Raw genomic sequence first — 144179 nt, forward strand, 5'->3', positions numbered from 1 at the left:
ATGGAACCATCCAAGATGTCCATCAACAGATAAACTGATTATAAAACTATGTACACAATGGAATTTTACTCAGTCATAAATAAGAACAAAATTACTTCATTTACTGGGAAATAGATGAAACTGGAGAACATTATTTTAAGTAAGATTAGTCAGTCACAGTAAGTAAGAAATGGGATGCTCTCTTTAATATGTGGAAGCTAGGAAAAACATGAGTCATAGGAGGAATTCTAGATGAAAAAGAAAAAAAAAACTATAGATAAGCACATAAGGGAACTTAACTGAGGCCAATGACAGGGAAGAAGAGAGAAATTCCCTAATGTGCATGATGTATAGTCACAAACATATCAAAGTCGATCACTAAGCCAAACATAAGAAGAAGGGATGAGGGAGAAAATGAGGAGGGAATTGGGTAAGGGTTAAATGAGTGATGTGTGTATGTATTCTTCTACAATCTTGTATTACATTAAGATATATGACTACAATGCTCCAATAAAAAATAAAAAATAAGGTGATTGTTACTGGATCAATCCTATAAGAAACTTAGGAGAATGGGTGTTAAGTAATTTGCCAAAGGGTAGTAGCCAAGGTAAGATTTTCAAGGTATGTCATTTTGACCCCAAATACATTGTTTTAATCCACTTCTCTATTTCTTTCTAAATTATCTATTCTTGTGTGTGTGTGTGTGTGTGTGTTTGTGTGTGCACATGTGTATGAGCACATGTGTACATGCGTGTGTGCATGTTTGCATGGTATTCAGAATTGATTTCAGGGTATTCTGCCTCAGAGATAAACCCCAAGTTCTATTTTATTTTTTTTTATTTTAAAACAAGACCTTACTAAGTTACCTCACACTGGCTTCAAACCTGAAACCCTCCTGTCTCAGCCTCTAAAGTACTGAAATTATGGACATGCATCACCACACTGTGCCTAAATTGTCTATTTTCAAATTGTACTTTGTTACAGGGAAGTCTTTTAACAGACAAAGGATTACCATGTATTGTGCTTTGGTAACCTGAGGCTGCTGATTGCTGAGACTCTATGATTTTTAGAAGTTTTTTGAACTATAGCTATTCAGTGACTACAGTATTATCAAGTTAGATCAGCTTAGGTCAGTGCTCTTGAAAATCAGGTTTCTATAAATGATGTTACTCAACCATTTAAAAATGAAAAGCATATAGAAACATTTTCAAGATATAGCTCTAAAATATTATTACTATAAACTATTATAATTAAATTTTTTCCATTTCTGTCTTTACTTAGGAGAATGCTTTAAAGGAAATATTCCATATTTGTTATTGAAACACAGATAATAGTTTTCACAAACTACCTGCTGGTATCACTATTATTATTTTGGAAATTATTATTGCCTATTATAATTGTGTCACTTTAAAATTTAAGGGTGAATTGATGATAGTAAGCCCATGATGAGAGGCTCCCCACTGTGTTTTATAAACATCCATCATTAATACATTTGTCTAGGGTAGCAAGTTTGGCCAGTGGAATCCTAAGATTATCCCAGTTGATGGCTTCTTAACACTGTCTCTCTCTCTCTCTCTCTCTCTCTCTCTCTCTCTCTATATATATATATATATATATATATATATATATGTGTGTGTGTGTGTGTGTGTGTGTGTGTGTGTGTGTGTGTATGAGGTCAGTCCCTTAACCAAGCCATTTACTTGTCTGGCTACTGGTGCTCAGTTAGATTTCTAAAGTCTGCCTATTAGAGATTGCATGCAACTCCACCATTATCTCTGAGAAGAAGGATTGCAGAAGTCGTAGAGTTTCAGAATGCATAAGGTTTTATTACACTAAAATATGCAGCCATAGATATATAGAAACAGAAATACACAACTCCTCCTGAGCAACTATCGGTGAAAAATTCAAAGTTAAAAATATGCAGTATACTCCTTGTCCTTAATTATCACCTAAAATGGACTGGGGAAATTTCCACAAGAGGGTAAAATTTTCATGCTGCAGGATTATAGCAGAAAGAAAAATTTCCACTGAGATATTCGCAGATGGCTGTGCAGTTGAAGAGGGCTTTTAGGGAGACTTGAAGGTTGAGTGTATTTTTTAAATGTGGGATATATTTGACAGGAAGAGAACTTGTGTAGGGCAGTATAAGCAGAGAGGATAACATGAATATAAATAATTCTATGAAAACGGGACAAAATAGCAGAATTAGAGGCAAGATGGCAGTGTGGTGTCTGCAGCTGCAAAAAAAGTGATTTTTGGAAGAACATCCCACAAGAGATCAGAAAGCCGACTGCTCCTGCTGCACATGCTCAGGAATTCTTGACAACATACTCTATAAGAAAAAATATTTGGAGTGTGTTGGAAGGAGCCCAGCATAGCTGGTCCAGGATCACCACTCCCTGCATCCCAGAGGCCTTGGTGCTTTTGGCCACAGTGATTCTCTATGTTGTGCTAGAGGCTGTGGTGCACTCAGAGCATCAGACCCTACTCTTCATGGTGAAGCTGTAAGCCTCCACTCTTGGTGTTGAGATAAAATCCATTGCTGCTAAGTACTTGGGCCCCCAGCTTTTGCAAAAGATACCTACTATATTCTTTTATTAAAATATATTGAAGAAAAACTGGGAACCTCTGTAGATGTCCTGTTAATGGTGTCAGGGACCAGAGCCTGCTCCACAGCAAGGTCAGGACTGGGGCATGCTCCACAGCAAAGGGCGAGCAGGTCCCTGCAACCATGCAATCAGGAAGCACTTGAAGCTACCACTGCTTCACCTCATCTCTTAGCAGATTCCCAGATCCAAGTGGCCTCTATTAAAAAAATTGGTTGTGAGTGTGTCATCTAATCAAAGTTACTCACCTTCTGGTTTTCAGGATTACAGTAAGTGGGAATCAATGCTGAAAATAAAAGAAGGATTTCTAAGGCAGAAATAAATTTTAAGTGATCATATGTGGAGAAGTAGAATACTACATTGCTGATGGGATTGCAAATTAGTGCAACCACTTTGGAAAACAGTATGGAGGATCCTCAGAAGAATAAATACAAACTTACCATAAGATCCGGCAATACCACTTCTGAGTATCTACCCAAAAGAATGAAAACCAAACTACCAAATGAATGCATGAATATCTATATTCATCGCTGCACAATCATCATTGCCAAACTATGGAACCAGCCAAGATGTCCATAAACAGATGAATGAATTACAAATCTATGGGATATGTACACAATGGAATTTTACTCAGCCATAATGAAGAACAAAATTATGTCATTTACAGAAATGTATGGAATTGGAAAACATTAGCTAAGTGAGATTAGTTAGTCACAAAAGGAAAGAAATCAGATGCTCTTTCTGTTTTGTGGAAGCAAGGGAGAAAATAGGTCATAGGGAAACTCTAGACAAAAAAGGAGAAACTATAGATGAGCAAGTACAATGACCTAACTGAGGGGGGAGAGTAACATTCCCTAATGTACATGGTGTACATTATCAAGCATATCAAAGTTAATCACTAAGCCAAACATAGAAAAGAGGGCAGAGGGAAGGAGTGAAGTGGGAATTGGGTAAGGGCTAAATGAGTGATATGTGCATGTATGACTCTACCAATTTGTACTGCATTAAGATGTATGACTACAATGCACCAATAAAAATGAAAACTAACTAACTAAATAAATATTTCTGTGGTGAAACCTAGATTCACTATGGGAAACTCCAAGGGAAACAATATGAACTTTAGAAGGGAGTTGAATTAGTAAAAAACTTTAAAGGCAATACTACAGGATTAAAGCTTTTGCAGATTTTTAAAGAATTGTCACCATAAGACCTGAAGTGGATTATTAGGTAACTGAACCTGGATCCTATTGTAAAATGTGGTAGAGTAGGTTAAGACTAGAGTCAGTGAGGTGGGTACTATTATTTGATATTATCTAACATTGGATGAAATATAATTAAGGGTACAGTTGAAATAATTTACTCAAGTTTCATGCTTTAATGGCTTGGCAGGGGGATGAAAGCATTGAGAATAGGAAACACATAAGGTGGTACTGGTTTAAGGAGGGAGATAGGATATATGTCCAAACATGACATATTCAGTAAGACAGTTTTAGGATTGGAAGTCAGTTAAAGTTAAGAGTCAAGTTTGGGGCTCATCCACAGAATAAACTATTATAGCTTTAGGAGAATATGTGATTGCAAGAGTGAGTTCAGTGGGAAATGAAGTGTGCTAGGGCCATAACCTTGGTAATATCTGTTGAAGACAGTGAAAGAAAGAAACTTCTAGTGCAGATGTGATTTGTATGTAGCAGCAGTACTAGCAACAGCAGCAGTACAAGAATGCAATTTTAGACTGACTACAAAGGGAGAAATTTAAGACACAGAGGTGGTCAATAAAAAGAAGTAGCAGACAGGGAAATAGGATAAAATTTGAGAAAAGAGCATTAGAATTGACATTTTGGAAGTTATAGTTGACCTTTTAAAGAAAAGTTTTAGTATAGTGGTAAGTCTAATGCTAGATTGAACATGAAAGAAGATAAAATGTGATGGAGAGGCAACAGCTCCTGGAAAATATGTAATTGATCCACATTTTTTGGAGGATTAAAATAAATCCCATAGATAACCTTTGATTATATTTGCTGAACAGTTCCTTTATGCCAGGCACTGTACTAAACATTTCACATAACCTATTGCATTTGACAAAGAGAATTCTCAGAACTAGATACTGCTATATTTGTATAGACAAGAAGGCCTTACTTATCATTAGTAAATGTCAGTACTGGTATTCAGAACTCAATTTTGTTTAATGACAGAACCTAAGCAAAGAAAGTTTATCCAAGGCATGATATTAGTATGACTCAACTGCAGGTCTTCTCCAACAGAGCTTATCATAGCACTTTTTCAGAACAACCTCAATGTCTAAAAGATAGAGCCATGGGATAAAGACACATGGGTCTAAAGGGTGCTGGGGCTGAGAAGTAAAAACAATGTTGAGTTTTGGGTTATTAGCACTTGTCTTTGCACAAAGATTTAAAAAGAGTTGATTGTATTTTTATGGTTTACTAAAGTCGCTAAGAATGATGGTTTTGGATCTATGCTGTTTGGGTTCAAATTTCAGTTTCAGCACTTTGTAGCTGAATATCATTGAATGGGTTATTAAACATTTCTATGCCATGTTTTTCATCTGTTAAATGGGGACAGTAATAGCATCTACTTCATAGTGTTGTTGTGAGGATTAAATGAGTTAATAAATACGTAGAATGATATCTTGGCACAAATTGCTAATTCACTGTTGAACACGTTTCTCAGATCAGAAGGTCCTGCTCTCCTGCTTCCTTTTTTCAAGTTGATCAGATTTTATTTTATTTTTTTTAGTTTTTTATTGGTGCACTCTATTCATACATCATAATGGGTTAAAAAATTGTGTAGACATACATGCACACATCGCCCAGTTAGGCCCTACCCAATACCTCCTTCTCATGCTTGGCTTAGTCGTTGACATCTATTATAATAGCAATTTATCTAAAATTAACAATGATGATCTCACATAACAGATTAACTTGTCTGATATTAAGATTTTGATCACTTAGAGATAAAATTTCAATATTTCTTTCTGCTTTCTTACCAGAGAATTTTTTTCTTTTTTTTAAGGTGAAACTATCATACATTTATTTATTTTTTGAGAAAAAGTCTATCCTCACATGAAATATAAACTCTAAATACCCAAAACAATCTCAAAAAAGAACAAAGCTAGAAGATGTACATTTTTTTATTTCAAACCTTATAAAGCTACAATAATTGAAACAGTGTAGTACTGCTATTAAGGCAGATATATAAACCAGTGGAATAACATAAAAAACCTAGAAATAAATTCTTCCCTATATGGTCAAGTTATTTTTGACAAGGTTTCCAAGAACATTTTGTGAAGGAAATATTTATCTTTTCACTAAATATTGTTTAAAAATAATACTTACATGAAAAAAAATAAAATTGGATCCTTACCTAACACCATATACAAATATTAACTCAAAATAGATAAAAGACCTAAATGTAAATCTTAAGACTATAAACTTTTAGAAGAAAACCTGGGTCATAAAACTTCACAAAATTGAAATTGGCAGTGATTTCTTGGATATGATTTCAAAGGTACAGGCAATATAAGATTAAACTTCCTAAAATATAAAAATATTGTACATCCAAAGACAATGTAAACAGAGTTAAAGTTACTGATAGAATGAGATAAAATATGTCCAAATGCTATTTCTGAAGGTATATTAATATTCTAAATAGAAATCCTAAAAATTAGCAACAATTAAAGCAAACAATACAACTTAGAAATAGGTAAAAGACTAAAATAAATAATGAATCTCCAAATATTTTTATATAACCAATAAACACATGACTATCACTAATCATTATCATAATATAACTAATAATTAAGGAAATACAAATAAAAACTATAGTGAAATACTACTTCAAATTTGTTAGGATGGCTGCTTAGCATGAATTACCTTGCCCCAGCCATTTATCTTGAGTTTGTTACTCTCTTTCCTTGTAAAGTGTGTTTCTTGTAAGCAACAGATGGATAGATTCTGCTTTTTAATCCATTTTGCCACTTTATGTCTTTTTATTGGGGAATTGAGGCCATTTACATTCAATGTGATTATTGAGAGATAACTTTTAATTCCTAACAAGTTAAGATTTTATTTCTGTTTGAAATAATGTTTATTCTTCTTTGCTTAGTTGTCTGCTGGATGGAAAATCTTATTTCTTTGGTTCCGGTGTGTATTACCTATTTCTTCTTTGTAGTTAATATCTTTGAGTATTTTCTCTAGCGCTGGTTTTGAAGACATAAATTCCTTCAGTTTCTGTATGTCATAGAAGCTTCTTATTTCCCCATCTAATTTGATAGTTTTGCTGGGTAGGAAATTTTTGGCTGGAAGTTATTTTCTTTCAGAGTTTGGAATATGTTACTCCAAGCCCTTCTGGCTTTCATGACTTGGTTTGGGAAGTCTGGAATGATTCTAATTGGTCGGCCTCTGAATGTCACTTGACCTTTTGTTTTTGTTGCCTTTAAGATTCTCTGCTTGGCTTTCACATTGTTCATTTTGACAGTTATGTGGCATGGGGAACCTCTTCTCTGATCCTATCTAAAGGGAGTTCTATAAGTTTCCTGGACCTGTGTATTGACCTCTTGCTGTATATTTGGAAAATTTTCTGCTATTACTTCTTTGAAGAGATTATTGATCCCTTTGGTTTCACCTTCTTTTCCCTCCTTTATTCCAATTATTCTTAGGTTAGCTCTCTTAAAATGGACCGATATTTCTTCAATGTCAGATTCCTGCTGTCTGACTTTTTTCCTAATTTATAAATTATGCATTTGTTTGGGAGTGATCATCTTCTAGGAGCGAGATTCTATTCTCCATGTGGTCTAATCAATTGTTTATACTTTGAATTGAGGCCATTACCTCAATGATTGCTTCCTTTATTTCTTTTAGACTCTCTCTAATTTCTTTTCAAAGGTCCTGTATTATTTCTATAGTTATATTCCTGATTTGATCTTTTGGAGATCTCTGAATTTCTGTGTTATCAGGTTCTGATAATATGGGGTTGTTGGCATTAATTGCTCTATTGTTCCTCTTTCCCATATTTTCAGAAGTTTGTGCCTTCACTGGGGCACTCTGACTTCACTTAGGGTACTCTGTATCTCGAGTCTGTGGTCATCTCAGCCTCCACTATTCCTTTACTGGGTTGTATCACAAATTCTCAGACCCAAGAAGTTAATCAAGGCTGCACGAGACCATGGGGGTGCCGGGTTGGGCGGTTTCTTATGGGGAGCTCTAACTAGGGTGTGGTATCTCTGCTACCACTACTCCTTCACTGGTTTGGACTGCACAATCTCAGATCCAGGGAGATTATCAAAGCTTTGCAAGTCCCTGGGAGTGCAGTACAGGGATTTCTCCTTTAGGAGCCTCAATTTTACTCATGGTTATTGTGCATGTTTATCAGGAGCTGTCACGAGGCGTGGTGAACTCACTGTTGCTGCTGGCAATATGACGCCACTGCCACGCCCCTGGCCATGAGGCTGGTGTATTTCTTTTATGGTTTTGAGCTCCATTCTGAGTCCCTAGAAGGCATGATGAGCTTGGCCATTGGGAGTTTTAGATGTTCTTTGCGCTGAAAGAACTGTTGAATTACACCCAAAAGATCCGCAGATGCTCACTTCAGCTCCTTGTTTATCTTTCCTCTCTGGAGCCTGGTGCTGTAGGGGAAGATGGTACCGGTGCTCCGCCACCACATTGCAGGCTTGGTTTCTTTTCTGGTCTCTGGTTGTTCTTCTAGTCCTTTTTTCTCTGTCCCTTGTGTTTACATTTTTTAATTTATCTGCTGGTAGTGTTTTCTGGCTATGAAAAGAGCTGATTTTGTGGCAATAGAGATTAAGTTTTAGCAGGACTCCTAAATGCTGCTTTTCTCAGTCACCATCTTCCCAGAAGTCCTCTTCCTGCTTCTTATAATAATTCAATTTGACCATTTTTGGCTGTCTTCTTCAGAGAGAGAGAGATGAAATTTTCAGCCATAATGGAATTTGTTCATTTTTTATCATATTCATCCTGCATCCATTGAGTGTGTATTTTGTATTAACCAAATGCTAGGCACTACAAGTAGAGAAGTGAAATGACAAATGTGTTTCTTCTTTTACAGAGCTGAGTTTTGATGGAGGAGACAGGAAGAAAACATGACAATTATGAGTGTGTGGTGGCACATGCCTGTTATCCAAGTACTTGGGAGGCTGAGAGAGTAAGCTTGCAGGTTGGAGGACAGCCTTGAGAACTTCGAGACTACCTGTTTCCAAATAAACAACAAATATGTCAGGGGATATAACTCAGAGGTATAATTCTCCTGGGTTCAATGTCTAGTATCAAACACACACACACATATACCCACACACAATATTAATTCCACCAATGTTTTCTGTGTTATGTTATGGGAAGCTAAGAACTCTGCAGAAGTGCACAAGAATTCCAGCCCAGGCCTGAGTAGTGAGAAAAGGTTTCCTAGAACAGTTGACACCTAAACATAGGTCTGACATTCAGGTTCCTCCCAGTAGCACGAAGGTAGCTGGAAGCTTCCATTATTACATCCTCTGGGATTGACATTATGATGCCACTTTTAATTTAACCCTCACTGTCTGGAAGCTACTGAGTTTAGAGTAGTAATATTCACTCAAAAAAGAGTTTTGTGATTCCCTGCATCCTTTCAGCTAGATCTACTTTGGCTCTGCCTCTCATTAAGGTATTCTCAAAAAAATTTATGTAGAAGCATCGTGAATTCAGAAGAATGGTTCTTAGCTCTCACAACACAAAACCAAACTAAACATCATAGCAAGACTGGTATACTGTGACCTTGTCCTAAAGGGGGCACCATTTATAATGCGCAATGGTACCTCAAAACACTCATGGTAATTAAAGATTTATTTGTTGTTTTCTTGGCAAAAATCACATAAAAATTATTTCCTGTATGTCTGGCCTGCATATAGTACCTTGGAAAGGAAAACTGTATTTTTCTTGTCTGGATCATGGTGTTTAACATTCATAGTATTAGTCAGAAAAAACTATAGATTAAGAGGATTATATCAAAATTTAAATCTTAGATCAGACTGTTAGTATTAGACCTTAAACAAGTTACTGAATTTCTCTGAGATTCAGTTTCCTTTTGACTCAGTGGGGAAGTTAAGTAATCCTTATCTGATAGTTAGACTGTGGCATAAAGTGAATGTAATGGTTTTGTACTTGAAACTTACTGATACTATGTTCAGTAAATGATTACTTACATTCTTTTAATTTTGTATCAGAGAAATGTTGATCAGACAACCGTGAAAAACTGTAAAAGAATGGATATATTGTCACTTCATAGGAGTTATATTAGCTCACAGTAGGTACTCAAGTAATACTTGCTGTTTTCTTATGCACATTGACTTAATTTAACTTATTTTATGACAAATTGAAGAAAGGAAAATTGGAACATAAGATGGAAGATATACCAGTCAGGCTACTATAATATTTCCTTAATTGTTAACCCCACATATAGCCTCATTTAAAATCCTGATAGAAATTCAGTACTTACGTGTTGAATAAATAAGTGGCTGACTGAATGAACAAATAAACGAGTAGTTAATTGCCAGATAATCTGTGATAACAATGAGACCTGGCTGGAGAATAAGTGGTGACCATCAAGGGCATGGATGTACTGAGTATAGGCATCAGATCAGTTGAAGAACAAAGTACAGAAGAATGGGGAAAATTTAACAAAAATGAATGTCCTATGCCTCACCATTTTGTCCTGTGATTTGCTGAGATGGTAATTAAAAGCCACAAATGAATCATTTGACTCTCTAGGTAGACTCTAGCTAATCAAAATGAGGTGGAGGCCACCCAAAAATTCAGTATTATAGGTACTAAAACAGCAGATGATGTTGGAATAATAAAAAAACTTTCTTTAAAAAACAGGCAGTAGAAATGCCTTTTTGCTGCAATAGCTTTGTAAATTTATACAATTACTCTAGAAACAATTCTGCATTATTTAATAAAACTTAATGTGTGCATCTATAAATATATACTAAAGTCCTGTAACAGTAATTATATGCTGCTGAAGAAATTATTTCTCATGAGCATCAACGAACAAACTCAGGGTGACATTATTTGTAATAGTTAACAGGTGGAAACAACCTGAATGTACAGCTACAAAGAAAATATTATTAATATATAGTACATGAATATAACTGAATATATACATAGGTACAAATGATTCAACTAGATCTATGTGCATCAACATTAATGAATCTCAAAAACCACAGTATTGAGTGAATAAAGTGAAATATTTATAGAAAATACACACAGTACGATGGCATAAAATACAAAACAATATTATTCGTTGCTTAAGGATATATATGAATAAAAGGACCTGTTGAAATAATAAACACCAAATTTATAATGCTGTTTTACTTGTAGGGAATAAAGATGAGAATAGGAACAGGAAAATGCACAAGTGGCTTCATTTATAGTCAAAATTTATTTTAAAGTAGTAGAGGATATGGAGTTGAATTATTTTGCAGTTCTTTTTTTGTGTGTGTGGTCCTGGGTTTGGAACTCAGGGGCCTCTACCTCTGGGCTACACACCCAACCTATTTTATATTTTATTTTGAGACAGGGTCTCACTAAGTAATTGAGAGCCTTATTAAGTAGCTGAGGCTGACTTTGAACCTGTGTGATCCTCCTGCCTCAGCCTCCAAAGCGCTGGGATTACAAGCATGTTCCACCATGCCTAGCTCTTATTTGCAGTTCTTAAATAAGGAAGCCAGTGTAAAAACTACATACCCATAGCATTTTCTGACAGGCTGGAAACCTGCATTTCTGGGTCTTGTCTGTTTTCATTATGGTTCATGTCTTCAAAACACCAAGCAAAAGTGGAGAGTCCCACTATAGAGTATTTTTCAAAGCATTGAATCAAGGTGCTTTTGTTATGTGGTCTGAAGCAGACAAACAGCTTAACTCTTGGACAAGATTGTCTTTGACAGAAAAGATTCTGATTATTCAACCCATATTTCTATGGAATTTTGTATAGTTTTAAGTGCATTTCTATTGCATTTGATTTGTAAACATATGAAAATTACCCATTTTATTTTCTCACTGGGAGTGAATGTAAGATTAAATGAACAATTTGAAAAATTAAAATTTCATCTAACTGGTTCTTATCAAGCCCTGTACATACTATATCAAGATACAGTTGATGAGAAAAGTGGAGCTTTCTTGAAATATTTTTTTATTGAAAATGTTATACATCTAAACTGTGCTTGTTGTCCTCCCCCCCATTTTCCCTCCCCCCAACAATGAGTGTCCAGGTTAACTATGCTATATTCATACTTTTAAACATACTTGAATGTAGCTCCTCCATTACTCAACCTCAGCTTTCTTCCTCTCATATCCTTCCATTCTATCTTTGCTAAGGTTTCCCCTCCATTATATGGAGCTCCTCTGGTATCCCCAATACTCCCTAGTTTGGGCATATTAGAGAAAACATATGTCCCTTCTCATTCTGTGCTTGCCTGATCACACTTATCATAATATTCTCCAGATCTTTCCATCGTCTTGCAAATGGCATGATTTTGTTCTTCTTTATATTTGAATAGAATTCCATTGTGTGTATTTCCCATATTTTTGCAATCCATTCATCTTTTGATGGAGATCTAGATTGGTTCCATATTTTGGCTATTATGAATTGTGGAATATAGGTATACATATGTTACTGTACTTCTCTGATTTCAACACCTTTGGAAAAATAGCCAGGAGTAGTAGAGCTAGATTATATGGTGGATCCATACTTGGAATATTTCAACATTGTCTTAGTACTCAAGTTTTTCTGAGAATTAAGCATATTTGGGAGACTTCAGTGCCTCGTGTCTATAAACGTAGAGGCCCATATATTTTAAGACAGCCTTGCCAACACTGAGATCTTAATGCACAGAAGGACTCATTCTCTGATAATATAAAAAGGGTAAAAAGGAAGGCTTCTTAAAAATTTTCATGAGAAGTTTATACAAGATATTCAGAATTATGTTTAAGCTTGATTTTTGGTTTCTTGATCACTTTATCTGAACACCTAATATTTGCAAACAATTTTTTATAATTTATTATAATTAGTTCCACCAAAGCAACTTTTCATCATTTGAAATAACTTACACATGAGCATGGCCTAAATAAATATCTAAGTTGCCTTCCAATTAAAATTTACATTATGTATATTATGTCATTGGAGACTTTTTCTCCTTAGTTGTACTATAAATCACTAGAAAAATTCTTATAGCATTTTGGTGAAACCTGGTGATTTATTACCTATTGACAATGAAAGACACAAACAAGAGAAAGTAATGGGGTCTTTTCCTTCTGGGATATTTAGCTAGTCATTCTAGTTACTATGGATTGAAATGGACATTCTGAATGAATTGTGAGCTCATCTGGAGATGGTAGCTGTTGATAAGAAGACTGGTCTGACATTAGACCCATTTCATTTTCCTAGGTTACAGCATGTTGTCAAATGTCTGATTTGAGGCCAGCTAATGTGGCCATCAATTATCCCATTCTTGAATAAAATCAAATATATAGAATTTTATCAATGTGGAGACACTAAGAGGAGAATAATTATTTTACTTAGTATTATTCCCCTTAGTATTGATAATTTAGTGTATGTGTATGTGTGTGTGTGTGTGTGTGTGTTTAAGGTTATTCATCTGTTTTAATTCTGATGTTATTATTAGTACAAAATTCACTTTCTTTCTAAAAATAATTGTGGAAAATGATAAAATAATTAGTGATATATAATATTTGAAAGAATTTTCTAGGAGGATAAAAAGAATGAGAGGGCCCTGGGATTTTGAAGAAAGTTTTCTTGAACCCTAACCCTGTGGAAAGTAAGCTACTTGAGTTTATAGATTTTTCCTTTTCACATCATCTGTTCCTCATAGATTATACACAGGAAGTACACAATAAATAAATATACTTTTAATAAAGGAAGGCATGATGGGGTACAGGAAAATGACTGAATAAACAGACCTTGCAAAATAGTTTTAGGTCCAATAGATGCAGTATTTTCATTTACAAGATGTATGGGTACCCAATAGCTTATCAATAACTTCTAAAGCAGCAAGCTAAGTGTTAGTGTCATGGTGTCCATAGCAAAAACTATAGATATCCAAGGGGAAGGGTGGCCTGATATGATTGAATAATACATGGATGCTAATTAGCAGAAGTTTTCAAAGAATGGATAGCTCTATATGCATAAATATGGTGTCAGAGTGCTGTGCCTAAGGTTTATTTGATTGATATCAAGAAATGAATATTATGTTATCATCAACAAAAGCTAATTAGGGAGCAAGAATATAGGATCTAGATCCACCAGAGAAAATTATGTACAATAAAGATACAAAAGTAGATCCCCAACAATATACACTGGCTAACCATAGCAAGAAGTAGTAAGAAAATTGAATTTCAGGCAGTATGCCATCACTCTGGACTTTTACTAAACACACTAGTATTAGGCTTAGAAGAGATAAAATAATATATCTTCATTAGCAGTGAAGTTCAAGGACACCATGGACCTCAGTTTGCAATTTTAAAAACCTTCAGCATCTATAACAGGGACACATGCCAAAAGAAAAATCTGTAGGGTATATTTTTGGTTTGGTACTGAAGATTGAACCAAGTTGCATTCTAACACTGACCTAAATCCCCCATCCCTTTTTACTTTTTAATTTTGAGACTCTTGCTAAATTGCTGAGGTTTGAATGTACTGATCCCCTTGTCTCAACATCCAAAGTACTAGGTATACAGTGGTGTGCCACAACATTCTGCTAGAATCTGTGGGGTCTGGTGGGCATAAAATTAGTTAAAAGTAGTCCTTACATCTTGAGGAAATGTTTCACATAAGCATTTTTAATAAAGGAGTGTAAATAACTACAACAATAGTCATGCTATTAGTATAAAAGCACAACTATAGCAATAGCAACAACTGCATCAATTTAATGAGTAATTACCCTGTTCCAAACATGTATTAGGCATTTCATATGTATTATCTTATTTAATTTTTATTACACACCTAAGAGATAAATTTCAGTATTATCCTCATTTTAGCAGCTCAAAGAATTTAAGTAACATGCAGAAGTTCACATGGCTGATAAATTGTGGCACTAGGAGTTGAACCCAGATATTTTGATTCTTAAACTTACATTTGATTTTGATAGTCATAAACATAGACTAGTTGTGACGTATTATGATAGATATAATATTGAAAAAATATTCTAAGAGACAGATTTTATCATCCATTGGATTTACCTGAAAATGAAAGGTATTTCAGGGAGTGATTCTACAAACACATATTGTTCACCTAGTATATGCCAAGCATTGGGTCATGTACTGGAGACAAAGAAATGAACAAATAAAGGTACAGTCACCTACCTCACAGACCTTAAAATCAAGTGAGGGATCATGGGATAGTTATGGGTTATCCTTAGCCAATCATAATTCTAATATGGTAGTTTCTGGGCTATGTTATTCATTCTTTATATTATTTGAAAAATTCTTTGGAAAGAAACTCTTCTATAGAATGGTAGGATAGAGTCACATTTGAGTGCTTAATTCCTGAAAATGGATATAATTCAAAGCTTTATCTTTTAAGATCTTCCCAGGAAAATAGAATATACTCCAGACCATGCACGTAAATGGTAATTTACTATATAAGCATGGCTAGATAAGTGATAAATTGCTTGGTGTAGTGGCACATGCTTATAATCCCAGCATTCAGGAGGCTGAAACTAGAGGAACACATTTGCGGACAGCCTCAGCTACTTAGCAAAGCCCTTCACAACTAGGTGAGATCCCATTTCAAAACAATAAAAAGGCTAAAATATAGGGCTGGGGGTGAGGCTTGGTGGTACAATATACCTAGGTTCTATCCCCAGTACTGCAAAAAACAAAAAGTGATGGGTTTATTTAAAAGTCTGTCAGTAGATTATAAAGTCATTAAGAAATTAGCAACAATAGCCAGATATGGTGGCATATTCCTGTAATCTCAGTACTTGGGAGGCTGATGAGAGAGGAGAATCATAGGTTTGAGGCCATCACTCAATAACTTAATAAGAACTAGTTTCAAAATAAAAAGTAAAACAAGTATAGATATGTGGCAGAGAAAGAATGCCCTTGATTTCAATCCCAAGTACCACAAGAAACAGAAGATTAGAGCTGGGCATGGTGGCAAACATGTAGTTCCTGGAAGACTAAGATAGAAACACCAGAGGTTCAAGACCAGCCTTAAAATTTAGTGAGACTCTCAGCAATCTAGAAAAACTCCATTTCAAAATAAAAAAAGAAAGAAAGAGTTATGGGTATAGTTTGGAGATAGAATGCCCCTGGATTAATAACCAGTACCACAAAAAATTGGGAAATTAGCAACAACAGGAAACTGCTTCCATTCTAGGATTGTACAGGCAATGGAAGAAAATGGATTTGCCAAATTCTAGAAGGCAGTGTATTTGGTTAAAGCTAAATGCCAGGCAGGGGTCGTCATGATAAACCTGGGGCTATGGATGCAGGGCTATCCGCTATGACTTTTCCCCAATTCCTACTTCTACAATTTTCCACCAGTGTTTCCCATTGACAAACATTATTAGAAGACAGAATAAGCGAGGTGGTTGGTGCATGCTTGTAATCCCAGCATTCAGGAAGCTGAGACTGGAGGATCGCGGTTCGCGGACTGCCTCGGCTACTTAGTGAGGCCTTCTGTAACTCAATGAGACCTGGTTTCAAAATAAAGAATAAAAAATAGGGCAGAGGCTGTAGCTCAGATGTCGAATGCCCCTGGGTTCCATCCCCAGACCCACAAAAAATAAAGAGGACAGAAGAGCTAGGAAATTGTGGATGGTAGTTGCCTGTGATAAAGAAAGAGCAGTAATTTGAAGCGATCAGTTGTTATAAAGCTGTTTTATCATTTATGAATTATCACCATGAACAAACATTCCCATGTCAGTTTCTCCACTTAGAGAGCTGGTGTCTTTTTTGTTGTTGTTGTTTATTTGTTTTTGTGTTTTACAGGTCTGGGCATGGAACCTGGGGGAATTCGACCTCCGAACTACACACTCTGACCTAGTTTTTATTCTTTATTTAGAAGCCAGGTCTCACTGAGTAGCAGAGGGCCTCACTAAGTAGCCAAGGCTGTCCACAAACCACAATCTTCCAGTCTTAGCCTCCCAAATGCTGGGATTACAAGCATGGGCCACCACGATCAGCTCAAAGCTGGGATCTTGAAATAATTTTCCCACAAAGCTTTTTTTTTTGTGGTACTTGGCTTCCTGGAAGCCCTTCTAACTCTGGGCTACATTCCCAGACCTATTTTATATTTTTACTTGGAAAAAGGGTCTCTGAAGCCAGCACGGCTGGCTTCAAACCTGGCGATCCTCCTGTCTCCACCTCCCAAGCGCGGAGATTACAAGTGTGTGCCACCACGCCCGGCTCCCACAAAGAATTTGTGAGAATTAATTAATACTTGACAAATGTTTTGAACTGTTTGGCAAATAGTAATCCCTCTAAATTTTACTATAAGATATAATATGACATAAGGTACTACTAAGAAGCATTCATGTTTTATCATATACAACATTACATGCTCATTATGTTTACTAAAGGCCTCTTAGTTATAGGTACTCATAGCTAAGGTGTGTCATCAAACATTGACCAGAAATGAGAATGACTGTTCTTACCCACAGTGCCAATCTCTTATAAATATTATCATAAGCCTAAACAGTAGTTGATCAGAATTTAGGGAAGCTCATGGATTACCTGATATGCCAGCCACTGCCAGCACACCCCTGCCAGCACAAAATACTAACCATGTTAACCAGCTGTGCTAGCATGGTTCTATCAGATTAAATGTAACATAAAAAAGCTTTATTTTTCTATTTTCCTGCAATAACACAGTTAATAATTATGTATTATTGTATATTTTAAAATTATTAAAAGTGAGGATTCTAAATGTTCTCACTACAAATTAAAGGTAAATATTTGAAGTGCTCATTTGATTTTATCTTTCCACAGTATGTATGTATGTATGTATGTATACACACACACACACACACACATATATGTATATATATGTATATGTGTATATATATATATATATATATAATATCAAGATATGTACCAACATATTTTAAAATTAAAAATCCTTTATTCTATGACAGTTGTATGGGCAGATTAACAGATTAACATTTCCTTTTTTTTGGAACTGGGGATTAAACCCAGAGGGGGCATTATACTTCCAAGTTATATCTCTAGCCAAATTTTATTTTTTATTGGAAATAGAATCTCGCTAAGTTGTGGAGGGCTTCTCTAATTTGACCAGGTTGGCTTGAAACCAGTGATCCTCCTGTTTCAGCCTCATTAGTTCTGGGATTAGACACATGTGCCAACACATTTAGCTAGTGTATCTTTGTATAAAAATGAAGAAACATTTCTGCTATGGCATATCATGCAGACCTTGAGCCAAAGTTTGGTCAGGGGGTGCGCAAGAGCCTAAGCCTCCCATGAAGTATGAATAGCATCTCCTTCTTCAAAAAATTATTTTGAAACAATTTGGATTAATATGTAAAATTGGAATTTTATGTATAAGCATTATACCTAAATTTGATGGGCAATGACATGTGAGAGACTGAGTCAGGAAGGATCTTTTTCCCAAGGATAAAGTTTGGGCCAAAGATTAAGTTCAAACTGACCTTAGTTTGGTCCAATATATAAGATTAAGTTCAAGCTGGCCTTGTGATAAGACAAAACATACTTTCTATGATTTATTAAATGTCTATCTCTCCTCCCTGAAGTCTGTTAAAGACTTCTTCTGTCCTTGAATCTTTTGCTTGCATAATTGTGGTTTTGCCTACCCTGCCATGAAAAGAATTATAAAGATTATAGTAATTTCTGAATAAAGTTGGAGAAGCTTGCATCTGATCTCATGTGTCAGTGTCTTCTCTCGCTCGACTTCGACTCTTCTATCACCAACACAACCCCTGACTCCTGCTAGGGCTGGACCCTGGCACATTTCAAGTGATATATGGTGAAAAGAAGAGACACAGAAAGCCCTATGTGGCAGAGTCATGTTTAATGCCTTTTTTTAAAGTTAAGGATTTTTTATTGGTATATTGTATTCATACATCATAATGAAATGAAAATCTTGTGTAGATATACATGCACACAATGCCCAGTTAGACCCTAACCAATCCCTATCCCATTCCCTCCCCATTACTCCTTCCCATACTTGGCTTAGTGGTTGACAATGATATGTTTTTTTAAGTAAATATGTGCTTTAGAGAGTTTCATTCTTCCCCCTCCTATCCCCTCAGTTAGGTTGCCATATTTGCTCCATTATAGGATCTCCTTTTTCACGTAAGAGTTTCTCCTATTACCCATTTCTTCTTAGATTTCATATATTAGGGAAAGCATCCAATTTCTTATTTTTTGTGACTAACAAATCTCACTTAGCATAATGTCCTCCAGTTCCATCTATTTCCCTGAAAATTATGTAATTGTATTTTTTATGGCTGAGTAAAATTCCACTGTGTATATATCCCGCAGTTTTGTAATCCATTCATATATTGATAGGCATCTTAGTTGGTTCCATAGTTTGGCAATGGTGAATTGTGAAGCCATAAAGATAGATACACATGCATTGTTTTGGTATTTTGGTTTTCATTCTTTTGGGTAGATACCCAGAAGAGGTATTGCTGGGTCAAATGATAAATTTGTTCCCATTCTTCTGAGTATCCTCCATATTGTTTTCTGAAGTGGTTGCACTAATTTTCAATCCCACCAACAATGTTTTAGAATTTCCCTTTCTCCACATTCTTTCCTACATTTGTTGTTGATTGTGTTTTGAATGATTGCCATTCTAGTTGGAGTTAGGTGAAATCTCAGTGTAGTTTTGATTTGCATCTCTCTGATTGCCAATGATGCTGAGCAATTTTTATGCATTTATTGGCTATTTGAATTTCTTCTTTGGTAAAGTGTCTATTTAGTTCACTTGACCATTTTTTGAGTGGATTATTTGTTTTATTGTTGAGTTTCTTGAGTTCTCTGTATATTCTAGATATTAGTCCTCTATCTGATGAGTAGGGGGCACAAATCTTTTCCCATTCTGTTGGCTCTCATTGAGGATCTTGCCAGTTTCCTTTACTGAACAGAAGCTCTTCAGTTTCATGCAGTTGCACATATTGGTTCACCTTTTAGTTTGTGGAGCCTTTGGGGTCTTATTGAGAAAGGTTTTGTTTGTGCCTATGTGTTGCAGTGTTGAACCTATGCCCTCTTCAAGGAGCCTCAAGGTTTCTGATCTAATTTTCACGTCTTTGATCCACCTTGAATTGACTCTTTTGTAGGGTGAGAAAGTGGGATTTATTTCCATTTTTCTGCATATGGTTAACCAGTTTTGCCAACACCATTTGTTGAACAGACTATCTTTCTTCCAGTGTATGTTTTGGCCCCTTTGTTGAATATTAATTGGCTTTAAGTATGTGGTTTGTTGCTGAGTCTTCTGTTCTGCTCCACTGGCCTATGTGTTTGTTTTTGTGCCAGTACCATGTTGTTTTTATTACAATGGCTTTGTAGTATAATTTAAAGTCAGCTATTGTGATTCCTCCTGCATGATTTTTGTTGCTGAGAACTACTTTGTTTATTCTGGGGTTTTTGTTTTTCCAAATGAATTTAAGGACTTAATTTTTCTGTGTGTTTAAGGAATGATGTTGCTATTTTAATGGGTATTCTGTTGAATCTGTAGATCACTTTTGGGGGGTATGGCCATTTTGATGATATTTATTGTGCTTATCAAAGAACATCAAAGATCTTTCCATCTTCTAAAATTTTCTTCAATTTATTTTTTCAATGTTTTATAATTTTCTTTGTAGAGGTCTTTTACCTTCTTGGTTGAGTTTATTCCTAAGTATGTATTTTTTTTTTTTGGTGGGGGGATCCTGAGTGGAAGTGTTTTCCAAATTTTTTTTCCAGTGGATTTATTGTTGGTGTACAGAAAAGATTCTGATTTGTTAAGATTGATTTTGTATCCAGACACATTGCTGAATTTGTTGATAAGTTCTATAAGTCTTTTTGTTGAGTTTGTTGGGTCTTCTAGGTATAGTATTATGTCATCTTCAAATAGTGAAAGTGTGAATCTTTCTTTTCCTATTTGAGCTCCTTTGATATCCTTTTCTTGCCTAATTGCTCTGGCTAGTCTCTTAAGTACTATATTGAAGAGAAATGATAATAATGGACATTCTTGTCTTGTTCACGATTTAGGGGAATTGTCAAAGTTTTTCCCCATTTAATGTGATGTTGTCTGTGGGCTTATTGTAGATTGCCTTTATGATGTTGAGGTATGTTCCTTCTATTCCAATTCTCTGCAATGCTTTTATCACAAATGGACTTGAATTTTATCAAAGGATTTTTCAGCATTTATTGAAATTATCATGTGCTTTTTGTCTTTGCTCCTGTTTATGTGATGAATTATGTGGATTGATTTTCGTTTGTTGAACCAGCCTTGAATGCCTAGGATGAAGCCTACCTGGTCATGGTATATGATTTTCTTAATGTGGTTTTGAATTCATGTTACTAGTATTTTGTTTAGCAGTTTTGCATCCACATTCATCAAATATATAGACCTGTAATTTTTCTTCTTTGAACTGTCTTTATTTGGTTTTGGTATTAATATGATGTTGGCTTCATAGAATGTATTTGGGAGAATCCCATTTCTCCCTATTTTGTGAAATAGATTGAGGAGTATTGTAATTAACTCTTCTATTAAGGTTTTATAAATTCATTTGGGAAGCCATTCTGTCCTGAGATTTTCTTTGATGATAAGCTCTTTATTGCTGTTTCAATATCTTTGAGTGCTATTGGGTGGTTTCAATTTTCTTTGTCTTCTTGACTTAGTTTAGGAAGGTTGTATTTATCTAGAAAGTTGCCAATTTCTTCCAGATTTTCCAGTTTGTTGCAATATAGTTTTTCAAAGTAATTTCTGATAATCCTCTCAATTTCTGCACTGTCAGTAGTGATATCTTCTTTTTCATCTCTTATCTTCAAAATTTGGGTTGATTCTCTCTTTTTTAAGTTAAATTGGCTAGTGGTTTTATCTCTCTTCTTAATTTTTTCAAAGAACCAGCCTTTGTTTTTATTGATTTTCTGTATTTTTTTTTATTCTCTACTTCATTTATTTTTGCTCTGATTTTAACAATTTTCTGTCTTCTACTGGCTTCGGGGTTAGATTGTTCCAATTTTTTAAGGGCTTTGAGGTGTGTCATTAAGTTATTTATTTGATGATTTTCTGTTTTTCTTATGTGAGCACTCAGTGCTATAAATTTTCCTCTTAATACTGCCTTCAATGTATCCCAGAAGTTTTGATATGTTGTATGTCTATTTTCATTTGTTTCTAAAAATTTCTTGATTTCACCCCTTACCTCTTATATAACCCATTCTTCATTTAGAAGTGTGGTGTTCTGTATTCACATGCTTATATGGTTTCTCTGAGTCTTCTTATAGTTGACTTCTAATTTCAGTCCATTATAGTTTGAAGAAACCCAGGGAAGTATGTCACATTTTTTGAATTTGCTAGTGCTCAGTTTGTGGCCCAGGATGTGATCTATTTTGGAGGTTTTGTGTGCAGCATGTTTAATGCTTTAATGATGCAAGGACCTCGGTGCTTCTGTTAGTTTCTGGCACTGGTTAAGAGACAGATTGGCTGCAGTCTAGCAGGTATTTTATATTTCTAATTTCTTTATTGTGCATACACTGAATTACTAAACTTGTAGAAAATTAGTGTCTTTGAAACAATTATTCATCAGGACCTAGCTGATGGATTTCTTTAAATACATTAAAATGTTTTTAATGTATTTGTAGATAAAAGTATAGCATTGGTGAAAGAGATGTTATACATTTTTGTTTGTCATTGAAATTAAGTGGCATAGGTAAGAGTAGCACTTCTCTGGCAACATAAGCCTAAAACCTGGGTCAGTTATTCTATTAACTTAAGCCCTTGGATGTCCTTTGTCATCTATTTTTCAGGAATTTCAGATTGAGGCTTTTGGGAAAATTAGTTCTTCAGGTAAGTGTTCCATACTTTGTGGCATTTTGTATGTTCAGGCTTGTCTGAAATGTTTGTTATATTATATTTTGTAAATCAATTTTTCCTAGTCTGGATGGTGAACACCATGAAAGTAAAGATTGATCCATCATGTTTATCCTTGTATCCTCAGTGTCAGCATAGTGCTTAGCAGATGCTAGGTATTCTGAAATTATTTGATGGATACATTAGTGAAAGATTCTAGTGACTAATGAACATTTCTGTAGGTGTTACTACAAAACAATATAAAAAACTGCTACACATTTCAAGGTTATTTTCCAAATTGTGACAAATTTAAGAAAAAATATTTCTATTGAGAGTCAATTTTTAGAGCCAAATTAGATCAAGAGTTAAACAATTTTATCCATAAATTAGTTCTTTATCATCTATGATCTTTGAAGATTACAAGAAATAAATTAGACATTTTGGTTTATGCCTTTTGAAGACTGATACAATTCTAACTTGTTGTTGGATAGCTTCTTTCTAATTGTGTTTCTTAGAACATTAGTCCTGAACGATACTATACAAAAGAAAGAAAAAGATTTTATGGACAAATAGTTTTGTGCAATGCTATGTAATATCATATCTTGAAAAATTACAATGTACCATAATCAACATAGTAAAAGCTCAAAGAAATTATAGTATAGATCAACCTATTTATTTTAACTCTAAGTGTATTAAATTGAGTTTAATTAAAATGTTTATTAAAATTTCTACAAGGTTATTATTTCATTGAAGAGACATGAGACAAATTTAGCAAACTTAAAAGATGTTTTACCTATCAAAATTATCAAGTCTTTCTCTGTATATCCTACTTAATAGCTATGTGACATAGGTATTAGACTTCTATTCCTCATTTTACCCATTTTAAAGACGATCTCAGTAAATGCCCTCAAGTCTAAGATTAAAGTTTTACTTACACATCTCAACGTTTTTGAACTCATAAGTTTTAAGATCCATTTAACATGCTATTCATTTTTCTTAGAAAAGTTATAATTAAATTGATCACCCATCTTATAATTTGTGGCATTTTTAGAGAAAATTAAATGTGGCAAAACTTCCCTACTAACTATTTAGGGTTGTGAAAATCAAATGAGTCAATGGATAAGAAAACATCTTGTACAAATACATATTTCATAATAATAGTGTATTATGGATGATTTTTCAGTTTTCAATGGGAAATGAAAGCTATGAGATGATCATACCTTTTGATAACATTCCATCAGGTGGACATGAACACATCAAGTCCAAATATCATAACTTATTTCAATTTTCATTTGGTTGCTCAGATTGATTTAGATGATAGTTCTACTTTATGTACATAGTTACTGCCTCAATCACAGAAACAAAAGTAAATTTTTTTTGGTGGTACTGGGGTTCCTGGAAACCCTTCTCTGGGCTACACTCTCATAAATATTTTTTATATTTTCTTATTTGGAAACAGGGTCTACTGGCTTCAAACCTGCGTGATCCTCCTGTCTCCGCCTCCCAAGCGCGGGGATTACAAGTATGCACCACCATGCCTGGCAAAAAAAGTAAATTTTAATGTTCAGTAACAATTTCTGGCAAAACAAATGTTTTGAAAATATCTTGTAAATTTATTTGCTATTAAAAGGAATTTGTTACAAAATACAAGCTTTTTGAAATCAATCATGATAATTAATTGCTCAGCAAATATTTAATGAACTTATTTGTCAACTTCTGCAGAAGGGCTTTGAAAAATACAGTTCAGAGGCCCTAAGTGGATATTTTTGGAATGACTTTTGCCTGTTTCGAATATTTTGAAATGTCAGGCTCTGTGATAGTTTCTGACTGCAATATAGATGAATGAAGGCACATCACTACCCCAAAGTGTTCATAGTCTAACAAATAATGTAGACTGGTGAACAAGATAAGTAGTATGGTATAAGTAATTGCCAAGAATGTTTGAAGGAACAAATAATAGTTGCTGGAGTAAGTCAGTTTGAGGAGTTTAAACAAGATTTGAAAGATAACAGTTGAGCTAATGTGGGCTGGATAATGGAAGGATTAGTAATAATTGGGAAAAAAGCATAGAACACAGTGAAGGCATGAAATTTTTGCATGTGAAGAAGTATAGTAGGGTTAAATGTATGTGTGCCCTCAAATCTGAAAAACACTGAGTTTATTTGTATAAAGATTTCATGGAGTCATAGCAAAAAAAAAAAATCTGGATATTAGTTTGAGGTGAGTGAGAAAGGCCATTGCATGAAATCGTAACGTATTTGTTCTCTATAGAAAAGTTGATGGGCTGTATGTACATAAAGGAATTTGGATTGGTGAGTAATCAAATGGAAAGTTTTGCATTTTAGAAAAATTACTGTGGTAGCATCCTAGAGCATGAATTTAATATTTGACCATATTAGAGGAGGAAAGGCTACTTAAGAAGCTGTTACAATAATCTAGGCAAGAGATGTTGTTAATTGGCATGGGGAGTTAATGATACATTTGCAAGATGATTATGAAATAGAGGCTACAGAATATAGAGATTAATTTGGATGTGGGATGCTTGGAGGAAAATGAACAATCACAGTGAAATATTTTTGTTCCTGAGTAGAGCTTGAGAAGGTAGAATTATATTTTATAAAAGGCAGTTTAGAAGAAGGAACAAATTTTGGGAAATACTTTAGTGTCAATATTATTTTCAACAGTTAATAGTGCATTGGATAAAATACAGTTTTTCTGCCCTTCTCTAGTTTTATTTATTTGGTAATCCAGAATTATAAATATCCTTTAGGTATCTTTTGTAAGGTAGTTAAAAAGCCTCCCCTGAGATCAAGAAGAAAAATTGGATCAAGACTCTCTAGATTGTTCTGTGCCACAGACTTTAGAATAAAGGTAAAATTTAAGGTAGATATGGAAGAAGAAATAAGAATTTATTAGAAAAATGTATGAAAAAGCCATTCTAGGCTTTATACTTCCCCTAAGTAGCATGACCAAAAGCAGAGAGCTGTGAAAGATCACAGAAATTCTGTAAACTTTAGAAATTTTAAAATAATGGAAGTACATGTGGTGAAAATAATGAGAGGGAGAAATCTATAATGTAATTTTTACCTAAAACAGTCAAGGACTTGGTGCTTTTCTCAATAGACAGTGATGAAATGTCAAAGCAGAATATTAGCATCTAGAGATCTTTTTATGTAATTTCCGATGAGGCACTGATTTCAAATAGATCATAAATGTTAGTGAGAATGTGAAGAAAAGGGATATGTAAAGCACAGTTGGTAGTATTGTGAATTAATGCAGTCATTAAGGAAAATAGAATAAAGGTTTCTCAAATAACTAAAAATAGACTTGCTATAGGATCTAAAAATCCCATGATGGTGTATATATCCAAAGAAATTAAGATTGGAATGTCAAAGATATAGCTCTACTCTCATGTTCTTTGCAACATTATTAAAAATAGACAGTTTGAAGACGGGCGTGATGGTGCACGCTTGTAATCCCAACATTCGCGAGGCTGAGATCTGGAGGATCGCGGTTCGCGGACAGCCTCAGCTACTTAGTGAGGCCTCTGCAACTCAGTGAGACCCGGTTTCAAAATAAAGAATAAAAAATAGGGCAGGGGCTGTAGCTCGGAGGTCAAATGCCCCTGGGTTTCATCCCCAGACCCGCAAATAAATAAATAAATAAATAAATAAATAAATAAATAAATAAAAATAGACAGTTTGGTGAGACCAGTCTTCAAAATAAAGAATAAAAATAGGGCTGCAAATGTAGCTTGGAGTTAGAATGCTCCTGGGTTCAGTTCACACAAAAATTCAAACTTTTATTGATACATTATAGCGTCACATCTTAATATGATTAACAGTGATAGGGGCATACACACACAAGCACTGGGTGGGGTTTCACTGTGGCTCTCTCCCGACTCCTTCCCCTTCAGCACACAAGATATGGAGATTGGTTTTGGTATTCTTACATATGAACATATTGTCAGTAGATGTGGTTTCTTCATTAATTATCCCCTTCTGGCTTTCACTAGACCACCTCCGTAGCTCCACTTCTCCTCCGATATCTAAAGTCCCTCTTGTATCCAGATTACTCCCTGCTTTCTGCATATGAAAAAAAAAACACATAAGAACCATTCACTTTCTGTTACTGACTAATCTCAATTAACAATTGTGCTTAAAAAACAGGAAATTCTGTTATTTACAACATGTATGAACCTAGAGGATATTGAGTTAGCTAAAATAAGCTAAGCATAGAAAGGTAAACACTGCATTCCCTCACTTATTCCAAAACTATCAAATTTATTGAAACAGAAAGTAGAATTATAATCAACAGAACCTGGGTGGAAATGTATACAGGGAAAGTAGAGATGTTGATTGATGAGTACAAAGATGCAGCTATATAGTAGGAATAAAATCTGGTATCCTATTGCATGTCACTTATGAATATAGTTAATGATAATGCATTGTATATTTCTAAATATTTAAAAGATATTAAATGTTCATACAACAAATAAATAATATTGTGAGACAATGCGTATGCCAATTATATTAATACAATTATTCCATGAGGTGCATATGTATCAAAATATATTGTACCCTATATAGATATATGTATTTATTCCCAATTAAAATGAAACTTTCAAAATTGGTATAATGCATGAAAATATTTTGGAAACTATATTTTAAAATTGTAATACTATGTAAATATAAATGAATATTGATGTGATGGTAATGAGAATTATGAAGAGCTAAAATTTGCAATTATGCTTCAACAATAACTCATATGTAGGAAAGCAGTAAGTTTTTAATATGTATTATCTCATAGATAGCTTGTAATAACATGTGCTTTTTATATCTGTTCTACTTGTGTAATACAAGCTCAGAGAGCTAAATTTGCCAACGAACGTTTATATTTCTATAAGCAGGAGAGTCTAGTTTTAAACCTAAATTTCTCTAGTGTACTTGTGCAATAAAGCAGATTAAATACATCCTCATTCCAAGATAAAACAAAACAAAAGCAATCAGAAAGAAAGTGTATGATTCCTTTTGTAATATCAGGTAAGACTGAGCTTTAATAAGTACAAATTATGTCCTCCTATCAAGTGTGCATCCCAAAAAATTTAGCTCCATTTGGGATATTTTTACTCTTCTGTGAGTTTGACAGACATTTTTCTTATATACAGAAACAGCTTCTGCCACGGAAATATGGCATCAAGCAGATTTGAATTGATTCTGTTAAGTTCAGCATGCTATGCAAACATTGATATTTCCCTTGAAAAAATTACCATTAATAGTCCCAGATTATATCCCATTTTTATATCTTATTAAAAAAGGAGTTCTAAATTTAAGGAAGTGTCTAATATATATCAAATGTCTTGTTAGAAAGCAGACTAGAAGCCTATCTAATCTATCTTTTTTTTTTTTGAAAGCAACAGAAGTTTATTTGCTTACCCTGCCCTTCCTGACTCCAGGAGAACAACCACGTGATGTTTTGGGTTGTATTCTTATGTTCATCATTCAACCTTTTTTTTTTCTTTTATTGGTGCACTGTATTCATACATCATAATGGGATACAAACTTTTGTAGACATATATGCGCACATCGCCCAGTCAGCCTCCACCCAATCCCCACCCCATTCCCTCCCCATCCCTCCCTCCCATGCTTGGCTTAGTGGTTGACATCTAGTATTATAGCAATTTATCCAAAATTAAAAATGATAACCTCACATAACAGTTTCATTTGTCTGATACCAAGCTTTTGATGACTTAAAGATAACATTTAAGGTTTTATGACCCAGATTTTCTCCTAAAAGTTTATAGTCTTAAGATTTATATTTAGGTCTTTTATCTATTTTGAGTTAATATTTGTATATGGGATTAGGTAAGGGTCCAACTTTATTCTTTTCCATGTAATTATTATGTTTCAACAATATTTAGTTAAAAGATTATCATTTCTACCACCAAATGTTCGTGGAAACCTTGTCAAAAATAACTTGACAATATAGGGAAGAATTTAGCTCTAGGCTTTTATTTAACTCCAATGGTTTATAAATCTGCCTTTAGAATAGTACTATACTGTTTCAATTATTGTAGCTTTATATGGTTTGAAATCAGAATAGCATTTGGAAATATTTTATCCCATTCTAATCTATCTTGATATTTCTTCTTTCTTTCTTTCTTTCTTTCTTTCTTTCTTTCTTTCTTTCTTTCTTTCTTTCTTTCTTTCTTCCTTTTTTTGGCACTGTGTAGCTAGACCCCAAGCCCCTTTTTCTTTTGAAACAAAGTCTCACTAACTTGAGGAAGGCTTCACTAAGTAGCTGAAACTACCCTCAAACCTGCTATCCTTTTATATCAGCCTCTCAAGTACTGGAATTACACATCTGTGCCACTGCACCTGGCTCCATCTGGCTAATTCAAGGTAGATAAAATATGTTACTTTGTGTGTGTGTGTGTGTGTGTGTGTGTGTGTGTACATGTAAGTGTTTACTGTTTCCATGCAGAGTCATATATTTAAAAGATTATAATCCTTTAATTCAGTATTTCTTCATTTATGAGCCATATTCATAATTTCTCATCTGTAGCAGATTGCTTTAATGTTGATTGACTAATGAGAAGTAGTGTCTCCCATGACTGATAATGGAGTCAATATGGCAGGTGAGGAGGCTGGGAAAGAGAGAAATATCTCCACTCCTGATGTCCTTCCACTAGAATCTTGCTTTTATTGAGGGTTGTAACAAAAAATTTTGAGAAATTATTAATCACAAGAAATAGCAAAGCAGTCATGGGGTGAGTCAGGTAATAACACTAAAGTAGTCACAGATAAATCAGGGAAGGAAAGGATAAAAAACATCAGAATCTTTGCTTATAAGTCAGTTTTCCTGGTTATTGGTCCTATTTGGTCCTTGGAAACTTGTCTGCCTGCAAACCATTTCCACTTGGGTGGGTGGGTGTGTACCCCTTTCAATCCAGATCAAGGTGACCTCAAAAGAGATGACTAACAAGGCTCCCAACAATAATCCTCATCTTAATTCTACTACATAAAATGTCTAGGTTAATGGCCCAATGATATATATTTTAGGGTCTTCACAGAATTCTGATGCAACCTAAAATTTGATAACTACCCAAATATGTAATCTACAAATTAGAAAGGTCATAAGTATATTCAATTTAGAAGTCTCTTAGAATCTACATTTCATGAAGTTGCTTTTAAAATGAAACAAAATAAGCTCCCTTCAAAATACCCACTGGTGTTCTGAGACAGGAGAGCAGAGTAGCAGATTAGATAGAAGTCTAAAGCTGTTGGCTACCAAAATGGTCAATTGGGACTAGAAGTCAAACTGAAAGTAATACTCAAGTATGTATTTACTTACTGCAATGGTGCAAGAAAGAGACAAAAAAGGTACCAATTCCCATGGCTGCATGGGTGGAGGAGCCACATTTCCCACATTAATGAGCTCCAGGTAAAGATTTCATGATATAGTACAGGTTAGGCCAGTGTGCACCGTGAAGAAGCCCTGAACTAACGGCTTATTCCTCCTTATGGATGGGTAGGGTGGTGATAAAGAGAGGCAGAAACACTAGAAGTAAATATGTGTCGCCGACTAATCTCAGTTGGGTCGTTATTGTCAGCTCCCGGTCAAATCCTCAGAAAGATGGGGCAAAAGGCAGGTGGAGTTCTGCAGAAACTTATCTGCAGTGATTCCTTCCCCTCTATGAATTCCCTAAGTTTTTTAGGTACGACGCTTGGGAAAGAATCTGAGGTGGACAAAGGCTTCTTGAGCCAATGACACTTTATTACAAAAACTCCAAGAAATTTATACCCCTCACCAGTAAAGTTAATAATAAGAGAAAAGGGAGGTGGGTGTAATCATTGTGAAGTAATAATGAATGACATGTAAACAAAGGTAATAAAACTAGTCCTTCAGCTGGCTGTTGATCTTCGAGAGATTGACTCCTGACTCCTGATTCTTTTCCAAGGTCTTTGCAGATAAGCAATCCCAGGGGGCCACTTCCCAAAATAAACAAGCATGGCCAAGGCTTGGGGGTTTCTCGGGGAATCTTCTTTGGCTTTCTTGGAACTTTCCATCTTTTGGGCTCAGTTCATATAGCAAGCGTGGGGAGATGTGGTGATTCAGGTGGATGTGATAAAGTTTCTCCAGGTGTTGGCATTTTACCTTCTAAATCTGAAAGCTTAAGCAAACTCACAACACAGTTTTGCAGACAAAATACCACAAACAACACCACAAAGTTCTTGGTTTTAATTGTCAGATGTATTTCCTTAACTGCTGAACACTCTTCTTTAGACAATAAGCCTATTAAAAGTCTAACCATCTTTAATAATCCATTTCTCTGTCACAAACCCTCTGCAACCTGCTTCTAACTTTCTAATTCCTTTCTTTCCCAGTTGGGACTTTCTTATGATAAGCTCTTCTTCATGCAAAAATGCTTTCTTACTCTTACACGGTATTTCCTTTCCTTCATACATATATATTTAGAACGTCTGTCCTTTATTTTGTCATATTCATTAACCATGCGGTCAGCCTCTCTGTCTTCAGGAATATTTACACTGGGCGTAAAAGTCACCAATCTTTTTCCTTGAGTCTATTGTATTTGGGCAACTAAGTTGTTTATCAACTAAATTGCTTTAAGGTCACACACAAGGTTTTTATCTTCTCTGTCTCTAGGCAGGATCTCAAGGGTAAACAAAGTTACCTTAAACTGAACTACCTTACCTGAGTTAATAGCTTAACCTAAGTTAGTGATAGTGAGGGTCAGAGACCCTTTGTAATTGCTGCAGCTGGAATGCTTATCACAGCATCTGAATTCTGGCCAGTTTTTATTGTTATTGAGCAGAGCCAAGGACGTTTAGGCAAATTATTAGAGATTTTATTTCCACGGACTCAATTTCTATTTGTAGGCCTAATTTCACATCACTGGAGCAATTCGTGTAGAAAGTTAAAGGAAATAATAGTGAAGGGTATCTAAAAGTGGGGGGTACTTTGGCCAGAGACGATACCTCCTTCTCGGGGCGTTTTTGCCGATTTTAACTATGTGGAGTGGGGGTTCTCAACACATAGATGCCGAGGCAGCAGGATGTCTTGGCAAATATGCACTGAGTCAAAAAAGAGAAAACAGATTTTGCTAAGACTTTAGTAATGAGTTCTAGGTGGAGATGCCTGTAAGCACCTCAGTTGAAGCCCCTGATAAGGAAGCTTTCAAATGGAGGTGTTTGGGCTGGTAACACAGATGCATGGATGTGAGCGTGACTGGCTGACAAGGAACAGCCTGAATACTTGACTGTAATACCCTCTAGAAAATTGCAGTGTGCTGGCTGTGCACCAAGTCTGGTGAGTGTAGAACAGTCCCTACAAGGTCTGCCAAGAAAGCACTTATAATTGTTTTTGGCCAGACATGCAAGATCAATATAAGATTCAGGTTTGGAGCTGGAGGTTGTTTGTTTGTTTGTTTGTTTGTTTGTTTGTTTGTTTTTGTGTGTGAGTCTGGGGATGAAACCCCCGGGGCATTCAACCTCTGAGCTACACCCTCTGGCCTTTTTTTATTCTTTTATTTTGAAACAGTGTATCACTAAGTTGTGAAGGGCCTCACTAAGTAGCTGAGGCTGTCTGTGAACTGTGAGTCCAATCTCAGCCTCCCAAATCCTGGGATCACAAGCATGTGCCACTATGCCTGTCTTGTAGCTGGAGTTTTCAAGAAGTAGACTGGGAACCAAGATATGAGAGTTATAGGCCCAATTTTACTAGGGATACACAAGAAATTTTTATGTAAAGAAACCTTTTATCTTTGGGCTTCTTATAACTTATCAAAATGAGAAAGCTGTTGTTCAGTAACCTCATACTCAGCCTTATAATGGTGTTTTCACCTCTGATTTAAAAAAATTTAAATTATTTTAGTCCAGATGCAGTAGAACTCTTGTAATTCCAGTATTTGACATGATTAGATAGGAGGATCCTAGGTTCAAGGACAGCCTCAGTAACATGGAGAGACCCTCTACAACTTATGAGACTCTTTTCTAAAATTAAAAGTAAATTTGAGGGTGTATCATAGATGAGGAATGCCCCTGGGGTTAATCTCTAGTATATAAAAGGAATAAAATTAATCAAATACATAAAAATTGTATATATTAGTGGGGTACCATGTACTGATTCCATACATGTATACAGCGTATAATATTAAAATCAGTTTAAACATATATATGTCCTTAAACATTTCTCATTTCTTTATGTTGAAAACTTTAAAATTATTTCTTCTAGTTATTTGAAATGCATAGTACATTACTTTTATGTATAGTCACCCCACTGTGTCATAGCACACTGGAACTCCTATCTTCTAACTCTCAGTGTCCATTTATCAACTTCTTTTTTACCCTCTATAACTACTGGTAAGTAACTATCATTCTTCTCTCAAATTCTATGAAATAAAAATTTTAGTCTTCTCTATGATATATGGTGTTTCATAGTTGAATTTCTGAGAGAAAGTGATTGATGGCCATAAGTGACAGATCCAGATTTTACCTTCTGCCACAAGAGCAACTTTCACTCTTAACTAGGGAAATACAGTTAATGAGCAGCATCCTAGCTTTCAGCCTGACAATAATGGCATATTTCTCATCTTAGAAAACTAGAAAGGGGAGCTGGACACAATGATCAATGCCTTTAATCCCAATGATTTGGGGTTATGGCAGGAGGATCACATGTTCAAGGCCAGACTGGGTAACTTAGTAAGACCTTGTCTCAAAGTTAAAAAAAATAGAAGCCAAGCATAGTAATACACACTTGTAATCTCAGTAATTGGGAGGCTGAGACAGGAGGATTACAAATTCACAACCAGCCTTAGCATCTTACAGAGGGCCTCCAAAACTTAGTCGAACTGTTTTAAATTAAAAATGAGCTAGGGTATAGCTCAATCCCAGTAACTCCCACACATAAATAAATAGTAAAAACTTCTTAAGTAAAGGTTTACATCTACAGGTCAGTGGGGGAGCATCTCTGGGTGCAATCCCCAGTATCAAAAAACAGGAAGGACAGAAGTAAGGAAAAACAAGGGGCTTTCAAACAGTGTTTTACTCTTTGTGGATTCTATTTTGTAAATAATAGGTAAAGATCAAAGACAGCAGTAGCTCTGTTATAGTTAATGCTTGATAAGTGGCTTCTTTCTCTTGTCTGTCTTATTACTCTCTACAATTTCTGAACTGAAAAGACAAAATCAATTTGTTATTCTAAGAAGGACATAAATAAATGTGGAGATGGTGACTTATTTTAACAAATGTCTCAGCAGCAACTTTCAGATGGTTTTAGCCATCTGAGGTGTAAGTGGAGAGATGATTAATTGATCCAGACCTGTTATTGTTCTTATACCATGACCAGAGCATAAGAAAATGCATATTGTAGCGAGAATGGTGCTGCACACTTATAATCTCAGTACCTGGATGGCTGAAGCAGAAGGATGGCAGATTCAAGGCCAGTATCTGATAACTTAGAAAAATCCTGTTTCATAAAAGTGATGTATCCATGTATGCCTCTACCATTGTAACACATTATGATATATGACAGCATTGCATCAATAAAAAGTAATATCAGAAAACTTCTTTCTTCACCCGGGATACCCGCATGAAGGAATAGCCAGATAATCAGAAGTGGCTATGTCAGTGACTTCTATTTACTCTGTAAAAACTAACTTTTAAAATACAGATTGTGGGATTTTGGAGAATGGCAACCAAGAGTAGTAGCACATATGAATCCTGCTGGCACTTGATCCCCATTGTCCCAAAAACTGAGCACTACAAAGCCAGATAATACTATCAGTAGAGGAATAAAAACAATAAACACAAGTGACAGAGAAAAAGAAGACTAGAAGACTGACTGGAGAGAAAAAAAAGCCCTGCCCACAGTTACAGGAGCTGACACAGGCAGCACACCCACGGGTTATAAGTCAGTCTGCATGAAGACCTGCTGCAGCATACTGAAGCTAACCATACCATCGAGGGACCCAGAGTGGAGCTCAGCAGGAGAATAGAAATTCACCACTCCCTTGGCACACTCCTGTGATGCCATTAGGCCAGCAAGAGCCCAGCATATTATGCTCCCCAGAGTCCCAGCCTAGTGAACATCATAAGGGTAAGTAAAGCTGCAGCCCAAAGGGAAACCTCAAGTGCTGTGCCCCTAGGGACTTGCACAGCCACAATAAACTCCCTGAGTCTGAGATATTGTGGTTCAACCCAGTAAAGGCGGAGTGGTGACAAAGAGTGCCACACTCTCCAGAGACTCAGAGCTGTGCTCAATAACACTGTAAGCAAGGTTGTGGCCTCCATGGGAAATCACCAAGCCAGATGCCCTTAGGGTCTTGCATAACCCCAGAAAACACCGTGGGTTTGAGACTTCCCAATACAACCCTGACAAAGTGTGAGAGGGGTCTATAACAGAAGCTGTAACAGACTCAGGCTTTGATCACCGGAAAATGTGTGTGTGGGGGGGAATCTAGATAGACTCAACTAATAGCAGCTCTGGGATCACCACAAACCTCTCAATCATGACAAATGTGAAAAAGTCAGATGAGACCAGCCCTAGCTGTGGAGAACAGAGACACCTATATCGAGTTTGGTCTCAGAAACATACTTCACTAACAGTGGTAGAGAGAGACTTAGACTCCAAACCAGCAGAAAGCATGAGGGTGACCTGTGCTTAATACCTAACAAAGCTGGAATGGTAGTAGCAAAGAAGGCGACCTAACTTAGGATGGGAGGGGGGAAGAGGAAAATTCTCTAAGGTATATAATGTATATTCACAAAGTTATCAAAGTCCATCACTAAACCAAACATAAGAAGGATGGAAGGAGAAGGGAATGGAATGTGAATTGGGGAAAGACTAAACAAGTTGTGTATGATTATATGCCTCCACCATTTTGTACCCCATTAAGATGTTTGACTACAATGCACCACTAAACAAAATTAAAAAATTAAAAATTAAAAAGAATTAAGATCTCAAATATTCAGAATCTTGGAAGAAAGCCATAGGAGGAACTCCAGATGAAGAGGGACGAACTATAGATAAGCAACTAAGGTGACATAACTGAGGAAGATGGATGGGGTGAAGAGGGAAATTCCCTAATGTACATAAGATAGATTCTCAAACTTATCAATGTCATTTAGTAAGCCAAAAATAAGTAGAGAGGAGGAAGGGAGTGGAGTGGGAATTAAGGAAGGGCTAAACAAGTGATGTGTGCAAATATACCTCCACCATTTTGTACCCCATTCTGATGTATGAGTACAATGCACCAATATAATGATGATGATGATGATGATGATGATGATGATGATATAAAAGGGACCTGAAAATATTATCTAATCCTTATTTCCTTTCTTCTAATAGCTTTGACTTTAGTTATACTTATTTTCTGATTGTCTAAAATCAGTTTTTTTCCATTTGGATCACTTACTCTTACAAAGTATTGATTGATTTGATTTCAGCTCTTTTTCTCCCTGAATGTGAGTGATGTGGGATAAATTTTTTATTGTCACATCCACCAATTTTCAAAGGGTATTATGATGTCAAAGGAATAAATATTTGTACTACTAATAGAATCTTGAGAACTGGTCCCCAGTTTTCAGCGATGGCATTTTATGTGTTTTCTTCAAGGACAATGAATTACTACCATTGCTACATGTTTGTTATAGAGGTCCAGGGTTAGAGTTATATTATAGGCCTGCTTGTAGAAAAAAACCTTATAAGACAGAGAGGTAAAAAAAATGTTGTGTAATTGCATAATAACCTTGTGAAAAACAAAATGCTTTTTTCTTTATAATAAAAAGCACTGGAGAAAATGATGAGTCTTCACTCTGTCTAATCAATTGCAAGCTTTTGCAATAAAAATGAGACTGCTAACATGGCTTTATTACTCCATCCACAAAATATTCAAAGACATGAGTCAGGTATACTTTGTATCTGTATCTGCATCAGATATCAAAATACTTGTTTAGAGAAAAGGCCCAGGTGCTATTCTTTGTATTAAACTAAACACGGTCTTAACTGTTGTCATAAGAGAATAAAAGCAGTAATGAGTTAATCAGATACAAGCATTAATTAGAATGTGTTTTGAGAACTAGCTATATTTAATGAACTTAAAAGAGCTCAAATTTTTGACCTGAACATTTTTGCCCCTAGTGTGTGTCCTTCAAGCTAACCACTGCTAGAATTATTTTCTCAGAGAGGTGTCTTTAGTGAGTAACATTTACAACCCATTTTTTTTTAGATTAATTGGATTTCATGGATGGTTTACCTGGTTCTGGGATTCTTAGTAACATTCAGGGAATATTCTGTGCTCATGGTGAGAAGTAAGGTTCGACTGTCTTGAATGATACAGCTGTTTATTTACAATCAGAGAGGCAAGTGGTTCCAGGGCAGAACTTGTTGATGTTATTGTGGAGAAATAAGAAATTTTCTTTCAATGAAAGCTCCAGTAATCAAGGTGGTGTTAACCAATCAAATAATGATGTGTTTTCTAAGATGAAGAATGCCAGTGCAAATGGAGAGGAGGAACAAGGTGTGTGTGTGTGTGTGTGTGTGTGTGTGTGTGTGTGTAACTAATTGATCCAAGAAGTTTAGACTCGCATCTCAATATAATAGCAAACATTTAGAAAGTATTTTCTCTGTGCCAAGTTTTGTGCTCAGAAGCTTTATAAAAATATCTAATTAAATTCTAATGACCATATGAGGTACTATTCTTATAAGCCCTATTTTATACATGAAAATAGTAAGGCTTCTGTAATTAAAGTAACTTGCCAAATGTCACAGACTTAAAAGGCAGAGCTGGAATTTTAACATAATTTATTTGATTTCAAAGCTCATGTTCTTTTCTATCACCATGTAATCAGTGGGTGATCCTCAAAGTATGGCCCCTGAACCAACAGCATCAACATCACCTAGAGACTTGTTAGAAATACAAATGTTCAGAGATTATCCAATATCAACTGAATTAGAAACACTGGAAATGGTGAACAGAAAATTGTATTAAAAGCTTTATTGGTAATTTTGATGCACAATCCAATTTGAAATTTGAGGCAAAATAATTCTGTATTTTTTAGAAATGAATATAAATAAATAAAATCATTTAATATGTAAGCTTTTCCATGTGTCTTTTTTCTCAGCAAACTGTGTGATTTATTCATATTGTTGCATTCACTGTTTCATTTTTAATTGCTGATTATTATTCCATTGTATAAATATACAATGCTATCTTTTGTAGGTTATTGGTGAAACTTTTAAAATAGAAAGCATGTTGTGTTACATTTTTCTGTGGCATATAAATTTTTGAATCACAGAATTAAGGCCCAAGTTATGGGAGAACAAACTAGGTCATTATATGAGATAATTTCAAAAACACAATAGTATTCTTACAAAAAAACCTCTTTCTTCCTTGCTTCCTAATGTCAGAAGTGTATTTAACAAGAAACTTATACATTTATTTCACAATAAACACTAAAATTTAAAAGGATTGTGTGTTGTAATGTTTTTTATTTATTTTTTTAATTTAATTTTTATTTTTTATAAGTGGAACATATTGAGAGTGGTGTACATTTACATTGTGCTTCATGCCCTTCCCCCTCCCCCCCATAGAGAGTGTCCAGGTTAATCATGTTGTATTTATGCTATTACACATATTTGTATGTAGCTCCTCCATTGAACAACCTCAGCTTTCATCCTCTGCTATCCTTCCGTTCAAGCTCTGCTGATATTTCCCCTCCATCATCTGGAATCCCTCTCGTATTACCACTACTCCCTAGCTTGGACATATTAGAGAAAACATATGTCCCTTCTCTTTCTGTGCTTGACTAATCTCACTTAACATAATGTTCTCTAGTACCTTCTATCTTCTTGCAAATGCTATTTTATTTTTCTTTATAGCTGAATAGAATTCTACTGTGTGTATTTTCCATAATTTTGCAATCCATTTATCTGTTGATGGAGATCTAGTTTGGTTCCATATTTTGGCTATTACAAACTGTGCTGCTATGAACATGGGTATGCATATGTTAACATAGTTCTCTGATTTCAAGCCCTTTGGAAGATACCCAGGAGTGGTATAGCCAGATCAAATGCTGGATCTATTCCCAGTTTTCTAAGGAATCTCTATACTGATCTCCATAGTGGCTGAACTACTTCGCACTCCCACCAACAGTGTAAAACAATTCCTCTTTCCCCACATCCTCACCAGCAATTGTTGTTGTTTGATTTCTTTATGTTTGCCTCTCTGATTGGGGTTAGATGGAATCTCAGTGTAGTTTTGATTTTCATCTCCCTGATGGCTAGTGATGTTGAACATCTTTTCATTTATCTATTGGCCATTTGTATCTCTTATTTTATGAAATGTCTATTTAATTCAGTTGTCCATTTCTTGATTGGGTTGTTTGTTTTTCTAGTGTAGAGTCTTTTGAGCTCTTTGTATATTTTGGAAATTAGCCCCCTATCAGAGTGGTGGTTGGGAAAGATCTTCTCCCATTCTGTAGGCTTCCTCTTTAGGTACTTGATGGTTTCCTTTGATGAGAAGGTACTTTTGAGTTTGAAGAGATCCCACTGATTAATTCTTGCTTTAATTTCCTGCGCTTTGGAAGTCTTATTGAGAAAGTTACTCCATGTACCTATATGTTGGAGAGTAGATCCTATGCCTTTCTCTAATAACTTCACAGTCTCTGGTATAATTTCTAAGTCTTTGATCCATCTTGAGTTGATTCCTATGCATGGTGAGAAGTAAGGGTTCAGGTCCAACTTTATACAAACGGATAGACAGTTCTCCCAGCACCATTTGTTGAAAAGGCTGTCTTTTCTCCAGCATATGAGTTTGGCCCCTTTGTAAAGATCAGTTGACTATAGATGTATGCATTTGTTTCTGTATCTTCTATTCTGTTCCACTGGTCAGCCTGCCTATTGTTGTGCCAATACCATGCTGTTTTTACTACTATTGCTCTATAGTATAATTTGAAATCTGGGATTGTGATGCCTCCTGCCTGGTCCTTGTTGCTGAGAATTGCTTTGGATATTCTGGGTCTTCCTCAATACAAAATACATAACTGATTTTTCCAGGTCTATGAGAAATCTTGTTGGTATTTTAATGGGGATTGCATTGAATCTATAGATCACTTTTGGCAGAATGGCCATTTTGATAATATTAATTCTGCCTATCCATGATCAAGGGAGATATTTCCATCTTCCAAGGTCTTCTTCAATTTTTTTATTTAATGTTTTGTAGTTTTCTCTGTAGAGGTCTTTTACATCTTTGGTTAGGTTTATTCCTAGGTATTTTATTGGTTTAGAGATTATAATAAATGGAATAGTTTTCTTTATTTCATTTGTTGTGAATTCATTGTTGGCATAAAGAAAAGCAACTGATTTCTTTAGGTTGATTTTGTATCCTGCAACTTTGCTGAATTGGTTAATCAGCTCCAAAAGTCTTTTGGTTGAATTCATTGGATATTCTAGATAAAGAATCATATCATTGGCAAATAAGCAGAGTTTTAGCTCCTCTCTTCCTATTTCCTTCTCTTGTCTTTTTGCTGTGGCAAGAGTCTCAAGGACTATATTGAAAAGGTGATAATGGAAAGCATTGTATTGTGCCTGATTTTAAAGAGAATTCTTGAAGTTTTTCTCCATTTAATATGTTGGCTTTGGTTTATTGAATTTCTCCCCTGTCTGTGGTGATGTCTCCTTTTTCATTTCTGATTTTTATAATTTGAGTTTATTCTCTCTTTCTTTTGATTTGGTTGTCCAGGGGTTTGTAAATCCTATTAATCTTCTAAAGAACCAGCTTTTTGTTTTGTTGATTCTTTAAATTGTTTTTTGTTCTCTATTTCGTTTATTTCTGCTCTGACTTTAATAATTTCTTGTCTTCTGATGGCTTTGGGATTAGACTATTTTAGTCTTTCTAGGTCCTTGAGTTGTGTCATTAGGTTGTTTGCTTGGTGGTTTTCTGTTCTCCTTATGTGGGCACTTAGTGCTATGAACTTTCCTCTCAACACTGTCTTCATAGTGTCCCATAGATCTTGGTAAGTTGTTTCTCTAATTTCATTTAATTTCATAAATTTCTTTATTTCTTCCCTAATTTCTGCTCTTACCCACTCATCATTCAAGAGTGTATCATTCAATCTCCATGTATTTAAATACTTTATTTTGGGTTTCCTGTTGTTGATTTCTATTTTCATTCCATTATGGTCTGAAAAGATTCAGGGAATTATATTACATCTTTTGAGTTTGCTGGTGCTTTCTTTGTGCCCCAGGATGTGATCTATTTTGGAGAAGGTGCCATGGGCTGGTGAGAAGAATGTTAATTCGGTTTTTCCTGGTTGAAATATTCTGTATATGTCTACTAAGTCCATTTGGTTTATAGTTTTCATCATTTCTGCAGAGTCTTTACTCATCTTTTGCCTTGAAGGTCTATCTAGTGGCATGAGAGCTGTATTGAAGTCTCCCACTATTAATGTATTTGGGTCTATTTGAGATCTTATGTCCAAGAGGGTTTGTTTCACAAATGTGGCTGTACCCACATTCGGGGCATAAACATTTACTATCATTATATCTTCTTGGTGGATTGTTCCTTTTAATAAAAGGAAATGACCTTCTTTGTCTATTCTGCTGTGTTTTAGCTTAAAGTCATTTTTGTTGGATTTCAGTGTTGCTACTCCTGCCCATTTTTGGTCCCTATTGGCATGATATATCTTTTTCCATCCTTTCACTTTCAGTCTGTGAATGTCCTTTGCTGTAAGGTGTGTTTCTTGCAAACAGTATATACTTGGATTATATTTTTAATCCACATTGCCAGTCTGTGCCTTTTCATTGGAGAGTTAAGTCCTTTGACATTCAGTGTTATTATTGAAATGTGTTGTTTATTTCCTGTAATTTTGTTTTCTATCTTCTGTTGGATATAGTATTATTTCTTCATATTTAGATGCCCTGATAATCACCTTCATCTCTTCTCTGGTTCTGGAGTCTTCTTCTTTTTTATTCTTTATGGTTTATTATTTAAGTATTTTCTCTAGTGTTGGCTTAGAATTCATAAAATTTTGAGGTTCTGCTTATCCTGAAATACTTTGTTTCTCCATCAGTGTTGAATAATAGTTTTGCTGGATATAGGAGTTTTGGCTGGAAGTTGTTTTCTTCCAGAGTCTGGATCACATCATACCAGTCTCTCCTGGAATTCATGACCTGGGATGTGTAGTCTGGAGTGATTCTTATTGTTTTGCCTCTGTATGTTACTCATCCTTTTGTTATCACTGCTTTTAAGATTATTTCCTTGATGTCTCTGTTGGTCATTTTGATTATTATATGATGTGGGGATGTTCTTCTATGATCTTGTCTTAGTGGTGTTCTGTATGTCTCCTGAACATGAAGATCCAAGTCTCTTTCCATGTTTGGAAAATTCTCTGAAATTATTTCTTTTAAGAGATTACAGATGCCCTTGGTCTGTAATTCTATCCCTTCTTCAATGCCTTTTATCAGTAAGTTAGGACACTTCATATTGTCCCATAGTTGCTGGATGCTTAGGTTTTGTTGCTGTACTGACTTCTCTATGCTGTTGACTGAGTTTTCAGTTTTGAATGAACTGTCTTCTAATGGTGATATTCTACTTTCCATTTCATCTAATCTTCCAGAATTTCTTTCTGTTGCTGTCTTCATTTCATTTATTGACTTTCATTTCATTCCAGACCTCTTTCTGATTCTTTCTTAGTGTTTCAATTTCCTCTTTGATTTTCTGTAGACTTGTTTTAAAGCCTTTCACCATACTGTAGATCAAAATTCTGAACTTCCCTTCTTGCATTTCTTGTAGGTCAGTATTCGTGATTTCTGTTGTCTCTTCATTATTCCTTGTTCTCATATTTTCAGTTTTCTCAGTCCTGTTTTTCTGATTTCTACCCATCATTTGTGAGTATTATGTTTAATCCAATCTTAGTATTAGGAGTTTAGAGGTATTGGCAGGTCAGCAGTTCTTTTCCAATGTTGAGGGTTGGGTGATTGGGGAGGAGCTGGGGTGATGGGTATAGGAGTCGGATTAGGTAAAGGATATGTTTAGGTTGAGAAAGACTTTAAGTATGATAAGGTAATATCTTGCTGAAAATGAAAGAGTTAATTAGTAGGAAACTTGTAGTTAGTAGAGTAAGTATGGAGATACGAAATACTTTGAGTATTAAACAAGGAGGTATATTACGGGAAAAAGTTTTAGGGGAAAAGAGTAGATAGGTTAGTGTGGGGAAGTTTGTAAGCTGGGTGGGGGAAGGAGCAAACAAACATAAATAAAATACTAACACAAGATACCAAGACTAACTATTATGTAATCAAAGAAAAAACAACCAAAAAAGGAAAAAGAAAAAAGAAAAGAAAGAGGAAGAAAGAAGAAAAGGGGACAAGAATAAAATAAAAAGAACTAGCGACTGTGTGAAACCAGAAAACAAAGCAAACTATCAAATATATATATATATATATATATATATATATATATATATATATATATATATATATAAACAAGTAAAAGTAAAAGAAGAATGGGGAAAAAAACAAAACAGCGACAGCAATAACAAAAAAAAGCAATATAAAAAAAAACAAAACAAAACATCAACAGCAAAAGAAAAAAAAAAACAGTCCTTCTTATTTACAAATATAGGGTCAGGTCCATATAATATTTGAATGCCTGATTGCTGTGGTAGCTTTCATAATATAATCCAATGTCTCTTAGTTTTCTCTGTACTCTATTTTCAGCTTCTTAAGTCACTCTCTGGGTGTTTGGACACCTTTCTTTCCTTTGACAGCTTTGGGTTTAGGTGTCAGGATGTCTGGTGTCACTGTTAATAAATTCTGTACAATTCCCAAATTATGCGTATTTCCAACCTGTAGTCAGTGCCTCTGCACTCACTACCCTAGACTCAGGCCTGTGCTTCCCTACAGCAGGGGTGAAGGATGTCTAAAGTAGACTTGAAACCTCCCCGTAAGGCCCTGTGCAGGTATTGCATCTCGATAAATTTTCCTATGTCTCTGGAAATTCTAACTGGGCTAGCCCATGTGGTCCCAAGATGCACCCTGGGCAAAGGATTGCTGGACCCTATGCATACACACTTACTGCCAGAGCACTGCCAGTTCCCAGGGTGCAGGCTGGGTGTACTGCTATTACTGGACCCTGGCGTGAGTGGGTGCAGATGCCAAGTGCCTGGTCCTGGGCTAGGCCAGGGTGCACAGGGCTGTGCTCTAGACTAGAACTGAGTCTCTGGCTGCGGGGCGGATGCAGACACCCAGCGGTGGGCCAGGGGTTCAGGGTCGGGGCAAAGAGTTCCGGGGGTGCAGGCACAGCACAGGGTCCAACACTGGTCTCTGGCTCCAGCAGGGCGCACAACAGTAATACTAGGGTCCAGGGTGTGCGGTGGGCATACACGCTGGTGCTGGACATGGTGTGTGGGCTGGGGACCTGAGGGTATCTCACGGGGACACAGAGCTCTGGCCACCCTGCAAGCAGGCATGGCCCTTGAGTTAAGTGCTTGGGCTCTGGCAGGGCGCGGGGTCTCGGTGCACAAGGTGAGCACTGAGTTTAGGGGTGGGGGTGGCACAGGCACAGGCAACTAGCAGGGGTCCTGGGGCACAGACAGGGCACACGAGAATCGTGCTGGGTTCTGGGGTGGGGGACAGATGCCCAGGGCCAGTACCAGACCTGGGGTGCACGCTAAGACCTGGAGCTTCTCTGGACGCACTTAGATACCTGGCTTCCTTGATCCAGGTGTCTGCAGGACTCACTGTGTGACTGTGATCCCGTCTTTGTTGAGCTCACAGGCTTCTGGCATGGGCGCCGCTCACTGGTTAAGATGAGGCTCTATGACCGTTTTCAGTCTCTTGGGTTATTTTGCCACGGTGGTATCAGTCAGGACCGGAGAATGCAGTTTTGAACAGCAGCCCGCGCTAGCGCTGGCGGGTGGCCTGGTTGTGTCTGCAGCAGGTCTGATGCCTGAATTTTCTTCTCCTTCTCCTTCTCCTTCTCCTTCTCCTTCTCCTTCTCCTTCTCCTTCTCCTTCTCCTTCTCCTTCTCCTTCTCCTTCTCCTTCTCCTTCTCCTTCTTCTTCTTCTTCTTCTTCTTCTTCTTCTTCTTCTTTTTGCAGTGGATCTCGAGTTCAGGGATTCTGGATTCCTTCCAATGAGGTACTTGAATCTGTTTTGGTTCCTGGGATATATTTATTTTGTTGGTTAAGAAACTGCCTTCTAAGTAGTTGAACTTTAATTATTTCAGCTACTGAGAAGTGTTGTGTCCCTCAGTCGCCATGTTGAATCTCCATGCCACAAAGATTTTTAATATTTAAAAATATTACTGAAGTGCTAAAGGCCTTTTCTAACTGGGTAGTATGCATACAATCACTAGCCACAGCCCTCAACAAACATTACAAGTCAACCATGCTACTTTAATGTGCTGATTCCCAATGAAATCTTAGGATCTTTCTCAACAAATTATCCACTGTAGAATATATCAGTCTAGCCAGGTGTGGTGACACATGTCTGTAATGCCTGTACATGGGAGGCTGAGAAAGGCGGATTGAAGATTTGAGGATAGCCTTTGCAAGTAGTGAGATTCTCATCATCCTAGTGATACCCTATTTCCAAATAAGAAATAAAAATTGGCCTGGGGGTATAGCTTGAAGGTAGAAGGCCTCTGGGTTCAATCTGTAGTACCACACATACAAAAAGAATATATGAATCAATCACAGCTGGCATAGCATCTCTAACTTAATTGTGTGTGTGTGTGTGTGTGTGTGTGTGTGTATGTGTGTGTGTATGTGTTTGTGTGTATGTGTGTGTTTGATTTTAATGGTGCTTGGAACTAACCAAAGTCACATTTTCTTCTCTGTGTCACATTGTCTTCTTTGGTTACATTTGAAAGTCCATGAGGTATGGGTAGCCAGAATACAGTATATTCTTAATTTAAGTGAATATGAGACTTCTGAGAAGATGGCAACCAAGGGAAGCAGCACATCTCAGTTCTGTTGAAACTTGATCTCTATCACAGTGAAAATAGGATCTTTACAAGACATAACAAACAATAAAACTCAACAGAGCACCGATAATTGAAAGGCAGTGGGAAAATAAAAGCTAGAAGGCAGAACAGAAGAAAGAAAAGTACCAGGCCGACCTCCAAAAGCTGTAGCCAAGGAGTCAGGATGGTGCTATCTTGCTTCAGGGCACCAGGACTGTTGTCATGCTGGCCTCCGGAGTTCCCCATCAATAAAGACAGCATCTTGATGTGAAATAAGCACTGCAGTTCAGCAGAATTGTAAGTGATCTGCTCCTTGTCCCATGCTTCACAGAAACATGACTGCCTGGACCCCAGCTATACCTGTGGCAGTGTCGGCCAAGCTCAGTTTATCCTCCAGAGATCCAGAGCAGAGCTCTACAATATAATAAGTGAAACTGCTATCACCACAAGAGACATAACTGAGGGAAATGGGAGAAGGGAAGTTGGAAATTCCCTGATTTGCATGATGAACATTCACAAAATTTTTAAAGTCCATCACTAAGCCAATCATGATAAGGAGGAAGATAGGATGGAATGGAGTGAGAATTGAGGAAGAGCTAAATGAGTGATGTGTGCATGTATGCTGTATGCTTCTACCATCTTGTACCTGTTAAGATGTATGACAACAAAACACCAATAAAAATGAACATGAGAGAAATAAGCCTAATAATATTAAAAACAGTAACAATGATACTATAGTTTGGATCTGAAAGGCCTACGTATGAGAAGGTAGTGGAATATTTAAGAGGTGGGCCTACTCAGAGGAAGTTAAGTAATTGGGGGCATCCCCTCAAAGAAAATACTGAGACCCCAGCTCTTTCCTCTCTTTCTATGCTTTCTGTCATGAGACAAACAGTCCTTCACTATGCACTACTGCTCTGTGGTATTATGTCACTCAAAGCCCAAAGCAAGAGAGTCAAAAGACTGTGGACCAAATCCTTTGAAACACTGTGCCAAAATTAACTTCTTTCATTTTGAATTGATCATTTTAAGTTGGTTTATTGTTACAGTAATGGAAAGCTGAAACAAACAACAATTACTAGTAGGCATATCATTACTACATTTACTGAGAGTTTTGTTTTGTGGTATGTGATTTACCTAAATTATCTTATTTAGTCCTTAGCATTTTGATGGGCTGGTATTATTACTCCATCCTAAATAGTAAATTGAGGTTTAAAGAGTTCCCCACACCCATAAGACAGAACTTAGATTCAAATCCAGGCTATCTTGAATATATGTCCCATGTTCTTTAAAAACCTCTACTCTTGGCTTACTCTGAGATAAATAGATTTATTTACAGCAACATAGAATCCTCCTTTTTCTCAATTATAGTTAAAAGTGGCTGGGCCCTCTTTCCTGTCTTAATAAGAATGTACTGACCATCATTGGAGATAGTATGGTTCTCATCATCATAGTTGGTCATATTTTATAATGAGAGCTGTCAATGGCAAAGTTGTAGGTACTTAGGTGTAGGCAGTTCATTCCTAACATAGTGTCTTCTCCCTCTATTTAATTTTTAATACTACATGGACACACACACACACACACACACATGTTACTTTTGAACTACTGATAAACGAGTAAATGAATTCGTTTATCAAACATATAATGCATCAGTACTATGTACCATTTGTTAAGCTTTAAGTTCCAAGAGGGCAAGAATGTGTCTCTATTTATATTTTTCAGTACTGAGGAATAAATACAGGGTAACTTTACCAACAGGCTACATCCTGACCCCTGTTTATTTTTTATATTGAGACAGGATCTCACTAAATTGTTGAGGCTGACCTCAAGCTTATAATTCTCCTGCTGCAGCCTCCTTGAGTGGGTGAGATTACAGGCATGTGCCACTAGGTATATTATGGACATGTTTACTTCTGTATTCTCATCACCATAACCTGGTAAAAGATAAGTTTTCAATAAATATTTGTTGAATGTGAACATCTTTGAGGTAGAGCATTAGTCTGTCTATCACATTTGCTAGGTATAATGACACAATGCTTTACTCATTTGAATATGGTGCTAAATTTCGTGAGCCAATGTTGTTTGCCTGATACTTGTATCATTTAGATGACTATGGAATATACTATTAAATCCTAATAACTGTAGAAGTTAGAGGTTATTAGGATTCTCATTTTGGAGATGCAATACTAGAGCTAAAAGAAGTTAACAAACTTGTTTGAATTCATAAAGATAGTAAATATCAAAGCCAGAACTCAAATCAAAGTATTTATTACTCTAATGGCCATGATATTTCTACTTTCCCTTTTTGCCTCATTAATTTTGTTTTGTTTGCTGGCTTGCTCTTTTATCTGACCACAAAATGTACTTAAACCTTGATAAGAAATAACCCAACTGGGTAGGTTTTGGCTATTATGTGGCTAAAGTAGAATAAACTCATTACCACTTCAAGTGCAATTTTTTTTAATTCAAGAAACATTCATTGAGCACTCTTGTATGCCCCACAAGTAAAGCCCATGCCACACTGATGGCCATGACTTATTTGAGCTATATTTTTGTGCTATATTATTGCCAGAGAATTAAACTGAAGTCAAACCATTTCATGGTTATCTCAGGATAAAAGAGAGCAGATACTTATTGAGCAGTTCAGTATAAAGGCCATGACTTGCCACTGGGAAATTGTCAAGTTTCATAAGCTCCTTTAACTTTGAAATCTATCTATCTACCTCCAGGAGTTAAGAGAGAGTTTTATGCATTTCTTAACTATTAAAAAGATAGTCCCTAAGATAAGCAGTTTCCCTGGGACTATGTAAGAGAAAGTATAATATTAACCCAAAGATATCATTCATATATACATACATGCATGTACACACACATATGAATATATGCATATTTGAAATCAACCTCCTTTACCTTTCCTTTAGTAGTGTGTAATTTCTCTTTCGGGAAAAGTAGAAGGTCAAATACAAAACTGATAGGCATGGTGACATGAATCCAATTGTTCGCTAGGTGTAGTGGCGCATGCTTGTAATCCTGCACTTGGGAAGTGGAGACAGGAGGATCGCGCAGGTTCGAAGCCAGCCGCGCTGGCTTGAAACCCTGTTTCCAAATAAAGTATAAAAATAGGTCTGGGAGTATAGCCCAGAGGTAGAAGGGTTTCCAGGAACCCCAGTACCACCAAAAATAAAAATAAAAAATAAAATAAAAATAAAAAATAAAATTAATCCAATTGTTAGGATTGGTCAAGGAATGCATTTAGTCTTATACAACCATCTTCTGCACTTTCAGCACCGCATCTGAGGTACCATCACTTCCCCATCTATTTTATGTACCTGAAAGCTCAGAAGCTCTTCTATAGTTCAAGCTCAACTTTATTGATGCTATGTTCCATTCCCTATGAAACTCTATTTATTATAGTTAAATAAATTTATAACAAATTATTGAAATGCATAGATTTATTATACCTCCAGAATAATTACTTTTTAAGAAATTGAGGTAGGGAAAAATAAAAAGAGAGGATGTGATTGATTTTCAAATTATTCCTGGTATTTTTTTCATTCCCCTCCCCAAAATTCGTTTCTCTTCCACAACCTATTATTTGCTCATATTCTCTTAATCTTAAAATAAAAAAGTAGCCTCAATGCTACTTCTTTTTCTAATCATCAAAATTTTTTATAATTCTATTGATCTTTAGTTCATTTTTTACTTAAAATTGTTAAATGTATTAATCATTTTGCTAGGTTCTTGAGAGAAAAAAAAAACAAAAACAACAATAAAGTATTAAGATATATCCTTAGCCTAAATTTTTAGGTTAAAAAGAAAAGCAGAAAGGTTAGCAACATATTTGGTGTTCTAGATCTAAGTCTTCATTTTAATGTTCAAACAGTAGTTATTATAATTAAAATGGAGATGCTTCATTTTCTGAGTGATGTGTTTGACTTGACATTTTTTTGTGGTACTGGGGATGGAACCCAGAGGCATTCTACCTCTGAGTGAAACTCACATCGCTATTTTTTTATTCTTTCTTTCTATATGTTTTTGGTGGTACTGGGGTTCCTGGAAACCCTTCTACCTCTGGGCTACACTCCCAGACCTATTTTATATTTTTATTTGAAAACAGGGTCTCTTAAGCCAGCAAGGCTGGCTTTGAACCTGCACGATCCTCCTGTCTCCATCCCCCAAGTGCGGGGATTATAAGCATGTGCCACCACGCCCAGCTTTATTCTTTATTTTGAAGCAGGGTCTAACTGAGTTGCAAGAGTCTCACTAAGTAGCTGAGAATAGCCATGGACTGCGATCCTCCTGTCTCAGCCTCCCAAATGCTGGTATTACAAGCAGGTGCTGCCATGCCCGGATGACTTGACTCCTTTCTGTTCCAGACTCATGTTCTCACCTCAGACTGAGGTAACCTAAATATCAGGCTACTCATTACAGTTGTCTTTCAGTTTATCTTCATGTTTCTTTTCCGGTGTGCTAGTGGTGTGCTCTGCTAACAGATTAAGTTTTGTAAATATTATCTTGTAAAAATGATTCGCTCTTTTCTTTCATCCTCTCTCAGTGCTAAAATCTTCATTTTTTTCCCTAATGATTTCAAGAGAAAACTTAAACCACTTTATTTGGTACTTCTGGTTTTCCACAGTGTAGTTTTTATATATGGGTCCAGCCTTATCTCCTGTAAAGTTCTGACAAACAACCAAAGATCTACTCAAATTAAGTCTATGAATAATTTCTCAAGCTTTCAGAAAGGTTATTGCCTTTATATTTTGCTCTCATTGGTTTTGTAAGAATACCTGTACTTTAACAACTAGCTCTACAGATCCTACAAATCCAACCCATTTTTCTGTGATCACTGCTTTCTCCAACACACTTAATTCATCTATCATTTAGCATATGTAATATTCTACGGCATTTACTTGTCATATACAATTCCATCTTTCATTAAGACAAGGACAATATTTTGTGTCCCCGAGTAACCCCAGAGTATAAGCAGCTCAGAAGATTTTAGGAGAATGATAACAAATCATCCATGTGGTACATATAAGAGAGATACGTGCAACAAAATCTTTGAGAATCTCTCATTTCATTCCATTTGGGAGGGCCATCCAAATCATTAACATGAAGACAAAGATAAAAGCTTTCTTGCAGGGAAAATTAAGCCAAATATATGAGCCTGAATGTTTATAAGGACCAGGGGAGGCACATAATTGTGGTGGAGAAAAGTCATTATTTATTTAACAAATGTTTATTTACTGCTTAGTAAATGTTGGGAATTATCTTAAGTGATTTACCATCTTAGCTGATTTAAGTATCACCACAACCCTACTTTTACTATTCCCATTTTAGAGATGAGAAAACTAATGCTCAGAGAGGAAATCAAGTAATTGTTCCAGGGGTACATGCCTAGAACATAATGATCTTCTAATTCAAAGTAAGTACTCAGAATTCTAGAGTCTCTATCCTTTATTAATTATAATTTTCCAAAAGAGAATTGTGTATCCAGTGGTAGACTGGAAACTAGTTCATTTAAATTTTAAAAAATAATTTCATTTCATTCATTTAAAAGAAAATTTTACAGCAAAATAAACATTTCTGTGGCCCAGGTCAGTCAGATTCCTAAGAGTTTGCAACCCCTGAAATGAGTCCCACAATCACAAGAAAAATAATTTATTTTTCTCTGTCATTAGTTACACCACATATATTCCAGGGCAGCAAGAAAAATTCCATCAAAATCTCTTTACCTTGACTTCCTGGGACATTCTCATTATGGGCATTTGTCAAACAAAATGTAATGTTTTTATTCACTGTCATTACTTTATAATTTTAGGTTTGCAGATTCAGGTTGAAGGATATTTCTGAAATTTTCAAAGGAACTAATGACATTTGTTCTTATAGCATTTTGTTTATACCTTTGTCAAGGTATCTATCAAGTGCCAAATTTCTATCTGAAGTGAAGAGTTCTCACTGTTTCTTAGGGCAAAGCAAAATTTGCCTCTAGACATTTACCTATAGATCTTAGTAGCTTCTAATAGATTATAAATTTAAAATATAATCATCAAGTCCATACCATCTTCTAAATTGTGTGCTTTTTATCTTTTATAAAATTGTAATAACAAAATTCAGAGTTTTGCCAGTCCAGTTAAAAGTAAAATATTTTAATCTGCATGTTTGAAAATGTTGATACCTTTATTTTAATGTTTGCTTTGTACAAAAATAGAAAGAAATAAATTCAAATATATGGTACACCTGGAAAATCCTAGAAAGTTTAGAAATACAGTAAGTAGAAAATTTTACAGTTGCACACTTAGATTCACAAGAGTATAATGTACTTTATTTTTCTATAACTGAAATTCACCTCGCTTTTAACCTAAATTTTAACTTTCTGCAGTCACCTTGATCCTAAAATATTAAACCTTTAGTGTTTCTGTTTTAAGCTTATACTTCTCTGCATTCCACTGTTTTTCTCTTTTATTCATTATTCTAATTTCCTCTGGGTCAAAAAGACAGCTCTATATTCTTATTTATCTCCATCAAGATGCATGTATTTTATTTAGCCTGGATCTGGATATCAGCATGTCTGCATTCAAAGCTGATGTTTTTATTTGTGTAATATTTTTGGTATGGGTGATAGTTCGTAATGGTTTAGATATGGAGTTGGTGGAGGGATGAGAAATTGATAGTAATCTTAGACTGACTGAGTCCCCTTCTTCAATCGTATACATAAGCACACTTGCTAAAATACAGTCAAGTTTACCAGCTTTGGGTTTTGTTTGTTCAATTTGCTTTTTCTCCTATATGGTTGCCTTTCTTTCTGCTAGGATAAAAACGTTGGCATAAAAACCATTTCTCAATTCGCATTTTCCTTGCTGCATTCAGATGCTAGGGAACAAAATGAGGTAAATGAGAAGATAGAATAGTAGAACAAAAGGAGATTCAAAGGAGGTGGGGAGGATAAAAAAGAATTGTTGAAGGAAACAGTGCAAAGAATGCTATGCTCAAAAAGGAAGGTATCACTACCAATCTCATTAACATGCTTGGGGAGGGTGAAGCTGGGTGGAATCTAGAGAGAAACACATCAAATGTAATGTGTATGCATGTATGGCATTGAATAATTACAATGCTTCAATAAAGGTATATTTTAAAATATTTTTGGACATGCCTTGGAAGCCAAGTGAGATATTTTGGGGGAGATGAGTTGATGATATATAAATTTCTCTCTGCCTAAACATGCTACACTGTCACTCAGTGTCCCCAAGGCAATCATTGAGTTTGCCTTCTCCAAAGATAGAGCTGGGAAGTGTTATGTGGTTAGAATCCTCAGTCTATCTGAAGTTTTTGCAATCTTCACATTCATTGGCTTTTGATCTGGGAAGAGGATCAGAAAGCATAGCTGCAGTTTAGTCTCTTGCTTTCATCTCCCAATTCTTTCTATACTTCTCTCCAGTATATAAAATAACGTTTTCTCTTCTTTCTATAACTGTAAATATGTTCCTATATTACAAAATATTCTCTGCTAGATGGTTCATGATGTAAAATCTGGGTTCATCAATCTTTGCTCTTTTTGAATTTTTTATTGCTGCATTATAGTCATACATCTTAATGGAGTACAAGATAGTAGAGGTATACACACACATCACTCATTTAGCCCTCCCCCAATTCAAACCCCATTCCCTTCCCCTTCCATCCTTCTCATGTTTGGCTTACTGATTGACTTTGATATATTTGTTTAAATACATCATGTGAGTCAGGCGTGCTGGCGCATGCTTGTAATCCCCGCGCTTGTCAGGCGAAGACAGGAGGATCGTGCAGGTTCGAAGCCAGCCTCGCTGGCAAAAAAGACTCTCTTTCAAAAATATAAAATAGGTCTGGGAGTGTATCCCGGAAGTAGAAGGGCTTCCAGGAACCCCAGTACTACCACAAATAAATAAATAAATACATCATGTACATTAGAGAGTTTTCCTCTTCCTCCCTTCCATCCCTTATGTCAAGTAGCCTTATTTTCTCCTCTATAGGATCCCTTCCTCATCTAGATTTCCTTCTGTTACCCATTTCTCCCTAGCTTTCTCATATTAGAGAAAGCATCTGATTTTTTCTTTTTTGTGACTGACTAATCTCATTTAGCATAATGTCCTCCAGTTCCATCCATTTCCCTATAAATTATGTAATTGTGTTTTTCTTTATGGCTGAGTAAAATTCCATTGTGTTCATAGCCCAGTTTTGTAATCCATTCATGTTTGTGGACATCTTGGCTCATTTTTGCAGCTATGAACATAGATACACATGCATTAGTTTGGCACTTTGTTTCCCTTTCTTTTGGTTAGATACCCAGAAGTGGTATTGCTGGATCATATAGTAACTTTGTTCCAATTCTTCTGATGATCCTCCACACCATTTTCTAAAGTGGTTGCACTAATTTGCAATCCCACCAACAAATATTAGTTTCCACATCTCCACATCCTTGCCAGCATTTGTTGTTGTTTGTGTTTTGAATTATTGCCATTTTAGTTGGAGTTAGGTGAAATCTCAGGGTAGTTTTGATTTTCATCTGTCTAATTGCTAATGATGTTGAGCACTTTTTCATATATTCAGTTTGAATTTCTTCTTTGTGAATTGTTTCTTTAGTTCACTTGCCCATTTTTGACTGGGTATTTGTTTTCTTAGTGCTGAATTTGAGTTCTCTGTATATTCTAGATATTCATCCTCTATTGGAGGAATAGTTGGCAAAATTTTTTCTTCCATCCTGTCAGTTGTCTGTTGAGGTTCTTGATTGTTTTCTTTGCTTTACAGAAGCTTTTCAGTTTAATGAAATCCCACATATTCATACACCTTTAGTTTCATGTGCCTTTTGGGTCTTGTTGAGAAAGTTTCTTACCTGTTCCTACATAGTTTTAGACCTATGCTCTCTTCAAGGGGACACAAGGTCTCTGGTCTAATTTCCAAGTCTTTGATCCATCTTGAATAAATCTTCCATGTTCTTGTATGGGCAGAATAAATATTATAAAAATCATCATATTTCTAAAAGTGGTCTACAGATTCAGTGCAATACTCATGAAATTACCAAGGGTATTCCTCACAGACAACGAAAAATTAGTTCTTAAACTTATTTGAAAAAAAAAAAACAAAAAAACCAAAAAAAAAACCCAGAATAGACAAAGTAGTTCTCAGCAACAAGAACCATGCAGGAATCATCACAGTACCTGACATCAAACTATACTACAAGGCCATATTAATGAAATAGCATGACATTGACACAAAAACAATCACATAGATGAATGCAGTAGAATAGAAGTCTCAGAAACAAAACCACACATTTATGGCCAATTGATTTCTGAAAAAGGGTCAAAGACATACACTGGGAAAAAGAGAGTCTGTTCAACAAATGGTCCTGGCAAAACTGCTTATGCATCTGCAGAAAAATGGAAATAAACTCTACTTTCTCATCCTGCACAAGAGTTAATCTTAATCTTTATAATCAAGGAAAGGGTTCTATAAATCAGAAATACTCCTTTTCTCTCGTAAGCAAATCACTCTAGCAAACCCATTTTTTTTGACTTTTAGAAAATTCTATCCAAGGACTTTGCTATATCATTCTAAAACTTGAACATAAAACAATGACTGTAATGCTGACTTATTTGTACTCTATTTTCTGAGGCAATAAGCTTCAGTTCCAGGGTCCATTTTTTAAAGTACATGTTAATTTTCAGTCAACACATAGTAATTGTACATATTTATAAGGAACAGTGTGATGTTTCAATAAATAAATATAGTGTGTAATGATCATATCCAAATAACTGGCATACCCATCATCTTAGACATTTGTTTTGGCAATGTTTAAAATTCTTTCCAATATCTATTTTGAAATATCCAATTAATTGTTGTAATTAGAATTATCCTATATTAAGCCAGGCATGATGGTGCATGCTTGTAATCCCAGCATTTGGGAGGCTGAGACAGGAGGATCACAGTTCGCCAACAGACTCAGCTACTTAGTGAGGCCCTTTGCAAGTCAGTGAGACCCTGTTTCAAAATAAAGAATAAAGAATAAAAAATAGGGCTGATATTGTAGCTCGAAGTTATAATGCCCCTGGGTTTCATCCCTAGTACCACACACACACACACACACACACACACACACACACACACACACAAATTAAAATTATGTCTCTTGTCCAAATAAACACGTGTAAAAATTAACCATCTTCTCCCCATCCTCTTCTCCAATATACTCTCCCCAGGTTCAGTAAGGAGTAATGTATTGTCTAAGTTTTTTGTAACAACTTCTGCATATAAATGAGAAAATGAGGTATGTGTCTCTCTGTGCCTGACTTATTTTACTTAACATAATGACCTCCAGTTCCATCTATGTTACTGAAAATAACAGAATTGCATTCTTTTTGTGGTTCAGTAATATTCCATTATATATATCAAGTACATTTTCTTCATTCTTCTATCCATTTACACTTAGATTGTTTATATACATTGACTATTATAAATAGTGATGCAATAATCATGTGAGTATATGTCTCTTTGAAAAATTGATTTAATTTTATTTGGATACATACCTAGTAATGCAATTGCTAGGTTATATGTAACTCATTCTAGTTTTTTGAGGAAACTAAACTGTTTTCTATAGTGGCTATTGTAATTTACATTCCTATCAAAATTTTACGAGTTTCTCTTTCTTCACATTCTTAGAAGCATTCATTATTTTGTCTTTTGTGATAATAGTTATTCTTGTAACTGAAGTGATATGGCATCTAATTGTGGTTTTAATTTGCATTTCATAGGGCCTAATTTTAATTGGGTAATGTATTGCAAGATTTAAAAAGCATTGCCAAAAAATAAAAACAATATTAGCAAATAATTTTAAAATGTATCATGGTAGAGAAGAATCATTTGTAATTCCAAATCTCAGAAAAACGTTCACAACATTTTTGGATGCCTTCTTTTAAAATATTTTATGTATACATATATGCATAAAAATTTTAAATATATATATGTATAATATAAGGTAGGTTCATTAATTTTTTGTCCATATGATATATCTTTAGATATTCTCTTTGAGGAGGAGATGAAGGGCAAACAATCGTTGAGTTATTGCCTATTTATCATATCTCTGCCAACTTCTCTAGACCATTGCTTGGCCTCTTGTAGGGATGGGAGTGCTTATTTCACTTTTCATACAAGTTTTATCTTTTGACTCACACAATTAGATATCACAGAAAGTAGTTTAAGCTGCTCTTCGAATATGTCCTCTGGTAATAAATTCAAAATGAACAGAGTGATAGTGGCAGACAGTGTATTTAAATTTGGTTTTCAAAATTCTAATTTTTTTTCTCCTCTGTATACTTACCGAGTGAGAGTGTGTTGGCCACATTTTCACTTTATACCATGAAGGGTTTTTTTTTTTCTTGATATGTGAAAAAGCCTTATATTTTGTTTCCTCTTTCTGTTCTCCTCAGTCTGTTTGTCATTTATTTTTGTGTGTGTTACTATAGATTGAACCCAGGGGTGTTCTACTTCTGATCTACATCCTCAGCCTTTTAATTTTTGTTAGAAATAGAGTCTTGGTATGTTGATTAGAGCCTAACTATGTTGTTAAGACTATCCTCCAACCATATATCCTCCTGTCTTAGCTTCCCAAATATTGCTATTATAGGCTTGCTCGGTCATGCTGAGCTATTCTTTAAATTTCTCCCTTAAATTTCCACTTTCCCTGTTGATTCTGTGCCTATTTCCCCTCTGAAAATTTTTGAGAATTTAAATTAGTTAGACATTTTAATTATCTCCATGTATATATCAACTAGCTGTGCCTGGTGTATATTAAATTATTATGAAAATTTAAAGTATAAAACTAACCACTACTTTCTGTACACAGTTCAAATGGCATATTAATAATCTTATATCTAAAATTTTGAAAAATTAATACACAAATCCTACATTTCTGGCACAAGATAACTCAAATAGTTTTTGAGGGAGCTAGAATTTTATGAAAACTTTTACATGTAATTTTATATGTAACTTTTCTGGGTGAATCCATAATAAACTTCTTTTTTAATTTTTATTGGTGAATTGTAGTCATATATCTTAATGGAGTACAAGATGGTGTAGACATACATGCACACATCACCACAATTAGCCCTTACCCACTTTCCCCCCTCCTTTTCATATTTGGCATAGTGATTGACTTTGATATGTTTGTTAATGTACATCATGAACATTAGAGAAATGTTCCTCTTCCCCTCTCCCATCCTCTCAGGTCTCCTTATTTGCTCACCACTGTCAATCTTTCTCTCTTTATCTGTCATCCTCCATGTTTTGTTCCATCTCTCTCTAAAAATCCTTCATCTCCCGCATGGTTTGTGAGTTTAAACTGGTCTTCCTGCCTGATAGAGGGGACTCTGAATACTATAATTGGAGCTGAGATGGAAGAGGAAAAGTCAGAGTGATCCTCTATGCTAGGTTGCAGTCTGTTATTTTGTATTTTATACTCCTTGAAAAAATAAAATAAACAAAAAAGCACATCTTACAGAGAAAAAATTTCCTGATAAAATTATTCATTAAATTTTCATAGATTAATTGTGCCTTTGGCAGAATAACCTTGACCTTATTGTACTAATAACCATTAGTCCCCTTCTCAATCTGGATTACATAAGAAAGCCTTTTTTCATAAACTCGGTGCTAAATTTCAGTACTGAACTATGCCCTTCTTTTACAATTATATAGTGAGCATTTTTGTTACTATTATTAAACCAATTTTAATATAAAATATTATTTTATCATGTTTGTACACTACAATGTAGTTATTCATTTATGGCTCATTTAGGTTGCATTTATATTTGTCTTATAAAATTTATAAATATTATTTAGTATATCAAATTTTGTGGCAAAGTCTAGTTATTAATCTAAAATGGTGTCCTTAAAAGTGGAATTTGAGGCCCAAGGATGCAAGTTGTTGTTTTTGTTGAAATACTTTAAATTAAAATAAGTATAACTTTATGTGTTTATTGGTACTTTGTAATTATATATCATAATGAGATTCAAAGTCATACAAACATATATACACACAGCATTTGTTGTATTTTACTCTTCATCCAACCCTCTCCCCCTTCTTCTACACATATACCTTAATAATATTGGCAGTGATACCTTTACATGTTCACATAACAATATTTCAACTTTTTCTTCCCCAAGCATCATTTTTTTCCTCTCTCTATCTCTTTCCTCCAATTTCCTTTGATTATTCTACTGGTCTATCTCTTCAATTGTTTGATGTCCATTTTGTTTTTTATTTTATCTCTAGCTTCCATGTATGACAAAAAGCATATCACCATTTGAATTTCTGAGACTGGCTGACCTACGTAGCATAATATTTTCTAGTATCATATATCTTTCTGTCAGTGATATAATTTTCTTTTCTTTCTGGCTGAGTAAAATTCCATTGTGTGTATATACCACATTTTTTATCTATCCATCTGCTGACACATAGTTTGATTCTGTAATTTGTTTGTTATGAATTGTGCTGCAATAAGATTCCATCTCACATCGATTAGAATGGCAATCACCAAGACTACAAACAATAAACTGAGCATGGTGGTACACATCTATAATCCCAATACTTGGAATGTAGAGACAAGAAAATCACAGGTTCAAGGCCAGCCTTTTCCAATAAAATGAGGCTTCAGCAACTTAATAAGACCTCATTTCAAAAGTAAAAATAAAAAAATACTAAAGGTATAGTTCAGAAATAGAGAGCCCATGGGTTCAATACCTAGTACTGAAAAAAAATGCTGGTAAGGATGTGGGGAAATAGACCTTTTATACATTACACTATTTCTGGTAATGTGAATTAATACATCCTCTACAGGGATCCTCTGTGGGGATCAGGAATGGAACCACCATATGACTCAGCTACACCAACTGCTCTGCATTTTTCAAAAAAATTAAAATCAGAATAGTAAAAATAATGATAATTTTGAATTATGAAAGTAGTACAATCTAGGTATAAAACAATAGAGAAATGCATAAAACAGAAATTATGTTGTTTCTGTCATCTCACTCCTTAGAGATCATTATTCTTTCAAGTTAATGTCTATTTTAGTAAGAAACATATTCATCAGCCTTTAAACTTAGGGTTTGTGACTTCCTTTTATTTCCTAAAAAATTTTAAAAGTTCAATAAGAAGTTTTAGAAAATACAAATAGTTCATTTTCTCTAATATATAGAAATTATGAGAACCAGAGGTAAAGAATTATAAAATTATAAAATATAAATATAGTTTATATTTTATATATAATTTATTTTATATAATTTTAATAATTATATATTTGTATATATTGTGTATATTATATATTATATATTATATTTATATAATTTATATATAAAATATAAAATCAAGTTTCTTCATATTACTATAAAACTTTACTGCATATTAATTATTTTGTTTCATTTTTGAGACAAGATCTTACTATTTTGCCCAGGCTTGTCTCATTAATTGGGACTAAAGGTGCTTGCCACCAGATCCAGGAAATTTTACCATTCAACCAATCTGAAAATAAGTGCCTATGTGGTGCAATAATGGACCTATGCCCTCTACAAAGAGCTTCAAAGTCTCTGGTCTAATTTCTAAATCTTTGATCCATCTTGAATTGACTAATATCTAAAATATACAGAACACTCAAGAAACTAATATCTAAGAAAACAAGTAACCAAATAAAAACAGGCAAGTGAACTAAATAGGCAATTCATGAAAAAGAAATTCAAATGACCAATAAATGCATGAAAAATTATTCAATGTCAGTAGCAATCAGAGAGATGTAAATCAAAACTACCCTGAGATTTCATCTAAATCCAACTAGAATGGCAATCATTAAAAATACAAACAACAGCTGGGCGCGTGGTGGTGCACACTTGTAATCCCTGCGCTTGGGAGGCTGAGACAGGAGGATTGCACAGGTTCAAAGCCAACTTAGTGAGACCCCTCCTGTTTCAAAAAAAAAAAAAAAAGGTCTGAGAGTATAGCCCGGAGATAGAAAGCCTCTGGGTTTCACCCCTAGTACCATAAAAAAAAAAAAAAAATTTGGAGATTTGGAAGCTCTAATACATTGTTGGTGGTGTTGCAAATTATCACAACTACTTTGGAAACAGTATGGATGATCCTCAAAAAAAATAGAAACAAACTTACCATATAATCCAAAAATACCATTTCTGAGTATCTACCGAAAAGAATAAAAAAAAACTACCAAACTAATGCATGCATACTTATGTTCATAGCTGCAAAATTCATAATTGCCCAACTATGGAATAAGCCTAAATGTTCAACAACAGACAAATGAGTTACAAAACTATGGTATATGTACACAGTGGAATTTTACTCGGCCATAAAAAATGCAATTATGCCATTTACAAGAAAATGGTTGGAACTGAAGGACATTATGCTAAGTGTGATTATTCTCATCACAAAATCAAGAAATCGGATGCTCTCCCTAATATGCAGAAGCTAGAAGGAAAAAGGATCATAAGACAAACTCTAGATGAAGAAGGAGATACTATAGATGAGTAATAGGGTGACATAACTGAAGGGATGAGAGGGGGAAAGAGGGAAATTCTCTAATGGACATGATGTACATTAACAAACATATCAAAGTCAATCACTAATCCAAACGTGAGAAGGAGGAAGGGGTAGAGAATGGGGCAGGAATCAGGTAAAGGCTAATTGGATGATGTGTACATATATGCCTCCACAATCTTGTATCCCAATAAGATGTATGACTACAATGCATCGATACAAAACTTTTTTAAAAAATAGAGTGCCATTAAATTGCTGAGAGTCTTGCTAAATTTCTGAGGTTGGCTTTGAACCTGCAATCCTCCTGTTTTAGTTTCTCAAATATAGGGATTATAGGCATGCATCCTTAAGCCTGGTTATTAACAATTTATTATATATTTTAATAAAGAACCTGAATACAAAAAGAAAGTAAGTGGTAGTTAAGGGACTAGGAGTTCTAAGAAATAATTTCAGTCATACTTATTCTTCTACACTATGTATAAATTTGCTCAAAATGGCTTCTAAATGTTTTAGGAATTCAGTTATATGTAAAATTGGACCTGCTCAAAAGTTAGGGGAGACTGAGTTTTTACACAAATCAAGGAATGGTGTACCTACTACCTTGTAAGTTGGAGAAACAAATGAGGCTTTCTCTGAAAGATGAACCAAACATATTTTTTTAATCATCAGGCTTTGTAATATATCTGGTAATATGCACAACTGGATATTATAGTATGTGAATATAATCCCTGTACTGCAAGGAGGCTAATACAGGAGGGCCTCAAGTTTAAGGATAGCCTCATCAGTATAGTGAGACTCTGTAACCTAGAAGGACCCTGTTTCAAATAAAAAATAAGCAAGGGGCTGAGGTGTATCTCAGAGATACAAAGCTCCAGGGTTTAATTTCCATTACCACAATAAAAGAAATATACAGAGACAAAAGGAGGTTCATGATTTGGTCTCTATCTGTTGCCACTTCAGTCATCAATGGTCTAGTATTATATAACTCCATCTCAATTGCATAGTACTTTTCTCAATAAATGTTTTAGTTCTACCACTTTGTCTTCTACTACGTAAAGTTTTGCACCAGATAATTTGAAGAAAATTGTTTCTAGCTGTAGTAGAAACACATGATGACTATCACAACCTATTATATAGTCTTCCCTCATTTTAATTTGATAAAATTTCTCCCTTGTTCTCTGAAACATAGCTGCAATATAGCTGTTCTCAGAGAGGGATTTTTTTATACTGAAGGAATAACTGGCAAGAGTGGAAAAGTTGATCATGAACTACAGAGTGAGGAGTTTTGTCTACTGGTTCTGATTGTTGCTGGGCTGAAAGATATCTGGGACCAAGCACTCCACTAGCCAGCATTTAGGTGGTAGCACAAACTTTTGTTGAGGTCCTTCACCACTATCAGGGAGCAGAAGAGGGGGCACAAGGGAGAATTTCCCTGTATGCGAAGCTAATTGGATTCTATTTAGCAGGTTCTTCCTGACATTAACACATGCATATGCTCATACTTAAAGAGAATCTGGAACCCTACTTTTTCTATTTAAACAATTCCATGCACGGATACATATTCATTTGTGTTTTCTCACAATCATTTGAAGTTTGATATTTTAAATATAGACTTCCAGGAATATGGCGACTGAGGGAAGCAGCACACACCAGTCCTGCTGACACCCGATCTCCATTACTTTAAAAACATCTAGGAAGAAGTCGGTACTAGGAGGAAATCTAATGGAAGAAGGGGCCCTATGGAGGGGCAATTAAGGTGACAAATCAGAGGGGATGGGATGGGGGAAGATGGAATCTCTTTAAAGCACATGATGTACGTAAATAAATATATCAATATTAAACACTAAATCAAGTATGGGATCGAGGGAGGGAGAGGGAGTGGGATGGGGATTGGATAAAGGTGGATTGCATGATGTGTACTTGGATATCCTAACAAGTCTTGTATTCCATTGTGATGTTTGACTACAATGCAAAGATAAAATTATATTAAAAATAAATACATACATAACAGCATTCTTGAGCTGGGCATGGTGGTGTACACTTGTAATCCCAACATTTGGAATGCTGAAAAAGGAGAATCACAGGTTTGCGGCCAGCCTCAGCTACTTTGTGAAGCCCTTTGCAACCAGGGAGACCCTGTTTCAAAATAAAGAATAAAAACTAGAGCTGGAGGTGCAGTTCTGAGGTAGAATGCCCCTAGGTTCCATCACCAGCACTGGGAAAAAAAGACAGCATTCTCAAAAAAGCCAGAAACCATCACAACTTTAAAAAGAATAAAGGAAGCAGGAAAAAAAAGGCTAGAAGACTGATCAGAGAGCAGAAAAGAAAGCTGCACACCTTGTGTCCATGGGCTCCATGGCAGCTCCAGCAGCTCCATTTTGCATCCATGGACCCAATCCTAGAGACAAACAGGAAAACAACCAAGGACCTGAAGTAAGTGGCTGCAGATCATCGAAATTGTAAGCTATCAATTCCTCCTGCAAAAACACCAGCTACAACTTCCAGCAGTGAAGGCCAAGCTCACCACACCCTCCAGAGATCCAGAGCAATGCTCAGCAACACTGTAAGTGAAGCCACTATCCCCATGGGAGAATGTCCAGTGCAATATCTCCAGGGACTCGAGAGCCACAATAAATTCTCTGGATCTGAGACTTTGTGGTTCAAACTGGTGAAGTTATTGGGTGGAGTCTGCTATTGGAGTAAGCAGTGGATCAGACAGACTCAGGCTTTGTATCAGTGGAAAGTGTGGGGGGAGACCTATGCTTAACACTATTTCCAAATAATAGGATCTTTGGGATCACCACAGATCACCCAATTGTGATGAACAAGGAAAGTTAGACCAGCTCAGCCCTAGCTGTGCTGAAAGGAGACTTGTAGATTGATCTTGGTCAGAGAGGCATCTGCTACTTACAGAGGTATGGAGAGACTAATTCTTCATATCTGTGGAAAGCGTGGAGGATGACATACACTTCACACTAGATACCAATCATCTGCACAGACTGAAAAAGACTCAGAGAACCAGGCTTGCAGCAGAAAAGGTGATAATGGCACTCAGTACCTGTACAAAGAGACACTACAGAGGCCCACTATGTTGAATGTTAATATATTTTTAAGATCACATTATTTTGTTTTGTTTCTTCTTTTGTATGTGTATGTTTGTTTGATTGCTCTATTCTCAATTTCTCTCTCAAAAATCTTCCCTTGTACATACGTAATCTATTCTTTTCATCCTTTTTTCTTTTTTCTCTATTCCTTTTCCTTTTTTGTCTTGTTTTAAATTCACTTCATACCACTATACTAAAAATTCTACATTGGTTAATAGAATACAACTAAATATTCACTATGTTTAATCTCTATTATATACTACCTTAACAAACTCATACTCTCATTCTATTTGATTATATCTGGCATTACCCTTTTTCTGCATTTATGATTTCATTTCCCTCCTCACTCAACCTTCACTGTTGAATACAATACAACTTTCCCTTGGATATTCTAGCTGACACAGACTGTAAGAAATATATCACAAACAAAAGATACAAACTAATGAAATCATAAGAAGGAAGAACAACTAGAAAACAATGAGCTCCCACAACACCACAATAACAGAACCTGAAAGCACAGAATTTCAGGAATCTCCAGAAAGTCAAATCAGAAATGTAATTGTAAAAATAATACAGAGCTTCCAAAAGGAATCTAGAGAGATAGGGTCTGATAAATATAAAGGATGCAATAATTGAAGTGAGAGCATCAATTCAAACTGTAAACAATTGATTAGGCCACATGGAGAGTAGCATCTCCCTCCTAGGGAGATCACATAATATATAATGTAGAGAAAACAATTTGACAGCATGAATTGGACATGTGAGAAATATGGGCCCATTTAAAAAGAACTGACCTAAGAATAATTGGCATAGAAGAGGAAAAAAGTTAAAACCAAAGAGATCAAAAATCTTTTCAAAGAATATCAGAAAATTTTCCAAACATAGAACATGAGGTAGATACACAGGTAGAGGAAAGTCATAGAACCACCTTTAGACAAGATCAAATAAAAGGTTCACCACACCACATAGTCATCAAATTGACTAATGTAGAAGCCAATGAAAGAATCTTAAAGAAAAAAAACCAAACAAACAAAAAACAAAGAAAATACCAAGTGACATTTAGAGTGAAACCAATTAGAATCACTCCAGACTTCCCAAACTAAACCATGAAAACCAGATGAGTGTATTTCAAACTTTGAAAGAAAACAATTTGTAGCCAAAAAATTCCTACCCAGCAAAACTATCTTTCCAATTAGACAAGGAAATAAAAATCTTCCAAGACAAACAGAAGCTGAAGGAATTTATGTCTTCCAAACAAGCACTAGAAAAAATACTCAATTAATTTTAAAGATGAAATAGGTAATGCAGATCAGAACCAGAAAAACAAAGATTTTCACCCAGGGAACAATTAAGCAAAGAATAACAAAATCTGTCTCAAACAGAAGTAAATCTCAATATGCTAGGAATTAAAACTGTCTCTCAATAAGACACAAAGAACACCATCAACCACATGGATGTATTAGACACATTGAGAATATTCTACCCAATTACAGCAGAGTTCACATTTTTTTCAGCTACACATAAAATCTCCAGAGTAGATCAAATCCTAGGCCAGAAAGTGAGCACTAGCTAATTAAAAAATGTGACATACTTTCCTGTGGTTTTTCAGACCATATTTTAATGAAACTAGAAATAAACTATAAGAAGATGCAAAGAAAAGACATAAACATGTGGAGACTGAAGACCATATTGCTGAATGAAGAATGGGTCAAAGAAGAAGTAAAAGGTAAAACCAAACAATTTCTAGAATCAAATGAAAATAGAGATACAACATATCAAAACCTCTAAAACATTTTTATGTTTTTTTATTTATGTTTTTATTATTAATGTGGAACATATTGAAAATGGCATACATTCAGTCTGTGCTTGGAGCCTTCTCCCTACTCGTCCCTGCTATCCTTTTCCTCTCTCTCAACAATGAATGTCCAGGTTAACCATGTTATATTCATACTTTTACACATATTCAGATGTGTAAAAGTATGAATTAATCAAACTAAGCCTTCTTCCTCTCCTATCTTTCCATTCTAGCTTTGCTGAGTTTTCCCTTTTATTATCTGAAATCCCTCTGGTATTCCTAATACTCCCTAGTTTTGGACTATGTCACTTCTTTGTCTGTGCTTGGCTGATCTCACTTTGAAGGCAGTATTAATTGGAAAATTCAAAGCACTGAGTGCTTACATGAGAACAGAAAATCTCCAAATAAATAATGACACACCTCAAAGCCTTGAAAAATAGGAACTGTTTAACCCTAAAGTCAGTAGAAGACAGGAAATTAATAAAATCAGAGCAGAAATCCACGAAGTAGAAAATAAAAAAATTCAGAAAATCAACAAAACCAAAAGCTGGTTTCTCAAAAAAGTTAACTAGATAAGCCACTAGCCAAGTTAACAAAAAAGAGAGAATCAACCCAAATTACAAAGATAAGAAATGAACTAGGAGATAATACTACTGACAGTGTAGAAATTCAAAAGATTATCAGAAACTGCTTTGAAAAACTATACTCTAACAAAATTGAAATTCTTGAAGAAATTGACAAATTTATAGATGAATACAACCTGCCTAAAATGAGTAGAAAAGATATAGAAAATTTAAACCAATCAATACCAAAGACACTGAAACAGCAACAAAGAGCCTATAGTCAATAAAGCCCAGGACCAGATGGTTTCCCAAGTTAATTTTATAAAACCTTTATAGAGGAGCTAATCCTGATACCCCTCATTTTATTTTATGAAAAAACAAGACTCTCCTAAATAAATTCTATGATGCCCAAATCACATTAATACCAAAACAAAATAAATACAGCTCAAAAAGGAAATTTACAGGCCAATATATTTGATGGGCTTGGATGCAAAACAGCTAAACAAAATACTAGCAACACACATTCAAACTCACATCAAGAATATCATACAACATGACCAGGAAGGTTCATCATAGGGATGCAAGGCTGGTTCAGATACAAAAATCAATTCATGTAATCCATCACATAAATAAAATCAAAGACAAAAAATACTTGATCATTTCAACAGACACTGAAAAAGCATTAGACATAATCCAACATCCATTTGTGCTAAAAAAAAAAAAAAAAACTGTAGAGAATGGGAATAGAAGGAATATACCTCAACATCATAAAGGCGATCTACAACAGACTCACAGCCAACATCATATTAAATGAGGAAAAACTTCAAGAATTACCCCTAAAAACTGGAACAAGACAAGGATGTCCATTATCACCACTTATTTTTCAATATCGTACTTGAGACTCTAGCCAGAGCAATAAGGCAAAAAAAAAAAAAAGAAAAGAAAAGAAAAGTACTCCAATTTTCACTATTTACAGATGACATGCTGCTGTACTTAAAAGACCCAACAAGCTCAACCAGAAGGCTGATAAAATTAACAACAAATGCAGCAAAATATCTCAATATATAATCAATGTTAAAAACTTGGAAGCATTGCTATATACTGACAAGTTGGGTCCTTCCCCATTCCACACGTGACCTCTGCGAGTGCAGGAGGTGGAACCCTGGAGGTGGAGAGTCTGGCTCTGCAGGCAGTATTGTGATAGAAGTGGTGTTCCCATGCTTAGTCCCACTCCAAGATATCTTCCTTAAGAAGCTTTTCCACTTTGGTCCCACTGGTCGAGTGGGAATGACCCCTTTGCCGACTGGCCCCCATCTATACCCAACAAAAAGCTGGTATCACACATTCTGGTTTCCTCTCATGTTTATACAGCATGCCTATGCAAAATCTATGAGTATGGTGCTGAACCCATACCGAATTATTTTTATAATTTTTTTCAACACTACTGACCTGAGCCATCTTGGCTTGCTACTTGCCAGTGGCTGAAACCACCGGCCTTATCCATCTCGGCTTGCTATGTGCTGTCTGCTCCAAGCCCACCCTGGAGCCACCACCCTGTGCTCACCCAAACCGAGGACCAAGAACTGTGACTCTCATGTGCCTGCAGCTCCTCTGCAGCTCCTACCGGCGCTGCCTAAAACTCGCTGCTTTAGGCACTTCCAACCCACACAACTTTGCCTAGGCCTGCGTTTCAGCTGGCCCAGTGTGCTTGCCCCCAGGATCCAAGACCCGCCATCTCAGCACTCCCTTTGCCTGCGCTGGTGCTTGGAACTTGCACCTACCCGGTGTTCTGCTCACCCCGTGCGCCTGCATCGGACTTTGCATGATCCCTGCGCCCCATGTGCTGAGCTGTACCTGCCTGGCCCAGACTCAGGGCCCTTCAGCCGGCGAAAGTTCCACTCGAAGGGGTGTATGCCACGAGGCCCAGTCTCAGCATCTGAAGTGCACCTGGCAGCCATTTTATTTCCATCCTGCAGGCCCGTAACCACACCATTCTGCCAGCAGCTGCCCCAAGAGCCGGCATCCATCTCACCCAGCCAGCTGCTCACCTGAGAGCCAGCAACCATCTTCACTTCCAGTCAGATGCTTGCCCTAAGAGACTGTGGCCATTTTGAATCCCAACAAGCCTAGCCCCAGTGGCCATTTTGAATCTCAATCAATCAATCTGCAGTGGCCATTTTGAGTCCCATTCAGCCCGGATTCCACCTAACAGTTCTTCATCGCGCCCTGGGCTCTGCAGCCTCTCAGTGCTTCTGCTACAGTCAGCACTGGCTGACAACATTCCACTAAGATAAGCTTCCTTGGGCAAGCATGTTCTGGCTTTTTTTTACCCTCTTCTGGATTTGGGCTCATGGCTGTTAGAAAATCCAAATATTTGGTATTAGGTTCCCTAGGGTAGCCAGGCTACCCTGTGGTTATGTAAAGAGAGCAGAGATGTCCTTCTCCAACACAACCTGGCCCTGTTTTCAGACGTTAAGTAGGATTTTTTCGGGGATGCCCATTTCCTGTTTTTGTCCTCACCCACTGACCAGTTATGGAGGGAAGGCAGCCATCCAAAATTGACTCCCAGTCCACACTAGGCCATGTTTTGGTTAATCTCCAGTCTCTGGGATCATCTGGGGAACTGTGCCTCGAGTGGCTCATTTTTTTCTGCACAAAGGTCTGGCCTAGTTATGAGTTAGGTAATGGTTCCTAATGGTGGAAATTGGGCACGTTGGATCTTAGAATGTTGACTGATCTCAGTAACTTTTGCAAACAGTGGGGTAAATGGTTCGAAGTGCTTTACGTACAAGTTTTTTTTGCCTGTGTTCACGGCTTTTCCTTTTTACCTCTTCTTGCTCTACTGCCCAAGTCATGCTGTCTGGGGATTCCCACCAGCCTCAGTCACCATCTTGATTGCCACATGGCAAATCACAGGTGCCACCTGGTGGTCTTTCTGGGTCACAGGCCTGAAATTTTGCTGACTCACATTTGTCATTTTTTGGTGACACGTGGATGCTGGAGTCTGACTTGGCCAAGTTACAAGCCCCATTTTCTGATGACCCTGACCCACAAGATCTCTCCTTACCACCATAACACCATCTTGTTCTGGGGTCAGCCTCCCACTCTAATCCACTCCTTTTTCCCCGCTTTCCTCCCTTAAGGGACCAAGCCTTACCTCCCCCTCGACTATTCCTGTAGGTCACTCTACCCATTCCAGAGACACCCCCCTGTATCTTTGCCCCGCTTCATGACATGGCTGGTGCAGAAGGTATAGTCCATGGCTATGTTCCTTTTACTCTCCCTGACATTGCTCAACTTGAAAAAAATTGGGTTCATTTTCTGCCAATCCCTTTAGTTTTATTAAAGAAATCAAAGATATTGTACAAGCATATGATTTAACTTGTGGGATCTTCATGTCATTTTAACTTCTTCTTTAACTTCAGATGAATGTGATCATATTCTAAAGGCTGCCAGGGAACGGGCCCACCAGGCTCACCTAACCAATCCACACTTTCCTACCAGAACAGCTGCAGTTCCCTCCAAGGACCCCCCACTGCAATTATAATGATAGGGGTGAGGGAATAACAAAGAGAAATCACACGATACTATATCTTCTTGATGGCATGTGAGATGCCTCCCACAAAGTGGTTAAGTTAATTAAGATAAGCTTAAGGAAATCACCCAAGGTCCAAATAATATACCAGCTGTTTTTCTTAATAGATTGCAGGAGGCTTTTACTCTCTATACCTGCTTAGATCCATCTTCTGAGGCAGGTTCAGTATTATTTGCAACTCATTTTATTGGGCAATCAACCCCTGATATTCGGAGAAAATTAAGGAAGGCTGAGGACAGTCCTCAAACCGCTATCCTAGAATTAGTGAACATGGCATTTAAAGTTTTTAATTTCAGAGAGGAACATGCGAAAGTGAAGTGTATACTGCGACTTTGCCAGATGGTAGATTTACATCCCCAAGCCCTGGTAGCTCCCCTGTGGCCAGCAAAGGAGGCTTAGCTCTCGGAGTGAAGAGCACCACCTAGGGGAGGAGGACAGCAATGACAAGCGTCTCCAGGCCCATGTTTTACATGTGGGCTTACTGGCAACTGCCCTCAGCCGTGTCCAGTGACCAGACCATGCCCAGTGTGTGTCCAGGAAGAACACTGGAAAAGTGAGTGCCTTTGGAGAAGAGGTGAGTCTCAGGTGCCTCAACAAGGGGGACCACTCTTCTGCCATTGGTACTACTTGGACTGGCTGAAGATTAATACTCTCTGGCCTCAGCCACCTGTATTACTCAAACTGATCACAGGGTAACTCTCTAGGTAGCGGGTAAGCCAATCTCCTTCTTGATTGATATAGATCCTACCTCTTCCATCCTCCCTTCTTTCTCAGGCCCTAGTTTTCCTTCCAAAATCTTGGTTCAGGGGATTGACTGCATGCCCTGTTGCCCACGTACCACAGGCCCCATTTTATGCTATTTGGAGACTTTTATGGTTACCCATCCATTCCTGATTATCCCTTCATTTTCTAACCCCCTTTTAGGTAGAGACTTTTTAACCAGATTTGGTGCTAAACTTTCATTTAATTTCCCCACAGCTTCCATTTCCTCTAATATATTTTAAATGCCTCTAGCTACAGTTGATGGCCAGGAAGCCGAATCTCTCCTCCCCATAGATTTGGTTGACCCCATAATATGAAACACCAGCACCCCAGTTGTGGCAAACCAACATACCATGGTACAGATTGTCGTATGTGACCTCACTAATTTCCCTGCCCATTCCCAGTGTCCCATATCCTTCCTTCAGCAACATTGGCTTAACACATTATTTCTTGTTTCCTGGCCCAGGGACTGCTTATCGCTATTAATTCCCCTATTAATTCCCCTTATAACACATCCATTCTCCCAGTTAAAAAGCTTTATGGGACTTATCATTTATTCTAGGATCTCCATTTAATTAATGATGTGATGGTCCCAATCCACCCAGTTTTCCCTTATCCTTATACCCTCTTATCTCAGATTCCCCCCATACCACCCAGTTTTCAGTTATTGACTTAAAAGATGTATTTTATATGATTTATCTGCATCATGAATTGTACCACCTTTTTGCCTTTACTTGGGAGTACCCCAACAACCAGGTTGCTCAACATCTAACCTGGAACTTCCTCCCCCAGGGTTTTTGAGATAGCCCATGTGGCTTTGGACAGGCTCTAGCACAGGACCTCCTCCAGTGCCTCTTGGAGCCTAGTTCTCTGTTACAATATGTGGATGATTTTTTACTTTGTAGTCCCTCCCTAGAAGTGTTCAAATGGCACACTGCTCTTTTCCTTCATTTCCTCTGCAGCGGGGGTTACAGAGTGTCCCCATATAAAGCCCGGTTATCAGTGCCAGAGGTGCGGTATCTAGGCCTATATCTCACCCCAAACACCTGAGGACTGTTGACAAGGTCAAGGCATTACGAGACTTGCAGCCACCCGCCTCAGCTGACCAGATCTAATATTTTTTGGGTTTTGTAGGATTTTTCCACATTGGATCCCCAACTTTGCCATTCTAGATAAGCCACTACATAAGGCAATCAAGGAAACCCTGGTTGGTCCCCTTACTTCACCCTGCATTATTTGCTGAGCCTTCCTGGCTCTCCAGGAGGCTTGCCTGAATTGCCCTCCCCTGGCACTCACCAATCCCACTAAGGCCTTCTTGTTATAGACTGATGGAAGGCAAGCGATAGCCACAGGAGTGCTCACTAAACCCCTGTGACCAACCCTGGCACCAGTAGCCTATTTATCTAAAAAGCTTGACTCTACAACTTGTGTGTGGCCACCCTGCCATAGGGCTCTAGTGGCAGTAGCCATGCTCACAAAAGAGGCTCTTAAAATTTGTCTCTGGATGCCCCTGCTGGTTTTTTCCTCACATAGGCTCCAGGATTTGGTCTCTCCTTGAGCACTCCCTCTTCTGTCACCTTCCTGCAGTCAGAAACTTTATTTGTTGTTCATGGAAAATCCAGATGTTAAACTGTCTCATTCTCAGCCCTTAACCTGGCCACTCTTTACCAGTGAGCTAGGGTTCAGGCCCTGATTCGTGTTCACCTAATGATGTTCACTCTTGTGTTGTTATGATTGAAGCTTTAACTAATCCTTGGGCGGACCTCCAGGACACCCCTCTTCTTAATCCAGATGTTATTTATGTTATGTTACTTATGTTCCTGACACCAGAGGTAAGAAAAAAACAGCCTATGCAGCGGTCATACTAACTCAAGTCATGGAGGCTGCCAGGTTACTAGATGGTACTACCACTCAAAAGGCTGAACTGATTGCCCTGACTTGAGCTCTACACCTGGCAAAAAACAAGCAGGTGAACATACATACTGATTCTAAATATTCCTTTCTAATAGCATATTGACATGCCTCAATTTGGAGAGAGTGGGGATTTCTCTCCACTAAGGGTTCACCCATTGTTAATGCCACCTTAATTAAGAAGCTCCTAGACTTTCTCTCTTTACCATCTGAGCTGGCCATCATTCGCTGTCATGGCCACCAGGCAGAATCCTCCTTAGTGGCCAAAGGACACAATAAAGCTGATAATACAGCGAGACAGCTGAAACAACAACCTCAGCCAAGCCCACTTGCCTCTGTACTTTTTTTTTTTTTGTACTGGGGTTCTGGAAACCCTTCTACTTCCAGGATACACTCCCAGACCTACTTTTTATATTTTTATTTGGAACAGGGTCTCCTAATCCAGTGCAGCTTGATTTGAACCTGCACGATCCTCCTGTCTCTACCTCCCAAGCGCAGGGATTACAAGCGTGCACCACCACGCCCAGCTCCTCTGTACTGTTTTTAACCCTCCCCTCAATGAAACCTAATTACAGCCTGGCTGAATGGAAACACCTGATCAAACTTGGGGCATCCAGTACAAGGAATGGATGGCTCATGATACAGGATAAGATTGTGCTGCCTTAGGCTCAAGCCAAAAAGGTCATTAGTCTAATACACGATTCCCTACTCATGGGACCTATGGCAGTCAAGCATTTCCTAAGCCCCTTGTTTTATTCTCCTCTCCTGCAGCAGCTGATTAGTAAATTCAATGCCTCCTGTTATACTTGCATTGCTGTGTCTCCCCAAGGAGGCCTTCATTCCTCCTTTCCTACCCACCAAATGAGAGGACACTTGCCAGGACAGGACTGGTAAATTGACTTCACCTATATGCCACCTCACAAAAAACTTAAATATCTTCTTATCATGGTTGATATCCTAACAGGTTGGGTAGAGGCTTTTCCCTCAAAGGACAAGACAACCAACACGGTAGCCAATGTTCTATGCTCAGACATCATCCCTTGGTTTGGACTCCCTAATTCCTTACAATCTGATAATGGACCAGCTTTTATCTCTAAGGTTACTCAGCAGGTGACACAAGCTCTTGGCATTTCATGGAAGTTCCACATCCCATATTGACTGCAGTTATTAAGAAAGGTAGAAAAAATGAATGATATCCTTAAAAAAACACCTAAAAAAACTCTCTCTAGAGCTGTGGGTATCATGGCCTGAACTCCAGCCACTAGCTCTGGCCTGTGTGAGGGCCACCACTCGAAGCCCCACCTTGATGAGCCCTTTTGAATTGCTGTATAGTCACCATTATTTGCTTAATCATGCTCTCTTTTTGGACCCCCGTCCTTTGGCTTTCTATCCCCCTTACTTGTCTTTTCTCAGGCACCTTCTTAGGGAACATGACCAATATCTTCCCCCAACATCTCCAACCACAATAGACTTGGCCATTTACAGTGATCCTTACCACACCTACTGCAGCCAAATTGCTGGAGGACCCCAACTAGCATAATCTTACCCTGCTAAAAAGGGCTCCGTTACAACAGCCTCATGACAAATTCTCTTGTACAGTTTTGGGGCCCACTAAGCTTTGTTTTTCTCAACATAATTCTCTTTAATGTTTCTTTACATACTACAGTGCTCTCCCTATCTGGATGCCAGACAACCATGAGTATTAAACTCTCTGAAATCGATTACTGATACTCCTGACCCAATAGCATGTTTTCATTTGAACAGACGGACCCAAACCTACTCACTGCTGAGAAGAGTGGCATGTGTCTCTCTCAGGGGAAAATGCTGCTATTAATGATTCTGGTCTAATGAAAGAACTGCTAAAAGGGTGGTGTATATCTTCCTTAGGGACAATGCTGCTATCATATTAATAAATCTAGTGACAATCTACCTCATATCTAAAAGGACTCCTGCCCAACCTGGGACCCACTCTCACAATTTACCTTTTCTTTTAATAGCTTCTCGGCTGTTAAAGTTTTCTCAAACGCACAACACCAAGCTGTCGAGGGTAACCTCTGATTCCTACTGCAGCCACACTTCTACCTGCCCACTTCTGGAGGACCTGAAATCTCCCAGCCAAGGGGCCCTCTTATGATGCCCCCCTCACAGCAGGAAGTAGCTTAAGACTCGGTATCTGCCCATTATCACCAAAAGGCTGGGATGACAAGTTGGGTCCCTCCCCCTTATGCATGTGACCTCTAAAAGTGCATGAGGTAAAATCTTGTTGGCAGAGTGTCTGGCTCTGCAGGCATTATCATGAGATAAGCAGCATTCCCACACTTAGTCCCACCCCAAGATATCTTCCTTAAAAAGAAGTTTTTCCACTCTGGCCTCCGATGGTCCCACTGGTTGATTGGGACTTACCCCTTTGCTGACCGGCCCCCATCCCCAAGAGGAGAGTTCTGTTCTGTACCTGATAAAAAGCTGGTACACACATTCTTGTCTCCTTTCATGTTTTTACACAGCATCCCTACACAGAATCTATCATATATACCAAGCAAAAATCCACTGAAAAATCCATAAAACACTTCTACTCAAAATTTTCCAGAAAGAAATAAAACACTTAGGAATAAACTTAACCAAGAAGGTAAAAGACCTCTACAAAAATTATAAAATATTAAAAAAAGAAATAAAAACCTTAGATTTTCCATGTTCATGGATAGATGGAATAAATATCATTAAAATGGCCATATTCCCAAAGGTGATCCACAGATTCAACACAATATCCATTAAATTACCAAGATCTTTCCTCGAAGAGGTAGGAAAATCAGTCCTTAAATTCATTTTAAACAAGAAAAAATCCAGAATAGCCAAAGTGGTTCTCAGAAAAAAAAATTCAGGAGGAATTATAATAACTGACTTTATACTACAAAGCTACAGTAATAAAAACAGCATAGTACTGAAAAAAAAAACAGATTCATAGACCAATGGAACAGATTAGAAGTCTCAGAAACAAATCCACACACTTATAGCCAATTGATATTTGAGAAAGGGACCAAAAATATACACTGGAAAAACAATAGCCTGTTCAACAAATGGTGTTGACAAACTGGTTAACCATATGCAGATAAATGAAAATAAACCCCACATTTCTCATGCTGCAAAAGAGTCAATTGAAGATGGATTAGAAACTTGGAAATTAGACCAGAGACCTTGAGGCTCTGTGAAGAGGGCATAGGTCTAACACTGCAACATGTAGGAACAGACAAAAACTTTCTCAACAAAACCCCAAACACATACGAAACTAAAAGGTGAATCAATATGTGGGATTGAATTTAACTGAAGAGATTCTGTACAGCAAAGAAAACTATCAAGAACCTCAACTGAGAGTCAACAGAATGGGAGAAGATTTTTGCCAACTACTCCTCTGATAGACGACTAATAGCTAGACTATACAGAGAACTCAAGAAACTCAGCACTAAGGAAAAAAATAACCAAATCAAAAAGTGGGCAAGTGAAGTAAATAGAGATTTCGCAAAGAAATTCAAATGCTCAATAAATGCATGAAAAAAAATGCTCAACATCATTAGAAATCAGAGAGATACAAAACAAAACTACCCTGAGATTTTACTAACTTCAACTAGAATGGCAATCATTCAAAACACAGACAACGAAGAGGACATAAGTTCAACACTGCAACACATAGGAACAGAGAAAAACTTTCTCAAAAAAAAAAAAAACTCCAAACACACAAGAAACTAAATGATGAATCAATATGTGGGATTTTATTTAACTGAAGAGTTCTGTATAGCAAAGAAAACTATCAGGAAGCTCAATTGAGAGGCAGCAGAATGGGAGAAAATTTTTACCAACTACTCCTCTGATAGAGGACTAATATCTAGACTATATAGAGAACTCAAGAAACCCAACACTAAGAAAAAAATTATCCAATCAAACAATGGGCAAGTGAAGTAAATAGACACTTCACAAAGAAATTCAAATGGCCCATAAATGCATAAAAAATGCTTACAATCATTAGAAACCAAAATGATGCAAATTAAAACTACCCTGAAAGTTTACTAGCTCCAACTAAAATGCCAATCATTCAAAATACAGACAACAATAAATGCTGCTGAGCATGTGAAGAAGTGGGAACTGTACTATACTGCTGTTGGAATTGCAAATTAGTGCAACAACTTTGGAAACCAGTATGAAGGATCCTCAGAAGAGTGAGAATGAACTTTTCCTATGACCCAGCAATACCACTTCTGAATATCTACCCAAAAGAAAGGAAAGCAACCTACTAAACTAATGCTCATAGCTGCACAATCCACCATTGCCAACCTATGGAACCAGCCAAGATGTTTATTAACAGATGAAGGAATTACAAAACTTTATGGGATATTTAAACAATGAAATTTTACTCAGCCATAAATAAAAATGCAATTACATCATTGACAAAGAAATAGATGGAATTGGAGGACATTATACTCCATATACTGAGATTAGTCAGTCACAAAATATAAGAAATCAGATGTTCTCCCTAATATTTGGAAGTTAGAGAGAAAATGGGTCATAGTAGGACTCCAGACAAAAAAGGAGAAAATGCAGATGAGAAAATAAAGTAACCTAACTGAGGGGATGGGAGTAAAGAAGTGGAAAATTATCTAATGCACATGATGTACTTTAACAAACATATCAGTATTAATCACTAAATGAAACATGGAAAAGAGGAAAGGGGAGGGAATAAGGTGGAAATTAGGTAAATACTAATTGGGTGATGTGTGCATGTATGTCTCCACCATCTTGTATCCCATTAAGATGTATGACTACAATGCACCAATAAAATTTTTAAAAAGGAAAATGAAGTTCTTTTCCAACTAACTTTTGTGATTAAATATTTTATTTTTAGAATTTTCCACATAGGTGTCTATATTTTTAATTTATAAATTTCTACTATTTTATTGCAAACTACTGTATAAATTTGGAATCCTCTTTGTGAATTTCTTGTTCAATTGCTTTTACATTTTATTTCATTTATAGTTTTAAATAATAGTTTTTTGAAATTATCTATATGTTCTTGATCCAAATCCTTTGTGTTACATATTTTATTTTATAAGTGTCCTTCTAAATCTGTGATTTATCTTTTAATTTTATGATATTTTAAGACACCCACCTATGTTTTAAATTTTAATATATTTGTATTTACAATGATTTTACTTATGGGTGCTTTCATTTTAATTATTTTTTGTGGTACTATGAATTGAAGTCAGGGGCTTTCTACCTCCAGGCTACACTCCCAGTCCTGTTTTTTATTTTTTATTTTGAAACAGGGACTCACTAAGTTGTGGAGGACCTCAATAAGTAGCTGAGGATGGCTAAAACATAGGATCCTCCTGTCTCTGCCTTTCAAGTACTGAGGTTACAAACTATGCACTGTTGGTTTTATTTATTTATTTTTTTTTCTTCAGAAAATGATTTCCAACTTGTTGTGGTGGTGAATGCGTTTAGGCCTTTGTACTTGGCAGGTTGAGACAAGAGGATCGTAGGTTTAAGGTCAACCTCAGCTACATAGTGAGGCCCTCCATAACTTATTGAGACACTGTTTTAAAAATAAAGAATAAAAATAAGGCTTCAGGTGTACTTTGGACATAGAATGGCCCTGGGTTCAAATGTGACTTCCACAAAAAGAAAAAAGAAAAAGAAAATGAAAATGGTATCCTATTTTGGTAACATAAAATATTTTCTATGCTCAAAAAATTTGCAAGTTTGAATTTTCTACTTTAGATATTTGATTCTCATGGGGTTAATTTTTATGTTTATGGTATGGAATAGGTTGTATTTCTCAAAATAAGTAGCCAAATCTCACAGAAACATTTATTGAATAATGTATCCTGCCCACAGAGTAATAATGCCATCTTTGTTATATAACTATGTGCCATATGCTATAGATGCTGTAGCTTGGATATTAAATGTTCCTCAAAGAATCATGTGTTAAAAGTTTAATCTCCATCCCTTGATGCTATTGGAGTAAAATGGAACCTCTAAGAGGTGTGTCAGTGGAAGGCATTTTGGTTATTTAGAGCATGCCTTGAAAAGCCTTATGATATCTTAGCCTCTTCCTCTTCCTTTATTTTGCTCCCTGTTCATAAAGTCATAAGTTATATATTTTCTGCCATTCTTGTCTGGCACTCTTCTCAGGGATTTAAAAGCAATGGCTCCATCTTTGTAATTTTTTCTCCATGGACTGAAGATTCTAAAAACTGAGCTAAAATAAAATTATTTTCTTTATAGGTTGATTATCTATTGAAATTTTTTATAATGGCAGAAAACTAACACAAATATAATAAAAAGACTGGGAGATCTCACTAATATATGGAATATAAAACAGCTGATCTTATAGAAGTTGATAGTAGAATGGTTTCCCAAGGCTGGGTATAACAGAGGGGAAGAGAGGATAGAGAAAGGCTGATAAGTGGACACTAAGTTATAATTAGACAGGAACAAGTAGTTTTGGTGTGTTATTGCATAGGATGGTAGCTATAGGTAAAACTAATAAACCATAAGTTTCAAAAATTTAGGAGAAACTATTTCATAATAAATAAATTATAGTTATTGGAAGAAATAGACATATTTAACTTGATCTAAACATCCAGTAAGATGGTGATCAAAAGAAGTAGCTCTTATGAGTCCTGCTGAGACTCAATCTTCATTGCCCCAAAGAACAGTGATCTACAAAGCCACAAAATACTATCAGTAGAGGAAGAAAAAGATAAATACAAGGGACAGAGAAAAAGAAGACTAGAAGATTGTCCAGAGAGCAGAAAAGAATCCCACCTATTTTGCGGTGGTAGGCATCACACCTACGCCATCTTGCCTCACAGCATCAGACATCAGAGATGATAAGGAAAAAAAGGACCTGAAGTCAACAGCTGCAGATCAGTCAGTTGTAATACACCAGTTCTTCCTGTGCAAAGACCAGCTATAACTTCCAGTGGCCAAGCTCATCATGCCTTTCAGGGATTCAGAGCAAAGCTCAACATTAAAAAATAAACCAACCAGCCCTTCTGAGGGCTCTGTGGTTGCCAAAGCCAGCAGCAGGCAAAAATATGGGTTCTGAAGAGAGAAGTGAGGATTAAAGACTTCAAGCATGGGAGGGTTACCAGTCTCTACTGGGCTGACCCTGGGTTTATTTCTCTTGTGGTATTTATGCAGCCTCCAGCTTCAGATTACACAAGAATGCAAGAAAGGTGGGTACAAAGTGCATAATCTTGTGGGCAAGCCAAACAATACTCTGGTATAACACACCCTAATCTTATAACAATAGCCTCAATAATTCTGAGAGAATCTTAATTGCATGACAACACACCTTGTTGACTCTGTGCCAAAGACAGTCAGAAGTACCTTTTTAGTAAAGATAAGGGAAAGACCTTAATTGTTCCCCACAGTTCTCCCTTTTTTATTATTTTCAAAGAAGAATGTGCCTGTCTTAAGTTGTTTCCTTCAGGTATCAAGGATTACCCTTCTTTCAATAATACAGAGCTATGAGCTGTATATCCTGTCTTAGGTTTCCTTGTTCCAAGGAAATCTTACCCATCACTGACTACCAGCCTATTAAATGGCAGCAGTTCACAAAAATAGATTGCACACTTCTGCTGAATAAAAATGTTCAAACTTTGTCTAAGGACCACACTTTGTCCCTTGTCCTGAGTCTCTAATAAACAAGGTATTGGCAGTATTATGTAAAGTAAGTATTTCAGTAAGACATTTCCTCCAATTAACACTATGATTTCTATATGTTAAATCAGTTTAACAGGGTAAACAAGTTATTGGTGGGCTAACATTTTTATCTTCTTTCCCTGTGTAACCAGGGCCCCACAAGACTACACCTTTAATAGCACAGTTACTATCAGTCTTTGTACTTGTCTGCAATACCATGGGCAGGCATGTATACTGCAGACATCCCATGTTATTGACATTTTTAGAAAAACATAAGGGTATGCCAATTCCTTGTCCAGAATAATTAAACGTTTCTACAATGGGTGTAAAATTCAAAGCAGGAAGTCCCAGCAATCATGAGTTGTTACTAAAGACAGTGATCTCTCATTGTTCCCAAACAGCTGAATGAAGTATGGGAGGATCTGGAATGTAAGCCCAATATGTTTCAGTCATCATTGGAGCTGGGAGCATCATCAGCTTTATTAATCCGAGGGTCTTCCATTTCTGCTTGATCCACATGTTGCAACAGCTGCTCAGAAATCCACCTTGCATTATTTTCATCCTGTGAGGAATCACAAATATGTCCTCGTCCCCATATTAGTACAGGGTTGGGACCTTCCAAATTCCTGTGCAAGGGTATTTCCATTTTACTAGATCAAAATTGTTTTTGGAGAATGGATGCCAACATCTATCTGGTGCTGTGTGACCAGTTTTGCTGGCATTCAAGAAATTAAGAATAAAAGAACATGATTTAAAGATATCTATGTTGAATGGGGATATAACTACCCATTTTTCATTGTTTTCAAAAGTGTTGTTTTAAAAGAATTGTGGGCATATTTTACAATGCCCTGTCCTTGAATATTATGGGGTATACCTGTAATATGTTGACTATATGTATTGCAAAATCGTTTAAAAGCCATACTAGTATATCCTGAACCATTATCAGTTTTAATGCAGGTAGGAAGGCCTGAGAAAGAAAAACATTTCAAATAATGGGAAATCACATGCTTAGCAGCCTCCCCAGTTTGGCCTGTAGCCATAATAAAACCTGAGTAGTATCAATAGACACATGAACATACTTTTGCTTACCAAAGGCGAAAATGTGTGTAACATTCATTTGCCATAGATTATTAGGGACCAACCCCCATAGATTTTGACCTAAATGAGGAACAGGCAAATACTCTGGACATATAGGACATTTTTTAACAATTTGTGATGCTGCTTCTTGAGTAATTTGAAACTGTTTACGCAGACCAGCACTATTTTGATGATGTAAAGAATGTGATCATTGAGCTTGTTCCCATTGAGAGGTGCAGACAAATTTTGTAGCATCGTCAACAATTTGATTACCTTCGGCAAAGGACCAGGTAAGGCAGAATGTGCTCTTATGTGCCCAATAAAACAAGGGTGTTGGTATGATAAGATCTGAGTTTGAATTTCAAGAAATAAATTACCTATCAATTTATTATGCATATCAATATATGGTACAGTCTCCAATGTTTTAAGGGCTTTCACTATATATAAACTATAAATATATAAATTAAAAGGCATATCAGATAGATGTTGAAAAACAGCTGCCACTGCATGCAATTCTACAACTTGAGCAGATATAAAAGATGTTTGAATTATAGTACTGTTTATTAATTACATAAGATGCTAGATTAAAGCTAGATTAAATTGTAATTGCTGAGCAGTCTGCCTAAATTGCCCTTCTCCTGCTAACATATCAGAATTTATGGGTATTCCCTAAGCTATGTTCAATTCTGCTGTGGATTGGCATTATTCTGTAAATTCAGACTTCCATAATAAAAAATCACCCTCTGATAAACAGGCTCGGGCTATCTGCTTCCAATCAGAAGGACACAAAGCCTCCATAGAGAGAGATTCTAACATGGCTTGAGTAAAAGGTACTGTTGGCACATATTGAGCACAAGCTGTTTTTAATTGTTTTAACTGTTTAAAAGGAAAGGGTCTATGTCCTCTAATAATACCTCCTTGACCATCAGGGTCTTCAGTAACCGGAAAAACTCTGAATCCACTATTATCTTCTCTGTTTTCTGTAGCCTGATTTATAGCCTCTTGAAGCAGCAATATTAAAGATAAAAGTCTGGGTTTTTCAATGCTTTGTTTAGCAAATGCTACAGTGGGAGAATTTTGAAGGGTCATATTGCTGATAATAGGAGAATATGGTTGAGATTGTTCTTTTTCACTATTTGAAGGAGTTATCTGATCTAATCATTTAGTTAAACTCTCTATGGCTACTTTTAATTGTTTTATATAAAAGTCAGGCTCCAGTGATTTAGTTTTTGGAATGACTGGATAAACCCTTAACTAATCTTGATGGTACCGAGCAGCAGTTTCCTCAAGCTGCTCCTCTTCTTCAGTATGTAAAGTATCCTCATCTTCCTTAGAAAGTCAAGGCAAAACACCTCCATATTCTGGTTCTGGTGGAGTTGTTGGAATATTTTGCTTTCATTATCACCTAAATCTATTTTTTCTCACTCATGTCTAAAATTCAAACAGTCCTTAATCAAGGCTATTAAGATGAAAGCATCCACAGGCACCTTCTCAGCCCCATGGATATCATAATATTTCTGTATCTTTTTTCCAACCTTTTCCCACAATTCTATACTAACCATCCCTTCTTCAGGAAACCAGGGACAAACATTTTTTATAAAATTTACAAATGACAAAGTTGCTTATGTCCTACCTTAGTTCCCCTAGCATGAAGCATATCTTTTAATATATGTACAAAAAGCAAATGACTAATCCATTGACCCATTGTATATTACAACTCCCATGTTACTCACCGCCACCACGAGTCTTTGAGTGTGCTCCTTTTCTATTCAGCAGCGTCCTTCACTGGATCCTCAGTTTCAGAATCTCCCCATGTGGGCCACCACTTGCTGTAGCCAGCCAGAAAAAGTACTGGTTCCAAAGAGAGGAGTGAGGATTGAAGAATTCAAGCAAGGGAAGGTCACCAGTCTCTACTGGGCTGACCCCAGATTTATTTCTCTTGTGGTATTTATGCAGTCTCCAGCTTCAGGTTACATAAGAATGCAAGAAAGGCTGGTACAAAGTACATAATCTTGTGAGCAAGCCAAACAATACCATGGTATAACACACCCTAATCTTTGAACAATAGCATCAATCATTCTGAGAGAATATTAATTGCATGAAAACACACCTTGTTGACTGTTGGCCAAGGATAGTCATAAGTCCTCTTCTAGTAAAGGTAAGGGGAAGACCTTAATGGTTCCACACAATGGCCAAGAACATGGGGAAGTACGCTTTTAGTAAAGATAAGGGGAAGACCTTAATGGTTCCCCACACGTGGTGGCAACATCTTGCTAGCAGTGGCTGAGCTCACCACGCCCACCAGTGATCCAGACCAGTGTGTACCAAATTTGTAAGTGAAACTGTGGTCCCCTCAAGAGAATTCCCAGTGTTGTACCCTCAGGGACTTGCACAGCCAGATAAACTCTCTGGGTCTGAGATTTTGTGTTTCAACCCAACAAAAGAGAAGTGGTGGCAGAGATTACCACACCCTCCAGAGATCTAGAGCTGTGCTCAATAACACAATAAATGATGTCAAAGTTCCTGCAAGAAAATGCCCAGCCCAGATCCACCAGGGAATTGTGCAGCACAAATAAACTTTCTGGGTCGGAGAATTTGCAATACAATAAGAGAAGGTGGGAAGGGGGGTTCTTCTGTTGGACATAGCAGAGGATCAGAGAGACTCAGGCTCTGATCAGTAGAAAGTGTAGTTGTAGATTTATGCTTAACACTAAACCCAACTAGTAGGACCTCCAGGATCACCACAGACCTCCCAATAGTGGTGAATGGGGAGAAGACAGACAAGCCCAGCCCTAGCTGTGGAGAACAAAGTTTCCTACATTGAGTTTGGGCTCAGAGGCATATGCTACCAATGGAGGCAGGGTGAGACCAAGACTCTAAAACTGTGGAAAGTATAGAGGATGACCTGTGCTTAATACTAAATCCAGCCCCAAAGATACCAAACATCTGTATATACTGAGAACGACTCAGAGAACCAGACTCACAGTGGAAAAATTGCCAGTGGTGCTCGGTATCTGCACAGAGAGAGAGACTGCAGAGGATCTATCTGCTAGTCATTTATTTGTAGAATTGCATTAATTTGTTGTTGGTTTTTTTTGTTGTTGTTCTTTTTTGTTTGTCAGTGTGTATGCCTGATTTTTAACCCTCTTCCCAAACTCTCTCCCAAACTTCTTTCCTTGTACATACCTACTCTCTTCTTTCTATCCCTTTTCTATCTTGATTCTTATTTTTATCTCTCCCATTTCTTGTATTAAATCCCCTTCATATCAATATATCAGAAACTCTACATTGGTTACTAGAATACTACTACATATTTACTATCTCTAATCTATAGTATATACTATCTTACAAAACTCATACATTCATTCAATTTGACCATATTTAAGACTTTACCCTATTCTTCCATTTACACCTTCACTTCCCTCCTTACTCAACCTTCACTGTTGAGCACAATACAAATTTCGCTTGGATATACCAGCTCACACCTAGAAGCTGAGGAAAATCTATCATAAGAAACAGATACAAACTTCTGAAATCATAAGAAGGAGAAATAACAAGACAAGATCAGAGAAAAGGTTCCACATGCCACATAATAGTCAAAATGACCAATGTAGAAACCAATGAGAGAATCTTAATGGCAACAAAAACAAAAGGCCAAGTGACATTCAGAGGGAAACCATAAAATAGAACAAGTACAGACTTCTCAAACCAAGTCATAAATGCCAGAAGGGCCTGGAGTAACATTTTCCAAATTCTGAATAAAAACAACTTGTAGCCAAAAATTACCTTCCCAGGAAAATTATTTCTCAAATAAAATGGAGAAGTAAAAATCTTCCACAACAAACAGAAGCTGAAGAAATTTATGTCTTCAAAACTAGCACTAGAGAAAATACTCAAAGAGATTTATTTGGAAGAAATAAATAATACATGCCAGAACCAGAGAAACAAGAGTCTCTATACAGCAGACAACTAAGCAAAGAAGAACAAACAGAATTTCAAACGGAAGTAAAATCTCAACATGTTAGGAATTAAGAATCACTTCTCAATAATCACATTGAATGTAAATGGCCTCAACTTCCCAATAAAATATATAAAGTGGCAAAATGGATTAAAATACAGAACCCATATATCTGCTATTTGCAATTAACACAACTTACAAGTAAAGATATTAACAAACTTAAGGTAAAGGACTGGAGCAAGGTAATCCATGCCAAGAGAACTTGAAGACAAGCAGGAGTAGCAACTATGATATCAGACAAGTTAGACTTCAAGCCCAAGCTTATTAGAAGAGACAAAGAAGGTCATTTTTTATGTATAAAAGGAACAATCCAAACAAATAATGATAATCAACATTTATGATCCAAACTTACATGCAGCTACTTTAATAAAACAAACTCTTTGTGACATTAAATTACACATAAATCCCAATACAATAATACTGAGAGACATCAACACACCTTTCACACTATTAATCGATCTTCTAGACAAAAGGTCAATAACAACAACTTAGACCTAAAGAACACAATTAATAAAATGAACCTGTTAGACACATATAGAATATTTCACCCAACTACAGCAGAGTTCACATTTTTCTCAGCTGCTCATGGACCCTTCTCCAAAATAGATCACATCCTGGGCCACAAAGTGAGCACTAACAAATTTTAAAAAAAATGTGACATACTACCCTGTGTCTTTTCAAACCATAGTGGAAAGAAACTAGAAATCAACTATAAGAAGACTCAGAGAAACCACATAAACACGTGAAGAATGAACACCACCCTTCTGAATGAAGAATGGGTCATAAAAGAAGTAAGGGGTGAAATCAAGAAATTTCTAGAAACAAATGAAAATAGTGATACAACATAGCAAAGCCTCTGGGACACTTTGAAGCCAGTTTTCAGAGGAAAATTTATAGCACTGAGTGCTCACATAAGAAAAACAAAAAATCATTAAATACATAACATAATGACACACCTCAAAGCCCTTGAAAGACAAGAACAATTTAATCTCAAGGCCAGTAGAAGACAGATAATTATTAAAAGCAGAGCAGAAGTCAATGAAGTAGAAAATAAAAAACAGTACAAAATATCAACAAAAGAAAAGCTCATTTCTCAAAAAAATTGAAAAGATAGATAAAACACTATCCAACCTAACTAAAAAAAGAGAATCAACACAAATTATGAAGATAAGAGATGAAAAATTAGATATCAGTACTGACAATGTGAAAATCCAGAGGATTTTCAGAAACTACTTTGAAAAAGTATACTCAAAAAAAGAAAAACCTTGAAAATTAACACTTTGTAGACTAATACACCCTGCCTAAAATGAGTCTAGTAAATATAGAAAATATAAATCAATCAATAGCAATCAAAGAGATTGAAACAGCAATAAAGAGCTTACCATCAAAGCAAAGCCCAGATGGTTTCCCAAGTGAATTTTGTAAAACATTTATACAAGAGCTAATCCCAGCACTCCTCAATCTATTTTGTGAAATAGAAAAAAGCAGGACATTCCCAAATACGTTCTATGAAGCCACCAACATCACATTAATACCAAAATCAAATAAAGATAGTTCAAGGAAGGAAAATTACAGACCTATTTCTTTGATGAACTTAGATGAAAAACTGCTAAACAAAACACTATCAACATGCATTCAAGATCACATCAAGAAAATCATACACCATGACCAGGTAGGGGTCATCACAGGGATGCAAGGCTGGTTCTACATATAAAAATCAATCCATGTAATTCATCATATAAATAGAACCAAAGACAAAATTAAATGATCATTTCAATAGATGTTGAAAAATCATTTGATAAAATCCAACATTCATTTATGATAAAAGCATTACAGAGAATCAAAATAGAAGGAACATACCTCAACATCATAAAGGCAATCTACAATAATCCCACAGCCAACATCATATTAAATGGGGAAAAACTTCAAGAATTCCCCCTAAAAACAGGGACAAGACAATGATGTCCATTATCAATTCTCTCCAATACAGTTCTTGAGACTCTAGCCAGAGGAAAAAGGCAAGAAAAGGAAATCCAAGGAGTACAAATAGAAAAGGATCTCAATATTTCATTATTTGCAGATGACATGATACTATACTTAGAAGACCTAAAAACTCAACCAAAAGGATTTTAGAACTGATTAACAAATTCAGCAAATTGTCTGATTACAAAATCAATTTTATAAATTCTGAAGCTTTCCTATACATCAACCATAAATCCACTGGAAAAGAAATTTAGAAGTAGAAGATGGGGCCCGGGTCGTGGGACTCTGGGCCCCGGCCGAACTGCGCATAGCACACCAGACCCCTGGAGAAACCAGGCCCAGTAAGACGCTGGGTTCTGGGCGGGGGTCGCGGGCTGGGCACGCCAGATGGGGCCCGGGTCGCGGGACTCTGGGCCCCAGGCAGAACTGCGAGTAGCACGCCAGACCCCTGGAGAAACCAGGCCCAGTAAGACGCTGGGTTCTGGGCGGGGGTCGCGGGCGGGGCACGCCAGATGGGGCCCGGGTCGCGGGACTCTGGGCCCCGGCCGAACTGCGCATAGCACGCCAGACCCCTGGAGAAACCAGACCCAGTAAGACGCTGGGTTCTGGGCGGGGGTCACGGGCTGGGCACGCCAGATGGGGCCCGGGTCCCGGGACTCTGGGCCCCAGGCAGAACTGCGAGTAGCACGCCAGACCCCTGGAGAAACCAGGCACAGTAAGATGCTGGGTTCTGGGCGGGGGGTCGAGCACAGGGCACGCCAGCTGGGGCCCGGATCGCGGGACTCTGGGTCCCAGCCGAACTGCGAGTAGCACATCAGACCCCTGGAGAAACCGGGCCCAGAACAGAAAAAGATAAAGAAAAACATCGGAGAGGTGGTAAGAAAGCCGTCATGGATGCCAGGACACTGGAGATGCAGAAAAAAACTTATCTAAATGCACTGGAACTTATGGAAAAATTCGCCATGAAAGAGGACTGCTATTTCTCTATATTGTTAAGAATCTCAGACATCACATATAAGGAGAGAGTTTAGCGGAGACCAAGGAGAAATGCGGTGTTGAAAGAGTTCTTCGCTATGGTGGTGGAGACTTGTATTCAGGAGAAGCAGAAACCGGATCTTACCAACTTTATTTTTTTGGAGAAATTACACCAAATGTCGAATGCTACCATCACGCATGCTTCGGAACACTGGACAACATTCAGAGTGGAAAAAGAGCCTGAGAAGGATTTGAAACGGTGGAGGCAGTGGCAATGCCAGTGGCCAATATTCGGGGGAGGCAGAGATCTGATACATTACAACTGGAACCTTTGAAATAATAACCACAGAGACAGTGATCGGAACCTGCTGAGGGGTTAGGCGGGCGCCGGGGCCAGTGGCCGACATCGGAGCCTGCCGAGGGGTTAGGACGGTGCTGGGGCGAGCGAGGCCGGCATTGGAGTCTGCCGTGAGGCAAGGCCGGTACTGGGGCCTCCGAGGCCAGGATAAGAGCCTGCTGAGGGGTTAGGCCGGTGCTGGGGCCAGCGAGGCCGGCATCGGAGCCTGCCTTGATGCAAAGCCAGTGCTGGGGCCTCCAAATCCGGGATCGGAGCCTGCTGAGGGGTTAGGCCGGTGCTGGGGCCAGCGAGGCCGGCATCGGAGCCTGCCTTGAGGCAAGGCCGTACTGGGGCCTCTGAGGCCGGGATCGGAGCCTGCCGAGGGGTTAGGCCGCTGCTGGGGCCAGTGAGGCCGGCATCGGAGCCTGCCGTGAGGCAAGGCCGGTACTGGGGCCTCCGAGGCCAGGATAAGAGCTTGCCGAGGGGTTAGGCCGGTGCTGGGGCCAGCGAGGCCGGCATCGGAGCCTGCCTTGAGGCAAGGCCGGTACTGGGGCCTCGAGGCCAGGATAAGAGCCTGCTGAGGGGTTAGGCCGGTGCTGGGGCCAGCGAGGCCGGCATCGGAGCCTGCCGTGAGGCAAGGCCGGTACTGGGGCCTCCAAGGCCAGGATAAGAGCTTGCCGAGGGGTTAGGCCGGTGCTGGGGCCAACGAGGCCGGCAGCGGAGCCTGCCGTGAGGCATGACCAGTGCTGGGGCCTCCGAGGCCAGGATCGGAGCCTGCCGTGAGGCAAGGCCGGTACTGGGGCCTCCGAGGCCAGGATAAGAGCCTGCTGAGGGGTTAGGCCGGTGCTGGGGCCAGCGAGGCTGGCATCGGAGCCTGCCTTGAGGCATGACCAGTGCTGGGGCCTCCGAGGCCGGGATCGGAGCCTGCCGAGGGGTTAGGCCGGTGCTGGGGCCAGCGAGGCCGGCATCGGAGCCTGCCTTGAGGCAAGGCCGGTACTGGGGCCTCAGAGGCCGGGATCGGAGCCTGCCGAGGGGTTAGGCCGCTGCTGGGGCCAGTGAGGCCGGCATCGGAGCCTGCCTTGAGGCAAGGCCGGTACTGGGGCCTCGAGGCCAGGATAAGAGCCTGCCGAGGGGTTAGGCCGGTGCTGGGGCCAGCGAGGCTGGCATCGGAGCCTGCCGTGAGGCAAGGCCGGTACTGGGGCCTCCAAGGCCAGGATAAGAGCTTGCCGAGGGGTTAGGCCGGTGCTGGGGCCAACGAGGCCGGCAGCGGAGCCTGCCGTGAGGCATGACCAGTGCTGGGGCCTCCGAGGCCAAGATCGGAGCATGCCGAGGGGTTAGGCCGGTACTGGGGCCAGCGAGGCCGGCATCGGAGCCTGCCGTGAGGCAAGGCTGGTACTGGGGCCTCCGAGGCCAGGATAAGAGCCTGCTGAGGGGTTAGGCCACTGCTGGGGCCAGTGAGGCCGGCATCGGAGCCTGCCGTGAGGCAAGGCCGGTACTGGGGCCTCCGAGGCCAGGATAAGAGCCTGCCGAGGGGTTAGGCCGGTGCTGGGGCCAGAGAGGCCGGCTTCGGAGCCTGCCTTGAGGCATGACCAGTGCTGGGGCCTCCGAGGCCGGGATCGGAGCCTGCCGAGGGGTTAGGCCGGTGCTGGGGCCAGCGAGGCCGGCATTGGAGCCTGCCTTGAGGCAAGGCCGGTACTGGCGCCTCGAGGCCAGGATAAGAGCCTGCCGAGGGGTTAGGCCGGTGCTGGGGCCAGCGAGGCCGGCATCGGAGCCTGCCGTGAGGCAAGGCCGGTACTGGGGCCTCCAAGGCCAGGATAAGAGCTTGCCGAGGGGTTAGTCCGGTGCTGGGGCCAGCGAGGCCGGCATCGGAGCCTGCCTTGAGGCAAGGCCGGTACTGGGGCCTCGAGGCCAGGATAAGAGCCTGCCGAGGGGTTAGGCCGGTGCTGGGGCCAGCGAGGCCGGCATCGGAGCCTGCCGTGAGGCAAGGCCAGTACTGGGGCCTCCAAGGCCAGGATAAGAGCTTGCCGAGGGGTTAGGCCAGTGCTGGGGCCAACGAGGCCGGCAGCGGAGCCTGCCGTGAGGCATGACCAGTGCTGGGGCCTCCGAGGCCGGGATCGGAGCATGCCGAGGAGTTAGGCCGGTGCTGGGGCCAGCGAGGCCGGCATCGGAGCCTGCCGTGAGGCAAGGCCGGTACTGGGGCCTCCGAGGCCAGGATAAGAGCCTGCTGAGGGGTTAGGCCGGTGCTGGGGCCAGCGAGGCCGGCATCGGAGCCTGCCTTGATGCAAAGCCAGTGCTGGGGCCTCCAAATCCGGGATCGGAGCCTGCCGAGGGGTTAGGCCGGTGCTGGGGCCAGCGAGGCCGGCATCGGAGCCTGCCGTGAGGCAAGGCCTGTACTGGGGCCTCCGAGGCCAGGATATGAGCCTGCCTAGGGGTTAGGCCGGTGCTGGGGCCAGCGAGGCCGGCATCGGAGCCTGCCTTGAGGCATGACCAGTGTGGGGTCTCCGAGGCCGGGATCGGAGCCTGCCGAGGGATTAGGCCGGTGCTGGGGCCAGCTAGGCCGGCATCGGAGCCTGCCTTGAGACAAGGCCGGTACTGGGGCCTCTGAGGCCAGGATAAGAGCCTGCCAAGGGGTTAAGCCGGTGCTGGGGCCAGTGAGGCCGTAATCGGAGCCTGCTGTGAGACATTACCAGTGTTGGGGCCTCCAAGGTCGGGACCAAAGCCAGCTTAGGGGTTTGACCGGTTCAGGGGCCAGCGAGACCAGAACTGGGTCCTCCCATGAAGCAAGGCCGCTGCTTGAGCCAGCGAGGTCTGGATCAGTCCACTGAGTAGCCAGGCCACTACTGGGACCATCAAGAGTGGGATTGGTACTTGCAACGCAGCATGCACAGAGAAATATCGCAGAAAATATAAATCAGACGCTTCTCTTAATCAGCAATAACTAGGAGGAAAAGGGCAACAGGAAGAGGTTGAGCTATAGAAAGGGCCCTATAGTGAAGCAACTAATGTGACCAATCAGAGGGTATGTAATACTGGAGGACGGAGCCTCTTTAAAACGCAGGAGGTACATAAACAAATGTATCAAAGTAAATCACCAAAGAAGTGTGGGATGGAGGGAGGGGGAGGGAATGGGACGGGGGCTGGAGGAGGGCTAATTGGATGATGTGTGCTTGTATATCCTCTCAAGTCTTGTACTCCAATGTGATTGATATATGACTACAATGCACCAATTTAAAAAATAAATTAATTAAAAAAAAAAGAAATTTAGAAAATACTTCCTCTCAGAATTTCCCACAAAAATAAAATACTTAGGAATAAACTTAACCAAGGAGGTAAAAGCCCTCTTCAAAAAAGATTATAAAACATTGAAAAAGAAATTGAAGAGTATCTTTCAAGATGGAAAGATCTTTCATGTTCATAAATAGGCAAAATAAATATTATCAAAATGGCCATACTTCCCAAAGTGAACTACAGATTCAATGCAATGCCCATTAAATTCCCAAGATCATTCCTCACAAACATAGAAAAATCAGTCCTTAAATTCATTTGGAACAACAAAAACCCAGAATAGCCAAAGTAGTTCTCAGCAACAAAAATCATGCAGGAGGAATCACAATACCTGACTTTACACTATACTACAAAGACATTATAATAAAAACAGCATGGCACAGGCACAATAAACTTATACATAGACCACTGGAGCAGAAGAGAAGACTCAGAAACAAATCCACACACATACAGCCAATTCAATTTTGACAAAGGGGCCAAAAACATACACTGGAAAATAGATAGACTCTTCAACAAATAGTGTTAGCAAAACTGTTTAACCATATGTTGAAAAATGGAAAGAAATCCCACTTTCTCCACCCTGCACAAGAGTCAATTCAAGATGAATCAAAGACTTGGCAATTAGACCAGAGACTATGAGGTTCCTTGAAGAAGGGATAGGTCCAACACTGCAACACATAGGCACAGTTTAAAAATGTCTCATCAAGACCCCAAACACACAAGAAACTGAAAGGTGAATCAATACCTTGGATTTCATGACACTGAAAAGTTTCTGTATAGCAAAGGAAATGATCAAGAACCTCAATCGAGAGCCAACGGAATGGGAGAAGATTTTTGCCTCCTACTTCTCTGATAGAGGACTAATATCTAGAATATACAGAAACTCAAGAAACTCAATATTAAAAAACAAATAATCCAATCAAAATATATTCAAATGGCCAATAAATGCATGAAAACATCATCAACATCATTGGCAATCAGAGATATGCAAATCAAAACTACCCTGATATTTTACCTACCTCCAACTATAATGGCAATCATTAAAAATACAAACAACAGCAAATGCAGGTGAGGATGTGGAGAAGTGGGAACTCTAAAACATTGTTGGGATTGCAAATTAGTGCAACCACTTTGAAAAACAGTATGGAGAATCCTCAGAAGAATCAGAACAAATCTACCATTTGATCCAGAATGGATGGATTTTTAAATTATTTTGTTTATAAATAAGGGAAAATTACTTATATTTAAATGAAATATAAATGAATATCATAGCCATAGTACCTTTCCTTTATATCAGATTTTGAAATTTTTTAGTTTAAGTTCAAGGTTGTCATGGCCATGGTAACTGAATTTTGCTTTTATAAGCTTGAAAATTATTTATATTTTCTGAATAATTTTGTGGGATTTACCATTTATCACTTGGACTAAATTTTCACTAACCATGTGGTTGAAATATAATGGAGCCTTAAAATTTTTGTCTCCTTGATATATCATTTACTGAGATGATATAATTAACTCTCCTATTACAACTGTGGATTTGTCAATTTATAATTCAAATTCTATCAATTATTCTTCATATGGTTTTTTATCTGTGGCTTGAGTTTTATGAAATTAACAATTGCTATATGTTCTAGGGAATTTCTAATTTTATCTTATTTTCTTTTTTTTGTGTGATATTGGGAATTGAACCCAGAGGCATTCTATCTTGAAGCTACACCCCCAGCTCATTTTATTTCTTATTTGGAAACAGAATATCTCTAGGTTGGTGAGAGTCTTACTATTTCCTGAGGTCCTCAAACTTGCAATCCTCCTGTCTCAGTGTCCCATGTACTGAGAATTCAGGTATGTGACACCATGCTCTGTTCCTCCTTTTATATTTTTTATGGTACCAAGGATGGAACCCCATGCACTCTACCTATTAGCTATACCTTTATATCTACTTTTATTTTTTATTTTGAAAAAAGTTCTTACAAAGTTGTAGAGGATCTCACTAAGTTGCTGAGGCTGGCTTTGAAATTGCAATCCTCCTGTCTCATCCTCCCAAATTACTGGGATTATAAACATGTGTCGCCATGCCTGGCTGATCATTTTATTAAGATATAATTAATATTTTTTTATTCTTAATAATATATTTTGCCTCAAAGTTAAATTTTTTGATATATACATGGCTTATTCAGCTTTTATTTTGTGGGTCTTGCATTTTCATATATTATTTAGGTTTAAACCATTTTATCACCAAGTTAATTTTGTAAATAGCATATATCTGCTTTTTAAAAACTTCCTTTTCAATCTAATATATTTCAATCTAATAGAGTAATCAATTCATATTTAATGTGATTGCCAAAATAATTGAATTTATTTTTGTCATTTTATGCTTTCCATGTACCATCATTTTTTCATTTTTCTTCATTCTTTTCTTTTCTTTTCTTTTTTTTTTTTGGTATTGGGGATGGAACCCAGGGGAATTCTACCTCTGAGCTACACACCTGGCCCTAATTTTAACATTTCTCCCCCCCCCCCTCTCTCTCTCTCTCTCTCTATATATATATATATATATATATATATATATATATATTATATATATATTTTTTGCTTTGATTTTATTGGAACCCAGGGGCATTCTACCTCCAAGATGCATCCCCAGCCCTACATTTTATTCTTTACTTTAAAAGGGTCTCACTGAGTTGCAAAGGACCTCACTAAGTAGCAGCTGAGGCTGTCCTTGAACTGTGATCCTCTTGTTTCAGTCTCCCAAATGCTGGGATTACAAGCATGCTCCACCATGCCAGGCTGGCCTTTATATTTTTTGAAACAGAGTCTCACTGACTGGCTAAGGGCCTCAATAAGTAGCTGAGGCTGTCCATGAACTATGATCCTACCATCTCTGCCTCCAGAATGCTGAGATTATAAAAGCATGTGCCACCATACCTGGCATGTTTTTTCTTTTCTTGCACCCTATTAATTTTTATAACTAAATTATCAAATGAGTTTGAGATTATGAAGAAAGTAATAAATGGTATTTATTCTTGACACCATTTTCAACCATGTGTTTTTTATTTTTTATATTTTTAAAATTTATTTTTATTTTTGTTTTTATTTTTTTGAAGTTAGATGCTTTTAATATTACTTTGTGGGTCTAAATATTTGAGGTTCAGTTTGGCCATTGGCTTCTCTCTGTGTTATTTTTTAAATTTTTTATTGAACATAAATGGTATACATTTAAACTATCTTTGGTGCCATCTCCCCCACACCCCCGTTTTCCCTTCCCCCCTCCCACCAATGGTTGTCCAGGTTAAACATGTCTTATTCATAATTTTACACATGTTCAGATGTAGACCCTCATTAATCAAGTTCAGCCTTCCTCCTCTCCTATCTTTCCATTCAAGCTTTGCTGGTATTTCCCCTCCATTATCTGGAGTACCATTGGTATCCTCTACGTTCCCTAGTTTGGGCATATTAAATGAAACATCTGTACCTTCTCTTTCTGTGCTTGGCTGATCTCATTTAACATAATGCTCTCCAGGATTTTCCATCTTCTTGCAAATGATATGATTTTGTTCTTCTTTATAGCTGAATAGAATTCCACTGTGTGTATTTCCCAGAGTTTTGCAATCCATTAATCTATTGATGGAGACATGGGTTAGTTCCATCTTTTGGCTATTACAAATTGTGCTGCTATGAACATAGGTATGCATATGTTGCTATAGTTCTCTGAATTCAACCCTTTTGGAAAAATATCCAGGAGTGGTAGAGCTGGATCGTATGGTGGATCTATTCCCAGCTTTCTTAGGGATCTCCACACAGATCTTCATAGTGGTGGAACTAGTTTGCACACCCACCAACAGTGTAAAAGAGTTCCTCTTTCCCCACATCCTGGCCAGCATTTGTTATTATTTGATTTATTTATGCTTACCACTCTGACTGGGGTTAGATGGAATCTCAGTGTAGTTTTTATTTGCATCTCCCTGATGGCCAATGGTGTAGAACATCTTTTCATGTATCTATTGGCCCTTTGTATCTCTTCTTTTGTGAACTGTCTATTTAGTTCATTTGCCCATTTCTTGATTGGGTTGTTTGTTTTGCTAGTGTAGAGTATTTTTAGCTCTTTGTATATTCTGGATATTATCCCCCTATCAGAGTGGTGGCTGTAAAGATCCTTTCCCATTCTGTAGGCTTCTTCTTTAGGTTATTGATTGTTTCCTTTGATGGGAAGAAACTTTTTAGTTTGATGCTATGCCACTTGATAATTCATGCTTTGATTTCCTGAGTGATTTGAGAGGTGTATTAAAGTCTCCCAGAATTATTGTGTTTGGGTGTATTTGGGATCTGATGTCCAGAAGGGTTTGTTTTACCTTGTCCTCCAACTGTAGCTCTTTCTTCAACACACAAAGGTTCTCATATCTCCATACTTAAATATTCTGATAAAAACAAGAGTCCCAACATCTAACCTTCTTCCATTCTCAACCTGATTCAACCCCATTATACTTAAATTCTTCCAAACCTAATAATATTCTCTACCTTACCTGATTCCTGCACCCATCACCCTAGCTACTCCACCATCACCCAATTGTCACCACTCAAAAAAGTACTGCTTACCTGTTGACTCTTCTAAATCCCTACTACTAAGACTGGTCTTTACACAATACCCACAATCAATGGGAAGAAAACAGAAGAACAGGTCTGAGAACTTCAAAAATATGAGATCCAGGAATAGTGGAGAAACGATAGAAGTCACGAATACTGATCTACAAGAAATGCAAGAAGTGGAGTTCCGAATCTTGATTTACAATATGATGAAAGGATTTAAAACAGGTCTAGAGGAGATGAAAGATGAGTTAGAAACACTAAGAAAGAATCAGAAAGAGGTATGGAATGAAATGAAAGAGTCAATAAGTGAAATGAAGACAGCAATAGAAAGAAATTCTGAAAGATTAGATGAAATGGAAAAAAGAATATCACTGTTAGAAGACAGTACATGCAAAACCGAAAACACGGTAAGCAATATACAGAAATCTTTACAGCAACAAAGCCTAAACATCCAGTAAATATGGGATAATATGAAGTGTCCTAACTTATGGATAATAGGCATTGTAGAAGGTATAGAGGTACAGACCAAGGGCATCCATAGTCTCTTCAAAGAAATAATCTCAGAGAATATTCCAAACATGGAAAGAGACTTGGAGCTCCATGTCCAGGAGGCATACAGAACTCCATTGAGACAGGACCAAAAAAGGACCTCCCCACGCCACATAATAACCAAAATGACCAACATAGAGGCCAAGGAAGGAATCTTAAAAGCAGTGAGAACAAAAGGACGGGTTACATATAGAGGCAAAACAATAAGAATCACCCCATATTATACAACCCAAGTCTTGAATGCTAGGAGAGAGTGGTACGATGTGATTCAGACCGTGGAAGATAATAACTTCCAACCAAAACTACTTTATCCAGCAAAACTACTATTCAAAATCAATGGGGAAACAAAAGTGTTTCAGGATAAACAGAATCTTACAAAATTCATGAATTCAAAGCCTACACTAGAGAAAATTCTTAAAAAAATAAACCATAAAGAAGAAAAAAGAAGCAGACTTCAGAAGCAGAGAAGAGAGAAAGTTAATAAGTGGGCCATTTAAGTAAAGAAGAAAGACCAAACCACCCAATAGTAGACAGAACACAAAATGGTAGAAAAAAATCATATTTCAGTAATATCTCTTAACGTCAAAGGACTTAACTCACCAATCAAAAGACATAGACTGGCAATGTGGATTAAAAAACATAATCCAAATATATGCTGTCTGCAAGAAACTCACCTTACAGCCAAAGACATTCACAGACTGAAAGTGAAAGGATGGAAAAAGATATACCATGCTATTGGAGACCAAAAAAGAGCAGGGGTAGCAACCCTGATATCCATCAAAACAGACTTTAAACTAAAACACATCAAGAGAGACAAATCAGGGCACTTCCTTTTATTAAAAGAAACAACTCAGCAAGAAGATATAATGATAGTAAATATTTATGCCTCAAATGCGGGTGCAACCACATTTGTAAAGCATGTGTTTTTATATGTTTCTTTCTTGCCCCATAATGATGACACACTGGGCAGATGTTATAGTTTTTTTTTTATCACTTTCAGATACTAGTTAAAAATCAAATGTTTACGTATTAAAATACAATCTAGTATAAAACCCTTTTTTCTTATATCTACACTAAAATATATTCTCCTTCACTCAGGCCAAGCTTGAAAATTTGCATTCAGAAAGAAGGTGGCACTCTACTGCTTTCTTATGGGGACATAGACAATGAATTAAAGTGTGTATATTATTAAATGTTTGTAATAACCAAATTGATGTGATATATGTTTTCCTCTGGCAGTAATTTTCAATCTGGATGATTTGTATACTAATGGCCTGTAGTAGTTAATTATAGGTATGAACCTGACAGAGTTAAGTGATAACTAAGTAGCTGGTAAACCTTTATTTCCAAATGTATCTGTGAAGTTTTTTTCAGATAATATTGTCACATAAATTGTTGGACAGAGTGAAGAAGATTTGCTTTCAATGTGAACAATACCATTTAATTGGTTGGGGTCCCAGGTAGAAGAAAATGGCAGAAAGAAGAAAGATGAATTCACTTTCTTTTTTAGAGCTGAATTCTTCTTTTTCTTTTGAAAATCAGGTTATGTAGTGTTTAGATAATTGAAATTGTGACTGCAATCCCCCTTTGTTCTCAGAGCTCCTTCCCCAGACTGAGTTACAATATTAGTGTCCCTGGTATGAGGCTTTGGGAATCATGCTACTGGCATCTCAAGATCCTCAGCTTGCAGAAAGCTTTTCATGTGATTTCTCAACCTCCTTAGTTATGTGAGCTGATTCCTAATAAATCCCTCACCCTTGATTTTTTCTCTCTTGAGAACACAGAGACATTTGGCAATATCTAGAGACATTTTTGATGGCCACAACTGGGAGGTTTGGAATTCTGATAAACATCCTAAAGTTCACAGGACAGCCCCTACTCTTAGGGATTATGGAGTTCAAAATACCAATAATGCTGATGCTGCAAATCCTGCCATAGAAGTAGTAGGGTCTTACACCACACCCAATTGAGCACTAGTGGAAAACTAACAATGAAGCTTGTATAACACAGGTTTTCTGTTCAACTGTACTTCAAATTTGACTGCCATCCACCTTTTTCCTACACCTATCCTTTGACAGATGAAATGTCTATATATTCCCTCATTCTGCTGTTATTTTTATCCCATTCTACAGTTTTAAAGGAGATAAAATACATTATCTTTAAAAGACTGCTAAGGCAGTGCATGATGGTGCATGCCTGTAATCCCAGTACTTAGAAGGCTGATACAGTAACTTAAGCCTCAGCAATTTAGCAAGAGTCTTGGAAACCTATCAAGTCCCTGTTTCAAACAAAAAATAAAAAGGTCTGGAATGTAGTTTAGGGGTATAATGCCCCTATATTCAATACTCGGTACTACAAAAAAGAGACATGTAAGGATGCACATCTCCTTTGTATATAACCAAATGTTTGTTACAAAAATTTACTGAAGCTTGTGTTTCCTCATTCAACTCACTCTTGGGTTCCTCATTTAATAGGGTATTTTTTCTCTCCACTGTACAACCTCACTTATAAATTGCTATTTGAGGTTATATTTGTTTATTACTTTTGTTGAGAATGTAGATTTTATTTATTTTTATTCTCATTATTTTCAAATGGTTTCAGAGAAGAACACTAGCCATTTGCATTTGCTTTGGTACCTGTACCTTGAAAATATTTATGCCCAATTTTACAAAATTCCCTTGCTACTATAAATGAATCTTTTTATGCCCTACTTTATAAATAATCATTTATAGTAGAAGAAATATTTGCTTTATATGTTTAGTTTGAAAGTAGTTACTATATTAAACTGTCTTAAGATCTTTAACAATGTTTAAGTGGAATCTCATTTTTAGTGCACTCAGTAAATTGAGGATTTGTCACCTAATTTTCAATGATTAATAATTTTGTATCTTTTATTATGTCTTACTGATTTTATGACAACATTTAGAGGTATACTTAATAAGTGAGATGTTAAAGGAACATCTTTTATTAATACTGAGCCTCTCACTGATATTTATAATTTTTCATTCACTCGCTTAATATTTGGCAATTAGTTATTAATTCATTGGAATTACCTTGCATGTACTAGCATTGTGGTAAGTACTCTGCACACATTGTGGTAGGTACATTGTGATGAACAAAATACTTTTTGCCCATGAGAAGGGGCAACTAATCTCATGGTAATTCAGGCATTAAATAAGAAATCCTGAAAAAATTATAAGAATAGAGTGTGAAGAGTTCTAATTTAAATGGGAAGTCAGAAAAATTTACTCTGAATAAGAAGAATGTTAAGTTGAACTCTAAGGAATAAGTAGGAGTGAAGTAGGGGGAAAGATGATTCCAGACAGAAGGAATAGTATGCACTAATTTCTTTATTTGAGGAACTGAAAGAATTTTAGTAGGCTGGGTCTTAGTGGGTAAAGAAGTATGCTGGCCAAAGATAAGGATATTAGTAGTTGACAGTTCAGGGCCTTGTTAAGGTATTTATATTTTCTTTTAAGTTTATGAAGAATAAATGGATAGTGGCATGATCTAGAGAAATGAATAATATTGAAAAGGAGACAATTTTTTGATGGGGTAAGAAAATCGAACAGATTTTTTTACATGCTCAGTTCAATAAACCCTTGAGAAATAAATGTCAAATATTCAGGGAAAGATGTACAGAGATGAAAGTGGGTTTAAAGATTTGTTATAGCCAGGGATGGTGGCGCACACTTGTAATCCCAGTATTTGGGGGCTGATACTGAAGGATCGTGGTTTGCAGACAACCTCAGCTACTTAGTGAGGCCCTTTGCAACTCAGTGAGACCCGGTTTCAAATAAAATAGGGCTGAGGTGTACCTCAGAGGTAGAATATCCCTGGTTTCCATCACCAGACCCACACACAAAAAAAATGATTTGGTATTAAAATATGGTTGATGCTTGTATGAGGGTTGTTTTCTATGTGAGATATGAAGCAAAATCTACCAAAAGAGGATGATTATCAGGAGAAAGATGAATTTTATTGGCTAGAGAAAAGGAGAAAGTAAAATATATTTCTTGCAGAGAGAACAAACATAGAAAATGGACATCATGAGAATTTTATGTTTTTAATGTCAAGTTGATAATTTATTATAAATTTATAAGTAATACCCATTTCTCCTGGTCCTGGAATTTTTTCTCTTAAATCTAAACCCTTTATTTGCACTCACAGTCAATGAGACTTTTTAGTTTATCCAGTATTGATCTTTTACTGGCAGTGTAAAAGAAGCAGAAAAGAAAGAAAGAAAAACTTTAATATTTGTAAAAGGCTGATATTATCTGAATGGACAGAATGTAAAGCAGGAAGAGACTGAGGAACAGAGAAAATAAAAAGGAAGGCTTAATGAAATAAAAGGATTGTGAGCAAATGACCTTAAAGAAGGGGAAGTTGTGCTATAGAATAGAATGTCTGATTTGGTGATTTCAAGGGAAATGGGACTTTTGACATGGACTCAGAATTGGTGGCTGAGAAAGAATAGAAAATAATTTGATTCTAGTTCTTCTGCAAACTAAAATGAAAAGCCCTACAGCTGTCCATTTGTATATTGTAAAAGATGCCCTGCAATTTGGACTTTTGTGGCCACTCATTTAACATCTGCTTTAAGTGAGTGGAAGTGAGTGGTTTTGATCCTATGTGCTAGTTTCAGGTGCATTCTGCAGAATAGTGCAGATCACATAAAATATTGCCCCAATTTATCATTTTTTATGAAAAATTTTAAATTATGACTTATCTATTTGATTTTCTACTTTGGGTACTTTGGAACCTGTTCTAAATCATTTTATTTTTCCAATGGCTGTTTTTTTCTATTTTCTGATTTGGTTTGTTTTTAAAGAAACTGATAAAAGCAGAGACAGATATTCCTACTTTTTGTAAAACTGTATCACAATATGTAGAATTTTGGTATTAAAATGGTTCTTGCAGAATTTCTAGGAGTTCATTTTCTGCTCTTGCTTAGCATAAACCAAGCCTACTGCAGACTGGTGGGTGTCTTGGCAACCAAGCATAGGATTAGACATTCACAGAAATTTCACTGAGCCAGCAAAGCAAGTCAGAAAATTTGAACTCTTTCTGAAATCTTATTGTTTCACAAGCCCAAAAGTGATAATGACAAAGCCTATGGTTTCATTAATTTTGATTTTTTTCTTTACTGATTTTTTTCTTTACATGTTAGCTCTTCCTCACTTCTTGAAAATAGCCTTAAAATATGGCCATGGTTTTTAAGACAGATGATTCTACATGTCTTAGCTTGGTTGAGCTCCAAGTCTTGTCTCTAACACAGCTACTTTTTTCCCCTGTGATTCTTCCCACAAAAAGGCATTTTCTATAGTCCTTTTTGTGATTTTTCTGATGCCTGGCTCTCTCCAAGTATATTTATGTATAAAGTCACTACTTTTATGCAATCATGCTCATATCATCTTTAAAAATTTAGTTGGTTTTGTGTTGAATCAATTTATATATCTGAGTTAAAATTTCCTCAATGGAAGAGTTCATGTATTATATATTTTTAATCAAGTATTTAATCAAAATCAGAAATGTTGGATCTTCTCAAGCTCTGTTTTAGGCTCAACTCAACATATGCCTAATATATTTATTTATTTAGTTGTTTATTTCTGTAGTACTGAGAATTGCATTATACCTCTGAGATACACTCCCAGCCCAATTTTATTTATTTTGGAAACAGGGTCTCATTCATTTGCAGAGGGCCTCACTAACTTGCTGAGACTGGCCTCAAACATGTAATCTTTTTGTCTCAGCCTCCCAAATACTAAAATGTTAGGCTTGTGCCACCAGGCCTGAATAGAGTTAGCCAAATTTGATACCATATTCTACTTTTTGTTCTCTCAGTAAAAGTAGCATATGGAGAATGAAGCCAATTTCCCACTTTGTAAACTAATCCTAAATTTTTGCAACATAACTACTTTGGTTTTTATTTTGTTTGTTTTAATTTTTATTTTAACTTTATTGTAGCAAGAATGGTTAACATGTAATCTATACTATATAGAGATTTGTAAGTGTACAATTCAATGTTGTTAATTATAAAGCTGGACATGCTGACATATGCCTGTAATCCCAGTACTTGGGAAGCTGAGACAGGGGAATCACAGGTTTGAGGACAGCCTCAGCAACATGGTGATACACTTAATATCCTAGTAAGATCCTGTTTCAAAACAAAACAAAAATAAAATAAAATAAAATAAAATAGGCCTGGGAGGATAGTTCAGAGGTAGAATGCCCCTAGGTTTAATCTCCAGAAACACAAAAAATATTGTTAATTACAGGCACAATGTTGTACAGCAAATATCTGAAGCAACTCATCTTACATTACAGAAACTTTGTAAATGCTGATTAATAATTCTCCATTTTCCTTCTTCCATCATCTGGCAACCACTTTTCCACTCATTGATTCAGTAAATTTTATGTATTTTAGATTTTGAATTAATATATTTTAGATACTTTAGGTAAATGGAATGTGTAAGCTTTTCCTTCTCTTGACTGGCTTATTTCACTTAGCATAATGTTCTTAAGGTTCATCCAAGTTGTACCATATGTCAGAATTTTCTTCATTTTTAAGGTTGAATGATATTTTATTGTATTTAAATATCACATGCTTTGCTTTATCATTCATCTGTGGAGGAACATTTGGATTGCTTTAAGCTTGTGGCCATTGTAAATACTACTGGTTAGAACAAGAGACTGTAAATATTTGAGACCCTGATTTTCATCCAAGTAAATATTCAGAAGTGTGATTTCTGGATCATATAATAATTTTAAAATTAGGTTATTAAATTTTTGGTATTAAACTGTTGTATAAGTTTCTTTTATATTTTGAAATTTAACTTTTTGTATAATACATTGCTTGCAAATATTATCTTCCATTCTATAGATTGCCTTCTGCTCTATTTATTGTTTTCTTTAATGTCCATAAATATTTATTTATTTATTTATTTATTTATTTATTGTTTTGGTACTGGTGATTGAACTCAGAGACATTGTACATTTGAGGTACTCCTTCAGCCTAATTTTTTAATTTTTATTTTGAAACAGGGTCTTGCTATGTTGATGATAGTCTATTTGCTGAAGCTGTCCTTGAACATGTCATCCTCCTATATTAGCCTTTCAAGTACTGGAATTGCAGGCATGTACCACCATGCATGGCTTCAGAAGCTTTTTAGTTTGATGTAGTCCTACTTAACTGTTTTTGCTTTTGTTGCCTGTGCTTTTGGAGTTAACAAATATCAAATATTTGCCAACTCTAATGTCAATAAGCTTGTTTCTTATGTTTATTTTAGGATCTTTAAAGTTTCTCATTTTACCATTAAGCCATTAATACATTTTATTTATTTATTTATTTATTTATTATTTATTTATTTATTTATTTATTTATTTATTTATTTATTTATTTTGGTGGCACCATGGTTCCTGGAAACCCTTCTACCTCCAGGCTACACTCCCAGACACCTATTTTTTATATTTCTATTTGGAAATAGGGTCTCCTAATCCAGCGCAGCTGGCTTCGAACATGCATGATCCTCCTGTCTCCGCCTCTCAAGCGCAGGGATTACAAGCATAGGACACCATGCCCGGCTCATTAATACATTTTAAATTGACTTCTATGTGTGGAGTGTAAGGAAGAGTCTAATTTCTTCTTTTGCATGTGGATGATACCCAGGTTCCCCAACACTGCTTTCTGAAGAAACTATCACTTTCTGTGATGTTGGTACTATTTTCAATAATCAGTTGACTAATGAATGTGTGGATTTATTTCTGGACCCCCTATTCTTCTTTATTGTTCTATATGCCTGTATTTATGCCAGTTACCATACTGTTTTCATTATTTTAGCTTTGCATTACATTTTTTGTGTGTGGTACTGGGGGTGGATCCCAGAGGCTTTCTACCTGCAGGCTGTATTCCCAGACCTATTTTATATTTTATTTGGAAACAGGGTCTCACTAAGTTGCTGAGAGCCTAACTAAGTAGCTGAGGCTGGCTTCAAACCTGTGCAACTCTCCTGTCTCAGCCTCCCAGATGCAGGGATTACAAGCATGCACCACCACACCCAGCTCTGCATTACATTTTTAAATAAGGAGGAACAATGTCTCTAGCTTTGTTCTACTTTATTGAGATTTCTTTGGATATTCATGGTCCTTTATGCTTACTTATAAATTTTAGCAATGCTTTTTTTTTATGTGTTTGTAAAGAGTATCAATGAGCCAGGGAAAAGCCTACCAATATGTCACTAATATTGTGAACTACATTATGACATGAGACTATAATAAACCAAGAAAAGTATAAAAATATAAACAAAATTAATAAAAACCACCAATGAGATTTGATAGAAATTACACTGAATCTTTACAATGATTTTAGTAGTATTAAAATTTTAATAATATTGCCTTCAAATCCATGAGCATGTTAGTGTCCTTTCATTTGTGTAATCATCAAATTTTAATGGTTGTTTTGTAGTTATTTTATACTTATATGTTATCTGGTTACACCAGCCCAAAGCTTCAAAAAAATGAAGTTACTCAATATTGTGATATGGAACCTAGAAAATTCTATGTCAGTGTATGGGACCTCTATTTTTCTTTCTTGCTATTTTTGTGATGGTTACTATAACTTATAATGAAGTTAATTTTAAACTTGATAGATAGAGGACAAGGACTATTGCCCTAATTTATTCATCCATTCCATGCAGTCTATTTAGAAGGTGCTCAATTAATTCAATTCACTTGAACTAGACTTCATTGTATACCAAATCAATGTGAGATTTATTTCAAAGATTTGGTACACAAGAGCAAGTAATAGAGGCAAGATTCATGTCCTCACTAAAGTTTTAGTCTGTATGGAGATAGTTAATAAAGCAACTACACAAAGGTATGGTTATTGTGAGTGCTGGTAAGCAAAACTCAAGATGTCTCAGGAGCATAGAAAACAGACATCTGATTCAATCAAAGAGAGATGTTGGGTCATAAAAATATTTCAGGAATAAAGTTTATAAATCCTACAAATCCAGAATCTAATTCAGACTCCACCCTAATTCAGCCTCTACCTATAAAAACCTATGTCCTTAAATAAGTCATATAATCTCCCTGTCAGCTTTCTCCTCTATGAAACTATGCCAATATATATTCTACAAATGAATCAAATGAAAAAGATATGAAAGTTCTTTGGAAAGTTAATGCCAACATAGAAAATTAATGTTAATTGTTTTGTTGTTACTGGGTAATTATGTGAACCAATAGAAGCATAGCACATGTATATATAACAAGCTCTGTAGTCATATATTTCTGGATTCAAATCTGTTTCTGTGAGTATATGTCCTTTAACAAGTTACTTAATTTGTGTAAGCCTTAGTTTCATAGTTTATAAATTAATACTTTATAAGATTGTTGGGTGGATTAAATGAATCAGTGTGTGCAAATTTCACAGAACAAGGCATTTTGACTGTGTACTGTTGATGCAGATGATGTTTGTTACAGTGATGATAATGGTGTCAAATAATATATGTAGTATTTCACACAAAAAACTTATAATTATTATTCATGATATTGTTTTTATATTTTTATAATTTTATCCTAATTATGGTCAGAGTCTACTTCCTTAACCCCAGTTGTCCATCATTTATTACTTTCTAGTAGTCAATAATTGGACAGAAGTCTGAAAAAATCTGCCCTCTATCATTTATTTATAATTTTAACTACTAAATAATTAGCAAAACTTTCATAACCTTTGTTATCATCTGTCTGTATAAGTCATAATTTTTCATCTTCATACCCTGCTTCACTTTCTACTTTAGTGGTTTCTAGAAGTTGCTGCATATTTAGAGAGATTACAAAACTTCCAATGACAAAGGCATATAAAACAGTAATTAAATAATGTGTGGAGCTAGAATTTAGAACTAATTATTTTCTTAAATAGTTATCCAGAGCATTTCAATGTGTAGTAAAATTTAGAAACCAATGACATAGGTCCAGGTCAGTATTTCTAACTTTCTGCTAGAAATCTGAATGCATTATTAGCTATTCAACTCAGTTGTCCAATGCTTATCTTATCTCATTCCTCACCTTGAATCAATCTGCTATTTCTTTCCATTTCTATCATTTTATATTAATTCTGTTACCTATTCCACACATTTAGGAGTTGTTAATCAGCCAAATAACTAATGTAGATTAAACTTCTGATATAGATATCATTTTGTTCTCTTCCCTTGTATTATTACCACGATCATGTAACATCCCACTGTATCTTTCTTGGGTTATTCCAACATACTGGGATAACAATATTTTTAAGTTTTGATTATAAAAATCAATGCAAAACTGTTAAAAAAATCATCACTTTGGAAACTGACATCATTCTGGAAATGACCTAATGCAGCCAGTAGTTATTCTAGTATTGAATCATTCCTCTTAAAATCAATAAACAAAGTAGTTAGCTTAAATTTAGGAACAATGTTATAACAAAATCTATCATATAGACTACAACTAAGTATAATGTGATGCTTACAATATGAGAGTCACACATAAAATGAGAAATAAGGTAAATAGTTTACTCATTCTCTCATTTCATACTTGCTCCAGGCTATAGACTTCTTGGTCAAAATGGTAGAAAGAATATATCATTTCAGTGTTTTAAAAAATGTTATTGTTCTTTTTGTTATGGAATGTACATGATTAAATATATGCTGGTTAAAGGTGTGTGTGTGTGTGTGTGTGTGTGTGTGAGAGAGAGAGAGAGAGAGAGAGAGAGAGAGAGAGAGAGAGTTTATAGTCATACCCCCACTCTAATCTCTAATACTTAGGTACACACTGTAGTCAGATTAATCTTTCTGAATCACAGTCTATCACATCCAGTTAAAAACTCATCAGTACCACATAATCAACTGAATTCAGTAAAGTTTCTGAATCTGTTTTCCAAGTTCCTCTGTGATCTGACTGAATCTTGCCTAACCAGTATCTAGTTTTATTGAGAATCGCTCCCCTTTCTGAATGGTATGCTTCAGCTAACCTGAAGTATCTAATTTCATGTTTCTACTTTTATATTTTGATAATTTTTGCTTATGCAACTTATTCTTTTTGCCAGAAATACTTCATCACCATTCTAGACTTGAAGAAATACTATCTGTGCTCCAAAGGAATAGTTCAAATGAAAATTTAGTAATTTCTCTATGAATTCTTTTCTGTTGCTTCAATACCTATCTGACCATCCATCCATTTGCATATATATATATATATATATATATATATATATATATATATACATATATAATTTATATGTTACACCACTATGGATTTTCTTTTTCTGTACATCATGAAGATATCTTCATATGACTCTATATAACTGACTATACATAGAATTATGTGTCACAAATTAGACATTCACTTATTAAATATGTAATTAAAGCATTATAATTAAATACAAATTATTTCATTATTATTCTTCCTCCCTTTCGCTGGCCCTTGCCACATTATTATATAGTGTATTTCAGTCTTATTTTTAATAACTATGCTCACAGTTCTTTTATGATATTACTCAGATTTTTAGAGAATAAATGGCTAATCAAAGCACAGCAATTGTATGCAGCATTGAGTATGGGGGTGGGCGGGAGGTAAAAAAATTAATTATAGCATAAGAAAGAACATGATTTAAATTCAGAAAGAAACAGAAATAGCTGAAGTATGTACATTAAAGAAAATGTATAGTCAGAGGTTTAGCCAGAGTCAGGTTTACACCATGATAATAATGGAAACGTCTTTGTAAATTACGATAAGGTCTAGAGGGGAAACACACCAAATGCTGTGTGCATGTATGTTGGTATTACTTTGAACAGCACTGTAGTATATCTATATCTATATCTATATTTATCTATCTATTTATCTATCTAATTACAAGGCACCAATAAATTTGTGTGTATATATGTATGTGTATATATATATATATATATATATATTATCTTCAAAGCCTTTAAGAAAGTAGATTTCTAGTTCATATAATTACTTCATTTGTATTCAGATAAAAATCTCAGCCTATTTACTTGACACCATAAATACTGAAAAGTAAAAATATTATTTTGTTTACTTAAAATATATAAAAATATCAATGAACAATTGAATGGGCCAAATTTTTACCTTTCTTGGATATCATATTCTAGAAAGAAGAAAACATGTTCTGAACAGGTTGACTGAGGAAAGAGTAGTTACATCAGGTTTGTGGGAAGCAGAACATATGTGTGGTCTCACAGAGGCCTTTCAGCATAGACACCCTCTTGTGAATTCCTCAAGAACGAAGTGTGAATATTTTATTTTTAAACCGGAAGCAGGCTGATCGCATGTGCCTTTGTTTTGAAGTTTGTAGAGAAGGCATTGAATTTTGAGCCTGTCTGGAGTCCAGAAGAGACAGCTGGTTGAGATGTTTGTGCAAATTCTTTAAAAGTGTAAATTTCTATATAAAAATGTTAGCCAGGGTTATTTCCTCTGCTGATAAGAATACTTTCCCTCCTTCTCTTTGGCACAGTATGTCCTAAGAAAGATTCTAGATGTTGGTGTAATGGCAAATGTCCATTCAAATTTTAAGATCATCTCTTTTATGGAAGTGTTAATTCAGAAACACATAGGAAAGAAAAAAGTGGCAAAGAAAGAAATGTTTCATGGCTAGAAAAAGTAGTCTTTTATCTTTTTATTGTCAATTTATATTTAAATGGAGAGACCCCTTAGTGCTGAGGGAGATAATGGGAAAAATGTTGTCTGCATCATAAATAATACACATCAGGAGAAAATGTCCGTTTTTCAGCTTACTAACAAATTTTGTTGCCATGGCAACAGAATGCAAAGTGTTCTCTTAAAGTGAAACATGACAAATTGTTGGAGATAAAAGCAAAGCTTACCAAACATAATAATTTAAATATAAACTTAGATTCATAAAAACTAAAAATACACTAAATAGGACAATGATTTTGTTGATTTTTAAGGAGATGTAATTTTGAGAAGAGCCATTCTGAGGATAGTAAGGAAATGCAGTAGGATAAAGTTTTTTCTTTCTTCCAATTTGCCTCAGAACTCACAGGACTATAGCCATTAGTAGGCCCATTTGGTATTGAGCCAGAAATTGGCAAAAAATGGAAATAGATCCTTTTAATTCTCAGACATTTATGAAGTTTTTGTTTTAACATTTTCACTATATGTATAATTTTTCAAACTGAGTCATTGTTAATTATTTTTAAACCATTAATAATGGTTTGAATTAAACTTAACCAAAAATCCAAATTTTCCATGTTGCAAGGTGGATCTTTACTATCTGTTAAGGAAGAGAATGATACAATGTCATAGAGATTCTCCATTTCAAATTCTACAATGTAAGAAAAATAATCTTCCATTGGTGGAGAAAATATATTGATTTCTCTCAGCCTATATAGTGTTCAGATATTTGCTCTTATCTCTATCAGCTCAAAATTGCCTTTGGAGAACTCTTGCTTTCATAACCAGATAAAATGTTTGTAGTCCGTGGCAGATATAACTTAACTGATCATAGCAGTCTTTTTTTCTGGGCATGGAAGCAGTTTCTACATCCTTTTCAACATGGTACTCTAGGCAGACAGCAGCAACTACATATTTTTTGGTACTAGCATAAGAGATGAAACTAATCTGTTAACTCTTACTCATCCTATAGAAATATCTACCACTCCTGTATTTCAGTCTGGATTTGAGAACTCAAAATGTAACCTAAAGTTCTTTTTCTAGAAAGCTTCCCTGATATTTCTAGCCCATATTAATTTGCTATTCAAAGACAATCTTGTTTTCTTTATGGTTAGAACCACAAAGTTTAGTCCTTAGTTGTTGTGTGCATCTTAATTTACTCTCTAAACACATTTGAGAATTCCCAAATGACAGGTTAAGGCAGAGATTTTATTAACACTCCCTTTACTGGTCATTAGATTGGAGTATTAAAACTCCTGGTCTTACAGCAAATTAACATATTCTCTATCTTTATCTATAGGGGTCGGTGGTTGTTAGAGAAGGAAAAAAATAAGGAGTCCAGGAAATAACTTTTATTCATTTGTAGGACTTTTTTGGCTTGGTGTTCATAGTCAAATTGTAGTATAAGTTTCTGTTTGATGTTCTACAGTAACCTTTTTATCTCACTGTCACATGGGAGACTCTGAGTCTCCATCCATCTTAACACAGAAGTAAATATATATATTGGTGGTACTGGGGTTTCTGGAAGCACCTTCTACCTCCGGGCTACACTCCCAGACCTATTTTTTTTTACATTTTTTAAAATTTAGAAACAGGGTCTCCTAAGCCAGCGCACACGGCTGGCTTCCAACCTGTGTGATCCTCCTGTCTCTGCCTCCCAAGCAGGGGGATTACGAGCATGCACCACCACGCCAGGTGCAGAAGTAATATTTTAATAAATAAATTATGGTAGGGGGTTTGATATGTTAGTCTTTTGAATGTATTATTTGCATTTGTAAATCAATGTCTAGAGAGGGCAAAGCTGAACCCTAAGTATACATTTTTAGTAGAAGGATTCTAGGCACTGTGCTTTCTTAGGCAATGGAAGAAGATATTTATTGACAGATAGACATACTTCATGACATTTGAACTATCGCCTACTATAAGTACAGAAAAGGCTGCCACTAGGAAGTGAACTGCAGCTATACTCATTCATTTTGATCAATCATCACAAAATGTCATTAACTTTCTCTGTGATTGGGTCAACTGTATTTTGGGATTAAATGATATTCCAAACCAAGGGAAATATTTTATTGAAATTTGTCACTGGTCACAATAAAACAGCAACGAAAAAAATTCTTATCTTGATCAGAGCTAGCCACCACTAGTTATTAAAAAATAGCTGTATGTTGGGTGATCAGTTTTCAAAAATGCTGCTTTTTTGTATTTCTTCAAGTGCTTATCATGATTATAATTTTAGGTGGGATTCTAAATCCCCAGTTTTCATTGTTGGAGATATTTTCCTGATTCCCAGAATCTCAAGCCTTTTCTCATATTTCCATAGCAAACCTGCCTTTCTTCTTTCACACTGGAAGTCAGTCACTGAAACATCACAGAAGAGGCTTTGTCAAGCTGGTGTTCTGCAAAAAAAAATTTGGTAAAGCAAGTTCCTGTGAAAAGATGCATTTAGGAAATATGTATTTTCATAATGTCTCTTGGCATTTTGCCATGCATATTAACATATTAAAAGCTTAGAGAAATTCCACAGTTAAAAAATCTGTTTAACTTTGTTTAACTAAGCATCCTATTAAACACATTTAACCCTTTCTTCAGATAACAAGCCATAAAAGCACTCACTATTAATGTTCTATGGAATGAAATTTGCAGAAATATGACTTACATCATACATCATTTAGTTTTTCCCTTTTGAAGTGGCATAAAGCATGAAGGAAAGGATATGTTGACTGGGATAGAGTTTTAGTACTTATTAAAGGGTTCAGGTTCTTTCTTTCTGTCTTTCTTTCTGTCTTTCTTTCTCTCTTTCTCTTTCTTTTTTTCAGCACTGTAAATGGAACCCAGGGGCATTCTACCTTCAAGCTACATCTCAAGCCCTATTTTTGTTTATTTATTTTGAAAAAGGGTCTCACTGAGTTGCAAAGAGCCTCACTAGCTGAGGCTGTCCACGAACTGAGATCCTCCTGTTTCAGGCCTCCCAAATGCTGGGATTACAAGCGTGAGTCACCACACCCGGTTCTCTTTTTTTGTTTTTTGTCTCTTATTTTTTTAACTATTAAATTTTTCCAATGATCTTTAGACTTCAATTATTGAAACCTACAATGTTTGAGGACTAGTATGATGTAATAACATGTATACAAGTTTTGGAGTTAGACAGACTTAAGTCTAGCTGATTCATTTTTTAGTCTTTCACAAGTAAATTAGCATTTTTATAATCTTACTTTCTCTACTTGTGAAATAGAAGAGAATGCTAATATCATGAATCTGTTTTGCTTTATTGTCCCATCTTCAGCACATGAGTAAGGTTAACCTTTTCTATAAGTATGCTTTACTAGCAAGGATTATTTTATAAAGTCTATGTGTTTGCATTTACACATTTTTAATTTTTAAAGGTAGGTTTGCCTTTTTATGTAACTAAAAGAATAAAATTTTCCATTAGTTGTCGTGTGCATATAAAGAGCCATCTTTTTGCATTATTAAATTTTCAAGCCTCAAAACTCAATAAGATGTTTTGACCTTGCCAGTTATAGCTCAAGCTCTTGCTATTAAATGTGTAATGCCTCACATACCACTCTAACATATTGGCTTTAGCAACAAATGAATTATTAAATGTCAAATTGTTATTTCCCATGACAGTTTCCAAATAGACTAGGTCTGCACTAACAAGTAGTGAAATATGCCTCCAGCCACCTTACAGCTGTGGAAGAAATGGATTACATCTCCAGTGGACTCATTTTACCTGGCAGCAGAGCACTGGAAGGCTCGCCCATCTGTCAAGACATTTTCCTTCCAGTCTCCTTGAGCCCCTTTTTGAATAATTTCTCTTTTAAAAAGAAAATTAAGAACTATTCAAGGCAGTTGATATTTATAAAGGTATTTCAAGAATAGTTGACTTCGGATAGTTTTCTTATAATGTGTCTGTATGAAAATTAAAAAAAATTGACCCTATTTTCTTAACTTGCCACAATTGTCTTTTCTCTATTAAACTTGTCCCAACAAATGAGTATATTGAAAAATAATAGAATTAATAATTACATTAATTATAAGGTAAACAGCAGCTAATATTTTCCAGTAAGAAAAAACACCAATTACCAAATATTTATCCTAGGTTCTCTTTGAACAGCAAATGAGAGAGTAATAACTTACTTTAGATTAAATAATATTTATTTATTTATTTATTTATTTATTTATTTATTTATTTATTGTGTGGTACTGTTGATGGAACCCAGGAGAATTATACTTCTAAGCTACATCACCAGCCCTATTTTTTATTATTTATTTGGAAACAGAGACTTACCGCATTGCAAATAGCCTCACTAAGTCTCTGAGGCTGGTTACAAACCACGATCTTCCTGTCTCAGCCCAAATGCTGAGAATACAAGTGTACACCACCAGGCCTGGCTTAAATGAGAAAAAAGAGAAATTTTGTCTGGGATGTAGGCTTTTCATTGTAAAATATTTGAAATTATCACTTGTGGCTTTAAAATGATATAAATAACCTGGGTATGATGGCCCATGTTTGTAATCCTAGAACATGGGAGGCTGAGACAGGAGGCTTGCAGTTCTTAGCTAGCCTCTGCAACTTAGGGAAGCTATTCGGAATTTATTTAGATTTTTATTTCAAAATATAACAAATAAAATATGTTTAGCGGTGTAGCTTAGAGGTAGAATGTCCCTGCTTTCAATTCCCAGTGCCACAAAATAGAAAAAAATAGTATAAATAAAGGCTGACCTCTTTTTTAATACAAATTAATTATTGTTCAGTCCTTTCTTGTTGAGAACATTTAGCATGAAAATTTGAAATATTTTCTGCTGTATGTATTGAAATTTCCTGTTTCTCTAGGCAGAAATATTTAATAGTTTATTACAAAACACTTGCTTCCCATTATTCTTTTTAAGTAGGTAATAAACTAGAGGATTTAGTTCAAGAACTACATGGTGAAAATATACCATTTTGAGCATTTTAAGATTATTTCATTCAGGGAGTTGGAGGTGTTTATATTACTCAGCATTGTGGATTTTTGTATGTTTAATTTAAAACACAACTACATAAAAATATTACAAAGCAGTATTGATGGAAAGACAATGGATTAAAACGTAATATTATAATAAAACAGTTCAAGGGATAGAAACATGTTTATATATAATTAATATTAAATATTTATTAACTTCAACTAAATTGTTAGTATAAATTGCTAATTTTTTACAGATGGAAAACACTAAGAAAGTAACTAAAATATGTAATTCAAGAAACAAGCGAGCTGGGTGTGGTGGTGCATGCTTGTAATCCCAGCACTCAGGAGGCTGAGACCAGAGGATCACAGTTCGGGGACAGCCTCAGCTACCTAGTGAAGCCCTCTGCAACTCAGTGAGACCTGGTTTCAAAATAAAGTATTAAAAAAAATAGGGCAGGATGTGTAGCTCTGAGGTCTAATGCTCCTGGGTTCCATCCCCAGACCCACAAAAAAATAAAGTAAAATTCTGTGTTGTTTTTGAAATACCTATTCAAAAGAATATAAAGAAATACATGAAAGAAAAGAGACAAAATATACATAAAAATAAACAGCAGCATCAAAACCTTAAATTCTGTCAAATCAGTTATATTACATGTATATAGATTAAGCAATCCCAATGAAAGACAGACATTAGAATTGGTAAAAAAAAATCCAATTATGTGTTCCCTAAAATAGATATACTTTTGATATAAAAATACAAATATGTTCTAGCTAGACGTGGTGGCGCAAACTTGTAATCCCCGCACTTGGGAGGTGGAGACAGGAGGATCACACAGATTAGAAGGCAGCATCGCTGTCTTAAGAGACCCTGCTTTAAAATAAAATATAAAATAGGTCTGGGAGTGTAGCCAGGAGGTAGAATGGTTCCATCCTCAGTACCACCAAAAAAAAATAAATAAATAAAAGAAATATATCCAAGGTAAAAAATAAAAAAATAAAAAGTGAGATAATAAAGAGAGATATCATGGATATATATAAACAAAACAGATATTGAAAAAATGGATAAAAATATATGTTAAAATGAAAAAAGGTTTAATCTATAAAGAGTAAATGATAATCAGAAACAATATATGTTTGTATATGTAACAATACCTCTGACAGCCCTAAAATAAATTAAACAAAGACAAAATTGAAATAAAAAGTAGCTCAACAATAATAGTTTGGGACTTCATTATCTCAATTTTGGGGTTATTATGCTAAATAGCTTTTTTATTTTGTGTATTTTAGAGTTTGGTAACTATGAACATAGCTTCAATATTTATATATATATATTCATTTGGTACATTGTAATCTTATATCATAATGTATTTCATAGTGAAAGGTTCATACATGCACACAGTACTTGATGGGTTTTGCCCCTGCTTATTCTCTACTTTCTTCCTTTTCCTATACATGATATTGAGATTGGTATTGGAAATTTTACACACATGTACATACTGTACTTTCAATCCACTGCTAGATAGAAGATCAAATGGTAAATCAAAGATTTGAAGAATACTGTCAACCAATTAGACCTAAAAAAATCTGTAAATAACTTCACCTAATAAGAACATAATATGCATTTTCAAGTGCATATGGAGCATTTGCAATATAGATTATACATTAGACCATAAAACAAGTTTCAATGTATTTAAAAGAATATAACTTATATAAAGTGCATTCCTTCACAACAATGGAATGAAATTATTCATCAATAACAAAAATTTGGCAAATTCATAAATAGGTATAAATTTAAAAATACACTTCTAACTAGAAATGGAACCACCAATACCCAGACATACCACTCCTCAGTATTTATACAAGAGAACTAAAATCAGAATGCTATAGTGATACATGCATATCGATGCACATAGCAGCACAATTCACAATAGACAAGTTATGGATTTGGCCTAGCTGCCCACAAATAGATTAATGGATAAAGAAAATGTGGCCTATGTACACAAAAGATTTTATGCAGTCAAAAAAATAAAATTCTGCCATTTTTCAGGAACTATAAACTTGGAGAACATCATATTATGTGAAAAAAGCCAGCAGAAATTCAAGTGATGTATATTTTTCTCATATCTAGAAGATAGAAAAAAAGAATGACTTCATGAAAATAGAAGAGAGACCATTAGGGTTGCGAATGTTGATCCATGGGAGGAAGGAAAGGAAGAAAAAAGGTGGTACTGTGTAATTAAATTGACCAACTTATATTATGTGCATGTAAAAATGCAGCACAATAAAACCCATTACTTTGTATAATTACTATGCACTAATTAAATATAAAATTTCTAATTAACAAATGGGCTAAAGAAATCACAAGTGAACTTAATACTTTAAATTGGACAATACTTTGGACAATACTTTGAAATGAATGAAAATGGAAACAAAACATACTGAGTTATGGTAGCTGATAGAACCAATGCTTAAGGAAAATGAACAGCTATAAATGCCTGTAGTAAAAATAAAGTAAAATTTCAAAATCAATAAACTAAAAAGTCAAGGAACTCAAAAACAGAACAAATAAATGTAAGACAAGTAAGAAAAAGAAAATAAAGGCCATACAAAAGTAAATAAAATTAAGAACATAAAATGATAGAGAAAATCAACCATACCAAAAGTTGATTTTTGAACAATGATTTAATAAAACTAATCAAGTGAAAAGTGAAAAAATTTAAATTACTAAAATTATAAATAAAAAGAGGCATTACTTCAGACTCTACACAAATAAGAAAAATGTATTATAAGGAAATAATATAAATAATTGTATAAAAACAAATTAGAGAGCCTTAATGATGTTAAAATTATAAAATAATTAAAACTCCTAAATCTTATGTAAGTAAAATCAGAAAACCTGAGTAGTCTGGTAACAAGAAAAGTACTGAATTAATAATTCAACTTTTATCATAAAAAAGAGCCTAGTACTAGATAGACTCACTGGTGATTTGTACCAATTATTTAAAGAATCAGTATTAATCCTTAAACTCTATGCAAAAAATGAAAGAAAATAGAACACTTTTTAATTCATTCTTTTAAACCAGTATCAACATGAGATGAAAACAAGGTAAATTTATCATAATAAAATTACAAAAATATTGTCCTTGAATATAAATGCAAAAGTATTTAATAAATTGTGAATGAACTAAAATCAATAACTATTATAATTAGTTTGGTATTCAGAGTTGGTGTAATTGAGACACAAAAGTTGTAATCTCATCTCTAAATAAATCTATTGTCCTAGGCATATAAGGTGTTGCTGGAGAAAATGTGTCCCTAGGAGTATGGCCTTGGGGATAATATATGATCCCCAATTCACTTGCTCATCTCTTTTGCTTTTGGCCTCTATAGTGTGAGGAAAAGCCTTATACTTTCTCTCTCACTTTCTTCTTCTTCTTCTTCTTCTTCTTCTTCTTCTTCTTCTTCTTCTTCTTCTTCTTCTTCTCCTTCTCCTCCTTCTCCTTCTCCTCCTCCTCCTCCTCCTCCTCCTCCTCCTCCTCCTCCTCCTCCTCCTCCTCCTCCTCCTCCTCCTTCTTCTTCTTCTTCTTCTTCTTCTTCTTCTTCTTCTTCTTCTTCTTCTTTTTCCTTCTTCCTTCTTCCTTCTTCTCCTCCTCCTCCTTCTTCTTCTTGCCACCATGCCCTGAGATTTACTGTCCTGTTGCTCACATAGACTGAACTCAAAATCCTCATGGAAACTGTGAGCAAATAAATTGTCCTTCCTCTATGTTGCATGGTCAGTAATTTAGAATACAGTCGTGGGAAGTTAAGTTTTGTCTCTGACTGAAACAATAACTTATAAAACAGACCATAAAGCATGGCAAAGTAAGATTTATCATCTACTTAATGATAAATGTAAATGATGCACATCGACAAATATATTAAAATCAGTCACTAAGACATGAAAAGTGGTGAGGAGGAGAGAATGGGGTTTTATATACAAAAATAATAAAATATTGAAAAAATATGAAGAAGACCTTAGGAAACCCAAAAATCTTTCATGTTCTTGGATGGAAAGAATAAATATCACCAAAATGCCCATTTTTCCAAAAGTGATCTACAGATTCAATGCAATACCCATTAAATTACTAAGGTTATTCCTCACAGATATTGAAAAATCAGTCCTTAAATGTATTTGGAACAACAAAACACACATAATAGCCAATATAGTACTCAGCAGCAAGGACCATGCAGAAGACATCACAATTCCTGACTTCAAACTATACTACAACATCATAGTAATAAAAGTAGCATGGTATTGGTACATGAAGAAACACATATACCAAAGGAGAAGAACAGAAGCCTCAGAAACAAATGACACAGCCAATTGGTTTTTGTCAAAGGGGCCAAAACCACACTGTAAAAAGATACTTTCTTCAACAAATGGTGTTGGCAACATTGGTTAACTATATGAAGAAAAATGAAAATAAGACATTTCTTACCCTGCACAAGAGTCAATTCAAGATGAATCTAAGAATTGGAAATCAGACCAGTGATCTTGTAGCTCCTTGTACAGGGCATATGTCTAAGATGTCAACACATAGGCACAGGTAAAAACTTTCTCAGCAAGTCCAAAGGCCAAGAAATTTAAAAGTAGATCAATATGTAAGATTGCATGAAACTGAAGAATTTCTGTAAAGCAAAGAAAACTATCAAAAACCTCAAAAGAGATCCGACAGAATGGGAGAAAAATTTTTCCAACTACTCCTTTAAAGGGGACTAATATCTACAATAAACGGAGAACTCAAGTAACTCACCACTAATAAACAAATAACCCAATCAAAAATGTGCAAGTGAACTATATAGACACTTCATAAAAGGAGAAATTCAAATGGCCATAAATGTATGCAAATGTACAAATTCATTAACAGAGAGATGCAAATCAGAATTACCTTGAGATTTTGCCTAACTCATATTAGAATGAAAATCATTTAAAACACAAAGAACAGCAAATTCTGGTGAAGATATGAAGAAATGGGAACTCTAATGCATTGTTGGTGGGATTGCCAATCAGAGGAACCACTTTGGAAAACAGTATGAAGGAGCCTCAGAATAACTGGGAATGAATTTAGCAATTCATCAATACCACTTCTGGGTATCTTTCCAAAAGAATAAAAACCAAACTACCAAACTAATGCATGTATATCTCATAGTTTATCTGTGTTCAAGTTGTAAAATTCAAAAATGCCAAACTATAAAACCAGCCAAGATGTCCATCAATAGATGAATTAATTACAAAACTATGGGTTATGTACACAATGAAAATTTACTCAGTCATAAAGAAGAACAAAATTACATCATTTGCAGGGAAATGAATGGAACTGGAGTACATTATAATGAAATAGTCAGCAAAAAAGTAGAAAATCATAGTCAGTAAGCTAAACATGAGAAGGACAGAGAGGAGAGAGAATGTGATGAATTGGAGAAGAGTTAAATGAGTGATATATGTACATATGCTTCTAACATCTTGTACTCAATTAAGATGTATTACTACAATGCACCAATATAAAAAAGGTAAATAAAAGTCAATAAGTATAAAAATATAACTAATGTAAAACATGAGGACTAAAGTTAATGAAATTATAGTACATTAGGGATTTTTGTTAAATAAGTAGATTTTATCTTCTGTCACAAAAAATATAATTGTATGAGATAATACATATCTTAATCTGCTTCACTATATTCACTATTTTATTAACTGTATGTATACCATAACATTATGGTATAAACCTCAAATTTATTTATTTAAAAGAAAATAGGAGGTGGGCATAGTAGCACATACCTGGAATCTCTTTACTGGGGATTCTGAGACAGGAGGAGCACAGGTTTGAGGCCAACCTCAGAAACTTAAGACCCTCTGAAAATTAGTAGGATCTAATTTCAAAATAAAAATATATAATAGGGCTTGGTTTGTAGCTTAGAGCTAGAATGCTACTGGCTTCAATCTCCAGTACCAAAACAATAAAAAAATTTGACCTCACACATATATTCCTAACTTGTTTTCTAATTGCAAAAGCAAGATATATTTACGTAGGCAATTAAAAATACCCAGATAAAATGTGATAAAAATTACCCCCAAATTTGACAATATGAGAGGTAATCCATCATGATAGTTTACCCTATTGAAATCTTATTTTCTTTCCATTATAAATAGACCCATAACTTGAATCAAATGTCATCTGGCATATAATAATAGAATGGTAGGATCTATATTAATGGTAGGATTTATAAAAATGGTAAGATCTATCTTTTCTCTTTCAAGTGTCATTCCCTTTTAGCATAAAATTATGCAAGTCAAGAAAAGGGATTGTATAGTTTTAATAGCAATGTTCATGTAGAACAAAACTGTAAATTGAATCATTAATCTATTATGGTTCTAGAATGCCTTTCAGCTTTAAGGCAAATTCATCCTTCTGCTAATGATTCTTTCTTGTATACAACTTTTATTACCTGAATTAATATTGCTTTTCACCTTTTGGCCTTAGAGATAGAGTGGTAGTATGCATGGGAATAATTCCTTGATTTCTGTACCCTTCCACAAATGAGTGAAAATTACATGATTTGTGGTGCCGTTGTTTTAATAAAGCCACAGAGCATCTTAATTTTGGATCCATAAACTGCTCTCCTGTTAACAGTTTCTCTCTGGTAGCCTCACAAATGTCATACAGAGTAACAACAAAAAAAGTCATTAAAGTTCTAGATCTATATTGAAGGACTAAGATGGCAGCAGCCATGGCCACCAAATAGGACATGCATTCCTCAGAGAATCCCTGGACACCAGATTTTAGTTTAATATCTGACTGGGACAATTTAAGGAGACATTTAAGCCATGACTTCCTATCTAGAATACAGGAGAGGGAGTGGATAATGGCGGAATTAGAAGTAAGATGACAATGAGGTACCCACCACACAAGAAAAGTGATTTTTGGAAGAACATTGCAGAATAGATTAAAGACCGCTTCAGCCATGCATGGTGGGGAACTCTTAACAACATACCTTGTAAGAAAAATGATCTGGATATGTTGGAGGAAGCCCAGCAGCACATTCCGGGGAACTCATTGCGCCTAGCTGCCACGCTCCTCTATGCTGCACTGGGGGTCATGGTGTGCTTTGAACAGCAGATCAAGCTCTGCGTGGTGAGGCTGTGGGCCTCTGCTCTTGGAGGGGAGATAAAATTAATTGCTGCTGAGTGCTCAATCTCACAACCTCTTCAAAACACACATACTATCTTCTTAAAAAATATTGGAGAGGGGCCAAGATGGTGATGGCAGTAGCCAGTATTCAGGAGATGCAGACAAATCCTATCCAATCCACCTTGAACTTTTAGAAAAAAATCTCCATGAAGGGAAACTGCTCCTACTGCAAATGATTAGGAATTCTGGACATCATACCATGTAAATAAGGTGCTCAAGGGAGAACCAGGAGGACGGCGGAAGTGGCAGTGGTGCGGTGGCCAGTATTTGGGAGAGGCAGAGATCTGATTCAATCCACCTTCATTGAACTTTGAAGAAATCTCCCCAAAGGTAGACTGCTACTGCCATGCATGCTTGGGAATTCTGGACAATATGCTGTGTGTGAAAGTTAGGAGAGAACTAAGAGGGTGGTGGCTGCCAGTAGTTAGGAGAGGCAGAGATCTAATCCAATCAACCTTGAACTTAGAATTCTGGACAACATGTTGTGTGGTAAAAGTGTCTGGGAGAGAACTGAGATGGTGGTAGCAGCAGTGGCAGCAGTGGCAGTGGCCAGTATTTGGGAGAGGAAGAGATCTGACCCAATCCACCTTGATCTTTTGAAGAACTCCCCAAAGGTAGACTGCTACTACTGCACATGCTCAGGAATTTTGGACAACATGCTGTGTGGGAAAAGTGTTTGGAAGAGAACTGAGATGGTGCTGGCAGCGGCAGCAGTAGTGGCCAGTATTTGGGAGAGGCAGAGGTCCAATCCAATCCACCTTAAACTTTCAAAGAAATCACGCCAAAGGTAGACTGCTACTGCCACATATGCTTGGGAATTCTGGAAAACATGCTCTGTGGGAAAGGTGTTCAGGAGAGATCCAAGATGTCCAAGATGGTAGTGGTGGTGGCAGTGGCAGTGGAGATGACTAGTGTTTGGAGGGGCAGACAGATCCAGTCCAATCTACCTTTAACTTTTGAGGAAATCTCCCCAAAAGTAGACTGCTCCTGCCTCACATTATCGGGAATTCTAGACAACATGCTAAGTGGTAAAAAAAGTGTTTGGGGCCTATCAGAGGGAGCCCTGCATAGCTGGGTTGGGCTGCCACACTGCATGTTCTAGGAGACATCAGCCCTCATGGCCACCACACTCCTCTGCACAGCGTGGGAGGCCAGGGTGCATGTGGAGGAGCAGAGCCTGCTCTTTGTAGTAAAGCTATGGACCTCTGCCTTTGGAAGGAAGAGAAAATTCATTGCCACTAGGTATTTGGGCTCCAAGATTTTCAAAAGACATGTACTGCTTTTCCATATTTAAAAGAAAGAAAAAAGGGAACACCTGTAGACTACGTGCTCACAGTGACAGAGACAAGAACCTGTTGCACAACGAGGCCGGTGCTGGGGCCTCTGAGGCCAGGATAGGAGCCTGCCAGGTGGCAAGGCCAGTGTCAAGTTAAGCAAGGCCAGGATAGGAGACTGCTATGTGGTGAGGCCGGTCCCAGGGCCAAAGAGGCTTGCAAAGCTGGAGCTTGCAAGGATGGGATTGGAGCTTGACATGAGGCAAGGCCGGTGCTGGGGCCTCTGAGGCTGCATTGAAGCCTGCCATGCAGTGAGGCTGGTTCTGTGGCCAGCAAGGCCTGGATCAGAGCTGGCTGTGAAGCAAGGCCAGTGCCAGGGCCAGCTAGGCAAGGCTGGTGCCAGGGCCTTCATGAGTGGGATCAGAGCCTGCAATGCAGCATCCACAGGGAAATATCACAGAAAAAAAATTCAGATGCTTTCCCTAATGTGCAAAAACTAGAAAGAAATGAGTAATAGGAGGGAATTTTGTTGAAGAAAGGGCCCTATGGAGGAGCAATTAAAGTGACCTATCAGAGGGGATGGGAGGGGGATATGGAATCTCTTTAAAGCACATGATGTACTTAAACAAGTATATCAAAGTCAATCACTAAATCAAGCATGGGATCGAGGGAGGGGGAGAGAATTGGATGGGGATTTGATAACGGCTAATTGGGTGATGTGTGCTTGTACATCCTCACAAGTCTTGTATTTTATTGAGATGTTTGACTACAATGTACAAATAAAAATATATTTAAACATTTCCAGATCTATAAAACAAAACCTATGAAAGGATGACAAATATTAAAAATTCTGTAAAGACCTATGAAATGTTCAAAATGTATGTCACTACTATGTTGCCAGAATGTGCTGTGATTTCTGGATTCCAATTTATACTCTGGAAACTGCCTAATATCTAAATGTAATCAGAAGAGTAATCAAAAATATCTGTGTTTGTTATTCTCTATTCAAATAAAATGACTTGTTACAATTAGTTTATGTTAGCTCATCATAATAATATAGATCAGACTCAGAATATTGTAGCTAAAAATGGCTTTTGGGCTTATCTACTACAATTGACCTCAATTTATTCCTAAAAAAATGGAAGTTCAGAGATTTTGGTGACTCCTCAGTTGTTCTATTCATACTAAATTTTATATAAAATACAGATCTCTTGACTATTAATCTATTTCTTTGTCAATATTTCAGCTTTGCTCAGAGTCTTTGACACAAATACTTTAGGCATATTGGAATTTTTTCTTCACTGTGGCAATAAACATATATTCAAGGCAATATAGTGTTTTTATATAAGTACAACAAAAATATACTATGAAAAAGTTAACAGTATTACAGTTTTCATTATTCAATTTTGTCTTTATGTAAATACAAAAGCCTGTGGGAACAACTTGGGGTAATAAAAGGTTAATCACTGGAAGCTTAAGGGTGCTTATGCTTAATTGGTAGGCGATTAAAGATGCTCAAGGTTAATAGCTTTGTTTTCAAAGCCAGTAATTTCTTTCATAGAAATCCTCCCCTGTAGGATTTTCCAAACCTATCAATGAGTTATAGCCACTAGCCAAAGAGATAACACATTTGGAAAACCTGACTCTAATGGGATTTTGAAATGAGGTAGGCTATCTTAATCATGGATCTAACTAATTTTCTTTTAACAAGTTTGGTCATTTTCAAAGGCCTCCATTCTTGTTTTATACGCATTTGTTTTAGTCTTATTGGAGAAACCCTGCATGTTACATTTTCTAAGGCCCAGAACACTGATTAAACAAATATACTACTTTATTTTAAGGTTAGTTGTGGGTTTATTTTTTATATTTTTATTTATTTTTTTATGTGTAACATCAAAAATGGCATACATTCAGACTGTGCTTGGTGCCCTCTTTCCCGCCCTGCTTCCCCCCTCTCCCCCACCCTTCTTCCCCTTCTCCCTTCCCAACAATGAGTGTCCAGGTTAACCATGCTACATTCATACTTTTATACATATTCAGGTGTAGCTCCTCCATTAATCAACCTTCGCTTTTTCCTCTACTATCCTTCAATTCTAGCTTTGTTGAGGTTTCCCCTCCATTATGTGGAGTCTATCTGGTATTCCTTATACTCCCTAGTTTGGGCATAATAGAGAGAAAATACATCCCTTCTATTTCTGTGTGGTGGGTTTAAAAATGATTGAACTTGGGAAATGAGCCAATCTCAGAAATTTAAGGATCAAGAAATACAGAAAAAATTCCATTTACAATAATCATAAAACCAATAAAATATCTAGGAATAAACATGACCAAAGAGGTAAAAGACCTCTACAATGAAAATTATAAAGCATTAAAGAAATAAATTAAAGAAGACCTTGGAAGATGGGAAGATCTCCCTTGCTCATGGATAGGTAGAATAAGTATCATCAAGATGGCCATTCTGCCAAAAGTGATCTACAGAATCAATACAATCCCTATCAAAATACCAATAAGATTCTTCAAAGATATAGAATATGGAGATAGATATATAAGATATATGTGTATATATATTAGATATATGGAGGAAAAAAAGACCCAGAAGAGCCAAAGTAATTCTAAGCAATAAGAATTTCATGCAGGAGGCATCACAATTCCCAACTTCAAATTATATTATAGAGCTATGGTAATTAAAACAGCATGGTGCCCAGGCATGGTGGCACACACTTGTAATCCAAGCATTTGGGAGGCTGAGCCCGGAGGATCACAGTTTGCAGAAAGCCATAGCTACTTAGTGAGGCCCTCCACAACTTAGTGAGATCCTGTTTCAAATAGAGAATAAAAAATAGGGCAGGGGGTATAGCTCTGGGTTCAAATGCCTCTGGGTTCCATTCCAAGACCCACAAAAATAAGTAAAAAAAATTTAAAACAGCATGGTATTGATACAGAAACAGGAAAATGGACCAGTGGAACAGAATAGAAACAAACCCACATACTTATAGTCAATTGATCTTTGACAAAGGGACCAAATTTATACACTGAAGAAAATAACCTTTTCAACAAATGTTGCTGGAAAATCTGCGCTCCATTCATAAAAAAAATAAAACTAAATATTTACCTCTCAACCTGCACAGGATCAGAGACCTGAAAATCATGCCAAAGGTTGTGGCACTAGCATATAGTCACAGGTAAAAAATTGCTCAACAAGACCCCCAAAGTTCAGAAAACTCAAACAAGAATTAATAAGTGGGATGACATCAAACTAAAAAGTTTCTTCTCATCAAAGAAAATCATCAAGCATCTAAAAAGAAATCCTGAAGAATGGGAGAAAATCTTTATTGGATTTCCTTCTGACAGAGGTCTAGTATTTAGAATATACAAATAACTTAATCATTACACTAAGAAAACAAATAGCCTAATTAATAAATGGGCACCTTAATTAAATAGACATTTTACAAAAAAGGAGATACAAATGGCCAATAGATACATGAAAAAATGATAAACATCATTAGCAATCAGGGAGATGGAAATCAAAACTACATTGAGATTCCCTTTAACCCCAATCAAAATGGCAATTATAAAGAAGTCAAATATCAGTAAGTGTTGGCAAGGCTGTAAGGAAATAGAAACTCTTCTGCATTGTTGGTAGGAGTACAAATTAGTTCAGCTGGTCTGGAGATTAGTGTCTTAAAAAGTGAATGAATCCAGGAGTACAAATTAGTTCAGCTTCTCTGGAGATTAGTGTGGAGAGACCTTAAAAAGTGAATGGATCCACCTGTATGATCTGGCTATTCCATGATTGGGTATCTTTTCAAAGGGGTTGCAACCAGAGAAATACAGCAATATATGTATTCTCACGTTCCCAGCAGCACAATTCACAATAGCCAAACTATGGAACCAACTTAGGTGTCCATCAACAGATAAATGGATTACAAAATTGTAAAAATTACACACAGTGGAATTCTACTCAGCAATAAATAAGAACAAAATTATGTTCTTCATAAGAAGATGGAAAGACCTGGAGAACATTATTTTAAGTGAGATTAGCCAAGCACAGAAAAAAAAGGGACATAAGTTTTCTCTAATATGTTTGAACTATAAAGTATTTGGGATACCAGAGGACCTCCACATAATAAAGGAGTTTGTCAGTGGAGCCAGAGAGGAAGGGTAAGGGAGGAAGAAGGCTGAGGTTCATTAATGAAAATGCTACCTGAAACTATGTGTATATATGTGAGTATAACATTGGTCACCTGGACTCTTTGTATTGGGAGTGAGGGAATTTGGGAGGTGTGGGGAACACCAAGTACTGTGTGAATTTATGCCATTGTAAACATGACCTACATTATGAGTCATACTAATGCATCAATAAAAAAGGCCATCAAAGGTTATTTATTTTCTCTTATATGTGTAATCTGGAAATAAATAGAAAAACTGGCTTATTTTAAATGAAGAGAGAGCCTATTGGAATCGGATGTGTGAGGTAACATGGGAAGGAAAAAGAGGACTGAGGAAGGAAAAAGTTCAAATAATGCTATGCCAACATGTAAAGTTATTACTACCAATCTCACTAAAATGTAAGGAAAATAAGGAGGGGAAGTGGGGCAGGATATGGATAGAAATACACCAAGTGATGTGTGTGTATATAAATATATCACTTTGAATCTCACTATGATTTTTAATTATAATGCACCAATAAAAGCAAAAAAAAATTACTATTGTCCTTTGTTATTAATTTCTAAGTTGTTATAGAGTTTGGATCTACAATGTCCACAAAGGTTCATGTGTTAAAAGCTTATGTCCCAGCTTGGTATGACTAGCAGGTGGTAAAAATATTAAGAGGTGCAGCCTGGTGGGATGTCTTCTGGTCATTTTGAATGTACCCTCAGTGGGAATACCCTCAGAATCCTACTATCTTCCTAATTCACATTTTTATTTGCAACCATGTGCTGAGCAGTTTTGCTCCATCACATGTTTCCCACCATGATATGCTACTTTAACACAGGCAATGAGGTCAATTAATCATAACTGAAACCTCCAAAAATGTGAGCCAGTACAAACTTTTCCTTTATAAGTTCATTTAATCTCATATATTTTCAGTAATGGAAAGTTGATTAACACAAAAAGTGGTACTGATAAGTGGAACAGTTATTGCTATACTGCCAATGATGTGGAGAATCCTTTAGAGTTGATTTCTAGACATAATTTGGAAAAGTGTGGAGAAAAATTTAGAGCTATACAAGTTATTCTGAAGAAGTCATATATGAACAGATTGATGATAGAAATGCAGACAGAAAAGATTATGCTGATGAGTTCTTAGATAAAATTAAGGACTATGGTGAGAAAAGAACTAGAGGCCACCTGTTTTATGCCAAGTCAAAGAATGAGGAAACATTTTGTCCATAGCCTGAGACTTTGTGAAATCCTGATTTTAAAGATGATGACTTAGTTTATCTGGTGGAAGTAATTTTAAGTCTGTCCCATAGTCAGGCAGAAGCACAAGTATAATTGGCTATTTTATCCAAATTTATGATGCAAAGAAGAAGCAAAGAGAAATAGAGTAGAAAAATTTGAAAAAAAAATTGTACTTTTGCCAGAAAAAAGTACATTTTAAGATAGAGCCAAGGAGGGTGCAATCATTAAAGAGATTAGAATCCTAAGGCTATGCATAGTGGTGTATGCCTCTAATCCCCGTACTTCAGAGGCTGAGACCTGAGAATAGGAGGTTTGATGCTTAGACTGGGTTACTTAGTAAAACCCTTTATCAAAATAAAAATTAAAAGGGGTGTAGTACAGTGATAGAGCACCCTTTGGGTAAGGGCTCTAATATCTCTAGATCCATAATTAGGAGAGAGCGAGTGAGCAAGCGAGAGAGAGAGAGATTAGTAGTATCATTAAAAGAAGCAAAATTCTTTGTAGAGGGACAATAAGAAAAATGTCCTGGGAACATCTCAGGAATTGCCAAGAGCCCACTCATGACAGGCTCTAAGATGTAAAAGGTAATTTTTCCCAAAGGCTTATCAAGGCAGAATTTCTTTGATTTGGGAACACTGGGGTGCTCTGTTTACATTTACCTAGATAACTCTTGCTGAAAAGTTACTCACAGACTCTATAGCCATGGTCAGGTGGGCCCATTAGCAGGCTGTGGTGTTGCCTATATAAAGCTGGTTTTGCAGGAGTGCATTAGGCTGAATGATGGGGTCAAGAAGGCTTACACTGATATTTCAGAGGAAAGTCTGGAAGGCCAGGCAGTGTGTTGTGGGGTCAGAGTCCCAGAAAGGACTTCCCATCAGAAAAGTGCATGGAACTTTGAGAGTGAAGTTGAAGCTGCAGTGTAAACCACAGAAAATTAGAGATACCAGGAATGCTGCCAGGGAAAGCTTCTAGCAGTGTTTAAAACCTAGGCTATGTGGGCTTCAGTCAACAAAAGAAGAGAAGAATGGTTGTTCAAACCTTTAAGATCCCACATCCTACTACTGAATACCTTGGATACCACACATGAAGATTTAGGGTTTAATGTTTTCTCTGCTGGGTTTTTAATCTTACTTTGATCTTATCATTTCTTATCATTGTTTTTGAAAATGAGTTCTTACCCTGTATCACTGCATCATTAAAGTTTGTAAATATTTGATTATTATAAGGGCTTACAGTTGAGTTTGTCTTGATTCTTAGAGGAGAATCTGAACTTGGAAATTTTAGCAAAGCTACAATAGTTAAATATTTGGGAATTTGATGGGATGGACTGGATTTTTTTTTTTCATTGTGAAACAGACATGATACTTTGGAGGCCAGTGGCAGAATGCTATAGGTTTGATTTAGTATATCCCCTCAAAGTCCCATTTGTTAAAATCTTTATCCCCAGCTTGACATAATTGGGAGGTGATAGAAATTTTAGAATGTGGAACCTAGTAGGTCTCCTAGTCATTGTGTGTATGCCCTGTTATAGTTAGGTATAAATTATTTTCTAAAGAGATTACTTAATGTTAGGAACTGATTTAAATGAGTCTTTTAGTGTTGTAGTCCCAGCAGTAGATAAATCTGTGGATTTGTCTTGATGGTAGCCTGTGCTGGTAGGGTGTGCCTGGAGGAAGTAGTCCATTGGTGGTGCAGACATGAAGATTATATATATGGTTCCTTCTTCCCCAACTTACTCTCTTCTGGCCTCCATGATGTAGGCACAGCTAATTCTCTCTCTCCACTTCTTGTCGCTGTGCCCTTGAGATCTATAGTTCCCAGGATCACATAGACTGAACCTGAAACCATAAGAAAACAAATCTTTTTTTCTCTAAATTATATGGTCCATTTTGTCTTTTAGATTATAGCTCTAAAGATGCTGACTGGAGCATCCTCTAAAGGATAGTGAGACTCTGGTTTCTTTCTCTCTCTTTTTCTTAATTTTCACTTCCTAGACATAAGGCAAGCAGCTTTTCTCCACCATAGGCTCTGAACCACTGTACTTAGCCTCACCACAGTCCCAAAAGGAGCAGGGTCAATGAATTATATAGTGTAATGTCCAAAATTTTGAGCCAAAATAAAATTTTTATTATATTATTTATATAAGTTTATTTATCTCAAATATGTATTATAATAACAGGGGGCTGAATAGCACACAAGATTAACTAGTCCAATAAAAATGAATTGTTAATAACCTGGGAGACACTAGATAATTACTAATACATGTTTAATATATAGAATAAAAACAAATATCTAACATAGAAAGAACCTTAAAGATGCTGCAGTCATTTTATAGATGATGAACTTTGAAGGTCTGGAAGACTGACTATCCTGCTCAAGGTCATTCACTTCAGCTAAATATAGGGACCTAGCCTTTTGATGCCTTGTAACTATTTTGCTACAGCCAGCCCACAGTTTTTTGAGCCAAATATTACAGCATTAATGTAATGTGAACAAAATTCATCTAGGGAATGCTTGGTAAGTCAGCCTTGTATTTGTTTGGCAAGCTTGTGGGGATTTTTAAGATTTAGTGGTACATTGTAGTCATACATTTTAATGGGGGTAAAAGATAATAAAGGAAATGGGGTGGTAATTGGGGAAGCTTGTGTTTTTAAAGTCTACAAAGAAGAAAAGATATAACTGAAAAATACAATTAATAATGAAATGTGGTACTGAAAAGTGGAAGAAATTTATTCATGCCGTGATTTTCTGTAAGTAACAAAAATTTTTTTTCCTTTAGGTACTAAGAATTAAACTCAGGGGCATTCAAAGTCTGAGCCACACCCTAATTCATAGTTTACTTCTTTAATTTTACACAGAGTCTTGCTAAATTGCTGAGAGAAGGTCTTACTAAATGTCTGAGATTGGCTGTGAATCTGTGATCCTTCTGTCTCAGCCTTAGAGTACTGGGATTGCAGGCCACCATGATTACCTTAACAAAAATTTTTAAAATCACATATTGACCTAGAATCAGCTTTCCATCCCAATTAAACCTCATTTGCTTTCTTATTCCTTATTAATGAATCAATCTTAATCTACTTCCCTAGAAAAATTAGTCATTAATTACTTCAATGAGCACTATATAAGTGGGTATAGAAACTGTTTTCACTATTTATTGGCAAATTTTGATAATTTTATCACTGACTGTAGGTTGAAGATGTGTGTGTGTGTGTGTGTGTGTGTGTGTGATTGTCATTTCTCTTTTTTGTCAATAATAGCTTGTTCCTGAAGTAAATGAAAATGAATTCTAAAGATTTATTTAAGCTGGCATAAAAAAAATCACTCAATGGTGAAATTAATTCCACATGCCAATCCTCTCCTTTTAATTTTCTTACTTTATTGTGTCCTATAAAAGAAAAAGTGAGATAGTATACTACATTCCTTCTCAACACTTAAATAATATGTTTAATTGATGGAAATAGATGTGCTCTCTTATTCTGATTATGTGAAATGTTTAGGAAACATTTGATTTATGTACAGCATAAAATCGGTGGCATGACCCAGAGATGCCTCTTGTGAAATCCTGTTTAGTGGCTCTTGGCATGGTGGTTGATGAAAAGCTCAAGACTCTCAGTATATAGATGTGGGTAGGCATTTTCAGTACACTGAAGCCAGAACTTAAAGGTACACTTTCACAGTAATCTTTATAATTAAGTAGAAAATTAAAACAAAAAACCCAAGTACTACTTAAAAACTAAACCTGCTAGTTTGTGGTTAATCATGATGAAATAATGATCTCTGTGAGCAATTTCCCATTTCCTAATCTCAGCAGTGTTGCTCTATTCACAGATTTGTTCATTGGGAAATAATTATTACCACTTGAACCTAGTCAAGAGTCAGAAACTGGTAATAGGTTAGGACTTCAAACTACTGAATTTTTCCCATTCTGATTGCCTGATTACTTTACTTGCACTTGACTCAAACTCATTCTGTTCTCTAGAAAACTTATTGAGAAAATATCTTTCTATAATTTAAAGATTAATGACAAGCAAAATCAAGATTAAAGAAGAATTCTTCTCTGCTGAAAATGTAACTTGAGCTCCTACTCTGAGTCAGTTAAATGCCATGTTTATTTAAAAGCATGTAGAAACTGAGAGTAAATTCTCACACAATTTAATTAGATTTTTTGTTGCTCCAGAGTTATAAAATAGAATCAAGTTGTGAAATAGAGAAGGGAACAGATCACTGTATTTTGAATCAGTAGAAAAAAAAATACCTGATGGTTATCATAGAGAACAATGGAATGGGTAAATTTTTCAAGCAGTAGGCTTTGTGCCCCTGAAAAGAAAACACTGAAAGCTGGATGTTCCCATTTCAAGTATTTAATAGAAATCAAAATTCCTAAATTGAGAAAGAGGCTGTGTTTAAATACTTTTTGCAGTCTTAACTATAGGATTCTAGATTTCATATTTCTTTTCTTGGCTCTTTCCACAATTCACATGAAAGTTTGATATCCAGAAGGTCCTATATTATAGACTATTTTCACTTCATTTTATGATGTTTGAACATAAAATGGGCATTAACTGTACCTTAAACTTATTAGGTTTACATTTTATGTAACTTACATGTAGCTCCTAATCTTTCAAAACAACCAGGAAACCAGTATTTTTATTACATCTTCTGATTTTAAAATAGTAACAACTGATAAAAATTTTTTATAAAACTCTGTGGGCTCAAAATATCCATCCATGAGTGAGTTTGGTTTCAGATTTTTCTTGGACATTTGAAGCAAATAAATTAGAGCCATTTGAGAGCATGTATTAGAAACACATAAGAAGAAGGATTAAAAGCAAGCCACTGCAACTCTAATTCTCCATAGATGGTTTTGCATCTATGCTTGTAAAACTTGGGAACTCACTGAAATGTTCATCTGTCTTTGAAAATGATAAAAAATTACATTTTTGAAAAAAGAGGAACTGATTGTTCTTTTCCTAATACTCTTTGACATAATAACTGGTACTTGTTAAGCTTTTATTGAAACCATGGGATCTTTCAAACATTATTTATCTCTCATGGGATTTGTTTTTGTTGATAGTTTGAAGGTGGCCTAGAGCTAGAGATGGGTCACTGAGGACATGTTCGTTGGGATTATATCTTTCCCTTGACACTTCCTCTAGTACTCTCTCCTTCCAGAAACCATGAGTTGAATAGATTTTTTTTTGCCATGCCTGGTTGCCTTTTAGCCGCAAAGTCTCTTCCACCTTAGAGCCAGATGACCATAGGCTGAACATCTGAAACAGTGCATCTGAAAAACATATTTTCCTCTGTTGGGGTGTGTGCATACAGTGCCTAAAGAGATGCAGCATCCCTTGGCCTGAGTGGCCTGCAGGCTAAGCCTTAGGTAAAGTTTAAGAATTTCTGCAGTAAAAGGGGCTAAGATGGTGCCTGGAGGAAGTTTCGAAGGCGTGGTTTCCCCATTCGTTATGGGTGGGGAGACTGAGCAGTTTTTTCCTTTTTACCTTTAAAGGAGCTTCCGCACACATGAATGGCTCATGTACTGGCCTGGAATTGGCTGCAAGCTACATGCTGGGTCTGTGAAGAGGTGACCTTTATTCCAATAGGCTAGGCTATTTCCTCATTGAAAATTCCCCTTGTGGTTTTGTGATATATATATATATATATATATATATATATATATATATATATATATATTGCTTGAAGAAGAATAAATGAGCTCCTGCTAGCTAGACTCTGCTCCCAGCTCATGTGTGTTTGTGTTCGGGCCATGGGCACCCACCATCCTCCTTAGCCCCACTGCTGACGGGCTGGACCCATCATTCCTCAAAGTTGTTTTTGTCAGACATTTTAATCTCAACATGAAAAAATTAATATATCATTATAAATTGAAACCTGCATAGGTACATTTCGGAAATGTTTTATGTGTGCTCATGACTCCATTTGTAGTGCAAATTATGTTATTCTAAATTCATTGTTGGCATATAGAAAAGCAATTGAATTCTTTAAGTTGATTTTGTATTCCACCACTTTGATGAATTGCTTAATCAGCTCCAGTAGTCTTTTGAATACATTTTTTGGGTATTCTAGATATAGAATCATGTAGTCTGCAAGCAAGGATAATTTTAATTCTTCTTTTCCTATTTGAATTTTTTTGATATACATTTCTTGTCTTATTGCTGTGGCGAGAGTCTTGAGAACTCCAACAAAAAGGAGTTATCTTAGTGGGTATCCTTGTCTTGTTCCTGATTTTAGGAGTATTCTTGCAGATTTTTCCCATTCAATATTATGTTGGCTTTGGGTTTATTGTATATTGCCTTAATGATGTTAAGATACATTCTTCAATTCCAATTTTCTGCAGTGTTTTTAACATTAATGGGTTTTGGATTTTGTCAAATGCTTTTTCAGCATATAATGATATGATCGTGTGTTTTTTTGTTCTCAGTTTTATTTATGTTGTAAATAACATGTATTGATTTTGTATGTTGAACCAGCCTTGCTTTTCTGTAATGAAACCATCTTGGTTGTGGTGTACAATTCTCTTGATATGGTTTTGAATGTGTATAGCTAGTATTTTGTTTAGAATTTTTGCATCTATGTTCATCACTTTCTGTAGGTCAGTATTCATAATTTTCCTTATTTACTCACAGTTCCTTCCTCTCATATTTTCAAAATTATTTGGCTTGTGCTTCTGTTTTCTTGGCTTCTTTTTGTGTGTGTGAGTCTGTGGATACCCTGTCTGATCCAATCTTAGCAGTAGGGATTTAGAGGTTTCAGCATGTTCGTGCACAGGTAAGTAGTGTTTTTCTCAATGGTAACATATAGTGAGGTGGGAGGAGCTGGGTTGATGGGTACAGGAGTAGGGTAAAGTAGAATATATTATTAATATGAGTAAGAATTTAATAATGTGAAATGGTAATGCAGTAGGATTCTTGTAGTTAGTATAGAATATTTAGATATGGATATATAAAACAGCTTGAGTATAAAATAGATACCGTAAGGAAAAAGTTTTGAGAGGAGAGTAGATAGAATAGTGGGAGGAAGCTTGCAAAAAGAATGTGCAAAGGAGCAAACAAACAGTACTGCTAATGTACAGTACTGCTAATGTACAGTACTGCTAATTTACATATATAGAGCCTGTTAATGTCTGTTCATTGTAGTAGATTATGGAGTATGTTATAATATCTCTGATTTGCTTTGTAACCTATTGTCAGCTTTTGGACCTACTTTATGAGTGTTTGTGCCCCTCTTTCACCTCTGACCACATTGTGTTCAGGTTTTAGGATGGCAGTGGTCACTGTAATTTAGTTTTGCATAAGGACAGGGTTTTGATTTTCCATCCCTGAGCTCTGCACTTTTCAGCTCTGGGATCTGCACTCTCTGGCCCTGGGCTCCACTCTTTTAAGCCCTGGGCTTGGGGCTCTCTGACTCTGGGCTCTGCTCTCTACAGCCCTGGGATCCTCACTCTCTGGCCATGGGTTCTGCACTCGCCTCTCCAGTGGTCTCCACTCTCTCCTCCCTGAGCTCTGCACTCTCTGTCCTGGGCTCTGTGATCTCTGGCCCTGTGGTGTGAGTATTCAGTCTCTAAGTTCTGCATTTTCCAGGCCTGGGCTCTGCACTTTCAGGCTATACATTTTCTGGGCATGGGTTCTGTGCTTTCCAGGCCTAAGCTCTGCACTTTCAGACATTTGGCTCTGAGCCTCCTGGTCATGTGCCCTGTTCCTTTGGGTCTACACCCCCTTATCTGCCCTAGTGGAGAGTGACAAATGTAATTTCGAGCGACACCCTGTGACCCTCTTCCCATACTATGCCCTGGGTACTATGGGCGTTTACTCTGTCTCATGGTTCTAAACCGATCACCACAGGGATGGGCTACCAGATCTTAACCTGCTGTTATCCCTGGAGCTGCTCTAGGCAGTTGTCTTCTGAGGAGCATGGTTACCTTACTGTCCTGTGGCCTGGTTCACTGCAGGGGCCAGTGTGACACTGCAGAAGCTGGCTTCTGGTGAGCGCTTGAGCTTTTGGATAATTTTTTCCATCCCTGAAGCATGGTTACTTAAAACGTTTGAGCTCTACTGCTGCTTTCTCTACTTCAAGTTCTTGGTTTACTTGCCAAAATTTCTTGGGGCTGCAAAGTTGGCAGTCATGATTTAGGCTGGTGGGCCGAGATAGTGCCAGTGGCCATAACAGGTCAGTGGCATGCTCGGGCTCTTAGTTGTGGATCTCATAATCTGAGTTTTGGATATTCTTCTTCTGTGATTCCTTTTTTTGTGTTTTTGTTCATGAATATCTTTGCTGCTTTCTTTTGTCAAGGAGCTACCTTCTTGGTAGTTGATTTTTGTTTGTTATAGCTACATTCCATATTTCCAATTTTTAAGACAATAAAACAAGGCCCATGACTATCAAATAGTTTTCCAAAGATTACTTAGAAAATGCATGATTGAGCTAATACATAGGTTTCTGAACTTCATTTAGAACCCATTATACTGATCTTCAGCTTAGACTATAAATATTTTCATTTTTTATTTATTATTATATTGTGTACATGTCCACATCATTAAAAATTTTACAATAATCATTAGCAATACTATACAGCTCTTTTGGTAGTTTCTTTTTTTATTTTAGTTAATATATGGCAATCTTGTCCATGGTGTACAGTATGGTGATTAAATACATATGTATAATTTTTTATTAAATAAGAGTAATCAGAATTTTGTCTCCTCCAATAGTATTAATTCTATGTATTGGGAAACTTCACACTCTTCTTCTCTAGACTATAGTCATTCTACTCTGAAATACATTAAAACTAACCCTCCCCAATTTAATTCCCTTATTTGTGTCAAAATACAGTACTAGTTGTCCATATCTGTACCTCCTCCTACTCTTCCTATCTTTTCATGACTTTTATTTTACTCTTTATTTTAATTTGATTAACATTTTTTATTCCCACATGTGTAAGAATATGCATTATTTGTCTTTTTGTACCTGACTTATTTCATTTAAGAATTATTCTTTATTTTGAATCAGGGTCTCACTAAGTTGCTAAGAACTTCACTAAGTAATTGAGGCCATTCATGAACCATGATCCTTCTGTCTCAGCCTTCCAAATCCTGGGATTACAAGCATGCACCACCATGCCTGGCTTGATGGTCTTTTTTGTTAAGCAATTTTTAGCGTATTGCAATTATACATCATAGTGAGATTCAACATGGTAAAAATGTACATGCTCAGAGCTCTTGATGTATTTTTTCAACATCTCATTCTACTCTCCACTTCTCCTTCCCCATACGGTTAAAAACATTGGTAATAATACATTCATATATTGCCATAATGTTCTTTTAACTGTTTATTTTCTCTTTCCTTTTTCTCCTCTTCAAATCCCATTCCCATTCCCATTATTTTATAAGTCCCTGTCCACATTTTAGTATCCCTTTGTTTCCTATTTTCTTTCCATTTTCCACATATGAGTATGTCTTTTAACTTCAATCTCATTTAGATATCTTTTAGTGATCACTCTATCTCTCTTCTACCTGAAGTCACTATTATAAAGAGACCCAGACTCATAATATGTTTTCTGGAAGTCTGATTGCAAAACTCTGAGAACAAGAGGTGGCCTTGAGCTTAGCTGGAAAAAAGCCTGAAGATGGGTCCCTATAAAACTTGGAGGCTCGCCCTGCAACTCAACTCAGTGTGGAGTTCTGCCTCGATGTAAAACAGCATGTGCCCTTGCAGATTACTGTGTGAAAACTTACCTAGTTCTTCTTCAAGCTTTCTTTAATGCAGTTACTTTTATGTTTATGTATAAAAAACTTTTTGTTGTTAAAACATTGTGAGACCTCTACATATATAGTTATTATATGTTCTGAATGAAGTTAGAGTGTCAAGCGGCCCTCTACTTACCTGTGTATGGGTTTCTGAGACATCACCAATCTCTAAGAAGATGGACAAGTAAAAATGTAATAGGACCATAACACTATTACCTTCTTGTTGGATGGTTTATAGTTAAGAATGAAAGAGGCAGCATGGCCTGTTTGTAGAATTTAATATAATATGTTGATTGACCTGGGTCTCCCTACATTTGAAATCTTTCCTCCATCTGTAGAAAGGTGAGTTTTCTGAGTAGTTAAAGAAGGTAGGGGAGTGAGTTCTCTAGTATATCCCTTAAAACCACATCTCTCAAGATTTGCCTTCTACATCCTTGAGAGATAAATTTTCACTAATTTAGCATTCCAATATTTGGGTACATAATTGTTTCTTTCCTTCTTGACCTTTTAAACTACAGACCCCCCCAAAATCCAGTTCCATCCAGATGATAATGTAATACTGTGAATACCTGAGTATTCTCTAGCCTTGGTTCATTTCTGGAACTTGATTTCTTTTTATTTTTAGTGAAATTTTTATGACCTTCTTTTGATGTCATAGATAATCAAAATTCAGATATGATCTGAGTTAATGGTACAGATATTCACTGTGACTTGGCAATCTTTCTTCTTTTGGGTTGGTGGCTCAGTAGGAGATATGGAGAATATGCTGTCAGTGGCAGAATTTCTTTCTGTAATAAGGTGAATTAAAATTTAAAAAGATATAAGGCAGGGCCCAGCTATGTCCCCTTTATTCATCAGGTTAATGACTCGGGCTGTTCACCAGGCACCAAAGAAGCAAGTTTTATCATTTCCTCAACTTCAAAAAATAAATGAAAGAAATGCCTGCATTTAAATTATATTAACATGTTCCAAAGCTTCCTTAATAGAATGTATGTGATGGGATATAATGTAACATCTATCTTGCTGTAAATGACATGAGAGGAAGAGGTGCAGGGTTTAAGGAATATTTTATTTAAAGAGGCTGTGGGAGTGATTGTCAGTTTGTCAGCTGACTCACTGATGCCTGTAAAGAACTTTAAGTCAATCTGTATGCCAGTATGGCTCAGAAAAAAAAGTGAAGACATTGTCTCTCCTCTATTTCCATATCCCTTAACTACCTCCTTAACAATCTCTGTTAACAAATAAAGTTTAATATTTAACACCTACTCTAAACATTTACTACAAAACTGATTAAAAACAATGACTATGATGGAGGCTTTTATATTAACAGACACATCCCTTTGGCCCAAAGAAAAGTAAAGCATTTGCACTTGCAGAAACTACCAGTATTACAGGTGCAAGAGCTGGATTTCAAAAAGAAGCACAAATATATCACAGTAAATCACTAAGCCAAACAAGAGAAGGAAAGTGGAGGGAATGGGAAGGAAATTGCAGAAGGCCTAAATGAGTGGTGTGTGCATGTTTGCCTCTACCATATTGTACCCCATTAAGATGAAGCATCCTGTTTAGATTACTGGATTAGGCCATGCAGAGGCCACTATCTTGGAGAAAATAATTTTGTACTCCTGCTTTATATTTTATGGGAGAAGGTAATCTATTTTTTGATAAAAGCCTTGAGTGTCTTACTGGGATAATTTGTAAAACATAAGGAATTTTAGAAAGTTCTTTCGGGTTAATTCTACCTAGGGGGTAAATGTTTTCTTGAAAGTTATTCTTCAATGTCATGATGATTATGAAAGGGTGTTGTATATTTGTATATAAGAACACAGTAGTTATTTAGTTGAGTTTGGGTGTGGATGGAGCAGGATGAGGAATTGGTATATGCTTGGGAAAACTCAGGTTCTATTTCTATCCTGAGTCTGCAGAACAGAACCTATTATCTTTCAAGCAGAGATTTAGGAGCAGTCAATCTCTATAAATACTGTGATAATAAAATATCCCTGTTAAAATTGGAAAACACTCCTATTAAGCCATTCCTCCTCATACACATGTATAGAGATAGAAAATAATCTCATTGTGATTGATTAATAAATTTTGTACCATCTAGGCTAGGATTCTTCATATTTTCTCTCTCTAAACTCATTTTCTTCATCAAATGTTCCTCTCTCTAAACTCATTTTCTTGATCAAATGTTTGCTCATTGTTCTGACTTTTAAAATGTCTCAGTTTTAAAATAAGTCCATAGTAAATTACAAAAATAGTACAGAGGTGACAAATAATTCTTAACCAGTTTTCCCCAATTATGAATAATTTTTTATTATTAATAGCATTAATTTAGTAAAAGATAGCTTGATTATGTTATTCTCTCATCATAACTTGCAATATGAGAACACAAATGGAAAACATTTGTGTGGCACAAGGCATTCTAAAATATTAGTATCACATAATAGGCTAACATTTTGTTTATAATACTTACTACATATCCAAATCGTGTTATGATTTCAACACAGAAAGATATAGCAATGAAGCCAGGCGAGGTGGTGCACGCTTGTAATCCCAGCATTCCATAAACTGAAACGGGAGGATCAAAGTTTACAATCAGCCTCAGCTAACTTAGTGAGGCCCTTTGCAAGTTACTAAGACTTTATTTCAAAATAAATAATAAAAAACTAGGGCTGGGGGTGTAAAACAAGGTAAAATGCTCCTAGGTTCCATCCCTGGTACCGGAAATAAAGAAAGAAAAAGAAGAAAGAAAGAAAGAAAGAAAGAAAGAAAGAAAGAAAGAAAGAAAGAAAGAAAAGAAAGAAAGAGTAATGAATGTAACAACATAAAATATGATAAGTTTTTTGAAGTAAATATAAATGTAAAAATTATTTTTCTGATTAATATTTTCAGAAATAATTTTTTAAACATTTGTTCCCTCCAAAATGCTTGCTGAAATTTAAGTGCCACTGTGAAAGTAATGAGAGCTGGAAAACACTAAAAGTTAATACTCCATTAAGGCACTCATATTTTTTGGTGACATTTACATTGGTATAAAAAGATAAAACATACATAACAATGTTTATGGCAGCACAATTCACAAAAGCAAAAAAAAATGGAATCTGCCTAGGTATCCATTATGGAATATACAGAAATTGGAATTCTATTCAGCAATAAAGAAGAAGAATGATTTAGAAGTGTATAAAATTTTTTTCACCATCATTAGCAATCAGAGAGATGCAAATCAATACTACCCTGAGAGTTTCACCTAACTCCAGTTAGAATGGCAATCATTAAAAACACAAAGCACAACCAACGTTGGTGAGGATGTGAAGTGGGAACATTAGTACTTTGTTGGTGGGATTGAAAATTAGTGCAGCTACTTGGGAAAACAGTATGGAGGGTCATCAGAAAAATGCGGAAGAACCTTCCATATTATCCAGCAATACCACTTCTGGAGATCAACCCATAAGAAAGAAAACCAAACTACCAAACTAATGTATGCATATCTATGTTCATAGCAGCACAATTTACCATTGCCAAAGTATGGAACCAGCCAAGATGTCCATCAACAGATGAATGGATTACAAAACTATGGGATATGTACACAATGGGATTTTACTCAGTCATAAAGAAGAACAAAATTACTTCATTTGTGGTGAAACAAATGAAACTGTAGAACATAATGCTAAGTGAATGAGTCAGTCACAAATAGTGAAGTATTGAATGCTCTCCCTAATATGTGGAAGCTAGGGGAAAAAAGGGTTATAGGAGGAACTCTAGATGAAGAAGGAGAAACCACAGATGAGAAAATAAGGTGACCTAACTGAGGGGTGTGGGAGGGAGAAGATAGAAACCCCATGTGTACATGATGTACATTTACAAACATATCAAAGTTAATCACTAAGCCAAACATGAGAAGGAGGAAAGAAAGGGAATTGAGTGGAAATTGGGTAAAGGCTAAATAAGTGATATATGCATGCATGCCTCTACCAGCTTGTACTCCATTAAAATGTATGACTACAATGCACCAATAAAAAATTAAAAAGAACAAAATGTTGTCATTTTCAGGAAAATAAATGTATCCAGAAACTTTATGCTAAGTGATATTAGTCAATCACAGAAAGTGAAGGGTCATTTTTTTCTCATATACAGGAGCTAGTGAATAATCAGGAAACCAGAGGGACTTTAGATAATGAAAGAGAAAATTCCATGTTGCCAAGGAGGTGGTCTAGGGGAGTGTTGGGGGATGAAGAGAGATAACTAATAAAGGAAATACTTTCATTAATATTATGTACATAAGTGAGAATACCAATGCCAATCTCAATACACTGTATGAGGAAGGGGAGGAAGTAGGGAAGGAGCAGAGGGGAAGCTCACCAAGTCCTGTGTGCATGTATGTCACTATTACTGTGAACTCTATTATGATGTGGAACTAAAACATACCAATAAAAGTAAGTTTTTAAAATGGTACATTCAGCCCTCTCACTTTTTCACGGCTTTTCCACTCTTCTGTTAACTGAGGAAGAGTGTTTCTCCTGCCTAGAGGACATAACATTTAAGGTGCCATCTCAGAAGCCAAGACTGACAATTGTGTTCCATGAAAACTTGACTCATGCATCATGTAAGTGTAATGCACATAATTGTAACTCTTATTCATGACATAATGAAAATTATTTTGAAACTCCAGTTGATATAGCATCTTAAAATAGGAAATCTTATTAATTTGCTCTCTAATTACTCTGTGGTACAAGATTTCTTTCCACAATGACAGTCTTAGCATTTCCAAATTTCTTATTTATTCTTGTGCATTCCTGCTGTAGTTTGATATTATAGAACTTAGACAAAATTATTCTCATTTTCTTTATTAGTTTATGACTATTAATCACTTCTCTCTCAGTACTTGTTTATCTATATTAAAATAAGCTCTCCTTCTTTGTTAACTTAAATATATATATCTCTAGGCCTACTCTATATTCATGAATATCTTTCCATCCAGAAATAAATGGATACATTGTATATTTATTTCTGACTTAAATTTTATGAGTAGAGTCATATTTCTCACTATGAGCAGAAATTTGTGTTTGTATATATGCATTTGTACATATGTGTGTGGGTAGTTATGGTGGCATGAAGGTTTAAATCCTATTTCAAGGAATCATGGTGCTTCTTGAGAAAATAGAAAAAAATGTAAATAGTTTCTTTGGATTTTCTGTCATTTGCTGAAAGCATACTGTGTCACTGAAATTATTAAAATACACCTTTAAAATTTTGTACACATTTAATTTTTATTCATATATCTGATACTTTGTATACATTTATATTCATGACAAACTTAGGAGGATTTGCAAGAGTGCACAGAATGGGTAAACTAGTCACGCAGTGTGAGGCATCGCCTCCTGTGATTCTATTATAAAAAATACAGAGAGGCAATGAGACAGGAACACATAAAAG

The sequence above is a fragment of the Muscardinus avellanarius genome (genome assembly GCF_963383645.1).
Source record: "Muscardinus avellanarius genome assembly, chromosome: X".
Classification (NCBI taxonomy): domain Eukaryota; kingdom Metazoa; phylum Chordata; class Mammalia; order Rodentia; family Gliridae; genus Muscardinus; species Muscardinus avellanarius.